The sequence below is a fragment of the Oncorhynchus gorbuscha genome, linkage group LG23 (assembly GCF_021184085.1).
Source record: "Oncorhynchus gorbuscha isolate QuinsamMale2020 ecotype Even-year linkage group LG23, OgorEven_v1.0, whole genome shotgun sequence".
NCBI classification, from domain to species: Eukaryota; Metazoa; Chordata; class Actinopteri; order Salmoniformes; family Salmonidae; genus Oncorhynchus; species Oncorhynchus gorbuscha.
In genome coordinates, this window is record NC_060195.1 from 29,671,469 (window position 1) to 29,782,391 (window position 110,923).

General features: G+C 46.4%; 2 protein-coding genes across 9 annotated transcripts; both read left to right on the forward strand.

Moving 5' to 3' along the window:
- The first annotated feature begins 17,066 nt into the window (after window positions 1-17,066).
- On the forward strand, window positions 17,067-76,450 carry LOC124010531 (janus kinase and microtubule-interacting protein 1-like). Of its 4 annotated transcripts, none has more exons than XM_046323049.1 (23): window positions 17,072-17,475; window positions 39,390-39,678; window positions 40,052-40,384; window positions 40,752-40,913; window positions 49,629-49,838; window positions 52,371-52,487; window positions 56,930-57,076; window positions 59,178-59,336; window positions 60,048-60,110; window positions 63,987-64,115; window positions 64,315-64,443; window positions 66,449-66,532; window positions 67,722-67,784; window positions 67,881-67,979; window positions 72,005-72,106; window positions 72,173-72,226; window positions 72,383-72,448; window positions 72,865-72,933; window positions 73,073-73,150; window positions 74,020-74,226; window positions 75,580-75,645; window positions 75,997-76,041; window positions 76,126-76,307. In XM_046323049.1, exons 2-23 carry the CDS (start codon window positions 39,541-39,543, stop codon window positions 76,150-76,152), a joined length of 2,547 nt encoding a protein of 848 aa, XP_046179005.1. In that variant the 5' UTR covers window positions 17,072-17,475; window positions 39,390-39,540; the 3' UTR covers window positions 76,153-76,307. The 4 variants fall into 4 exon arrangements, with proteins under 4 accessions (XP_046179007.1, XP_046179005.1, XP_046179008.1 ...); XM_046323050.1 differs by lacking the exon at window positions 17,072-17,475 and adding an exon at window positions 25,907-26,039; XM_046323051.1 differs by lacking the exon at window positions 56,930-57,076 and having other exon boundaries at window positions 17,067-17,475; window positions 76,126-76,450.
- A 141-nt stretch (window positions 76,451-76,591) lies between these two features.
- On the forward strand, window positions 76,592-93,773 carry LOC124010530 (golgin subfamily B member 1-like). 5 transcript variants are annotated; one of them, XM_046323047.1, is made up of 19 exons: window positions 76,592-76,781; window positions 77,389-77,597; window positions 78,087-78,234; window positions 78,888-79,973; window positions 80,249-82,429; window positions 82,542-82,661; window positions 82,740-82,895; window positions 82,975-83,091; window positions 83,560-83,682; window positions 84,071-84,124; window positions 84,401-84,670; window positions 88,195-88,305; window positions 88,464-88,712; window positions 89,094-89,694; window positions 89,783-89,913; window positions 90,264-90,317; window positions 90,469-90,699; window positions 91,030-91,164; window positions 93,499-93,773. In XM_046323047.1, the coding sequence occupies exons 2-19, from the start codon at window positions 77,410-77,412 to the stop codon at window positions 93,673-93,675; spliced, it is 6,132 nt and encodes a 2,043-aa protein (XP_046179003.1). In that variant the 5' UTR covers window positions 76,592-76,781; window positions 77,389-77,409; the 3' UTR covers window positions 93,676-93,773. The 5 variants fall into 5 exon arrangements, with proteins under 5 accessions (XP_046179003.1, XP_046179002.1, XP_046178999.1 ...); XM_046323046.1 differs by having other exon boundaries at window positions 76,616-76,785; XM_046323043.1 differs by lacking the exon at window positions 76,592-76,781 and having other exon boundaries at window positions 77,016-77,597.
- Window positions 93,774-110,923: the final 17,150 nt, after the last annotated feature.

Genomic DNA, 110,923 nt, shown 5'->3' on the forward strand with positions numbered 1-110,923 from the left:
ATACTAAGGGGGAGTAACTTTATTTACATATGTGATGTACACAAATACTATGTATGTATAAAAGCAGAGCCAGTGCTAAGAAGCGGTGGCTGTTCCGCGGACCAGCACGGCTTTTAATAACTCGTTTCTGCCCACTCTGTTACCTACGTAGCTTCTGCCCACTCTGCTACCTACGTAGCTTCTGCCCACTCTGCTACCTACGTAGCTTCTGCTCACTCTGCTACCTACGTAGCTTCTGCCCACTCTGCTACCTACGTAGCTTCTGCCCACTCTGCTACCTACGTAGCTTCTGCTCACTCTGCTACCTACGTAGCTTCTGCCCACTCTGCTACCTACGTAGCTTCTGCCCACTCTGCTACCTACGTAGCTTCTGCCCACTCTGCTACCTACGTAGCTTCTGCCCACTCTGCTACCTACGTAGCTTCTGCCCACTCTGCTACCTACATAGCTTCTGCCCACTCTGCTACCTACGTAGCTTCTGCCCACTCTGCTACCTACGTAGCTTCTGCTCAGTGCTTCCACTGCTCCGCTGCCACTTCCCACTCATTAACATGGGGGGGAAACTTCATGTTGTACATTAAAGATTTGGTCGACAATTTAGAAATAGGCATTCCATACACATGCTCGGGCTGCCTAGAACGTTCGGCTGCCCAGAGGTGGAACCACTAGGTAGCCTATTCGCGTGGTACTTGCATGATCATTGAGAAGCAAAATAGCAGTTAGGTCCTGTGTGTGGTTAAAATGCCGATAATTTTTTTGAAGTGGGGAGTTGCATTATTTAGGATGGCACCTTTCCAACAAGTCAGTTTGTAAAATTTCTTCCCTGCCAGAGCTGCCCCAGTCAACTGGAAGTGCTGTAATTGTGAGGTGTAAATGTTTAGGTGCAACAATTTTTTTTAATTTATTTTTTATTTATCCATTATTTTACAATGGCTCAGCCTGAAGTGGAAGGCCACACAAGCTCACAGCATGGGGCCGATGAGTGCAGAAGTGCGTAGCGCGTAAAAATCGTCTGTCCTCGGTGGCAACACTCATTACCGAGTTCCAAACTGCCCCTGGAAGCAACGTCAGCACAAGAACTGTTCGTCAGGAGTTTTATGAAATGGGTTTCCATGGCCAAGCAGCCACACACAAGACTAAGATCACCATGCGTAATGCCAAGCATCGTCTGGAGTGGTGTAAAGCTCGCCACCATTGGACTCTGGAGCAGTGGAAACGCGTTCTCTGGAGTGATGAATCACGCTTCACCATCTGGCAGCCCGACGGACGGATCTGGGTTTGGCGGATGCCAGAAGAACGCTAACTGCCCCAATGCGGTGCCAACAGAAATGTTTGGTGGAGGAGGAATAACGGTCTGGGGCTGTTCTTCATGGTTCAGGCCCCTTAGTTCCAGTGAAGGAACATTTTGACTCTACAGCATACAATGACATTCTAGACGATTCTGTGCTTCCAACTTTGGGGAACGCCCGACTGCGAGCCAGGCCTAATCGCCCAACCTCAGTGCCCCACCTCACTAATATTCTTGTGGCTGAATGGAAGCAAGTCCCTGCAGTAATGTTCCTACATCTAGTGGAAATCCTTCCCAGAAGAGTGGAGGCTGTTATAGTAGCTAAGGGGGGACCAACTTCATATTAATGCCCATGATTTTGGAAGGAGATGTCCAGATACTTTTGGCCATTTTGATTAACTGTTTAGGATTCTTATGGTTTGTGGTTAGAAGCTGTTAAGAAGCCTTTTTGACTGAGACTTGGTACTCCGGTACCACTTGCCATGTGGTAGCAGAGAGAACAGTCTATGACAAAGGTGGCTGCAGTCCTTGGCAATTTTTGGGCCTTCCTCTGACACTGCCTGGTATAGAGGTCCTGGATGACGTACTGGGCCATACGCACTACCCTCTGAGATAGAGATTTCTGGAGGGGTGTGCGGGGAGTTTTAGCTGCCCCCTTCGTGACAGCGAAGAGTTTGTAGTTTCGTTCTTCCAATTCTGCACATTTTGCCATAGGGTGGAGGCAAATGTTTGCAGTTTTTAATATGATACCTGTTGATCAATGGGCCTTACCCTGGTCGGTAACTCTCCCCCACTCTCTCTCTCTGCCACCCCTTCCCCCCCTCCCAGTCTCTCTCAGGGGTCTGACTGTAGTGATTTGTTCTGTCATACCTGTAATCAGTACTTCAGCTCTCTGCACAACAAGAAGAACACCTTCTGGGCTAACAACATCTGCAGGCCCTCACAGGTCTGTCTGTGTGTGTGTGTGTGTGTGTGTGTGTGTGTGTGTGTGTGTGTGTGTGTGTGTGTGTGTGTGTGTGTGTGTGTGTGTGTGTGTGTGTGTGTGTGTGTGTGTGTGTGTGTGTGTGTGTGTGTGTGTGTGTGTGTGTGTGTGTGTGTGTGCGAGTGAGGTGCATATCAGATTACGTTCTATGTGCAAGCCTTTATCATATTTGGAAACTGATGCAATAGCAGTATTTCACCATTAGATGGGTGTATAGGACTTAGTCAGTCAGGTTCTCTTTTTAAAGTGCTGTTCAGCATAGTTACTCCAATGAACTGAGACACAAATACATTCAAAGCCATAGTCTATACTGTAAGATTTTTGGAGAGTATGGTTTTGACATTTTGTGTGTTTCTGCTCAGAGGAGTTTGAGAAGGACACAGGCAACCAACAGCAGGCTCCAGAGATGGAGAGAGGCCCTGTGGAGGAGGAAGAGGAGGATGATGAAGAGGAGGCAGAGTTGGCTCGTACGTGGGGTCTGTCCTCGCTGGACTTCAGTGTGCTGCAGGAGCTGCTGCTCAGACACATGAAGCGTAAGAGCTACTGACCAGCACTGACCACATTTACAACTTTGACACAAAGTGTGCTGGCCTGTCAGCTCCACACCCTCACTCTGCAACCACTGTTGTTCCACACAGACAGAGGTGACAGAGAGAAAGAGAGGGACATGACAGATGGAGGGAAATAAAAAGAGAGAGACCGAAAGAGTGGGAGAGAGCGAGACAGGAAAGAGGGCAGCAGTTCTATACATGAAACCTGATTAGTAGATTACTGCATCCAGTTGGAGGGGATGTGGGTGTTTACTGCCCGGGCACTTTCCATTCACACTCTGTGACACAAACACACTTTCTGTGTAGTACCTTTGCTCTTGTGTTTCTGAATGCACACACACACCCACACATGATTGGTCTTACTGTGCTTTGTGGGGACCTACACATTTTTTCCCCATTCAAAATCAGATTTTCCTTAACCCTCAAACCTAACATTAACCCCAACCTTAACTCATAACCCTAACCCTAATTCTAACCCTTACCCTAAAATAGCCTTTGTCCTCTTGGGGACTTGGGAAATGTCCCCACGTGGGAGAATGTTCCTTGTTTAACTATCCTTGTGGGTATTTCCGGTACCCACGAGGATAGTAATATAAGTACACACACACACACACACACACACACGTTCCCATGGATTGAGTAATAAACTCTAGCCGGAGGTTTGGAATCATTTGCTTGTTATGAGGCCAATCCCTTTCATTGTGCTAATCTCCATCAGGGTATTAGGTCTTCGCCCAGCCAGGACAGGGAGGGTTACAGATGGAGAACAGCGGGGCTGGAGCTAACATCAGTTACTTAGTGGTTCATGGTCGAGATCACAGTAGTGTTTTGTTCCAGACAATAGACTCTCTGACCCTCCTATCAGCTCTATCATCCTTTCCTTGTCCCCGTCAGGTGGTGACTGGTTTAAAACGATAGGACAGGGTCCAGCCTCATGTTAGGTATTCACTGTATTGATGTCAGCTATTATACAGTTCATTCAAATCAGGGATCAGGAAGGAATGGCGATTAAGAAAAAGAGAGATGTCGACTATGGTAACAGAAATACGATTTGTATTCAATAGAAAGAGTTACAGTATTTACAGAACTGACGCAGCCCTGTCTCTAGGTAACAGGCTTCTGCAGAAACAGGCTCTGCCCATCGCTGCCCTGACGAATTGAGGAGCAGAGCCGCACAGGAAGAAGGGAACCTCAGGTATCCATAGCAACCAGCCAGGGGTCGTGTGAGAACGGACAGTGACTGAGTAGATTAACATCTGTATGTGTCAGCAACATAATGAATGTGGCCCTAGTATCCACTACTTTGTAGGGAAGGGAGCAGTTTTTCAGAATGGAACCAAGCCTGAGTACCACAGCGCCATATTGACAGGAGTGGTAACTTGTGACTGAGATGCTGCTGTGATAATGATGATAGATAGGATTTACATGGTGTTTTTCCAAGAGCTTAAAGAGCTTTACATTGTAACAGGAAGCCCAGCACAGCCAGTGTGCTCATGTGTGATGTAGCTCCCTGCCAGATTGCAGTTTGGAGTGTGACTGTTTGAGGTTGTGGACAGGTGTCTTTTATACTGATAACAAGTTCAAACAGGTGCCATTAATACAGGTGGAGGACAGAGGAGCCTCTTAAAGAAGAAGTTACAGGTCTGTGAGAGCCAGAAATCTTGCTTGTTTGTAGGTGACCAAATACTTATTTTCCACCATAATTTGCTAATTAATTCATTAAAATTCCTACAATGTGATTTTCTGGATTTTTTTCTCATTTTGTCTGTCATAGTTGAAGTGTACCTATGATGAAAATTACGGGCCTCTCATCTTTTTAAGTGGGAGAACTTGCACAATTGGTGGCTGACTAAATACGTTTTTGCCCCACTGTATGTAAACTTCCGACTTCAACTGTACATATGAAGCATTACATCAATACTGGCAGGCTGCGACAGGGTGGAACTTGGTTTAACATTTGGAAAGGAGGTGATATTTCAGAGCCTGTACTGTACTGTGAACATTGACTTGGGGGAGAGATAGGGGTCCAAGAGATGATGTGTGTGTGGGGGGAAGGGAGATGGAGAGTGGATGAGAGGTGGGAAGGTATCAGTAGCTTCACTTGATTATCTAAATCTCCATGTAACTCAATCTCTCTCAGGTCCCATCTGAGCACTTCGGACTGTCGCTAAAGAAGCTGGTTTCTAATTAGTTTAAAGCATTAATGCTCATGAATATGTTAAGCTGATAACGTCACACACTCATGAATATGTTGAAATCTTAAGCTGGTTATGTAAAGTGAATTAAGACAGAGGCTTGTTTCTACACTCAGCTCCTTTTAGCACAGACATAGAAATAGAACCAAAAGTGTGTAGATCAGCAGCAGTGTTTTTACACTCAGCTCCTCTTAGCACAGCCATAGAAATAGAACCAACAGTGTGTAGATCAGCAGCGGGGTTTCTACACTCAGCTCCTCTTAGCACAGCCATAGAAATAGAACTGACAGTGTAGATCAGCAGCAGTGTTTTTACACTCAGCTCCTCTTAGCACAGCCATAGAAATAGAACCGACAGTGTGTCGATCAGCAGCGGGGTTTCTACACGCTCATCCCATTCCACAACACACAAGATGAAAAGGGTTAGGGTTGAAATTATACAAAGGGATACCTTCATTACCAGCCAATCTCTCTCTGCCCACCCCGCATTCAAACATCACACAACATCTGATGCCCGATCGCACAGTTTGATGACGTGTAATGCAACCATTGGTTAATGCATGCAACGTCTGAGCAGGGGAACGCGACCTTAGTGTGCTGTCCTCAGCATGAGGCCAAGTCTACCAACCCCAACCAACCTCCTTTGGCCCGGCAGCAATGGGCTGCATATCAAATCAAATCAAATTTTATTTGTCACATACACATGGTTAGCAGATGTTAATGCAAGTGTAGCGAAATGCTTGTGCTTCTAGTTCCGACAATGCAGTAATAACCAACGAGTAATCTAACCTAACAATTCTACAACTACTACCTTATACACACAAGTGTAAAGGGATAAAGAATATGTACATAAAGATATATGAATGAGTGATGGTACAGAACGGCATAGGCAAGATGCAGAAGATGGTATCGAGTACAGTTTATACATATGCGATGAGTAATGTAGGGTATGTAAACAAAGTGGCATAGTTTAAAGTGGCTAGTGATATATGTATTACATAAAGATTCAGTAGATGATATAGAGTACAATATATACAAATACATATGAGATGAGTAATGTAAGGTATGTAAACATTATATTAAGTGGCATTGTTTAAAGTGGCAAGTGATACATTTTTTAAATCAATTTCCATTATTAAAGTGGCTGGAGTTGAGTCAGTATGTTGGCAGCAGCCACTTAATGTTAGTGTTGGCTGTTTAACAGTCTGATGGCCTTGAGATAGAAGCTGTTTTTCAGTCTCTCGGTCCCTGCTTTGATGCACCTGTACTGACCTCGCCTTCTGGATGATAGCGGTGTGAACAGGCAGTGGCTCGGGTGGTTGTTGTCCTTGATGATCTTTATGGCCTTCCTGTAACATCGGGTGGTGTTGGTGTCACTAAACCGTGCAGCAATGTTTTTGTGTGTGTGTGTGTGTGTGTGTGTGTGTGTGTGTGTGTGTGTGTGTGTGTGTGTGTGTGTGTGTGTGTGTGTGTGTGTGTGTGTGTGTGTGTGTGTGTGTGTGTGTGTGTGTGTGTGTGTGTGTGTGTGTGTGTGTGTGTGTGTGCGCGCGCCACTCAGACAGGCCACAGCAGTAGGCAGAGAGCCCGGCAGCTGGGCGTGTGTAATTCATCCATCCAGGTCCAGGGAATCTGTGTCAGTCACACCACTGTGGGACTTCAGGCAGACTCTCTCATTTACACTCACTGTTAGATATACAGGGCATCTGGAAAGTATTCAGACCCCTTGACTATTTCCACATTTTGTTATGTCACAGCCTTATTCTCATCGATCTAAACACAACACCCCATAATGACAAAGCAAAAACAGATTTTTAGATTTTTTTAGATTAAAAATAAAATAGTAAAATATCACATTTACATAAGTATTCAGACCCTTAACTCAGTACTTTGTTGAAGCACCTTTGGCAGAGATTACAGCCTAGAGTCTTCTTGGTTATGACTCTACAAGCTTGACACAATTGTATTTGGGGAGTTTCTCCCATTCTTCTCTGCAGATCCTCTCAAGCTCTATCAGACTTGGATGGTGAGTGTCACTGCACAGCTATTTTCAGGTCTCTCCAGAGATATTTGATCGCGTTCATTTCTGGGCTCTGATTCGGCCACTCAAGGACATTCAGAGACTTGTCCCGAAGTCACTCCGGCATTGTCTTGGCTGTGTGCTTAGGGTTACTGTCCTGTTGGAAGATGAACCTTCGCCCCAGTCTGAGGTCCTGAGCGCTCTGGAGCAGGTTTTCATCAAGGATCTCTCTGTACTTTGCTCCATTCATCTTTCCCTCGATCCTGACTTGTCTCCCAGTCCCTGCCACATACGAAAATCCCCACAGCATGATGCTGCCACCACCATGCTTCACCGTAGGGATGGTGCCACGTTTCCTCCAGACGTGACGCTTGCCATTCAGGCCAAAGAGTTCAATCTTGGTTTAATCAGACCAGAGAATCTTGTTTATCATGTTCTGAGAGTCCTTTAGTTGCATTTTGGCAAACTCCAAATGGGCTATCATGTGCCTTTACTGAGGAGTGGCTTCTGTCTGGCCACTCCACCATAAAGGCCTAATTGGTGGAGTGCTGCAGAGATAGTTGTCCTTCTGGAAGGTTTTCCCATCTACACAGAGGAAATCTGGAGCTCTGTCAGAGTGACCATCGGGTTCTTGGTCACCAACCACCAACTCCAATTGCTCAGTTTGGCCTGGTGGCCAGCTCTCGGAAGAGTATTTGGGGTTCCAAACTTCTTCCAATTAAGAATGAAGGAGGCCACTGGGGACCATCAATGCATCAAACCAAAAAATGTTGGTTGGTACCCTTCCCCAAATCTGTGCCCTCGACACAATCCTGTCTCGGAGCTCTGCAGACAATTCCTTCAATCTCATGGCTTTGTTTTTGCTCTGACATGCACCGTCAACTGTGGGACCGTATATAAAGAGGCGTGTGCCTTTCCAAATCTAGTCAAATCAATTGCATTTACCATAGGTAGACTCCAATCAAGTTGTTGAAATATCTCAAGAATGATCAATGGAAACAGGATGCACCTGAGCTCAATGTCGATTCTCATAGCAAAGGGTCTGAATACCTATGTGAATACGTTTTTTATATGTACATTTGCCAAAAAATAAAAAATAACCTGTTTTTGCTTTGTCATTATGGGGTCTTGTGTTTTTGCTTTGTCATTATGGGGTCTTGTGTTTTTGCTTTGTCATTATGGGGTCTTGTGTGTTTGCTTTGTCATTATGGGGTCTTGTGTGCAGATTGATGAGGGAAACAAATATTGAATCCATTGAATCCAAGGCTGTAACGTAACAAATGTGTGGAAAAAGTAAATGGGTCTGAGTGCTTTCCGAATGCACTGTACATACTTATACTGCTAGGTGATGTTCACTTACACAAACGCTCCTGCTATTCAAACATTCCCATAGTCAGTCCAAGTGTGCTGTCGGTGTTGGTTTTTACAGGGAGTATGCAGCTGCATGGATTGTCCTGAACTCCTGCTGGACTGGATGAGCAGGCAGTTACCAGTTATAAGAGAAAAAGGAACAGGCTAGGACCCAAAGCTCTGAAGTTTTATTTTGTCACATTCAGCCCACTTCAAAGGGCCACGGGTTAATTGGGTATCATCCATATTCAATGGCCTATTATTAGGATATAGGACTGCTGTATTATGCATTATTATGCCTAGTTTAAAGGGGAGGCTTCATGCGCTGACCATCAGGGCTGGGTAGATTACTTTCTAAATGTAATCTGTTACAGTTACTAGTTACCTGTACAAAATGTCAATAAATGTTACATCCCAATAAATTTAAATTCCAATAAATGTTATACCCCTTGATCTTCAAGAATAGGACTTGAAAATAAAGATTAGCCAAATTTTTTTACTTGAACATGACCCCAAAAGTAAGGACTTATTAGCCAGCCCTACCCATGTTGTTTATGATTTTGTTGTCATGGAGGGCTGATTGTGCTCATTGATTCGAGTTGAAAAATCAATTCTGTGCACATGGAATGGCATGCTTTGAGGCCTACTGAAAAGTGCTATATACATGTGAAAAATGAATGCCATATGCTGCATTTGCTATAAGGCCTATTGTTTTCCTATTTGTTGGTAACACTTTGATATCTGTTTAAAGGGCCAATCCACAGATGAAACAATAACCAAACGGTTGCTGAGGGATGGGCCTGGAGAAATGTAGCCACTCTCAGATGAATAGTGTGGTGGTTCATTTCTTTACTATCAACTGAGGAGAGACAAACTTAGCACACAAGTCAGAGTTATACTTCAACTAAATCTTTAATAGTGAGAGCTTAGCAATAGTGATGCCTGGTCGACGAATCACCTTCTCTGATGATCCATTGAGAGCCACAACACAAAGGCTACTGAGATCTTTTATAGCAAAGATCCAACCACCTACATAAACCACAGATGTTTGGAACGAGTCACAAGGTGAGACTTTTGAAATGAGAAAGGAGTATCCTGTAGCAAGATAGCATTTGCCATAAATTATCGTTCAGTTTGGCCCTTAAAACAAGGTTCCGATCTCGTTCCTGGTACTCATAAAACAAAAACACCAACTCGACCAATGGCATAAGTCAATTGTCAACTCCAGATACTCCCATCTCAAGTAAAACCCCTTCTTGACCCCACTCCTGGACAAGCTCACCGAGGGGAGTGAGCCGCTAGGTCATACACTATCCCAGGATAAGTGCAACATCAGAGATGACATACAATGGTTCCAGACACTACCACACACATCCCCCAATGCCAAAGGAGGGAGTGACTGTCGCACAGACATTGTGAAGACAAGTCTCTGATTTGTGGTCAGACTCACTCAGGTGGAACACATTTAAATGTGCGCCTTTTTTCAACGCTGATTTGAATGTCTGAGAAAACAGAGAAGTGTCAAATATTTTTTCCGTAAACATCCTTTCCATAGGCGGAAATCCCAGGGGGGACACGACCCCCCCATCCTGGGAAAAATATGATTTGCCCCCACCAATATATCACTGTAAACATAACTATGTCATTTCAATAATACTAATAATACACAATGAAAGCACTTGTCCTGATTATAGACACTTAATAGCGTGTTTTTAGGTTACAAAAGATTGGGCCCCACGCCCTTTGCCTCACAATGGCTTGATTCACTGCCAGTTCTTTATCTGGCAGGTAACAGAGGGTTCGTATCTACTTTCTGAAAGGCACTCAATGCACATAACTGAGGTTATTCCAGTCAATCGCGCCATAGCAATGTTTTTGTTTTATGTTGGCAGGGTTCACACACACACTAGCTGAATTTGCAGAGCTAGCGGGCAAACATGAACTATTTTAAGCTAGCTAGTACCTATTCCATTTATGTGGCGTCGTCAATAATGGAATCATTGCTATCGTCAGTTTATTCCAAGATCAACATGCAGCTGTAGTGCTTCAAAGTCCCTGTGATCAGGTTAGAGATAAACTGAACTCCCAACTGAACAGAACTACACTCTCTTCTACCATTGTCTTTAATATCTTTAATGGTCTCGTTGCAAAAACTAAATTGTCGCTATGGGACTTTGAAGCACTTGTGCTGATCTTGGTGTAACCCGACAATAGCAAAGTCTATAGCAAACACCACAGAAACGGAATTGGTGCTCGCTAGCTCTGCAAATTGAGCTATTGTTGGAAGCCAGCCAATATGAAACAAACTATATTAACATGACAAAAGGTTGCAGCATATGTTGTGTAAATGGTGAACTCACACAGCTGTCAACTCCCATATAGAATGATAGAAGATAAGATGATAGAAGCCCATCTCCTACTGTAAATAACCTACACACTATGTGTGTCAAATCAAATCACATTTTATTTGTCACATACACATGGTTAGCAGATGTTAAATGCGAGTGTAGCGAAATGCTTGTGCTTCTAGTTCCGACAATGCAGTAATAACCAACAAGTAATCTAACTAACAATTCCAAAACTACTGTCTTATACACAGTGTAAGGGGATAAGGAACATGTACATAAGGATATATGAATGAGTGATGGTACAGGGCAGCATACAGTAGATGGTATCGAGTACAGTATATACATATGAGATGAGTGTGTAGACAAAGTAAACAAAGTGGCATAGTTAAAGTGGCTAGTGATACATGTGTTACATAAGGATGCAGTCGATGATGTAGAGTACAGTATACATATGCATATGAGGTGAATAATGTAGGGTAAGTAACATTATATAAGGTAGCATTGTTTAAAGTGGCTAGTGATATATTTACATCATTTCCCATCAATTCCCATTATTAAAATGGCTGAAGTTGGGTCAGTGTCAATGACAGTGTGTTGGCAGCAGCCACTCAATGTTAGTGGTGGCTGTTTAACAGTCTGATGGCCTTGAGATAGAAGCTGTTTTTCAGTCTCTCGGTCCCAGCTTTGATGCACCTGTACTGACCTCGCCTTCTGGATGATAGCGGGGTGAACAGGCAGTGGTTCGGGTGGTTGATGTCCTTGATGATCTTTATGGCCTTCCTGTAACAACGGGTGGTGTAGGTGTCCTGGAGGGCAGGTAGTTTGCCCCCCGGTGATGCGTTGTGCAGTCCTCACTACCCTCTGGAGAGCCTTACGGTTGAGGGCGGAGCAGTTGCCGTACCAGGCGGTGATACAGCCCGCCAGGATGTTCTCGATTGTGCATCTGTAGAAGTTTGTGAGTGCTTTTGGTGACAAGCCGAATTTCTTCAGCCTCCTGAGGTTGAATAGGCGCTGCTGCGCCTTCTTCACGACGTTGTCAGTGTGAGTGGACCAATTCAGTTTGTCTGTGATGTGTATGCCGAGGAACTTAAAACTAGCTACCCTCTCCACTACTGTTCCATCGATGTGGATAGGGGGGGTGTTCCCTCTGCTGTTTCCTGAAGTCCACAATCATCTCCTTAGTTTTGTTGACGTTGAGTGTGAGGTTATTTTCCTGAAACCACACTCCGAGGGCCCTCACCTCCTCCCTGTAGGCCGTCTCGTCGTTGTTGGTAATCAAGCCTACCACTGATGTGTCGTCCGCAAACTTGATGATTGAGTTGGAGGCGTGCGTGGCCACGCAGTCGTGGGTGAACAGGGAGTACAGGAGAGGGCTCAGAACGCACCCTTGTGGGGCCCCCGTGTTGAGGATCAGCGGGGAGGAGATGTTGTTGCCTACCCTCACCACCTGGGGGCGGCCCGTCAGGAAGTCCAGTACCCAGTTGCACAGGGCGGGGTCGAGACCCAGGGTCTCGAGCTTGATGACGAGCTTGGGGGGTACTATGGTGTTGAATGCCGAGCTGTAGTCGATGAACAGCATTCTCACATAGGTATTCCTCTTGTCCAGGTGGGTTAGGGCAGTGTGCAGTGTGGTTGAGATTGCATCGTCTGTGGACCTATTTGGGCGGTAAGCAAATTGGAGTGGGTCTAGGGTGTCAGGTAGGGTGGAGGTGATATGGTCCTTGACTAGTCTCTCAAAGCACTTCATGATGACGGAAGTGAGTGCTACGGGGCGGTAGTCGTTTAGCTCAGTTACCTTAGCTTTCTTGGGAACAGGAACAATGGTGGCCCTCTTGAAGCATGTGGGAACAGCAGACTGGTATAGGGATTGATTGAATATGTCCGTAAACACACCGGCCAGCTGGTCTGCGCATGCTCTGAGGGCGCGTGTGTGCGTGTGTGTGTGTGTGTGTGTGTGCGTGCGTGCGTGCGTGTGTGTGTGCAGCTAGCCAGCCTGCCAGGTAGGAAAAAGTAAAAAGACAGACATCAGAGTATTTTTCAGTTTACAAAACGCAAAACAAGAACCCTAGTAGCCTAAGACTCGTTGATAAAATGTTCATTAGAAAGAAGTAAAATGCTAATGGTAACATTTCACAATGATGTCATTAGGCAGATCAGGCAACAGAGGGCACACAGACATCAGAGCTGGGGACAGATGGGCAGGGACAGACTGACAGAGACTGATAGGCAGGGACAGACTGACAGAGACTGATAGGCAGGGACAGACTGACAGAGACTGATAGGCTGGGACAGACTGACAGAGACTGATAGGCAGGGACAGACTGACAGAGACTGATAGGCAGGGACAGACTGACAGAGACTGATAGGCAGGGACAGACTGACAGAGACTGATAGGCAGGGACAGACTGACAGAGACTGATAGGCAGGGACAGACTGACAGAGACTGATAGGCAGGGACAGACTGACAGAGACTGATAGGCAGGGACAGACTGACAGAGACTGATAGGCAGGGACAGACTGACAGAGACTGATAGGCAGGGACAGACTGGCAGAGACTGATAGGCAGGGACAGACTGGCAGAGACTGATAGGCAGGGACAGACTGACAGAGACTGATAGGCAGGGACAGACTGACAGAGACTGATAGGCAGGGACAGACTGGCAGAGACAGGGAGTCTCAGGTAAGTTTGTTGAGTCTTTGTTTGGCAACATTATGAAAGGTTCTCTTTTTTAGACTTGTAAAATAGGGACATAATTGGAAAATGCCATGGATTCCCCCACTCTCAACTTAAACTCAACCTTGTTGCCAGCAGCACCAGTATAGGGGACAGTGGCACAGCCACGGCAGGACCAGGTGTCAACCTTGTTGCCAGCTGCACCAGTATAGGGGACAGTGGCACAGCCACGGCAGGACGAGGTGTCAACATTGTTGCCAGCAGCACCAGTATATGGGACAGTGGCACAGCCACGGCAGGACCAGGTGTCAACCTTGTTGCCAGCTGCACCAGTATAGGGGACAGTGGCAGAGCCACGGCAGGACCAGGTGTCAACCTTGTTGCCAGCTGCACCAGTATAGGGGACAGTGTCACAGCCACGGCAGGACCAGGTGTCACCCTTGTTGCCAGCTGCACCAGTATAGGGGACAGTGGCAGAGCCACGGCAGGACCAGGTGTCACCCTTGTTGCCAGCTGCACCAGTATAGGGGACAGTGGCACAGCCACGGCAGGACCAGGTGTCAACCTTGTTGCCAGCTGCACCAGTATAGGGGACAGTGGCACAGCCACGGCAGGACCAGGTGTCACCTTTGTTGCCAGCTGCACCAGTATAGGGGACAGTGGCACAGCCACGGCAGGACCAGGTGTCAACCTTGTTGCCAGCTGCACCAGTATAGGGGACAGTGGCACAGCCACGGCAGGACCAGGTGTCACCCTTGTTGCCAGCTGCACCAGTATAGGGGACAGTGGCACAGCCACGGCAGGACCAGGTGTCAACCTTGTTGCCAGCTGCACCAGTATAGGGGACAGTGACACAGCCACGGCAGGACCAGTATAGGGGACGGTGGCACAGCATTGACCAGTCACCTGAGTGATGGCACAAAAACATATCAGCCACACCCACAATTTATAGAACCACAAACTCTTGCCAACAGAGTGCTGACGTTTCAAGAGAGATGGTTTGGTGATTTCCCCTGGCTACATTATAATCCATCAATAAAAGGAGTGTTGTTTTCACTGTAGCCAAGGGTTTTCAAGCCAGCCATCTTTTGGCCAAAGAGCAGATGCTGCCTTCATTAGTGCAGGATTTAGGAACTGGAGAAAAGCCATTGTGAAATTCTAAACTGGCAAACCCACCGCCACTGTGTAACTGTAACAGCACACCAGATAAATCCAATCTGTCCCCAGTTATCCAGTGCTTGAGGTAAACATTAGTGACGAAATGACGAAAGCTACCTTGCACTGTATGAGAAAGCAACAACATTGATTGAATCCATTGAGACACACTCAAGACGATTTGCTGGCAAAGCAGTGGATCACTATAGGGCAGAATATTTTTAAGTGTTGGATGGTGTGGAGGTTCAGTTTGACCAGGACAGTCTAAACATTCTGTAAGAGTTGGAAAGAGTGCTTCTCATGGGGGAGTTGGATGAGTCTCTAGATCAGTACCCTGAGCTGAACATAAATTCTCTTTCAGTGCAGTTGCCTCTCTTTCGCAACAAATATCCCTGTAGCAGCAGTGGAGAGGCAGCAGAGGTCCTCAGGAGGCTTCCAGTGGAGGTGCGGGGGTTGGTTGATCAAGTTGAGGTGCTGATCAGAATTTTGTCTGTAATGTACATAAAGACAGGCTGGACAGTCTTGAGGGAAAATATCTACCAGCAATGTGTTGGATCCATTGAAACCCACAAACATATGTTTGTTTCTTTTGTTCAGTAGTGTTTATAACAGTGGTTCTCAAATTTTTTTCGGTACTGGAACCTCTGCATATTTTGAGGCAAGGTTTTGAGTGGTCCTCAGGGACATCCACCCCCTGTATATTATATGTAAAGTTACTGGAACCCCTGCATATTATGAGGCAAGGTTTTGAATGGTCCTCAGGGACCTCCACCCCCTCTATATTATATGTAAAGTTACTGGAACCCCTGCATATTATGAGGCAAGGATTTGAGTGGTCCTCAGGGACCTCCACCCCTTCTATATTATATGTAAAGTTACTGGAACCCCTGCATATTATGAGGCAAGGTTTTGAGTGGTCCTCAGGGACCTCCACCCCCTCTATATTATATGTAAAGTTACTGGAACCCCTGCATATTATGAGGCAAGGTTTTGAGTGGTCCTGAGGGACCTCCACCCCCTCTATATTATATGTAAAGTTACTGGAACCCCTGCATATTATGAGGCAAGGTTTTGTGTGGTCCTCAGGGACCTCCACCCCTCTATATTATATGTAAAGTTACTGGAACACCTGCATATTATGAGGCAAGGTTTTGAGTGGTCCTCAGGGACCTCCACCCCCTCTATATTATATGTAAAGTTATTGGAATCCTTGTGCTGCTGAATACGTTCATTACACTTTTTTATTTCATGGACCCCTTGCCATTACACCAGGGACCCCTAGGGGTCCACCTACCCTGTTTGAGACCCCCTGCTGTATAGTATGATATGTTATTTTGTTTAGTAGTTTTTAGTACATGACAGTACACTTACTCATTATTTATTTAATTTAAAATTGCATACTTTGTGTGACATACTTGTCCATAGCTGTTATTTGAAGAGTTGAGACACTGACTGAACAATAACTAGGTATTTCTGAAGGATATTTTGGTTGATTTGTTTGGGTTTTTCATTGAAGTAGTTATCTTGCTTTTAGAACTGTACTTATTCTGAGCGTTTTGTTCTTGTAAAGATGTTGTAATAGACTCAAACCAGCGTCACATATTTAATGATGATATAAATGAATCAGAAAAAGGTAAATAAAAAGGTCAGTTCAGCTCATAGACCAACTTTGTGATGGTCCACCTACTGGCCTTGCTTGGTATTGCTGGTTGTAAATACAAATACCTGCATACATACTGGACTGATAAGGAACACTGCTATAACTAGTATTAGTAGGAGTATTATAATGATTTAAACATTTTAACAAGTTGGGACAACCCTTCATTGAACTACTGTACCTATCAATTATCCAGTAGTAGTAATTATGGTTCCTCAATATACATTTAACATATTACAGCACTACTTTTGGTGTCCCCCTCGGGAATTGCTCTTGAGAAAATGTAATGTAATTGTCCCCTCCAAAGTTGATATCAGATTTTCGCCCCTGATCCTTTCTGAATTTAAAAGTAATCCTCGAAGTATTTCAAAAGTATCTGTAATCCGATTACAATATTTTAGCTGGTAATGTAACGGATTTAGTTACCGTTTTTGAAATGCGCGCTCGAATCCCCGAGCTGATAAAGTAAAAATATGTCCTGAACAAGGCAGTTAACCCACTGTCCAGGGGCCGTCATTGAAAATAGTCATTTGTTCTTAACTGACTTCCCTAGTTAAATACAATGTTAAATAAATTATAATAATAAATAAAACAAATCCCACATTTCCGAGTTCTGACTAGGAAACACATTATCCCGACATCATAGGCTACTATCCAGTCTTAATAGCTGGGGAGCGTTCAGCAGGATGTTTTGAACGTTCAGATATACGTATGTTGGTTCTATGTAGAACAAATATGCCTCTCCGATATAAGGAACCGCGTTAGCTCTATTCACGACATTTCTATCTGCAACGTTCGAAAACGTTTGGCAACTGAACGTGGCCTTGGGACGCTGGATGAAACGTTTTGAAAGCCGACGTCATGTGTAGGCGTGGCGTGTGACAGCGTGCCGGGTGTGCCTTGAGAAACCCACAGCAGAACAGTAAATCCAGTCTGGCCACCACGTTAACGTTTTAGTGGAATTTAGCCTACATTTTGCTCAACGTTACCCTCTGCTGCTAGTTAAAAAGGGGTTAATTAATAACAGGCTACTTGAGAGGATAAGTTTGTAACTTACCTGCCCGACTGCGGAAAAAAGAGAACGCCCAGCTGCACAGCATCTCTCAAATCGAGGTGAGGTGTGCGCTCTCTCTCTCGGACCGATGCCGAGGCACCGCTGCCGTAGTGGGTGAGAACCAGTCGAACAGAAACGTTTGACATCTCTGTCGGAGCCCCAAACAGACAAGGCTACCTCCCACTTGATGACAGACAACATTTAAGTAAGTGTATATGTTGGCCAGTTGGTCAGCCCCACAGCTCTGCTGGTTTATAAATGTGTGCTACCTGCGCAAACTCTGACAGGCAGGCAGACTGGCTTCTACAGAGAGCGACGTCCTCTAATGTCGAGGTAGTGCTGGCATCGCCTCGCTGTATGGATACATGCGTTTACATTGTATCTTCTGTACAGAGTCCGTGTAAATCACTGTCTAGGCTGCGGATGTTGCAACACAACCACAATAGTATAATATACTGTTCTTCAACTTTTTAGAGACAGGCATATCGGTCATGATGCTGTGGTCTGCAGTCGGTGGCGGTGGCGGTGGCGGTTAATAGCTGATGTGCTGGTGACATATCCATCTCCAGCTACAGATGTTGGAAAAATAAGTTGTGATTTATGGGTCTGGACTGTAGCCAACAACGGCGTGTTAAAGTTATGTATTACAATGGCTAGTAGCCTATATGACATTGGTGCATGGCATATGGTAGCAAGGCAAAATACACCCGATCATTAGTTAGGCGTTAACATGTTCGTTATGTTGCCCATGGATCACCAGCCACAGTCGGTTAGCTACGGGGTGGAAATGACACGAGCACCCGTGGGGCGTGATCCTCAGACCCGTCAGCACGCTCGAGACTGCTATTTTGCATGTGCTTATTTGCACGTCATGGGCTGTGCTCTTCATCATGGCACCCACCCATGGCCAATGGTGGAACATTGTGTTTTTATCAGAATGACAGCCTACTACTGACTGATGTGGACACCGGCCTGATGGTGGGTTTATACAGAGCTCCACACAGCCAAGGGTGTGGTTGGACACACATGCCAGCCTGTCAGACCAGTGGCTTAACCCCAGCGTACCCCCCCCCCCCAAATCTCCCAGGCATTTGGGATGATTTGACAGCTCATTAGAGTTGGCGAAAGAAAAGAACATCTCTGCCGGGTCCCTGACAGTAGCCTGCACCCCTCCACCACGCTCTCGAACAGGTTTGGTGTTTGTCGAGAGTGAGCCTAGCCTACACTACTGTACCTACACTACTGTACCTACACTACACTACACTACAGTACCTACACTACAGTACCTACACTACAGTACCTACACTACACTACTGTACCTACACTACAGTACCTACACTACACTACAGTACCTACACTACACTACTGTACCTTCACTACTGTACCCTCACTACTGTACCTACACTACTGTACCTACACTACACTACTGTACCTTCACTACTGTACCTACACTACAGTACCTACACTACACTACAGTACCTACACTACACTACTGTACCTACACTACAGTACCTACACTACACTACAGTACCTACACTACACTACTGTACCTACACTACAGTACCTACACTACACTACAGTACCTACACTACACTACAGTACCTTCACTACAGTACCTTCACTACTGTACCTTCACTACTGTACCTACACTACTGTACCTACACTACACTACTGTACCTTCACTACTGTACCTACACTACAATACTGTACCTACAGTACCTACACTACAGTACCTACACTACAGTACCTACACTACAGTACTTTCACTACAGTACTTTCACTACAGTACTTTCACTACAGTACTTTCACTACAGTACTTTCACTACAGTACCTACACTACTGTACCTACACTACTGTACCTACACTACTGTACCTACACTACTGTACCTACAGTACAGTACCTACAGTACTGTACCTACACTACTGTACCATCACTACACTACTGTACCTTCACTACACTACTGTACCTTCACTACACTACTGTACCTTCACTACACTACTGTACCTACACTACACTACTGTACCTACACTACTGTACCTACACTACTGTACCTACACTACTGTACCTACACTACACTACTGTACCTTCACTACACTACTGTACCTACACTACACTACTGTACCTTCACTACTGTACCTACACTTACACTACTGTACCTACACTACTGTACCTACACTACTGTACCTACACTACTGTACCTACACTACACTACTGTACCTACACTACACTACTGTACCTACACTACTGTACCTACACTACTGTACCTTCACTACACTACTGTACCTACACTACTGTACCTACACTACTGTACCTACACTACACTACTGTACCTACACTACTGTACCTACACTACTGTACCTACACTACTGTACCTTCACTACACTACTGTACCTACACTACTGTACCTACACTACACTACTGTACCTACACTACACTACTGTACCTACACTACTGTACCTACACTACTGTACCTACACTACACTACACTACTGTACCTACACTACTGTACCTACACTACTGTACCTACACTACACTACTGTACCCACACTACTGTACCTTCACTACTGTACCTACACTACACTACTGTACCTACACTACAATACCTACACTACTGTACCTACACTACACTACTGTACCTACACTACTGTACCTACACTACACTACTGTACCTTCACTACTGTACCTTCACTACACTACTGTACCTTCACTACACTACTGTACCTACACTACACTACTGTACCTACACTACACTACTGTACCTACACTACTGTACCTTCACTACTGTACCTACACTACACTACAGTACCTACACTACTGTACCTACACTACTGTACCTACACTACTGTACCTACACTACACTACTGTAACCTACACTACACTACTGTACCTACACTACTGTACCTTCACTACTGTACCTTCACTACAGTACCTACACTACACTACTGTACCTACACTACACTACTGTACCTACACTACTGTACCTTCACTACTGTACCTACACTACACTACTGTACCTACACTACTGTACCTTCACTACACTACTGTACCTACACTACTGTACCTTCACTACACTACTGTACCTACACTACTGTACCTACACTACACTACTGTACCTTCACTACTGTACCTACACTACACTACTGTACCTATACTACAGTACCTACAGCTGCTTTGTGCAATATACACTACTGTACCTACACTACAGTACCTACACTACAGTAATGTATCTACACTACACTACAGTACCTACACTACAGTACCTACACTACTGTACTTACACTACACTACTGTACCTACACTACTGTACCTACACTACACTACTGTACCTTCACTACTGTACCTATACTACAGTACCTACAGCTGCTTTGTGCAATATACACTACTGTACCTACACTACTGTACCTACACTACAGTACCTACACTACAGTAATGTATCTACACTACACTACAGTACCTACACTACTGTACCTACACTACTGTACCTTCACTACTGTACCTACACTACACTACTGTACCTACACTACTGTACCTACACTACACTACTGTACCTTCACTACTGTACCTATACTACAGTACCTACAGCTGCTTTGTGCAATATACACTACTGTACCTACACTACTGTACCTACACTACAGTACCTACACTACAGTAATGTACCTACACTACAGTACCTACACTACAGTAATGTATCTACACTACACTACAGTACCTACACTACAGTACCTACACTACAGTAATGTACCTACACTACAGTAGTGTATATTGCACAAAGCAGCTGGATGCACAGCCATTCCAGTAAAATCACTGGGGAAGCCAAGCCAGAAAAAAAGACACATTACAACAATATGAGGTGTGATAATTGCGTTGTTCGCTCTATAACTTATTCATATGCCTTGCGACTGTGATATATGCCTAAAGGCTAAAGCCGAGTCAAAATGAAGACAGTGGCAGAATAAATTCACCACACCTTTGTTTCATTACAAAACGGGAGAGCAACCTGTCTGGTGACGTCCACAACGCATATTTCATGTTACAAACAGTTACATGACCTGCAGCATGGTAAAGAAAGTTCATGTTTCTCACATTTTCACACTACTAAATAACTATTGATTTAGAACCATGGAGAATTACTGCAAGTTGCAAAGAACAGGAGCAGCCTCCACTATTCCAGCCTCACTTAGGGCTTAGTATAATACAGTAACTAAAAGATACCAAAAACAATTTAGTCCAATCAATATAAACTAAATATAATGTGGCTTCCGTGGTTCTGATTTGTGTGTTTGTTCATGCAAGAGGAAAATACATATTGACTCGCTCTACTTCAAATCCAATTTTATTGGTCACATACACATGGTTAGCAGATGTTAATGCGAGTGTAGTGAAATGCTTGTGCTTCTAGTTCCGACCATGTAGTAATATATAAGTAATCTAACAATTTCACAACAACTACCTTATACACACAAGTGCACTTGTAGGGAAACGCCAATGCCCTCCTCTCGTTCATGTTTATGAGACGTCTATGACTCTGTCATACAGTACACACATGTATTTTTGTTGACCTACTGTAGGCTGCTAAAATGCTTGCTCGCTAGCCTAACTTCCTTTTCATGGGCAAAGTTAGCAAGTTTACATTAGCCTTCTACATCTAGCTACATATTGAACGTGTGTCCTCGGAGCCCAGGGCCACAATGCATTTTATGGTTGGATGAGTTGGCCGAAAGAATCACCATTTGAATCATTGGCCAGTACAGATAATTAAGTAAAACCATAAATCCATCCATGGCTAATTTAGGAGAAGGACCATGTTCGCTAGCCAGCCACCGGAGTACAACAACACAACGAGATGCAACAGTTCAAGTTGTTTCTATCGATGACGTATTTCTCTGTGATAGGAGTGAAGCCAAATCCGATCTGGTAAAAAGAAAATCTAACTGGTTTCTCTTGACACTTTTTTTCACAGTTGAGCTCGCTCCGTTTAGCTCAATGCCGACTGGCTATTATTTTATAGGCCAAATGCTCACTGGCTTCCGGTTGGATTCAATGCTACGAGCAGCAACAATGTCATTATAACCAGATAGGGTCAGATATATGGCCTACACATACTTAGACAGAGGGGCGCTGTTTCGCTAGCTCGCATGCTTTCTCCGGTGATGCGAATTGAAGGAAAATGATGAAAACATACATTATTTTATGTTTTATTTTTTTCTTGGAAGCCTGGCTTCTCTTGGCATCCATGAGTTTATGCCACTGATGATTTCTCCAAGTGGACACACTACATATGTGGCGTGCTTTACATCATTATTGATGGAGGATCGCAGGTGCTTTGGGTGTGTGTGTGTGTGCACATGGGGATAAACCCAAATGTGCCATCAGGTTGACTTTTTCCTAATTAGATTGTGGTACGGAAACATCGACCTAGAATAGAGCAACATCTTTAGGGCAACATCTGCCTGCCCTAGACTGTTTGTTCTTTCCTCCTGCCCGAACTCACCCCTTCTCCTCTAACCCTCAAGCTCCTGACAGTAGTCCCCCTTCTCCTCTAACCCTCAAGCTCCTGACAGTAGTCCCCCTTCTCCTCTAACCCTCAAGCTCCTGACAGTAGTCCCCCTTCTCCTCTAACCCTCAAGCTCCTGACAGTAGTCCCCCTTCTCCTCTAACCCTCAAGCTCCTGACAGTAGTCCCCCTTCTCCTCTAACCCTCAAGCTCCTGACAGTAGTCCCCCTTCTCCTCTAACCCTCAAGCTCCTGACAGTAGTCCCCCTTCTCCTCTAACCCTCAAGCTCCTGACAGTAGTCCCCCTTCTCCTCTAACCCTCAAGCTCCTGACAGTAGTCCCCCTTCTCCTCTAACCCTCAAGCTCCTGACAGTAGTCCCCCTTCTCCTCTAACCCTCAAGCTCCTGACAGTAGTCCCCCTTCTCCTCTAACCCTCAAGCTCCTGACAGTAGTCCCCCTTCTCCTCTAACCCTCAAGCTCCTGACAGTAGTCCCCCTTCTCCTCTAACCCTCAAGCTCCTGACAGTAGTCCCCCTTCTCCTCTAACCCTCAAGCTCCTGACAGTAGTCCCCCTTCTCCTCTAACCCTCAAGCTCCTGACAGTAGTCCCCCTTCTCCTCTAACCCTCAAGCTCCTGACAGTAGTCCCCCTTCTCCTCTAACCCTCAAGCTCCTGACAGTAGTCCCCCTTCTCCTCTAACCCTCAAGCTCCTGACAGTAGTCCCCCTTCTCCTCTAACCCTCAAGCTCCTGACAGTAGTCCCCCTTCTCCTCTAACCCTCAAGCTCCTGACAGTAGTCCCCCTTCTCCTCTAACCCTCAAGCTCCTGACAGTAGTCCCCCTTCTCCTCTAACCCTCAAGCTCCTGACAGTAGTCCCCCTTCTCCTCTAACCCTCAAGCTCCTGACAGTAGCCCCCCTTCCCTGTTATCCCTGCCCTTCTAATACATTTAGTATTGCCCTGCTCCGCCTTCCCTCCCTCACATTTCACACGGAGAAGTACTCTCTCCTTGCTTTCAATGCTGGGTCTGTATCCCTGTTCCTCACCTCTGACCTCCTAGCCCTCTCTCTGTAGCCTTGAGAAGGGTTAGAGGTAAGAGTGACCCTCCTAGAAGTAGTCTAATGAAAGCAGTGATGGGTTTCACACCCACAGACAGTCAGGCAGCAGTGTGGAGTGGACATTTAGCCCAGTGCAATCAGATTGTGAGATGGAGAGAGGGGAGGGGGTGAGAAGGGGGAGATGGAGAGAGAGGGCGAGTCTTAACGAGATTACTGGATGCCCTATCATCTGTGTGTGAGGGGATGAGGAGGGGCGGCTACTGCTGACACACACAGCCAGACACCGATAGACAGACAAACACACACAGACACAGATAGACAGACAGTCACATGATGGTCCTACCAATGAGCACCCAACCGCTGCCTATTAACACAGAACAGCCACACTTCTATGCTGAATGTGATGCAGCAATGGATGGGACTTATATATACACCTCTGCTGTACGATCGCACCCTCTCCTATATAAGTCCCATCCATTGCTGCATCACATTCATCATAGAAGTTCTTTAAATAGACTGCATGATTAGTGTTGAGCCCTGTGCTACCTCCCTTCACCAACACTGCAGCGCCCATCATGACTTGGTCTGTTGTGATTATAGAGCTGTTTGTATACATGGTGTGTGAATGACTAGACGGTAGTTATGTGTTTGTATTGTTCCAGTCATTGTGTGTGAACATGGCCGTCAGTGTGGTGTATGGGTACGGGATCATTTTATGAGAGTATTGTGTGGTTTTGACAGTATTATGGTTGTTTGTTGTTTTGAGTGAGTAGCATTGCAATTATAGTGTAGTTGGTTTTCGGTGTGGTGTGTGTGAATTGGATTGCTGTTATGTTTTCTTGCCACGTTACCCTGCTCTGCAGTTACCCAACCTCCCAGCCACTTAACCATAGTCAGTGGTGTAAAGCACTTAAGTAGTACTTTAAAGTATTTTTTACTTAAGTATTTTTTTTGTACTTTAAATTTTTGACTACTTTTACTTCACCACATTCCTAAAGAAAATCATGTACTTTTTACTCCATACATTTTCCCTGACACCCAAAAGTATTAGTTACAATTTGAATGCTTAGCAGGACAGTAAAAAGGAGTGTTGGAGTGTTCCCCTGGCTGTCAAAAAAAGTTAGCATTTACTTTGTACTTTTACTCAAGTATGACAATTGAGTACTTTTTCTACGACTGTACTTAAGTACATTTTACTCAAGTAATATTTTACTGGTTGACTTTCACTTTTACTTGAGTCATTTTATATTAAGGTATCTTTACCTTTACTCAAGTATGACAATTGAGTCCTTTTCCACCTCTGACCATAGCCCTGTAGTTACCCAACCTCCCAGCCACTGAACCGTAGGCCTATCGTTACCCTTACCTCCCAGCCACTGAACCGTAGGCCTATCGTTACCCAACCTCCCAGCCACTGAACCGTAGGCCTATCGTTACCCAACCTCCCAGCCACTGAACCGTAGGCCTATCGTCACCCAACCGTAGGCATATCGTCACCCAACCTCCCAGCCACTGAACTGGTGCCTGGAGTCTGGCCGGACCTGTTCTGTAAATCCACAGTCTGATCGTTCTCTCGCTCTCTGCTGCAGCTTTTATCACAGCACAACCTGCTGAGACCACAGACTAGTGTACGTGTAAGAATCCTGTTGGGAAGTAATTTACAGTATGTGTTGAGTGTGCATCCTCCCTCCCTTCTCCCCTCCCTCTTATAGGTTCATTCCCAGACCGTGTGGGGTGTAGTATTTGTGTATAAGGGTTTGTGTTATGTGTACTTATTGGATTTTCTCTCGCTGTCTCACTTCAGTCACTTTGGGTAAGTTAATGTTTAACCCATCTCTGTCTGTGTATGTCTGTGGGCTCTGTTCTGCAGACTGGCCATCTGTGTTTGGTCATGAGCTCTCAGCTCCAGGCCAGTCTAAAGGCATCTGCCTTCACTGCTGCACTACTATTGCACTGAACTTATCAGTTTATAGCTGCTACAGTCATTTCTGTAGTGTGGAAATACCACCTTTACTACAATGTAGTACAGAGTACACTATGTCAATTATGGTACCACAATAAAGGCTCACTCAGTACAATGTAGTGTTAACCAAAGTATAAGCCTCAGGGGTGGAAGGCTCCGGAAGGAAGGTGTGTTCTAAATAATACCACATTGTCTGACGTAGGTTCAGGTTGGTCGTTTGGCCCAGCCGGTTCTGCTCGGGTTCTGGGTTCTCCTGTGTGGTGAGTATCAGTACTGAGGCATAGCTTCAGTTGTTGGTGAGACTGAGAGGCAGTGTCTGGGACTCACATCTGAACTTCTGATGGTAGTGTTTTGGGATTTTATTCTGTCAGTTCCTAGTGTTTTGGGTATTGCTTCTGTGTGATGTTTGGCTGTTTGGAGCATTTGGGCGAGTTCAAAAGGGAAGCTTCTTGGAAAAAATAAATACAAAAATGACCAGTATTCTGCCACTGTGTACTCTGTTTAGGGCTAAATAGTGCTCTCGCTCTGTGTTGTGAAAGTCCTTTGAAGTATTTCCTCATTAAGTCACCTTCTCCAACTCTGTTGTGTAATTAAGCCCTTTGTTGTGTTTGATAAGTAGATTGTCTCATTTAACTAGCTAGACCTCAGAGGAGCTGTTCCGTCTTTCGCACTGGCTCCCTTTCATACGACTGACTGATTAAACATGGAACCATGATCACATGATTGCTATAAATAGAGTGTGTGTATACACTAGTGGGTGTATGAATTAGGTGTGTAGACCAGTGAGAGTTATGGCCCTGTTAATGCAGAGGATTTGATGGTAATGGTTCTAAATTACAGGTGGTCTCTCTCATGGGAATAGGTTTTTAGAGACCTATTCAAATCGAGGTCAAATAACTCCATATGGTTGGATGAGGTCTGTCTATGTGTCACGTTGTATAAAGACAGGTACAGGAATACTAAAACATTTTTTTTTCCTACCCAAAATAGTGTACGTCATGAACATGACAGAGACGAAGCCCAAAACAAACACGTACATATAAACTAGAGGTCAACCCATTATAATTTTTCAACGCCGGTACCGATTATTGGAGGACCAAAAAAAAAGCCGAAACCGATTAATCGGCCGATTTGAAAAAAAACTAACTAAAATAAACATAAAACATATATATTTTTATTTATTTATTTGTAATAATGACAATTACAACAATACTCAATGAACACTTTTTTGAAACTGTAACGTCCGGGGGTGTAGTGGGTGAGAAGTCAGGCGCAGGAATCAGAGAGTTCAGGGTAGTGCTATACTTTTAATGCACAAAACCGCTGAACATACACCAACCCCACGGAACACAGGGCGCACACCAAAACAAATGCCCAAAACACGGGGGACTTAAACAGTCCAGCAAAACCCAAGAAACTGGGAAAACCGTGACACACAGACGTGTACACACGTACATCAAACAATCCCGCACAACCAGTAGGTGGGCCTGCTGGATGATAAAGCCCGACCAATCAGCCTAAAATGAACACAGGTGAAACCAATAAACAGAAAGGGGGAAAAGGGATCAGTGGCAGCTAGTAGGCCGGTGACGACGACCGCCGAGCACCACCCGAACAGGAAGGGGAACCACCTTCGGTAGGAGTTGTGACAGTACACTCCGCCCCGACGCGCGGCCCTCGCAGCGCAATAAACAGCGCAATGCTTGAAGCATTATGAAGAGCTGCTGGCAAACACAGTAAAGTGCTGTTTGAATGAATGCTTACAAGCCTGCTGCTGCCTACCATCGCTCAGTCAGACTGCTCTGTCAAATCCTTAGGTCATTAATATGGTCAAATCCATAAACTATCATTTCGAAAACAAAAACGTTTATTCTTTCAGTGAAATACAGAACCGTTCTGTATTTTATCTAATGTGTGGCATCCCTAAGTCTAAATATTGCTGTTACATTGCACCACCTTCAATGTTATGTCATAATTACGTAAAGTTCTGGCAAATTAGTTTGCAACGAGCCAGGCTGCCCAAAATGTTGCATATACCCTGACTCTATTAACTAAATATGCATGTTTAAAAATATATACATATGTATTGATTTTAAGAAAGGTGTTGATGTTTATGGTTAGGTACCCATTGGTGCAATTGATAGTGCTTTTTTCGCGAATGCGCTTGCTAAATCACCCGTTTGGCGAAGTAGGCTGTGATTCAATGATAAATTAACAGGCACCGCATCGATTATATGCAACGCAGGACAAGCTAGATAAACTAGTAATATCATCAACCATGTGTAGTTAACTAGTGATTATGGTAAGATTGATTGTTTTTTATAAGATATGTTTAATGCTAGCTAGCGCCTTAACTTGGCTCCTTGCTGCACTCACATAACAGGTAGTCAGCCTGCCACGCAGTCTCCTCGTGGAGTGCAATGTAATCGGCCATGATCGGTGTCCAAAAAGGGCGATTACCGATTGTTATGAAAACTTAAAATTGGCCATGCCGATTAATCGGTCGACCTCTACTATAAACTCAGCAAAAAAATAAACGTCCCTTTTTCAGGACCCTGTCTTTCAAAGATAATTCGTAAAAACCGAAATAACTTCACAGATCATCATTGTAAAGGGTTTAAACACTGTTTCCCATGCGTGTTCAATGAACCATAATCATAAAAAAATATACAAAAATGAACCTTTATTTAACTAGGCAAGTCAGTTGAGAACAAATTCTTATTTTCAATGACGGCCTAGGAACAGTGGGTTAACTGCCAGTTCAGGGGCTGAACGACAGGTTTGTACCTTGTCAGTTCGGGGATTTGAACTTGCAAGCTTCCGGTTAACAATGACCGTGGAACGGTCGTTAAGACACTGAGCTTACAGACGGTAGGCAATTAAGGTCACCGTTATGAAAACTTAGGACACTAAAGAGGCCTTTCTACTGACTCTGGAAAAACACCAAAAGAAAGATACCCAGGGTCCCTGCTCATCTGTGTGAATGTGCCTTAGGCATGCTGCAAGGAGGCATGGGGCCTGCAGATGTGGCCAGGGCAATAAATTGCAATGTCCGTGCTGTGAGACTCCTAACACAGCACTACAGGAAGACAGGACAGACAGCTGATCGTCCTCATCCTGACATGACCCTCCAGCATGACAATGCCACCAGCCATACTGCTCGTTCTGTGCATGATTTCCTGCAAGACAGGAATGTCAGTGTTCTGCCATGGCCAGCAAAGTGCCCAGATCTCAATCCCATTGAGCACGTCTGGGACTTGTTGGATTGGAGTGTGAGGGCAAGGTGCATTCCCTCCAGAAATGTCTGGGAACTTGCAGGTGCCTTGGTGGAAGAGTGGGGTAACATCTCACAGTAAGACCTGGCAAGTCTGGTTTAGTCCATGAGGAGATGCACTGCAGTACTTAATGCAGTACTTAATACACCAGATACTGACTTCTGATTTTGACCCCCCCCCTTTTGTTTAGAGACACATTATTCAATTTCTGTTAGTCACATGTCTGTGGAACATGTTCAGTTTGTCTCAGTTGTTGAATCTTATTATATTCCTACACATTTGTACACATGTTAAGTTTGCTGAAAAAAACCCGCTGTTGACAGTGAGAGGATGTTTTTTTTCTTCTGAGTTTATATGACACAGGGCTGTAAACCCAAACAGAGCGAGGTGTAAACCTCTAATAAATACACAGGAAGAGACCTGTAATAACAAGTGCACACTAACACGGTAACGAGAGCACAGGTACTCACAAGACCAACGGACATGGAACAATAATCAGCAAGGACAATGGGGAACAGAGGGCACATGTATACACATACTAATCAGGGAGAATGTGCGTAATGAGACAAGACAGTCCTGGGTTTCGGGTAATCATCCAGTTCAGTGACGCCTAGAAGGCGGGTGACGTAGACCTCTGGAGCTGGTGAACGGAATGAGCAGCAGTACCGGGGGAATCCGTGACACTATGTAAACGTTAACCCTCGTGGGAAGGTTTGAGAGAGTTCTGCTAATATGAGTGGTATTTAGTGTTAGTTTGTCCTTTACCCTCATAAAACAACACAGCTTCCAATATTACATTCCTGCTTTTCACGGGACCTTAAAAAAAAACACACACACACATGTAGTCAGTGGGGATGAGGACGGGAACATCTGCTCCAGGGATGTGAGGTGGATGTCTTTGATGTTTTACTAGGTTTACCAAGGAGGGGAACACCTCCCCCATGTGTTACTGGGTTTAATTTCCGTCTAAAACTTGGGCTGGATTCCATTCTGAAATTTGTTTGCCCTTTTCCTTTGATTTAGTATAGTAGACGACAACCTATTGAATGCTTCCTACTGCTGTCTTGTGTTTTTTTTAAAGAACATGTAGGGTCCCTTCCAGAGGGAGGGGTTGAGACGAGGGGACGAGTAAAGCTGTCAACATAGAGACAGTCACTGCTTGAGCCTTGTCATTCACATTCCAAAACATAGATTAGGAAATGTGCTTGGAATTCATATCGACAAATCCACCCTCCAATTGGCCGCTAATTAAAGTACACCCATAAACACACATTGAGCTACCGGCTGAGGCATGCTTCTCTTCCTGCTGGTATTGATTGTGCGAACAATTGATTCAACAAACATAGGATGCCCCTTCCCTTGGATGAATGAATGTATTTGTGTTAGTGTAATTCAATGCTAGTTTTAATAGATATTAGTCTGAATAGATGCTAGTGTTAATAGATGCTAGTGTTAATACAGTATATCACGAAAGTGAGTGCACCCCTCACAGTTTAGTAAATATTTGAGTATATCTTTTCATGTGACAACACTGAAGAAATGACATTTTGCTACCATGTAAAGTAGTGTGTGTACAGCTTGTATAACAGTGTAAATTTGCTGTCCCCTCAAAATAACTCAACGCACAGCCATTAATGTCTAAACCGCTGGCAACAAAAGTGAGTACACCCCTAAGTGAAAATGTCCAAATTGGGCCCAATTAGCCATTTTCCCTCCCCGGTGTCATGTGACTCGTTAGTGTTCCAAGGTCTCAGGTGTGAATGGGGAGCAGGTGTGTTATATTTGGTGTCATCGCTCTCACACACTGACTGGTCACTGGAAGTTCAACATGGCATCTCAACATGGCTCATGCTCTACATAAAGATGGCCTGGGCTATAAGAAGATTGCCAAGACCCTGAAACTGAGCTGCAGCACGGTGGCCAAGACCATACAGCGGTTTAACTGGACAGGTTCCACTCAGAACAGGCCTCGCCATGGTCGACCAAAGAAGTTGAGTGCACGTGCTCAGCGTCATATCCAGAGGTTGTCTTTGGGAAATAGACATATGAGTGCTGCCAGCATTGCTGCAGAGGTTGAAGGGGTGGGGGGGTCAGCCTGTCAGTGCTCAGACCATACGCCGTACACTGCATCAAATTGGTCTGCATGGCTGTCGTCCCTGAAGGAAGCCTCTTCTAAAGATGATGCACAAGAAAGCCAGCAAACAGTTTGCTGAAGACAAGCAGACAAAAATGTGAGGGTGTACTCACTTTTGTGATATACTGTAGATGCTAGTGTGAATAGATGCTAGTGTGAATAGATGCTAGTGTGAATAGATGCTAGTGTGAATAGATGCTAGTGTGAATAGATGCTAGTGTGAATAATGCTAGTTTGAATGCAAGTGTTTTGTTCTTTGTGTGTATGACTGTCTCTATGCATGTTTCTTTCTTTCTTTCTCTCAATTCATTTCAATTCAATTCAAGGGGCTTTATTGGCATGGGAAACATATGTTAACATTGTCAATGCAAGTGAAGTAGATAATATACAAAAGTGAAATAAACAATGAAAATGAACAGTTAATATTACATATTACACTCAAAATATTAAAGCTATTACATATGTCATATTATGTCTATATACAGTGTTGTAACAATGTGCAAATAGTTCAAGTACAAAAGGGAAAATAAATAAACATGAATATGGGTTGTATTTACAATGGTGTTTGTTCTTCACTGGTTGACCTTTTCTTGTGGCAACAGGTCACACATCTTGCTGCTGTGATGGCACACTGTGGTATTTCACCCAGTAGATATGGGAGTTGATTAAAATCGGGTCTGTTTTAAAATTATTTGTGGATCTGTGTAATCTGAGGGAAATATGCGTCGCTAATATGGTCATACATTGGGCAGGAGGTTAGGAAGTGCAGCTCAGTGTCCACTTCATTTTGTGGGTAGTGTGCACAGCCTGTCTTCTCTTGAGTGCCAGGTCTGCCTGCCTGCCTGCCTGCCTGCCTGCCTGCCTGTCTGCCTGTCTGCCTGTCTGCCTGTCTGCCTGTCTGCCTGTCTGCCTGTCTGCCTGTCTGTCTGTCTGTCTGTCTGTCTGTCTGTCTGTCTGTCTGTCTGTCTGTCTGTCTGTGTGAATGGGATCCCTGCTCTCCGCTCTGCTCTGTGACACTGATGTTTAGGCCAAGGTATGTATAGTTTGTGTGTTCTAGTGCAATGGTGTCTATATTGAATTTGTATTTGTGGTCCTCTCTCTTTCTCTCTCTGTGTGTGAATGGGAGAATGAGATCCCTGCTTTCCACTCTGCTCCGTGACATGATCATAGCAACGGAAGGGATGGAGGTAGGAAATGTAGGGCAGAGTGGGGAGAGGAGGGGGTTCAGTGTGTCCTGGCCTTTGCAAGCTGTTACAACAGACAACTTTCTCCCTCTTTCGATCTTCAAATCTCTATCTCCACTTCTCCCTCCCTCTCCAGCCCCCCCTCTCTCTCCATCTCTTCCTCCCTTGTATTCACCCAGTGTGTGCCTGTTCATTCTGTCTATCGGTGTGTGGTAGAGAGCTCCCCTACCCCCCCCAGCAATGCATTTCTGACTCTCAGTCAACCTCGTCTGAGAGATGGTCTTTAGATAAAGAAATCATGTCATCTGTGTGTGTTTAGTGTGAGTGCAACACAGATGCGTGTGTGTGTGTGTGTCGAAAGGTCTGAAATCCTCCGGGAGGCTCTTTCCTCCTTCCCAGGATAATTTGCTGTGGGATGAGTGAAGTTTAAGAGCAAGGGTACTCTTGGTAACAATTGCTGCCATCTGTGTGAGTAGTGTGAGTAGTGTGTGAAAGGATGGAGGAGCAGCCTGCGGGCTTAATGCTTCATTCAACTAAATGTTGAATTATTTATTTAATACTCAGCAGAAAGGAAAGGTTACTGGGTTACACTGGAACATTTCCACAGCATTATGAATCTAGAAAGAGACACTTCAGTCCATTCTCTACGTGGACATTCCAGGACAGGAGGGTACTGTTGCTATATTCTGTCATACTGTATAATAAAGCCTCTCCTGTCTGCAGTCCAACACTTAGACAACATGACTCCCCACAAGAACCTCATTCGAACGACACAGTCGGTTCTGTGTGGCTCACAACACTAGGGTTGTGGGTTTGATCAAATATATGAACTCACTACTGTAAGTCGCTCTGGATAAGAGTGTCTGCTAAATGACAAACAATGTAAAGAGTGGGGCCAGGAGAGAGGAGTAGAGTGGGGCCAGGAGAGAGGAGTAGAGTGGGGCCAGGAGAGAGGAGTAGAGTGGGGCCAGGAGAGAGGAGTAGAGTGGGGCCAGGAGAGAGGAGTAGAGTGGGGCCAGGAGAGAGGAGTAGAGTGGGGCCAGGAGAGAGGAGTAGAGTGGGGCCAGGAGAGAGGAGTAGAGTGGGGCCAGGAGAGAGGAGTAGAGTGGGGCCAGGAGAGAGGAGTAGAGTGGGGCGGGATCAGGGGAGGACCGGGTGGGAGGTTTGAGATAAGGACAAGGGACAGGCTAGCAGGGGTCTGAGGTGAACGTTACTCCCTCTGATAGCAGAAGAGGGCTTCGGGCAGAGGAGAGACTGATTTAATTTGTGGTTGTCCCAGACAGTCCAATAATAGAGGGTTCTCCTGGCTGTAGGGTTCTCCTGGCTGTAGGGTTCACCTGGCTGTAGGGTTCACCTGGCTGTAGGGTTCTCCTGGCTGTAGGGTTCTCCTGGCTGTAGGGTTCTCCTGGCTGTAGGGTTCTCCTGGCTGTAGGGTTCTCCTGGCTGTAGGGTTCTCCTGGCTGTAGGGTTCTCCTGGCTGTAGGCCTCTCTCTTTGGCTGTAGGCCTCTCTCTTTGGCTGTAGGCCTCTCTCTTTGGCTGTAGGCCTCTCTCTTTGGCTGTAGGCCTCTCTCTTTGGCTGTAGGCCTCTCTTGGCTGTAGGGCTCTTGGCTTAGGGCTGTAGGGCTCTCTTGGCTTGGCTGTAGGCCTTGGCTGTAGGGCTCTCTTGGCTGTAGGCCTCTCTCTTTGGCTGTAGGCCTCTCTCTTTGGCTGTAGGCCTCTCTCTTTGGCTGTAGGCCTCTCTCTTTGGCTGTAGGCCTCTCTCTTTGGCTGTAGGCCTCTCTCTTTGGCTGTAGGCCTCTCTCTTTGGCTGTAGGCCTCTCCTGCCTATAGGGCTTTCTCTTTGCTATAGGGCTCTCTCTTTGCTATAGGGCTCTCTCTTTGCTGTAGGGCTCTCTCTTTGCTGTAGGGCTCTCTCTTTCCTGTAGGGCTGTAGGGCTCACTTGGCTGTAGGGCTCTCCTGCCTATAGGGCTTTCTCTTGGCTGTAGGGCTCTCTTGGCTGTAGGGTTCTCCTGGCTGTAGGGTTCTCCTGGCTGTAGGCCTCTCTCTTTGGCTGTAGGCCTCTCTCTTTGGCTGTAGGCTCTCTCTCTTGGCTGTAGGGCTCTCTTGGCTGTAGGGCTTCTTGGCTGTAGGCCTCTCTCTTTGCTGTAGGCCTCTCTCTTTGGCTGTAGGCCTCTCTCTTTGGCTGTAGGCCTCTCTCTTGGCTGTAGGCCTCTCTCTTTGGCTGTAGGCCTCTCTCTTTGGCTGTAGGCCTCTCTTCTTGCTGGGGCTCTGTAGGCCTCTCTCTTTGGCTGTAGGCCTCTCTCTTTGCTGTAGGCCTCTCTCTTTGCTGTAGGGCTCTCTCTTTGCTGTAGGCCTCTCTCTGTGCTGTAGGGCTCTCTCTTTGCTGTAGGGCTCTCCCTTTGCTGTAGGGCTTTCTCTTTGCTGTAGGGCTCTCTCTTTGCTGTAGGGCTCTCTCTTTCCTGTAGGGCTGTAGGGCTCACTTGGCTGTAGGGCTCTCCTGCCTATAGGGCTTTCTCTTGGCTGTAGGGCTCTCTTGGCTGTAGGGCTCTCTTGGCTGTAGGGCTCTCTTGGCTGTAGGGCTCTCTTGGCTGTAGGGCTCTCTTGGCTGTAGGGCTCTCTTGGCTGTAGGGCTCTCTTGGCTGTAGGGCTCTCTTGGCTGTAGGGCTCTCTTGGCTGTAGGGCTCTCCTGCCTATAGGGCTTTCTCTTGGCTGTAGGGCTTTCTCTTGGCTGTAGGGCTTTCTCTTGGCTGTAGGGCTCTCTCTTGGCTGTAGGGCTTCTCTTGGCTGTAGGGCTCTCTTGGCTGAAGTAGTTAGTAGAAGGTTCTCCTGGCTGTAGGGTTCTCTTGGCTGTAGTGCTCTCCTGCCTAAAGGGCTTTCTCTTGGCTGTAGGGTTCTCTTGGCTGTAGTAGTGGAGGGTTCTCTTGGCTGTAGGGTTTCTCTTTGCTGTACTAGTAGAGGTTTCTCTTGGCTGTAGGGTTCTCTTGCTGTAGGGTTTCTCTTGGTTGTAGGGTTTCTCTTGGCTGTAGGGGTTCTCTTGGCTGTAGGGGTTCTCTTGGCTGTAGGGGTTCTCTTGGCTGTAGGGGTTCTCTTGGCTGTAGGGGTTCTCTTGGCTGTAGGGTTCTCTTGGCTGCAGGGGTTCTCTTGGCTGCAGGGGTTCTCTTGGCTGTAGGGGTTCTCTTGGCTGTAGGGGTTCTCTTGGCTGTAGGGGTTCTCTTGGCTGCAGGGGTTCTCTTGGCTGTAGGGGTTCTCTTGGCTGTAGGGGTTCTCTTGGCTGTAGGGGTTCTCTTGGCTGTAGGGGTTCTCTTGGCTGTAGGGGTTCTCTTGGCTGTAGGGTTTCTCTTGACTGTCAGGTTCTCTTGGCCGGTAGGGTTTCTCTTGGCTGAGGGTTCTCTTGGCTGTAGGGTAGAGGGTTTCTCTTGGCTGTAGCGGTAGAGGGTTCTCTTGGCTGGTAGCGGCTGAGGGTTCTCTTGGCTGGTAGCGGTGAGGGTTCTCTTGGCTGGTAGCTCTTGGTGAGGGTTCTCTTGGCCGGTAGCGGTAGAGGGTTCTCTTGGCCGGTAGCGGTAGAGGGTTCTCTTGGCCGGTAGCGGTAGAGGGTTCTCTTGGCCGGTAGCGGTAGAGGGTTCTCTTGGCCGGTAGCGGTAGAGGGTTCTCTTGGCCGGTAGAGGGTTCTCTTGGCCGGTAGCGGGTTCTCTTGGCCGGTAGAGGGTTCTTTTGGCCGGTAGAGGGTTCTCTTGGCCGGTAGAGGGTTCTCTTGGCCGGTAGAGGGTTCTCTTGGCCGGTAGAGGGTTCTCTTGGCCGGTAGAGGGTTCTCTTGGCCGGTAGAGGGTTCTCTTGGCCGGTAGTGGTAGAGGGTTCTCTTGGCTGGTAGCCCCACATCCAGACTGTCCTGGCCAAACAGATTTTCATGCACAATGGAGTCTCTAGCGGATCCCAGGGAGAGGAATTGGATTATGATGAATGGCCGCAATTTTCCAGCGTGCTCTCTGTGTGTGTTTGTTAAACAGCCATCACTAGCACAGAGAGGCGGCTGCCTGCCGACAGACTTGACATCATTAACTACTTTAATAAATGGAAGACAAGTCACTTTAATAATGCCACTTTAAGAATGTTTACATATCTCCCATTACTTATCTCATAGAGTATGTAGTGTATACTGTATACTATACTATCTATTGCATCTTAGCCGCTCTGTCAATACCAATACTCATCCATATATTTTATACTTATATATTCCTATCCCATTCCTTTACTAGATTGTGCGTATTAGGTTTTGTTGTGGAATTGTTAGATATTACCTGTTAGATACTGCTACACTGTTAGATCTAGCAGCACAAGCATTTCGCTACACTCACAATAACATCTGCTAACCATGTGTATGTGACCAATAACATTTGATTTGAAGTGGATGTGTGTTTGTGTTTTGTGAGTGTGTGTGGGGGGCACAATGTATGTGAGGGTGGCTGGGGGATGGTCCAATGCAACGCTAGGATCCCTTTCCTGAAGTTGGAGAATTTCACATTTTTCAAACACCTAAACAGCTTTTTCCTGTAATCTAGAGCCATCATCATTATGCTTTATTCTATGTAATATATAAAAATTATATATTTTTCTGCCAATATAAGCATGTATCTTGTGCTGTCTGTATCGTCCTGACTGGTGGTTATTTTTTTAAGAAACTAAATGTGCTAAAATCTGGGTTAAATATGAACGGGAATGTGTGTCTAATTCAGTACATTTACTAATTGCTTGCTTTTCTAAAGTCTACCAACCTTGCCAGCAGGAATGCCTGCTAAGATAGTTAGAACAAGCTAGCTACTCTAACTTGATTAGAAATTGCTTCTTGGTAGCTAATTATGAGGTTGGGACATCGGGAACCTATCTGGGCTAGCTAAAGACAACTTTATAAATATCACGTTTGTTATATGAATCGGACCAAGGCGCAGCGGGGTATGTGTACATTCTTTATTATATTAAGAATGAACACTGAACAAACTAACCAAAATAACTAAATGACACGTACAAAGCTATATAAATGAGTGCTGACAGGCAACTACACATAGACAAGAACCCACAAACACCAAAGGGAAATGGCTACTTAAATGATCCCCAATCAGAGACAATGATAAACAGCTGCCTCTGATTGGGAACCATATCAGGCCACCATAAACATACAAATACTTAGACCTACAAAACCCAATACATACAAAAACCCTAGACAATACCAAAACCCCTAGACAATACCAAAACCCCTAGACAATACCAAAACCCCTAGACAATACCAAAACCCCTAGACAATACCAAAACCCCTAGACAATACCAAAACCCCTAGACAATACCAAAACCCCTAGACAATGCAAAAACTAGAACCAAATTATAAAGAAAACCGATATCTCAGGTCAGGGCGTGACAATAAAATTGCTAGGTGGCTATAGTACTATTACAGAGAAACGACAAACAAACGTGTTTGCACACAATAATATGATGACTGTGGATTGTCAGATTAATATAATAGTTTAAAACGTTTACATGCTTTGCAAGAAGAATCATTTTCCTAATAATCCTGTTTCCAGGGACACATCTGAAATCGGGCTTCCCGATGGGATTGAAATCACCAATCAGAATAAACACTCTACCACAGCGACCATGTTATTTTGGGGAAACCTATTTGATTCTGTGTTCAGACGTGAAGTTTGTATGCGAAAACAATTTCTAAAATGTCCACTTTCAGTTTTTCTGAACTTACTTCACTGAAGAGGGAAGATTGTACTACTGGTGTTGCCACATGTGCAGATCAAATACACAGCTGGAACTCTGATTCAGCCTGGTTACATGTCCTAACAATGATAAAATATTGTTTAGAAAACCAGGTGTTTTAATTGGTGTGTGCTTACTTCAATTTTGACCTCACGCTGATTTAAGATAGGCAGAATAAAGTGTTTACATGACTATTGCTGCACTCTGCCTACTGCCATAATCAATTTAATATTGAATTACATTAGTGTGCATGTAAACATACTCAGTGCTGTTACTCACGTGTTGGTCCTCTCTCTCTCTCCCTCAAATTCAAGCTGCTTTATTGGTATGAAAAACATTGTCAATATTGCTAAAGCAACAATGTATACAATATACATTGCAATGAAATGATAAACAATACCGAATAATAATATAAAATGGCAGTAAATAATACAAAATTAAATACAAAAATAATAACAATAAAATGATAACAGTCAATAGTAGATTGTCATCATTACCACTACTACTACCACCACAATCACTAAACTGTCATCATTACCACTACTACTACCACCACAATCACTAAACTGTCATCATTACCACTACTACTACTACCACCACAATCACTAAACTGTCATCATTACCACTACTACTACTACCACCACAATCACTAAACTGTCATCATTACCACTACTACTACTACCACCACAATCACTAAACTGTCATCATTACCACTACTACTACTACCACCACAATCACTACACTGTCATCATTACCACTACTACTACCACCACCACAATCACTACACTGTCATCATTACCACTACTACTACCACCACAATCACTACACTGTCATCATTACCACTACTACTACTACTACCACTACTATTTGGAATGATAAACAACAATAATAATTTTAATAACAATAATAGTAATAATAAATAAGTTACTGTTTACTATGCAGATGTTATTATTCAGTGTCCCTCAAGCTAAGGCAGGAAAATACATATTTAAATACTATTGTAAAGTGACTGTTCCACTGGATGTCATAAGGTGAATGCACCAATTTGTATGTCGCTCTGGATAAGAGCGTCTGCTAAATGACTTAAATGTAAATGTAAATACATTGCTCCTTCGCCCATGAGTATTTTTTCTTTTTCTTTTGGGTTTAATAAGTTCAAATTTGGAATAAATGTAGTAATTTCTGTGAATGATGATGATGATAATAATTATGATGCTCTCTCTCTCGCTCGCTCCCCCGCTCTCTTTTTGCCTGTCTGCAGGACAGACGGGGATCCCCAACCAATGATGTAGATGAGGATGATGAAGGTACATATGGAAGGCTGTGTGGGGAGGAAGAGCAACGCCTGAGTCTCCTCTCCTCCACTTTCATCCACTCTGAGCCGTACCGTCTAATTGGGTGGACGGAGCACAATGTCAGCCCCGCATCCCAAGAAGATGCGCGGAAAGGAGAGGACTGAGGTCGTGGGTGACTTTGCACAGACAGCCAATGAGGAGTTTCGGAACAAGCTGATGGACCTCCAGATAGAAATGCAGCAGGAGAAGGGCAAGGTAGGCCCCTCCCCTCTGATGATGATAAGGATGCAATTGATGATGTTGATAATGATATCATTATCTGTTGGTCTTTTGTGATCTACTGTTAATGATAGTATTAAGAATCATTCTCTCTTTTTCCTATTCCCTTACAAACGTCACACTTTCTCTCCTCCTCTTCCTCCCGTTTGTCTCGCTCATCCTCTATCCTCCTCTCCTTCCCCTCTCCTCTCCCACCCTCCTCCCTCCCCTCTCCTCTGTCCCACCCTCCTCTCCTTCCCCTCTCCTCTGTCTCACCCTCCTGTCTCTCCCTCCCCTCTCCTCTGTCTCACCCTCCTGTCTCTCCCTCCCCTCTCCTCTGTCCCACGCTCCCCTCTCCTCCCCTGGGTAGGTCTCTAAGCTGAGAGAGCGTCTCCAGGAGCAGAGGCAAGCCAGGGAGCTAGAACAACACAAACACACGGTGGTCCTCACCGACCTCCGCGCCAAACTGCACGAGGAGAAGCTCCGTGAGCTGGCCGCTGCCCGCGAGGTGTTGGCACGTCAACACGAGTTGGAGCTGGCGCGTACCATTAAGATCCGCGACGGGGAAGTGCACCGGCTGCAGGGGCTGGTCCACGCACTGAGGGACGGGGCTGCGGACAAGCTGAAGAGTGCCCTGCTAGGGGAGGCCCGGGAGGAGGCCAGGAGGGCCTTCGATGGGGAGAGACTCAGACTACAGCAGGAGGTAGGCTGGTCTGGGGGCTCAATTTGAATCCAAGCTGCATTGTGGTATTTGCAGTTTTTTTTTTTTCTCCCATGGCCAATCAGAATCCTAGCCTGGTGCGGGTCATGCTACTGTTAATTCCTTCTACTACCAGCTAGACTCCCCTCACAGGCCTTGTTTCCAGAATAAGAAGCTTCAAGCCTGTGTTTAGTCTGGTCTTGAAAGTTGTTGTTCAGAGCATCTTCTTTGTTTCTAAAAATCAAATCAATGTGACATTACTATGTCCCCAATCATCTTAATTGCTTCAGGGGGCGTATACTTGAAGTGTATACTAGATGGAAAGTGTAACGCTACACATGCTAGCTGTGTGTGTGTGTGTTCCCCCCAGGTCCTGAAGCAGGAGACAGCACGGAAGCAGGTTGAGGAGGCTCTGTCTAACACGCTGCAGGCGGACAAGGCCAAAGCAGCCGACCTCCGAGCAGCCTACCAGCAGCACCAGGATGAGATCAATCGCATCAAGAGAGACTGCGAGAGAGACATCCGCCGGGTGGTGAGTTCAACCGTAACGTGATCACACACCACGTGCCTGTCTGCAAACTGTAACCCCGGCCACAAATCCTAACTCCTGATCGATCCTAACCCACATCACACAAAGTCCATGTGTGAGACTGGAGTGTCTGGTCTGGTGAGTGACCTGCAAGTGAACCAAACTTCAAACCAAATTAGGACCATAAACCATATAAATCGTTAACCACAGCTAACTGAAATGGGAACCACTCTCTAACAATAGATCTCGTTCTCTCATTCTGTTCCGCGTATGCACTTCTACTGAAGTTGATCTTTAACTTATTGTAGTAATCTGCCGGAGAGCTTGAATTGCACTATGTTGATCTCCAGTTGTATTTAACAGAGACCCAGATAACAGAGGGACTGATTAACTACAGCACAGAAGAACAGTGGAAGAACAGGGCCATAAAGAGATCTCTGCAGCTGTAAAAGCTTACAGCCACGGCTATATTATTTCACAAGGAAACCGAAAGGGGGATGGGAAGAGGTAAAGGAAGAGAGAGGGATGAGGTAAGGGAGTGGGATGAGGACAGGCTGAGAGAAGGACGGGGGGAGTGTGAACTAAGATTCATGGACGAATGTCTCTCAACAATGTTGGTGTCGTATAATTTGTTGGAGCCTTAGTCTGTAGTTGGAGAATAATGAGCTGGTTTGGGAGGAGGAGAGCAATGGGTTGGAGAATAATGAGCTGGTTTGGAAGGAGGAGAGCAATGGGTTGGAGAATAATGAGCTGGTTTGGAAGGAGGAGAGCAATGGGTTGGAGAATAATGAGCTGGTTTGGAAGGAGGAGAGCAATGGGTTGGAGAATAATGAGCTGGTTTGGAAGGAGGAGAGCAATGGGTTGGAGAATAATGAGCTGGTTTGGAAGGAGGAGAGCAATGGGTTGGAGAATAATGAGCTGGTTTGGAAGGAGGAGAGCAATGGGTTGGAGAATAATGAGCTGGTTTGGAAGGAGGAGAGCAATGGGTTGGAGAATAATGAGCTGGTTTGGAAGGAGGAGAGCGATGGGTTGGAGAATAATGAGCTGGTTTGGAAGGAGGAGAGCGATGGGTTGGAGAATAATGAGCTGGTTTGGAAGGAGGAGAGCGATGGGTTGGAGAATAATGAGCTGGTTTGGAAGGAGGAGAGCGATGGGTTGGAGAATAATGAGCTGGTTTGGAAGGAGGAGAGCAATGGGTTGGAGAATAATGAGCTGGTTTGGAAGGAGGAGAGCAATGGGTTGGAGAATAATGAGCTGGTTTGGAAGGAGGAGAGCAATGGGTTGGAGAATAATGAGCTGGTTTGGAAGGAGGAGAGCAATGGGTTGGAGAATAATGAGCTGGTTTGGAAGGAGGAGAGCAATGGGTTGGAGAATAATGAGCTGGTTTGGAAGGAGGAGAGCAATGGGTTGGAGAATAATGAGCTGGTTTGGAAGGAGGAGAGCAATGGGTTGGAGAATAATGAGCTGGTTTGGAAGGAGGAGAGCAATGGGTTGGAGAATAATGAGCTGGTTTGGAAGGAGGAGAGCGATGGGTTGGAGAATAATGAGCTGGTTTGGAAGGAGGAGAGCGATGGGTTGGAGAATAATGAGCTGGTTTGGAAGGAGGAGAGCGATGGGTTGGAGAATAATGAGCTGGTTTGGAAGGAGGAGAGCAATGGGTTGGAGAATAATGAGCTGGTTTGGAAGGAGGAGAGCAATGGGTTGGAGAATAATGAGCTGGTTTGGAAGGAGGAGAGCAATGGGTTGGAGAATAATGAGCTGGTTTGGAAGGAGGAGAGCAATGGGTTGGAGAATAATGAGCTGGTTTGGAAGGAGGAGAGCAATGGGTTGGAGAATAATGAGCTGGTTTGGGAGGAGGAGAGCAATGGGTTGGAGAATAATGAGCTGGTTTGGGAGGAGGAGAGCAATGGGTTGGAGAATAATGAGCTGGTTTGGGAGGAGGAGAGCAATGGGTTGGAGAATAATGAGCTGGTTTGGGAGGAGGAGAGCAATGGGTTGGAGAATAATGAGCTGGTTTGGAAGGAGGAGAGCAATGGGTTGGAGAATAATGAGCTGGTTTGGAAGGAGGAGAGCAATGGGTTGGAGAATAATGAGCTGGTTTGGAAGGAGGAGAGCAATGGGTTGGAGAATAATGAGCTGGTTTGGAAGGAGGAGAGCAATGGGTTGGAGAATAATGAGCTGGTTTGGAAGGAGAGCAATGGGTTGGAGAATAATGGAGGAGAGCAATGGGTTGGAGAATAATGAGCTGGTTTGGAAGGAGGAGAGCAATGGGTTGGAGAATAATGAGCTGGTTTGGAAGGAGGAGAGCAATGGGTTGGAGAATAATGAGCTGGTTTGGAAGGAGGAGAGCAATGGGTTGGAGAATAATGAGCTGGTTTGGAAGGAGGAGAGCAATGGGTTGGAGAATAATGAGCTGGTTTGGAAGGAGGAGAGCAATGGGTTGGAGAATAATGAGCTGGTTTGGAAGGAGGAGAGCAATGGGTTGGAGAATAATGAGCTGGTTTGGAAGGAGGAGAGCAATGGGTTGGAGAATAATGAGCTGGTTTGGAAGGAGGAGAGCGAATGGGTTGGAGAATAATGAGCTGGTTTGGAAGGAGGAGAGCATGGGTTGGAGAATAATGAGCTGGTTTGGAAGGAGGAGAGCAATGGGTTGGAGAATAATGAGCTGGTTTGGAAGGAGGAGAGCAATGGGTTGGAGAATAATGAGCTGGTTTGGAAGGAGGAGAGCAATGGGTTGGAGAATAATGAGCTGGTTTGGAAGGAGGAGAGCAATGGGTTGGAGAATAATGAGCTGGTTTGGAAGGAGGAGAGCAATGGGTTGGAGAATAATGAGCTGGTTTGGAAGGAGGAGAGCAATGGGTTGGAGAATAATGAGCTGGTTTGGAAGGAGGAGAGCAATGGGTTGGAGAATAATGAGCTGGTTTGGAAGGAGGAGAGCAATGGGTTGGAGAATAATGAGCTGGTTTGGAAGGAGGAGAGCAATGGGTTGGAGAATAATGAGCTGGTTTGGAAGGAGGAGAGCAATGGGTTGGAGAATAATGAGCTGGTTTGGAAGGAGGAGAGCAATGGGTTGGAGAATAATGAGCTGGTTTGGAAGGAGGAGAGCAATGGGTTGGAGAATAATGAGCTGGTTTGGAAGGAGGAGAGCAATGGGTTGGAGAATAATGAGCTGGTTTGGGAGGAGGAGAGCAATGGGTTGGAGAATAATGAGCTGGTTTGGAAGGAGGAGAGCAATGGGTTGGAGAATAATGAGCTGGTTTGGAAGGAGGAGAGCAATGGGTTGGAGAATAATGAGCTGGTTTGGAAGGAGGAGAGCAATGGGTTGGAGAATAATGAGCTGGTTTGGAAGGAGGAGAGCAATGGGTTGGAGAATAATGAGCTGGTTTGGAAGGAGGAGAGCAATGGGTTGGAGAATAATGAGCTGGTTTGGAAGGAGGAGAGCAATGGGTTGGAGAATAATGAGCTGGTTTGGAAGGAGGAGAGCAATGGGTTGGAGAATAATGAGCTGGTTTGGAAGGAGGAGAGCAATGGGTTGGAGAATAATGAGCTGGTTTGGAAGGAGGAGAGCAATGGGTTGGAGAATAATGAGCTGGTTTGGAAGGAGGAGAGCAATGGGTTGGAGAATAATGAGCTGGTTTGGAAGGAGGAGAGCAATGGGTTGGAGAATAATGAGCTGGTTTGGAAGGAGGAGAGCAATGGGTTGGAGAATAATGAGCTGGTTTGGAAGGAGGAGAGCAATGGGTTGGAGAATAATGAGCTGGTTTGGAAGGAGGAGAGCAATGGGTTGGAGAATAATGAGCTGGTTTGGAAGGAAGGGGTTGGAGAATAATGAGCTGGTTTGGAAGGAGGAGAGCGATGGGTTGGAGAATAATGAGCTGGTTTGGAAGGAGGAGAGCGATGGGTTGGAGAATAATGAGCTGGTTTGGAAGGAGGAGAGCGATGGGTTGGAGAATAATGAGCTGGTTTGGAAGGAGGAGAGCGATGGGTTGGAGAATAATGAGCTGGTTTGGAAGGAGGAGAGCGATGGGTTGGAGAATAATGAGCTGGTTTGGAAGGAGGAGAGCGATGGGTTGGAGAATAATGAGCTGGTTTGGAAGGAGGAGAGCGATGGGTTGGAGAATAATGAGCTGGTTTGGAAGGAGGAGAGCAATGGGTTGGAGAATAATGAGCTGGTTTGGAAGGAGGAGAGCAATGGGTTGGAGAATAATGAGCTGGTTTGGAAGGAGGAGAGCAATGGGTTGGAGAATAATGAGCTGGTTTGGGAGGAGGAGAGCAATGGGTTGGAGAATAATGAGCTGGTTTGGGAGGAGGAGAGCAATGGGTTGGAGAATAATGAGCTGGTTTGGAAGGAGGAGAGCAATGGGTTGGAGAATAATGAGCTGGTTTGGAAGGAGGAGAGCAATGGGTTGGAGAATAATGAGCTGGTTTGGAAGGAGGAGAGCGATGGGTTGGAGAATAATGAGCTGGTTTGGAAGGAGGAGAGCGATGGGTTGGAGAATAATGAGCTGGTTTGGAAGGAGGAGAGCGATGGGTTGGAGAATAATGAGCTGGTTTGGAAGGAGGAGAGCGATGGGTTGGAGAATAAATAATGAGCTGGTTTGGAAGGAGGAGAGCGATGGGTTGGAGAATAATGAGCTGGTTTGGAAGGAGGAGAGCGATGGGTTGGAGAATAATGAGCTGGTTTGGAAGGAGGAGAGCGATGGGTTGGAGAATAATGAGCTGGTTTGGAAGGAGGAGAGCGATGGGTTGGAGAATAATGAGCTGGTTTGGAAGGAGGAGAGCAATGGGTTGGAGAATAATGAGCTGGTTTGGAAGGAGGAGAGCAATGGGTTGGAGAATAATGAGCTGGTTTGGAAGGAGGAGAGCAATGGGTTGGAGAATAATGAGCTGGTTTGGAAGAATAATGAGCTGGTTTGGAAGGAGGAGAGCAATGGGTTGGAGAATAATGAGCTGGTTTGGAAGGAGGAGAGCAATGGGTTGGAGAATAATGAGCTGGTTTGGAAGGAGGAGAGCAATGGGTTGGAGAATAATGAGCTGGTTTGGAAGGAGGAGAGCAATGGGTTGGAGAATAATGAGCTGGTTTGGAAGGAGGAGAGCAATGGGTTGGAGAATAATGGGCTGGTTTGGAAGGAGGAGAGCAATGGGTTGGAGAATAATGAGCTGGTTTGGAAGGAGGAGAGTAATGGGTTGGAGAATGAGGGAGAACAGCTGGAGATGAGGCTAAAGAGTTCCAGAGTGAAGATGTTACCTTTTCTCTCTGTCTCACTCTCACTGTCACACTGTCTCGCTCCTTCTCTCCATCCTCCCATCTCTCCTCACTATATTTGTCTCTCTCCCCATCCTCCCATCTCTCCTCACTATATTTGTCTCTCTCCTTCTCTCCATCCTCCCATCCTCACTATATTTGTCTCTCTCTCTCCTTCTCTCCATCCTTCCATCTCTCCTCACTATATTTGTCTCTCTCTCCATCCTCCCATCTCTCCTCACTATATTTGTCTCTCTCTCCATCCTCCCATCTCTCCTCACTATATTTGTCTCTCTCTCCATCCTCCCATCTCTCCTCACTATATTTGTCTCTCTCTCTCCTTCTCTCCATCTCTCTCCTCGCTATATTTGTCTCTCTCTCTCCTCTCCACCCTCCCATCTCTCCTCACTATATTTGTATCTCTCTCTCTCCTTCTCTCCATCTCTCCTCGCTATATTTGTCTCTCTCTCCTCTCCACCCTCCCATCTCTCCTCACTATATTTGTCTCTCTCTCTCCTTCTCTCCATCCTCCCATCTCTCCTCGCTATATTTGTCTCTCTCTCTCCTTCTCTCCACCCTCCCATCTCTCCTCACTACATTTGTCTCTCTCTCTCTCCTTCTCTCCATCTTCCCATCTCTCCTCACTATATTTGTCTCTCTCTCTCCTTCTCTCCATCCTCCCATCTCTCCTCACTATATTTCTCTCTCTCTCTCCTTCTCTCCATCCTCCCATCTCTCCTCACTATATTTGTCTCTCTCTCTCCTTCTCTCCACCCTCCCATCTCTCCTCACTATATTTGTCTCTCCATCCTCCCATCTCTCCTCACTATATTTGTCTCTCTCTCTCCTTCTCTCCATCCTCCCATCTCTCCTCGCTATATTTGTCTCTCTCTCTCTCCTTCTCTCCATCCCCCATCTCTCCTCGCTATATTTGTCTCTCTCTCTCCTTCTATCCACCCTCTCATCTCTCCTTGCTATATTTGTCTCTCTCTCTCTCCTTCTCTCCATCCTCCCATCTCTCCTCACTATATTTGTCTCTCTCTCTCTCCTTCTCTCCATCCTCCCATCTCTCCTCACTATATTTGTCTCTCTCTCTCCATCCTCCCATCTCTCCTCACTATATTTGTCTCTCTCGCTCTCCTTCTCTCCACCCTCCCATCTCTCCTCACTATATTTGTCTCTCTCTCTCCTTCTCTCCATCCTCCCATCTCTCCTCACTATATTTGTCTCTCTCCTTCTCTCCATCCTCCCATCTCTCCTCACTATATTTGTCTCTCTCTCTCCTTCTCTCCATCCTCCCATCTCTCCTCACTATATTTGTCTCTCCTTCTCTTCATCCTCCCATCTCTCCTCACTATATTTGTCTCTCTCTCTCCTTCTCTCCACCCTCCCATCTCTCCTCACTATATTTGTCTCTCTCTCTCTCCTTCTCTCCACCCTCCCATCTCTCCTCACTATATTTGTCTCTCTCTCTCTCCTTCTCTCCACCCTCCCATCTCTCCTCACTATATTTGTCTCTCTCTCCTTCTCTCCATCCCCCCATCTCTCCTCGCTATATTTGTCTCTCTCTCTCCTTCTATCCACCCTCCCATCTCTCCTCGCTATATTTGTCTCTCTCTCTCTCCTTCTCTCCATCCTCCCATCTCTCCTCACTATATTTGTCTCTCTCTCTCTCCTTCTCTCCATCCTCCCATCTCTCCTCACTATATTTGTCTCTCTCTCTCCTTCTCTCCATCCTCCCATCTCTCCTCACTATATTTGTCTCTCTCGCTCTCCTTCTCTCCACCCTCCCATCTCTCCTCACTATATTTGTCTCTTTCTCTCCATCCTCCCATCTCTCCTCACTATATTTGTCTCTCTCCTTCTCTCCATCCTCCCATCTCTCCTCACTATATTTGTCTCTCTCTCTCCTTCTCTCCATCCTCCCATCTCTCCTCACTATATTTGTCTCTCCTTCTCTTCATCCTCCCATCTCTCCTCACTATATTTGTCTCTCTCTCTCCTTCTATCCACCCTCCCATCTCTCCTCGCTATATTTGTCTCTCTCTCTCTCCTTCTCTCCATCCTCCCATCTCTCCTCACTATATTTGTCTCTCTCTCTCTCCTTCTCTCCATCCTCCCATCTCTCCTCACTATATTTGTCTCTCTCTCTCTCTCTCCTTCTCTTCATCCTCCCATCTCTCCTCACTATATTTGTCTCTCCTTCTCTTCATCCTCCCATCTCTCCTCACTATATTTGTCTCTCTCTCTCCTTCTCTCCACCCTCCCATCTCTCCTCACTATATTTGTCTCCCTCTCTCCTTCTCTCCATCCTCCCATCTCTCCTCACTATATTTGTCTCCCTCTCTCCTTCTCTCCACCCTCCCATCTCTCCTCACTATATTTGTCTCTCTCTCCTTCTCTCCACCCTCCCATCTCTCCTCACTATATTTGTCTCTCTCTCTCCTCTCTCCACCCTCCCATCTCTCCTCACTATATTTGTCTCTCTCTCTCTCCTTCTCTCCACCCTCCCATCTCTCCTCACTATATTTGTCTCTCTCTCTCCTTCTCTCCACACTCATCTCTCCTCACTATATTTGTCTCTCTCTCTCCTTCTCTCCACCCTCCCATCTCTCCTTACTATATTTCTCTCCTTCTCTCCACTCTCCCATCTCTCCTCACTATATTTGTCTCTCTCTCTCTCCTTCTGTCCACCCTCCCATCTCCTCACTATATTTGTCACTCTCTCTCTCCTATGCACCCTCCCATCTCTCCTCACTATATTTCTCTCTCTCTCTCGCTCCTTCTCTCCATCCTCCCATCTCTCCTCACTATATTTGTCTCCCTCTCTCCTTCTCTCCACCCTCCCATCTCTCCTCACTATATTTGTCTCTCTCTCCTTCTCTCCACCCTCCCATCTCTCCTCACTATATTTGTCTCTCTCTCTCCTCTCCACCCTCCCATCTCTCCTCACTATATTTGTCTCTCTCTCTCTCCTTCTCTCCACCCTCCCATCTCTCCTCACTATATTTGTCTCTCTCTCTCCTTCTCTCCACACTCATCTCTCCTCACTATATTTGTCTCTCTCTCTCCTTCTCTCCACCCTCCCATCTCTCCTTACTATATTTCTCTCCTTCTCTCCACTCTCCCATCTCTCCTCACTATATTTGTCTCTCTCTCTCTCCTTCTGTCCACCCTCCCATCTCCTCACTATATTTGTCACTCTCTCTCTCCTATGCACCCTCCCATCTCTCCTCACTATATTTCTCTCTCTCTCTCGCTCCTTCTCTCCATCCTCCCATCTCTCCTCACTATATTTGTCTCTCTCTCTCTTTCTCTCGATCCTCCCATCTCTCCTCACTATATTTGTCTCTCTCTCTCTTTCTCTCGATCCTCCCATCTCTCCTCACTATATTTGTCTCTCTCTCTCTTTCTCTCCACCCTCTCATCTCTCCTCACTATATTTGTCTCTCTCCCATCTGTCCTCTCACTAGATGGATGAGCTGAAGGGGAAGGACCGTGTGGTGTCAGCGTTGGAGAGGGAGCTGGGGGTGCAGGCTGGTTATGCCCAGAAGCTCCAGCTGCAGAAGGAGGCTCTGGATGAGCAGCTGGGTCATGTCAGGGAGGCAGAGAGGCATCACAGCAGCCCCAAGAGAGAGGTGGTCCCTGCCCTGGGGGACACCTCTGACTACCTCAACAACCAGGTGAGGGCAGCCCCATGAAAATACACACGCACGCATGCAATTACTCACAAACACAAGCACACACACACGTACACACACGTACACACACGTACACACACGTACACACACGTACACACACGTACACACACGTACACACACGTACACACACGCACACACACACGCACACACACACGTACACACACGTACACACACACGTACACACACACGTACACACACACGTACACACACACGTACACACACACGTACACACACACGCACACACACACGTACACACACACGTACACACACGTACACACACGTACACACACACACACACACACACACACACACACACACACACACACACACACACACACACACACACACACACACACACACACACACACACACACACACACACACACACACACAGAGATCAGTAACTCAATATAGTCTTCGTTCACAGTCGCTGATGTTATTGTCTGCTAGAACTGAGATGAGTATTTTTTTTTCTTCCCATAATGCCCCTTCATCTTGATTACATGTTTCAGAAGATATTAAAGTGAGGGGAGTTGGTGTCTTTGCCTGCTAAGACTCTGATTGACTCTGATTGAACACTGTTTGTGACAACTGAAGTTGTTTCTTATCTTCAATTGTATCTTTAACTTGTGACACTTTGTCTTTTGTGTGTTCTGTATTTTTCTGTAATGTTTTATGGACACGCTGCTATTTCCCAGTTTAGCCTTCTTTGCCAGGTCTCCCTTGCAAAATAGTTTTTTTAACCTCAATGGGTTTTACCTGGTTAGATAAAGGTCAAATAAAACATTATTTTTAAAGGTACACTTGTACACACACATATTTGACTGGCGTGGCGTTTTCCAAAACACCTGGTGGTCAACTTATTCACACACTGTCTTTATGCCTGATTATCTCCTCCATTTCTCTCTCTCTCGCTCCCCCACTCTATATATATATATATATATATATATATATATATATATATATCTCTATATCGCTCTCTCTTGCTCTCTCTCTCGCTCTATATATATATATATATCTCCTCGCTCTCTCTACCTACCCTCGCTCTCTCTTTTGCTCTCTCGCTCTATATATATATATATCCCTCTCGCTCTCTCTACCTACCCTCGCTCTCTCTACCTACCCTCGCTCTCTCTACCTACCCTCGCTCTCTCTACCTACCCTTGCTCTCTCTACCTACCTTTGCTCTCTCTACCTACCCTCGCTCTCTCTACCTACCCTCGCTCTCTCTACCTACCCTTGCTCTCTCTACCTACCCTTGCTCTCTCTACCTACCCTCGCTCTCTCTACCTACCCTCGCTCTCTCTACCTACCCTCGCTCTCTCTACCCACCCTTGCTCTCTCTACCCACCCTTGCTCTCTCTACCTACCCTTGCTCTCTCTACCTACCCTCGCTCTCTCTACCTACCCTCGCTCTCTCTACCTACCCTCGCTCTCTCTACCTACCCTTGCTCTCTCTACCTACCCTTGCTCTCTCTACCCACCCTCGCTCTCTCTACCTACCCTCGCTCTCTCTACCTACCCTTGCTCTCTCTACCCACCCTTGCTCTCTCTACCTACCCTTGCTCTCTCTACCTACCCTCGCTCTCTCTACCTACCCTCGCTCTCTCTACCCACCCTCGCTCTCTCTACCTACCCTCGCTCTCTCTACCTACCCTCGCTCTCTCTACCCACCCTCGCTCTCTCTACCTACCCTCGCTCTCTCTTGCTCTCTCGCTCTCTCTCTATATATATATATCCCCCTTGCTCTCTCTTTCGCTCTATATATATATATATATCCCTCTTGCTCTCTCTTTCGCTCTATATATATATATCCGTCTTGCGCTCTCTCTCTCTCTCTCTCTCACTCTATATATATTTATCTCCCCCCTCTCTCTCTCGCTCTCTCTACCTACCCTCGCTCTCTCTACCTACCCTCGCTCTCTCTTGCTCTCTCTCTATATATATATACATCTCCCCACTCTCTCTCTCGCTCTCTCTACCTACCCTCGCTCTCTCTACCTACCCTCGTTCTCTCTCGCTCTCTCATATATATATATATCCCTCTTGCTCTCTCTCTCTATATATATATATATAACCCTCTCTCTCTCGCTCTCTCTCTCGCTCTCTCTCTCGCTCTATATATATATCTCCTCTCTCTCTCGCTCTCTCTCTCTCGCTCTATATATATATATATCCCCCTCGTTCTCTCGCTCTCTCTCATATATATATATATCTCCCCTCTCTCTCGCTCTCTCTCATATATATATATATATCTCCCCTCTCTCTCGCTCTCTCTCTCGCTCTCTCTATCCCCCTCGTTCTCTCTACCCCCCCTCGTCCTCTCTCGCTCTCTCTCTCGCTCTCTCTCATATATATATATATCTCCCTCTCTCTCTCGCTCTCTCTACCCCCTCGCTCTCTCTACCCCCTCGTTCTCTCTTGCTCTCTCTCTCTATATATATCTCCTCCCCCTCGCTCTCTCTACCCCCCTTGCTCTCTCTACCCCCCTCGCTCTCTCTCTCACTCTCTTAGGATGTGGAAGATATTCGGGATGCGAGGAGGTCCCAGCTGAAGATAGCTGAGCTCCACTCTGTTACCAGGAAGCTGGAGGACAGAAACACCCTGCTGGCAGATGAGAGGAATGAACTGGTGAGTAACACACACCTGCAGAAAATAACTTGGTGGATAACAGAACATTGTAGGGACATTATGGGAACATTTAAGGGATGTTGTGGAAATATACAGGTATGTGAAAATAACTCTCTCCTTCCATCGCTCTCTCCTTCCATCGCTCTCTCCTTCCATCGCTCTCTCCTTCCATCGCTCTCTCCTTCCATCGCTCTCTCCTTCCATCGCTCTCTCCTTCCATCGCTCTCTCCTTCCATCGCTCTCTCCTTCCATCGCTCTCTCCTTCCATCGCTCTCTCCTTCCATCGCTCTCTCCTTCCATCGCTCTCTCCTTCCATCGCTCTCTCCTTCCATCGCTCTCTCCTTCCATCGCTCTCTCCTTCCATCGCTCTCTCCTTCCATCGCTCTCTCCTTCCATCGCTCTCTCGCCTTCCATCGCTCTCTCGCCTTCCATCGCTCTCTCGCCTTCCATCGCTCTCTCGCCTTCCATCGCTCTCTCGCCTTCCATCTCCTTCCATCGCTCTCTCGCCTTCCATCGCTCTCTCGCCTTCCATCGCTCTCTCTCCTTCCATCGCTCTCTCGCCTTCCATCGCTCTCTCGCCTTCCATCGCTCTCTCGCCTTCCATCGCTCTCTCGCCTTCCATCGCTCTCTCGCCTTCCATCGCTCTCTCGCCTTCCATCGCTCTCTCTCCTTCCATCGCTCTCTCTCCTTCCATCGCTCTCTCTCCTTCCATCGCTCTCTCTCCTTCCATCGCTCTCTCTCCTTCCATCGCTCTCTCTCCTTCCATCGCTCTCTCTCCTTCCATCGCTCTCTCTCCTTCCATCGCTCTCTCTCCTTCCATCGCTCTCTCTCCTTCCATCGCTCTCTCCTTCCATCTCTCTCTCCTTCCATCGCTCTCTCCTTCCATCGCTCTCTCTCCTTCCATCGCTCTCTCTCCTTCCATCGCTCTCTCTCCTTCCATCGCTCTCTCTCCTTCCATCGCTCTCTCTCCTTCCATCGCTCTCTCTCCTTCCATCGCTCTCTCTCCTTCCATCGCTCTCTCTCCTTCCATCGCTCTCTCTCCTTCCATCGCTCTCTCTCCTTCCATCGCTCTCTCTCCTTCCATCGCTCTCTCTCCTTCCATCGCTCTCTCTCCTTCCATCGCTCTCTCTCCTTCCATCGCGCTCTCTCCTTCCATCGCGCTCTCTCCTTCCATCGCGCTCTCTCCTTCCATCGCGCTCTCTCCTTCCATCGCGCTCTCTCCTTCCATCGCGCTCTCTCCTTCCATCGCTCTCGCCTTCCATCTCTCTCGCTCTCTCCTTCCATCGCTCTCTCCTTCCATCGCTCTCTCCTTCCATCGCTCTCTCCTTCCATCGCTCTCTCCTCCATTCCATCGCTTCCATCGCTCTCTCCTTCCATCGCTCTCTCCTTCCATCGCTCTCTCCTTCCATCGCTCTCTCCTTCCATCGCTCTCTCCTTCCATCGCTCTCTCCTTCCATCGCTCTCTCCTTCCATCGCTCTCTCCTTCCATCGCTCTCTCCTTCCATCGCTCTCGCCTTCCATCGCTCTCGCCTTCCATCGCTCTCGCCTTCCATCGCTCTCGCCTTCCATCGCTCTCGCCTTCCATCGCTCTCGCCTTCCATCGCTCTCGCCTTCCATCGCTCTCGCCTTCCATCGCTCTCGCCTTCCATCGCTCTCGCCTTCCATCTCTCTCGCCTTCCATCTCTCTCGCCTTCCATCGCTCTCGCTCTCTTCTTCCATCGCTCTCGCTCTCTTCTTCCATCGCTCTCGCCTTCCATCTCTCTCGCTCTCTTCTTCCATCGCTCTCGCCTTCCATCTCTCTCGCTCTCTTCTTCCATCGCTCTCGCCTTCCATCTCTCTCGCTCTCTTCTTCCATCGCTCTCGCCTTCCATCTCTCTCGCTCTCTTCTTCCATCGCTCTCGCCTTCCATCTCTCTCGCTCTCTTCTTCCATCGCTCTCGCCTTCCATCTCTCTCGCTCTCTTCTTCCATCGCTCTCGCCTTCCATCTCTCTCGCTCTCTTCTTCCATCGCTCTCGCCTTCCATCTCTCTCGCTCTCTTCTTCCATCGCTCTCGCCTTCCATCTCTCTCGCTCTCTTCTTCCATCGCTCTCGCCTTCCATCTCTCTCGCTCTCTTCTTCCATCTCTCTCGCCTTCCATCGCTCTCTCCTTCCATCACTCTCTCCCTCTTCTTCCATCGCTCTTTCCTTCCATCTCTCTCCTTCCATCTCTCTCGCCTTCCATCTCTCTCGCCTTCCATCGCTCTCGCCTTCCATCGCTCTCGCCTTCCATCTCTTTCGCTCTCTCCTTCCATCTCTTTCGCTCTCTCCTTCCATCTCTCTCTCCTTCCATCTCTCTCTCCTTCCATCTCTCTCTCCTTCCATCGCTCTCGCCTTCCATCGCTCTCGCTCTCTCCTTCCATCGCTCTTTCCTTCCATCTCTCTCCTTCCATCTCTCTCGCCTTCCATCGCTCTCGCCTTCCATCGCTCTCGCCTTCCATCGCTCTCGCCTTCCATCTCTTTCGCTCTCTCCTTCCATCTCTCTCTCCTTCCATCTCTCTCTCCTTCCATCGCTCTCGCCTTCCATCGCTCTCGCCTTCCATCGCTCTCTCCTTCCATCGCTCTCTTCTTCCATCGCTCTCGCTCCTTCCATCGCTCTCGCCTTCCATCGCTCTCGCCTTCCATCGCTCTCGCCTTCCATCTCTCTCGCCTTACATCGCTCTCTCCTTCCATCTCTTTCGCTCTCTCCTTCCATCTCTTTCGCTCTCTCCTTCCATCTCTTTCGCTCTCTCCTTCCATCTCTTTCGCTCTCTCCTTCCATCTCTTTCGCTCTCTCCTTCCATCTCTTTCGCTCTCTCCTTCCATCTCTTTCGCTCTCTCCTTCCATCTCTTTCGCTCTCTCCTTCCATCTCTTTCGCTCTCTCCTTCCATCTCTTTCGCTCTCTCCTTCCATCTCTCTCGCCTTCCATCTCTTTCGCTCTCTCCTTCCATCTCTTTCGCTCTCGCCTTCCATCGCTCTCTTCTTCCATCGCTCTCTCCTTCCATCTCTTTCGCTCTCTCCTTCCATCTCTTTCGCTCTCTCCTTCCATCTCTTTCGCTCTCGCCTTCCATCGCTCTCGCCTTCCATCGCTCTCGCTCCTTCCATCGCTCTCGCCTTCCATCGCTCTCGCCTTCCATCGCTCTCTCCTTCCATCGCTCTCGCCTTCCATCGCTCTCTCCTTCCATCTCTTTCGCTCTCTCCTTCCATCTCTTTCCTCTCGCCTTCCATCTCTCTCGCCTTCCATCTCTCTCGCCTTCCATCTCTCTCGCCTTCCATCGCTCTCGCCTTCCATCGCTCTCGCCTTCCATCTCTCTCGCCTTCCATCTCTCTCGCCTTCCATCTCTCTCGCCTTCCATCGCTCTCGCCTTCCATCGCTCTCGCCTTCCATCGCTCTCGCCTTCCATCGCTCTCTCCTTCCATCGCTCTCGCCTTCCATCTCTTTCGCCTTCCATCTCTTTCGCCTTCCATCTCTTTCGCCTTCCATCTCTTTCGCCTTCCATCTCTTTCGCCTTCCATCTCTTTCGCTCTCTCCTTCCATCTCTCTCGCCTTCCATCGCTCTCGCCTTCCATCTCTTTCGCCTTCCATCTCTTTCGCCTTCCATCTCTTTCGCCTTCCATCTCTTTCGCCTTCCATCTCTTTCGCCTTCCATCTCTTTCGCCTTCCATCTCTTTCGCTCTCTCCTTCCATCTCTCTCGCCTTCCATCGCTCTCGCCTTCCATCTCTTTCGCCTTCCATCTCTTTCGCCTTCCATCTCTTTCGCCTTCCATCTCTTTCGCTCTCTCCTTCCATCTCTCTCGCCTTCCATCGCTCTCGCCTTCCATCGCTCTCGCCTTCCATCTCTCTCGCCTTCCATCGCTCTCGCCTTCCATCGCTCTCGCCTTCCATCGCTCTCTCCTTCCATCTCTCTCGCCTTCCATCGCTCTCTCCTTCCATCTCTTTCGCTCTCTCCTTCCATCTCTTTCGCTCTCTCCTTCCATCGCTCTCGCCTTCCATCGCTCTCGCCTTCCATCGCTCTCGCCTTCCATCGCTCTCGCCTTCCATCGCTCTCTCCTTCCATCGCTCTCTCCTTCCATCGCTCTCTCCTTCCATCGCTCTCTCCTTCCATCGCTCTCTCCTTCCATCTCTTTCGCTCTCTCCTTCCATCTCTTTCGCTCTCTCCTTCCATCGCTCTCGCCTTCCATCGCTCTCGCCTTCCATCTCTTTCGCTCTCTCCTTCCATCTCTTTTTCGCTCTCTCCTTCCATCTCTCTCTCCTTCCATCTCTCTCGCCTTCCATCTCTCTCTTCCATCTCTCTCGCCTTCCATCGCTCTCGCCTTCCATCGCTCTCGCCTTCCATCGCTCTCGCCTTCCATCGCTCTCTCCTTCCATCGCTCTCTCCTTCCATCTCTCTCGCTCTCTCCTTCCATCTCTCCCTTCATCTGTCAGTTAAAGCGGGTGCGTGAGTCAGAGAGTCAGGTGAAGCCACTCTTAGATAAATATAAGAGGATGTCGAAGAAGAACAATGATCTCCTTCAGACTCTGCAGCGCATGGAGGAGAAACTCAAGAACCTCAGCAGAGAGAACGCAGAGATGGTGAGGGAACAAGACATAACCTTTTTGGTCTACTTTGCTTTTCTCCTTTCCTTGTCTCATCTCCTTCATGACTAACGGAGGACGTTGATAAGTGTAACAAAACTATGGGCTATGCTTTGATGTTTATGACTGGATTAAGAGGAACCACACTGTAGGGAACATGTGAAATGGAGGTCATCTAAGGAAAGGGCAAGAGCCCAACAAGAGATGTTAAGCAGTATCTGTGCCATTCAGTATCTCTGTCGATCGGTATCTGCGCCATTCAGTATCTCTGTCGATCGGTATCTGCGCCATTCAGTATCTCTCTGTCGATCGGTATCTGCGCCATTCAGTATCTCTCTGTCGATCGGTATCTGCGCCATTCAGTATCTCTCTGTCGATCGGTATCTGTGCCATTCAGTATAATAATATAATATATGCCATTTAGCAGACGCTTTTATCCAAAGCGACTTACAGTCATGTGTGCATACATTCTACGTATGGGTGGTCCTGTCGATCGGTATCTGCGCCATTCAGTATCTCTCTGTCGATCGGTATCTGCGCCATTCAGTATCTCTCTGTCGATCAGTATCTGCGCCATTCAGTATCTCTCTGTCGATCGGTATCTGCGCCATTCAGTATCTCTCTGTCGATCGGTATCTGCGCCATTCAGTATCTCTCTGTCGATCGGTATCTGCGCCATTCAGTATCTCTCTGTCGATCGGTATCTGCGCCATTCAGTATCTCTCTGTCGATCGGTATCTGTGCCATTCAGTATAATAATATAATATATGCCATTTAGCAGACGCTTTTATCCAAAGCGACTTACAGTCATGTGTGCATACATTCTACGTATGGGTGGTCCTGTCGATCGGTATCTGCGCCATTCAGTGCCATTCAGTATCTCTCTGTCGATCGGTATCTGCGCCATTCAGTATCTCTCTGTCGATCGGTATCTGCGCCATTCAGTATCTCTCTGTCGATCGGTATCTGCGCCATTCAGTATCTCTCTGTCGATCGGTATCTGCGCCATTCAGTATCTCTCTGTCGATCGGTATCTGCGCCATTCAGTATCTCTCTGTCGATCGGTATCTGCGCCATTCAGTATCTCTCTGTCGATCGGTATCTGCGCCATTCAGTATCTCTCTGTCGATTGGTATCTGCGTCGATCGATATCTGCGCCATTCAGTATCTCTGTCGATTGGTATCTGCGTCGATTGGTATCTGCGTCGATCGGTATCTGCGCCATTCAGTATCTCTCTGTCGATCGGTATCTGCGTCGATCGATATCTGCGCCATTCAGTATCTCTCTGTCGATCGGTATCTGCGTCGATCGATATCTGCGCCATTCGGTATCTGCGTCGATTGGTATCTGCGTCGATTGGTATCTGCGTCGATTGGTATCTGCGTCGATTGGTATCTGCGTCGATTGGTATCTGCGTCGATCGATATCTGCGCCATTCAGTATCTCTGTCGATCGGTATCTGCGTCGATCGATAGCTGTGCCATTCGGTATCTCTGTCGATCGGTATCTGCGCCGATCGGTATCTGCGCCGATCGGTATCTGCGCCGATTGCTATCTGCGTCGATTGCTATCTGCGTCGATTGCTATCTGCGTCGATTGCTATCTGCGTCGATCGGTATCTGCGCCATTCAGCATCTCTGTCCATTGGTATCTGCGTCGATCAGTATCTGCGCCATTCTGCATCTCTGTCGATCGGTATCTTCGTCGATCGATATCTGCGCCATTCAGTATCTCTGTCGATCGGTATCTGCGCCATTCAGTATCTCTCTGTCGATCGGTATCTCTGTCGATAGGTATCTGCGTCGATAGGTATCTGCGTCGATAGGTATCTGCGACGATCGGTATCTCCTTCAACCTGTGCCATTCAGTATTTACATTTCTCCTTGATTACAAAGCCTCACTGCACAATTTAAAGTTATGAGTCACGGTTAAGGAAATCCTGTGTGTCTCTCTCTCTCTCTCTCTCTCTCTCTCTCTCTCTCTCTCTCTCTCTCTCTCTGTCTCCTCTGTCTCTGTCTCTCTCTCGACCTCACACTTGAATCGCTGACCCCTGACAATGTATCTCTCCTCACCTCCCTCTCTTTTTTTCTCTCTCAGAAGGAGAATGTTCGCACTCGTTCCCAGCAGCCTCACCCCCAGCAGCTGAAGAGGCCTACCTCCCTGACAGACCTAAGTCAGGCCCACGAGGAACAGGAAGTAGAGTTCCTTAAGCTGCAGGTTGCCGAGCAACAAGGCATCATTGATGAGCTCACGCAGGTCAGGGAGACACTCTAACATCGACATTGCACTTTACCTGGTCTTTAGATCACCAGAACTTCCAAACAACAGCGCATTGACAGATCCTTATTGTAGTGAGATTAAAAGAATGTGGGCACCCGCCTAGCTCATGGGTTCTTAAACAAACAGGCAGACATTTTCTTGTACTTTACTGTAGTACAATGAAACAGTGGAATAAAATGGCTGCCGTTAGGGTGAGTGTATTGTTGGGTAACATGTTGGCCCTGCCTTCCAGACCCTCTCGCCAGCCAGCCACTCACCACCCACTCTCTCTGCTCTATTCACTTTTAATCAGAGCCTGTTGCTAATTTACTCATTCGCACGGTGATGTTCTCCTGGCTCCTTGCTGCTGATCATAATTCTGGATCGCCCCAACATGTCCGGACCTGGGGGCAGGTGTTGGATACACAACTCTGTTTACCTTCTCCAACTCTGGTTGTTCCCATAAAGAATCCACCCGTCTCACTTTTTTTTTTACCATGGCTGCATTTTGACAAGCCTAAATCAAATAGTATCCAGATTCTGTCCCCAGGATTCCACACATGGGACGGTCGATGGCCTAGATTAGTACAATTTAGATTGTCAGGTTAAGGATCAGTCCCACATCAATCAGAGCCTTCTCATACAGAAACGATGCATGTTGTCTAAACTCAAAAGGCTAGAAATCCCAAGTTGCTCCTTTCTGCGCAGGAATGTGACAGACTGATGCTCTGCAAAAAGACCCGGAGGAAACCCCTCAAGCTACCACCTAAAGTAAGACTACTTCTCCCTCTACCGTTCTGTGTGTTTTATAGTGTTTCTTTGTTGTGTTCTATGTTTCCTGTCACAAACTGCTGGTCCAGCAGTGTTGTCAATAAGCACAATAGCCTCTTCTCATGATGCTGATGGGCTGGTTCTGTCTAATTGGGGTCAGGTGGGGCATGTGCGTGTGGGTGCTCGTGTGCATGCATAGGTTCCTAAGTGTGTGTGACTGTTTTAATTGGGCTCAGATGGGGGAACAATGACACCTGTTTGGTAATCTCTTCCAAACTCCGTCAGAAGGATAGGTAGATGAGGTGTTGATGATCAGGAGAGGAGGAGTGATTCTAGCAATTGGACTGGGTCCTCGAGAGACAGAGAGTTAGCAGAGTCGGTGATGTATGTTGCTAAGAGATTTAACACACTCTGCATCTAGAACTGGAGCTGGTTACTGGGACTAACTGAGAATGGAACAGAACACACTTACTGGGACAGTCTGAATGGAAAAGTACAGTGCTGCTACCTCACAGGCCTGGTAACTATCTTAAAGAGGATTGGTGGATGCTAGTTAACACACCTCTCTGTCTGTGTCTGGTAAGTGGGTGACTGAGACAGCCCGGCCTCAGAGCTCAGTGGCAGAGGACAGTATAGTTCACCTTCGAGGATACTAGCTTTGTCAGGAGGTTTATAGTATAGTACCAGTATGTATGAGTATGTCCAGCTTGTCCTCTCCTTCTCCTGCTTCAGCTGTCTGTGTACTATGGTCTGTCTCCTCCTCCTGCTTCATCTGTCTGTGTACTATGGTCTGTCTCCTTCTCCCGCTTCATCTGTCTGTGTGTTATGGTCTGTCTCCTTCTCCTGCTTCATCTGTCTGTGTGTTATGGTCTGTCTCTCCTTCTCTTGCTTTCTGTCTGTGTGTTATGGTCTGTCTCCTTCTCCTGCTTCATCTGTCTGTGTGCTATGGTCTGTCTCTCCTGCTTCATCTGTCTGTGTGTTATGGTCTGTCTCTCCTTCTCCTGCTTCATCTGTCTGTGTGTTATGGTCTGTCTCCTTCTCCTGCTTCATCTGTCTGTGTGTTATGGCCTGTCTCTCCTTCTCTTGCTTTCTGTCTGTGTGTTATAGTCTGTCTCTCCTTCTCTTGCTTTCTGTCTGTGTGTTATGGTCTGTCTCTCCTTCTCCTGCTTTCTGTCTGTGTGTTATGGTCTGTCTCCTTCTCCTGCTTCATCTGTCTGTGTGTTATGGCCTGTCTCCTTCTCCTGCTTCATCTGTCTGTGTGTTATGGCCTGTCTCTCCTTCTCTTGCTTCATCTGTCTGTGTGTTATGGCCTGTCTCTCCTTCTCTTGCTTTCTGTCTGTGTGTTATGGCCTGTCTCTCCTTCTCTTGCTTTCTGTCTGTGTGTTATGGTCTGTCTCTCCTTCTCCTGCTTTCTGTCTGTGTGTTATGGTCTGTCTCCTTCTCCTGCTTCATCTGTCTGTGTGTTATGGTCTGTCTCCTTCTCCTGCTTCATCTGTCTGTGTGCTATGGTCTGTCTCCTTCTCCTGCTTCATCTGTCTGTGTGTGCTATGGTCTGTCTCCTTCTCCTGCTTCATCTGTCTGTGTGTGCTATGGTCTGTCTCCTTCTCCTGCTTCATCTGTCTGTGTGTGCTATGGTCTGTCTCCTTCTCCTGCTTCATCTGTCTGTGTGTGCTATGGTCTGTCTCCTTCTCCTGCTTCATCTGTCTGTGTGTGCTATGGTCTGTCTCCTTCTCCTGCTTCATCTGTCTGTGTGTGCTATGGTCTGTCTCCTTCTCCTGCTTCATCTGTCTGTGTGTGCTATGGTCTGTCTCCTTCTCCTGCTTCATATGTCTGTGTGTTATGGTCTGTCTCCTTCTCCTGCTTCATCTGTCTGTGTGTTATGGTCTGTCTCCTTCTCCTGCTTCATCTGTCTGTGTTATGGTCTGTCTCCTTCTCCTGCTTCATATGTCTGTGTGTTATGGTCTGTTTCCTTCTCCTGCTTCATATGTCTGTGTGTTATGGTCTGTCTCCTTCTCTTGCTTTCTATCTGTGTGTTATGGTCTGTCTCCTTCTCCTGCTTCATCTGTCTGTGTATTATGGTCTGTCTCCTTCTCCTGCTTCATCTGTCTGTGTGTTATGGTCTGTCTCCTTCTCCTGCTTCATCTGTGTGTGCTATGGTCTGTCTCCTTCTCCTGCTTCATCTGTCTGTGTGTTATGGTCTGTCTCCTTCTCCTGCTTCATCTGTCTGTGTGTTATGTTCTGTCTCCTTCTTCATCTGTCTGTGTGTTATGTTCTGTCTCCTTCTTCATCTGTCTGTGTGTTATGGTCTGTCTCCTTCTCCTGCTTCATCTGTCTGTGTGCTATGGTCTGTCTCCTTCTCCTGCTTCATATCTGTGTGTTATGGTCTGTCTCCTTCTCCTGCTTCATCTGTCTGCGTGTTATGGTCTGTCTCCTTCTCCTGCTATATATGTGTGTGCTATGGTCTGTCTCCTTCTCCTGCTTCATCTGTCTGTGTGTTATGGTCTGTCTCCTTCTCCTGCTTCATCTGTCTGTGTGTTATGGTCTGTCTCTCCTTCTCTGGGTGTCAGGAGATGACCTTCAAACACGATGGTAAGGACTTTACTGTAGTACAGTGACTATTGAGTTGACTCTGTGGGTTGGTCCTGAGATCAATGGGAAGGACAATACTGTTGAGTTTATAAAATCAATGGGAAGGAGGAAATTAGCCTTTCTTTTTTGTGGATGATTTGTGTTTCGTAATCGGATGGTAAGGAATGCGGAAGTGATTGTTCCAAAGTTGATGGACGGTCCACAGTATGTCACAGTGAGTGTTCTGTAGCATCATGGACTGGGTGAGTGTTCTGTAGCATCATGGACTGGGTGAGTGTTCTGTAGCATCATGGACTGGGTGAGTGTTCTGTAGCATCATGGACTGGGGGAGTGTTCTGTAGCATCATGGACTGGGGGAGTGTTCTGTAGCATCATGGACTGGGGAGTGTTCTGTAGCATCATGGACTGGGGAGTGTTCTGTAGCATCATGGACTGGGGGAGTGTTCTGTAGCATCATGGACTGGGGGAGTGTTCTGTAGCATCATGGATTGGGGGAGTGTTCTGTAGCATCATGGACTGGGGGAGTGTTCTGTAGCATCATGGATTGGGGGAGTGTTCTGTAGCATCATGGATTGGGGGAGTGTTCTGTAGCATCATGGATTGGGGGAGTGTTCTGTAGCATCATGGACTGGGGGAGTGTTCTGTAGCATCATGGATTGGGGGAGTGTTCTGTAGCATCATGGACTGGGGGAGTGTTCTGTAGCATCATGGATTGGGGGAGTGTTCTGTAGCATCATGGATTGGGGGAGTGTGTGTTGTGGTAAACTGTGGGGTGTTGGGTTGAGCGTGCAGAGATTAACACAGAGACAGGAAGGATCTAGTCAGCAAACACAACTAGGCAATAAAATAAACATAACGAAATTAGGTAGGTTTGGCTCGGTCCTTCTTCTCAGCTTCTGCTCTGTCGGGCTCTCTGTTCTCCCCGCGGTGTGCCACAGTGCTCCTTTTATGTGGCCTCCACGGCTGGTTGGCACGTTCCCCTAATTACCTCTACTTGGAGCCATCCGTTTTGGGGTGCCCAGCCCGTGTACTCCCAGCAGAGGGAGGCAACGTCGCTCACCTCTATTACCAACCCCCGAGTGTGTGTTTCAAATAGTCTTCTCTCCTATTGTTTTGTGTGTGTGTGTGTGTGTGTGTGTGTGTGTGTGTGTGTGTGTGTGTGTGTGTGTGTGTGTGTGTGTGTGTGTGTAAATCAATATATATTACAGCTCATCACTCCCCTTTTCTTTCTCCTTCTCTCTCTCTCTCTCCATCCTCCTCTCCTCCTCTCTCTCTCTATCTCTCCAGAGGCATGTTGTGGAGACATATTTTGGATTTGATGATGAGTCTGTGGACTCTGAGACGTCGTCTCTGACCTCTTATAACACTGACCTCACAGACTGCACCCCTGCCACGCCCGAGGAGGACCTGGAGGACGTAAGTGTGTGTGTGTGTTTGACCATGTCACTACCCAGTCCTCTGTAGTTTAGTTGGTAGAGCATGGCTCTTACAATGCCAGGATAGTGGGTTAAATTCCCTGGACCAACCGTGCGTAAAATGTATACATGCATGACTGTAAGTCTCTGGATAAAAGCGTCTGCTATATGGCTTGTTATCTATTGTATTCATTCCCCAGGGTGTCTCTCGTGAAGAGTCAGAGCTGCGCTTCAGACAACTGACCAGAGAGTACCAGGCTCTCCAGCGGGCCTACGCCCTCCTACAGGAACAGACTGGGGGGTCACAGGATGCTGAGAGAGTGGCCAGGGTGAGTAGCTTTAACCTTTAACTCCTACAGCCTGCCCATGATATCCCTCATTAGACTCCTGATGTGCCCATCACTGTTTCAAAACATGAGGTTTTGCCAAGAGGAGTACAAGAACAATGTTATTCTATCTTAGCAGGCTGTAGGGTGTGCAGGTTAATGTTATTCTATCTTAACAGGCTGCAGGGTGTGCAGGTTAACTTCTTGCGTCGAGCCATCCCGGATCTGGTATCGTGACTACAGCCTCAAGCTCATTACCATAATGCAACGTTAACTATTCATGAAAATTGCAAATGAAATGAAATGAATCTATTTGCTCTCAAGCTTAGCCTTTTGTTAACAACACTGTCATCTCAGATTTTCAAAAATATGCTTCTCTACCACAGCAAACTAGCATTTAGCATTTAGGGTTAGCATTAGCAGGCCACATTTTCACAAAAACCAGCAAAAACATTCAATAAATCATTTACCTTTTGAAGAACTTCGGATGTTTTCAATGAGGAGACTCTCAGTTAGATAGCAAAAGTTTTTCCTGAAAGATTTTTTGTGCAGGAGAAATCGGTCCGTTTGGTGCGTCACGTTTGGCTACCAAAAGAAATGAAAATTCAGTTATCCAAACGCCAAACTTTCTTCCACATTAACTCCATAATATCAACTGAAACATGGCAAACGTTATTTCGAACCAATCCTCAAGGTGTTTTTCACATATCTCTTCAATGATGTATCGTTCCTGGAAGTATGAGTCTCCTTCTGTAACGTAAGGTACAATGGTTGCCACTGGGAATTACGCACTGATTTAAACAAAGGACACCGGACGGCCCCCTGGCAAATGTAGTCTCTTATGGCCAATCTTCCAATGATATGCCTACAAATACACCACAATGCTGCAGACATCTTGGATGAACGGCAGAGCGCATAAGCTCGTTCACAGCATATTCACAGCCATATAAGGAGACGTTAGTAAACACAGCGTCAAAAATCCTGTTCATTTCCTGTTTGAAGTTTCATCTTGGTTTCGCCTGTAGCATTAGTTCTGGGGCACTCACAGATAATATCAGACGTCAGAGTTTTGTCTTTCCAAGGCTGTCAATTCCATGCATAGTCGAGCATCTTTTCGTGACAAAATATTGCGCTTAAAACGGGCACGTCTTTTTATCCAAAGATGACATAGCGACTCCATAGGTTGAAGAGGTTAATGTTCTTCTATCTTAGCAGGCTGCAGGGTGTGCAGGTTAATGTTCTATCTTAACAGGCTGCAGGGTGTGCAGGTTAATGTTATTATATCTTAGCAGGCTGCAGGTTAATGTTCTTCTATCTTAACAGGATGCATGGTGTGCAGGTTAATGTTCTTCTATCTTAACAGGATGCATGGTGTGCAGGTTAATGTTCTTCTATCTTAACAGGCTGCAGGGTGTGCAGGTTAATGTTCTTCTATCTTAACAGGCTGCAGGGTGTGCAGGTTAATGTTCTATCTTAACAGGCTGCAGGGTGTGCAGGTTAATGTTCTTCTATCTTAACAGGATGCATGGTGTGCAGGTTAATGTTCTTCTATCTTAACAGGCTGCAGGGTGTGCAGGTTAATGTTCTTCTATCTTAACAGGCTGCAGGGTGTGCAGGTTAATGTTCTATCTTAACAGGCTGCAGGGTGTGCAGGTTAATGTTCTTCTATCTTAACAGGATGCATGGTGTGCAGGTTAATGTTCTTCTATCTTAACAGGCTGCAGGGTGTGCAGGTTAATGTTCTTCTATCTTAACAGGCTGCAGGGTGTGCAGGTTAATGTTCTATCTTAACAGGCTGCAGGGTGTGCTGGTTAATGTTCTATCTTAACAGGCTGCAGGGTGTGCAGGTTAATGTTCTTCCTTAACAGGCTGCAGGGTGTGCAGGTTAATGTTCTTCTATCTTAACAGGCTGCAGGGTGTGCAGGCTTTTGGTCCAGCCCAGCACTAACTCACCTGATTGAACTGACTTGACTCTGGTCTCTGATTGGCTACGTTCGCCTTCCCACAGAACCGTGAGCAGCTGCAGGCGGATCTGATTGGGTGCCAGGCGAAGATCGCCGACCTGGAGAAGGCATTGGCTGAGAGGGGGCAGGTAAAAGAGGAAAAGGGCAGGGAGACGACTGGGAGGTCCCTGGCTGCTCCGCTCTCATTGGCCCTGCTACTTGTCTGTCTTGGGGCTTTGCTTTTGGCCTGGCGCTACGGCTACGCCGACCGGATCTGCCGCAGGATCCTGTGATGTCACAACTCTGCCCTGTGTGTGTGCTCCACTGTCTCTGACAGTATTTGAATGTATATGCTCTATTTTCTCTGGAAAAGATCATCAGGATTTATCTCCTCATGATCATGAGAAAACTGATTGAATGATACGTCCTCATGCTAAACAAATCAGCCAGTCATCAAATTGTACCTAGCATTTACAAATATGACTCTGAAGAAACAAGGTTAATGAAAATATATATATATACTGTCATGTCTTAATTATGTAACATTCTGTGGAAATCATCTTCAATCAGTTCCTCTGTAAAGATATATCAATTAGATTATTTCCTTGTATAAGTAATGATATTTGTAAAAGCAGAGTGAAATCCATTTTGAGAAGTGTAGATGGATTTTGGGGTCAAAACTAAACAAATGCATCATGATGCAAATCACATAGATTGTTCAAGCTTCTTGTTGATTGCTCAGCCTGATATCAATAGACTGAATAGATCTAATACCGAACAGCGTTTCACAGAGGTCAGAACTCATAGCATCCTCCATCATTCTCTGGTACCTGTTGCATGCCTCACATTTACTGCATGTTGCCTGTTTGTGTCACTGTGGCATTGTTGCACTTTCTGTTGCACTGCTCTCACCTCTGGTGCCTCAATATGCCTGAATCTCTGTTCAGCATGCTGTTCACTGTACCAATACAGATTTCTGAGCACATTTCTCTGTATTTCTGGTCATTGTGATGGTGAACTTTCTCTCTGTTACTTTTTGGCTCAATAAAACCATGTTACAGCAATATATTTTGTGTTTAACTTGTGGTTGCATGCATGTGTGCTCACTATTTGAATGAATTATTTCACTTATTTTGGGCTTGTGGGTCTCAGTTCAGATACTGACAGTTTGGGCTAGGACTCACACGGTGTGGCTGAATCTCTTTGGGTTAAGGTGCTCATGCATGTACATTGTGCAGTATCCCCTATGGGTGGCAAGGTGCTCTTATCTCCCTTATCATTCTGTGTTGTGATAATTTAGTTTTCCTCTGAGGTGTGTGTGACCGTATGTTTCTCCAGGACTCTAAGTGGGTGGAGGAGAAGCAGTACCTCATCAGGACCAATCAGGAACTCCACGACAAGGTAAGGTACCTCCTACTTCTCTGTCACTCAACACCGTCCTGTGAGCAATCTGGAAGCAAAGGACACTACAAAATACAAAAATATGTGTGTGTGTAGATGTGTGTGTTACAGCAAGCTGAGTGGAAGCTGCAGGCGGCGGTACAGGACTCGAGGGACCAGAATGAGCTGCTGGAGTTCAGAGTGCTAGAGCTGGAAGTAAGAGAGTGCACCATCAAACTGTCCCCAGGGGGCGACACCGGTCTCCAGTCCCCACGCAAGACCTACATACAGTGACCAAAACACACACACACACACAAGCGTGCTCGTAGCAGTGGAGGCTGGTGGGAGGAGCTATAGGAGGATGGGCTCATTGGAGTGGAATAAATGGAATGGTATCAAACATACACAAAAAAAACATGTTGGATTCCGTTTCATAAATTCCATTCCAGCCATTACAGTGAGCGCATCCTCCTATAGATCCTCCCAACAGCCTCCTGTGGCGTACAGAGTACACGCGAGCACACAAACATACCCATTACTGTGCCTCGACCCATTGTATGTATCTTGTATTCTGACCGCCTTACCATCCCCACTGAACTGGAAAAGTGGATTTTTTTCAAATTGAAAGATGTACAAGAACGTTGTTTTTCGTAAGATGAATATAATTTTGAATGGAATAAAATGTGTTCAAGTTCACCATCCGCCCATCTTTGTTCATTTGTCTCCTCCTTGCATGTTCTTAAGTTTCTTTATGTTCATTAAAAAGGCAGTCGTATGCACAAACATTCCAATCATCAGGTACACGTGTCCTAAATCTTTTGATTGTTGTCCATAATAGAAGATTATCGACTGCATGGCTTTCCTCTCAGGTTCTGCCTCCAACAACTGATGTAGGATATCTTTAATGAGCTCATTCATATACTTTTTTAGAATATCTTTCATGATGACTTCATAGGAGATACTCGATCACTTCAAGAAGGTATCAAAGAAACTCTTAATGCACATAAGAATGGGTTGAATGGATCCAAAGAGCCACCCAGTCACTTAAACTCATCCATTTGAACTCCCAGACTATGTTTTAAAACCCTATTACTTTGGTTTTAAATCATGTTTCTCCACCTAACTCATTTGGACAGATCCTGAGCATGCTATCCTCATCATGTAAGTACTGTACATCAGTTCAGTTCCCAACCATGACCCATTCAGCTCAGTTCCCAACCACGACCCATTCAGCTCAGTTCCCAAACATGACCCATTCAGTTCAGTTCCCAACCATGACCTGTTCAGTTCCCAACCATGACCCATTCAGCTCAGTTCCCAACCATGACCCATTCAGCTCAGTTCCCAACCATGACCCATTCAGCTCAGTTCCCAACCATGACTGACCCATTCAGCTCAGTTCCCAACCATGACCCATTCAGCTCAGTTCCCAACCATGACCCATTCAGCTCAGTTCCCAACCATGACCCATTCAGCTCAGTTCCCAACCATGACCCATTCAGCTCAGTTCCCAACCATGACCCATTCAGCTCAGTTCCCAACCATGACCCATTCAGCTCAGTTCCCAACCATGACCCATTCAGCTCAGTTCCCAACCATGACCCATTCAGCTCAGTTCCCAAACATGACCCATTCAGCTCAGTTCTCAACCATGACCCATTCAGCTCAGTTCCCAACCATGACCCATTCAGCTCAGTTCCCAACCATGACCAGTTCCTAACCATGACCAGTTCCGTTCCTAACCATGGCCCATTCAGCTCAGTTCCCAACCATGACCAGTTCAGTTCCTAACCATGGCCCATTCAGCTCAGTTCCCAACCATGACCATTTCAGTTCCTAACCCTGACTCGTTCAGCTCAGTTCCCAACCACGACACATTCAGTTCAGTTCCCAACCCTGACTCGTTCAGCTCAGTTCCCAACCATGACCCATTCAGCTCAGTTCCCAACCATGACCAGTTCCATTCCTAACCATGGCCCATTCAGCTCAGTTCCCAACCATGACCATTTCAGTTCCTAACCCTGACCCGTTCAGTTCAGTTCCCAACCACAACACATTCAGTTCAGTTCCCAACCCTGGCTCGTTCAGTTCAGTTCCCAACCCTGGCTCGTTCAGTTCAGTTCCCAACCCTGGCTCGTTCAGTTCCCAACCCTGGCTCGTTCAGTTCAGTTTCCAACCCTGACCCGTTCAGTTCCCAAACATGACCCATTCAGTTCAGTTCCCAAACATGACCCATTCAGCTCAGTTCCCAACCATGACCCATTCAGCTCAGTTCCCAACCATGACCCATTCAGCTCAGTTCCCAACCATGACCCATTCAGCTCAGTTCCCAACCATGACCCATTCAGCTCAGTTCCCAACCATGACCCATTCAGCTCAGTTCCCAACCATGACCCATTCAGCTCAGTTCCCAACCATGACCCATTCAGCTCAGTTCCCAACCATGACCCATTCAGCTCAGTTCCCAACCATGACCCATTCAGCTCAGTTCCCAACCATGACCCATTCAGCTCAGTTCCCAACCATGACCCATTCAGCTCAGTTCCCAACCATGACCCATTCAGCTCAGTTCCCAACCATGACCCATTCAGCTCAGTTCCCAACCATGACCCATTCAGCTCAGTTCCCAACCATGACCCATTCAGCTCAGTTCCCAACCATGACCCATTCAGCTCAGTTCCCAACCATGACCCATTCAGCTCAGTTCCCAACCATGACCCATTCAGCTCAGTTCCCAACCATGACCCATTCAGCTCAGTTCCCAACCATGACCCATTCAGCTCAGTTCCCAACCATGACCCATTCAGCTCAGTTCCCAACCATGGCCCATTCAGCTCAGTTCCCAACCATGACCCATTCAGCTCAGTTCCCAACCATGACCCATTCAGCTCAGTTCCCAACCATGACCCATTCAGCTCAGTTCCAAACCATGACCCATTCAGCTCAGTTCCCAACCATGACCATTCAGCTCAGTTCCAAACCATGGCCCATTCAGCTCAGTTCCCAACCATGACCAGTTCCGTTCCTAACCATGGCCCATGCAGCTCAGTTCCCAACCATGGCCCGTTCAGCTCAGTTCCCAACCATGACCATTTCAGTTCCTAACCCTGACTCGTTCAGCTCAGTTCCCAACCACGACACATTCAGTTCAGTTCCCAACCCTGACTCGTTCAGCTCAGTTCCCAACCACAACACATTCATTTCAGTTCCCAACCCTGACTCGTTCAGTTCAGTTCCCAACCCTGACTCGTTCAGTTCAGTTCCCAACCCTGACTCGTTCAGTTCAGTTCCCAACCCTGGCTCGTTCAGTTCAGTTCCCAACCCTGGCTCGTTCAGTTCAGTTCCCAACCCTGGCTCAGTTCCCAAACATCCCATTCAGTTCAGTTCCCAAACCCATTCAGTTCAGTTTCCAACCCTGACCCATTCAGTTCCCAAACATGACCCATTCAGTTCAGTTCCCAAACATGACCCATTCAGTTCAGTTCCTAACCCGACCCATTCAGTTCAGTTCCCAACCCTGACCCATTCAGTTCCTGATCCATTCAGTTCAGTTCTCAACCCTGACCCGTTCAGTTCCCGACCCATTCAGTACCTGACCCATTCAGTTCAGTTCTCAAACCTGACCCGTTCAGTTCTCAACCCTGACCCGTTCAGTTCAGTTCTCAACCCTGACCCGTTCAGTTCAGTTCTCAACCCTGACCCGTTCAGTTCAGTTCTCAACCCTGACCCGTTCAGTTCAGTTCTCAACCCTGACCCGTTCAGTTCAGTTCTCAACCCTGACCCGTTCAGTTCTCAACCCTGACCCGTTCAGTTCAGTTCTCAAACCTGACCCGTTCAGTTCTCAAACCTGACCCGTTCAGTTCTCAACCCTGACCCGTTCAGTTCAGTTCTCAACCCTGACCCGTTCAGTTCAGTTCTCAACCCTGACCCGTTCAGATCAGTTCTCAACCCTGATCTGTTCAGATCAGTTCTCAACCCTGACCCGTTCAGTTCAGTTCTCAACCCTGACCCGTTCAAGTTCAGTTCTCAACCCTGACCCGTTCAGTTCAGTTCTCAACCCTGACCCATTCACTATCAGTCTCACACACCAATCTACCCAACCAGAATATTAGTTGTGATTGTACTGTCCCCTTTAGAGGGCTGGCTGTTGTGGTCTGTAAATTAGACTGGGGGGACTGTTTGTGAGTGTGTAGATGTGGGTGTGAATGAGGGCTGGGTTAACTGTCCTTGTTGTCCATTAGGAGAGGGAACACAGGCTTCCAGCCATGGGATTCCACATGACTACCTTCTCAGAGAACAGCAACAGCGCTCTGCAGATCTTCTGTCACCAGGAGGGAATCAAGGTAACACAAACACACACATTTTCCCTCTCGCAGCGTATGTAAACTGGATGTGTAATCCCTCTTTAGGACGTGGTTATTCCAGATCTGATGAAGAAATTGGATATCCTGGGAGATAATGGAGTGAGTTTAAATTCTCTCCGCTGTTCCTAATACTCTCAGTAAAATGATCTTACTAAAATTCACAATGCTATTTTCTCCCTCAATTAAAACCTTAATAAATACTTTTATCGCTCTCCGATCATCTATATCTATTTCCTGTCTCTTCTTCATCCCCAGAACTTGCGTAACGAGGAGCAGATTGTTGTCATCCAGGCTGGGACGGTTCTGTCAATGTGTGAGAAGGTCAGTCTCTCCTCCTTCTCCAACAACATTGGAACATTGTTACATTGTGGGAGGCAAACCATCTGCCTCATCTTCCTCCAACTCTTTCTTCTCCTCTTCCTCCCCTTCAACTATTCCTCCTTCTCCTCCTTTTTTTCCTCTTCCACCTCCTTCTCATCTTTCACCTCCTTTCCTTCTCCTCCTCTTCCTCCGCCTCCTCTTTCTTCTTCTCCTCTTCCTCCTCTTCAACTATTCCTCCTTCTCCTCCTTCTTCTTTTCTTCTTCCTCCTCCTCCTCCTTGTCTTACTCCCCCTTTTCTTCTCCTCCTCCTTCTCCTTATCTCTGAGCCTGCCTCTTACACCTACTGAACTATTATCTACGGAGTATTTAACTGTACAGTATGTGTTGAGTGTCTCTCTCTCTCCCTCCCTCCATAGTGGTTAAAGCAGATCGACAGCACAGAGGCAGCCTTGACCCAGAGGATGATTGACCTGGAGAATGAGACGGTGAGAGACCCCCCAAAAAACATCTGACCAAGTATCAGTGGTTTTTCACTGTCTCTGACGTGACACCATTGTCATGGTGATGCAATGTGATACCCCGTGATGTGATTTCATATCCTGTGTTGTGCTGTGGCTGTTCCAGGACCAGTTCAGTAAGCAGAAGGGTTTCATGGAGGAGGAGCTGGACTACAGGAAGCAGGCCCTGGATCAGGCCTACATGGTACGACACGGCAGCATGATGGGACAGGAGGGTTACTCTACAGCTGTCTCCTGCTTGTAGGAAGCGTCTGCTAAATGGCATATATTGTATTATAATTATATATTACAATAGTCATTATATTATCAAGATGGCATGCAATAGTTTCATACAGTATATGTTTTAGACTTAGATGTAGACCCACTGTCAGCCCATCAAACATCACTAACCCACAGACCAAACCCTGCTATTTGAGTTTGTCATGTGTTGTCGGGATACTGCATCTTCTACCTCAATGAACCCGTGTTTGCACTGGGTACTAAAGGACAGAAAGAGACACACCCTCCTGGCTGGGGAGAATGGCTGTGCATGAACTGTTCAGACACATCCCAAACACTCTCTCAGAACACTACGATCCCGAGACGGGACGTCTAGTGATTCCCTCAGTGACGTGTGTAATTCTAATGAGACTGTGTATCAAGAGGAACTTAACGTAGACTAGAGATGTGTGAATGTTCCCAGTACAGAGAAGCCTGTATGTTTTACATTCTTCCCATCTCTAACTTAACAGTCACTACCACCATGAGTCAGGTAACAGGAGTATCTTGCACTCGCCATCATTTATTCATTTGATTCACTGTGTTTTTAGTTCCACTTTATACAGTGTCAATAGAAGCATGTGTTCACATGGTCACTACACTGACATTATAAGCCGTCAATAGGCGTAACAGTTGTAATTATGTAATTATTATGTAACAAAGTGGACTTAGTACCTACACTGTAGTTACCATGAAAAACACACCATTATAGTGACACTAGATATAAAGCGGAACAGTGTTTTCCATCTCGGCCATGATCACAGTGGCGTACCTGTGTATGTGGCTGTATGGCAGAGGATCGCAGAGCTGGAGGCGACTCTGTATAGCGCTCTGCAGCAGGAGCCGGGGGGGCGTGCGGTCGCAGAGTCTCTGTCGGACAGGCAGAGGGAGGAGCTGGGGCTCGCCGTGGACAAACTGCGGAGACAGATACTCAGGCAGAGTCGCCAGTATGACAGTCAGATCTTACAGGAGCGCCTGAAGCTCCTACAGCAGGCCCAGCAGGTAAGGAAAGGCCTTAACCTGCAGCCGCCACAGAGAAAAGATGCAGTATCCCTCCTGCTTGTGTGTTTGTGTTTCCTTGTATTTTGTGTATTCCACCAAACCTCAACATTTCACAGAAGTCCTATCCTTATTCTATTAGTCTTTATGCTCCTAACCTCAACACGACACTCCTAACCTCGACACGACACTCCTAACCTCGACACGACACCCCTAACCTCGACACGACACCCCTAACCTCGACACCACACTCCTCCTAACCTCGAACACCACACTCCTCCTAACCTCGACACCACACTCCTCCTAACCTCGACACCACACTCCTCCTAACCTCGACACCACACTCCTCCTAACCTCGACACCACACTCCTCCTAACCTCGACACCACACTCCTCCTAACCTCGACACCACCCTCCTCCTAACCTCGACACCACACTCCTCCTAACCTCGACACCACACTCCTCCTAACCTCGACACCACACTCCTCCTAACCTCGACACCACACTCCTCCTAACCTCGACACCACACTCCTCCTAACCTCGACACCACACTCCTCCTAACCTCGACACCACACTCCTCCTAACCTCGACACTCCTTGCTTCAGAAACTAACCATTAACTGTCTAATCAATAACACAATAGGAGTTTACTAAAGACATCAATTATAATAGAACATTCTCCATAACCGACCTGCAGCTGAGACATTTTTCCTAGTCTTCTCTTCATTGGTCTCTCCTCCACCAGCCCTGCTGGATGCAATACAGGATCTCAACCTAATCCTGTCCCCCAAAACCAGCTATTTTCCAGACCCTGCCTCTCCTCTGGCTGACTCAGCTTCCCGTGGTTATGATCTAAGCAGCTTTTAGGGTTCAGGTCAGCCACGAGAATGTGATCAGTGTGGTTCCAGTGTTTCATAACTCTATCAGGATTACTTACTAGTGGACTGGTTTTCTTCCAGTGAAGGTTTAGGATTTCACGCTTGTCTGAGTCTGTCTCAAATAGTGTTTAGAGGAGAGGAAAGGAGCAAATGGAAGTGTGCGTGCGTGTGTAGCCAAGACCAAAGGTCGGTCAACAAATCAGCTCATGTGGTCTGGACAAAGATTCACCATTGTTCCACTTGCTCGTTGTCATGGCAGCAGGATTTTTTTTATTTGACGCTCTGCAACAGCTACCATGGTAACATGGGAGTAGGGCAGCTTCTGGGAATACATGTGGAAAGGGTTGTCGTCACTTTCATTAGCAACTGTTTAACAACCACAACCATTTATTTGTTCTACTTCTAAACTATAATACAGAGCCTGTGGTCAGTAGGAAGTTGACCTCCTGAACCATATGTTCTGTGCTATTTGCCTTACAGAGAATAAGACAGTTGGAAGGCATGATTGACATGCAAAAGAGACAAGTCAAGGAAATTGAAGAAAAGGTATACATGTCATTTCTCTCTCTGTCTAAGAAACATCTATGTATGTGTTGTGGGCACAGGTGGCTAGTGGAACCTAATTTGGGGAGGCTGGGCTCATGGTAATGGCTGGAAGGAAACAAGATGACTGGTATCAAACACATGGTACCACTCTATTCACGTCATTCCAACTATTATTATAAGCCTCCCTTCACCAGCCTCCTGTGGTTGTGGGTCATGAGAGCAGGCAGTAGGACTCTTCAGTTAGAATTCTGAACAGTAACGTGTCCTCTTCTCTCCTTTTTCTTTTTAAACATTCTTTAACATTATTATGATTTGTTTAGTTCTTCTTCCTCTTTTTGTTTTTCTCTCTAGCTTTTATTATTGGGCCTTAATGACAGTGACACGGGCCGCCATCAGGTAATGACACAGAGCTACGCAGCCTCCCTCGTACTGTGTAATAACAGGATGATGACGCTGACCATCATTTGTCTGTTTCCTCAGGTGCTAAGGCGCTCAGGTGGAGAGTGAGGAAGAAACACACATGTTTTTTTTTTAATGCTTTTTTTTTTAGATGGTTCACAAACCTTATGGCTTTTTTTTGATAAACATGCACTTTTAACCTGGGATGCAGAACATAACAAAACCATGACTTTGAAAAGTGAACAAATCCCAGAGACATATAAAGAGAGGTATATCAGTGTTTTTTAATAGAAAGGAAGTCTCGCCGACAGTTTCTGCAAGTGGAACAATTAGCCAAACTCTAACGTGAGTTCTAAAAAGCATAAACATTGTGGCGGCAACACTGAAGCGGGTCAATAAGGACAACATTGATTGAGAAAGTGCCTCAGATGAATTTAGAACCACACAACGAAAGAGTGCAATCGGTGAGGAGGGAGAAAGAGGAGGAGGAGGAGAAGAAGGGGGAAAGATGGGGAGGGGGAAAGAAAGCAGGTGGCCTTTCTAACACAGACTAGCCAAGTCCTGGGCACTGGACATTCCCGGAAAGCTCAGCGCATGAAGGTCTCCATGGAAACGTCTGTCACGGCCACGTTGAAAGGGTAAGAAGTGAAAGCTCTTAGTAGGTTCCGCAGTAGAGACACCAGAGGACTGAGGGGACGGGAGGAGTCTAGACGGTGGAAGACAACAAAGACGCTTCAGTATGTAAGTTACTTTATATTATCACAGCACTGTATTTTACAATTATGACTAACTTTAGGTACCTTGACAAAACAAACCCAATACAAATACTTCCTCCTTCAGCTCTGTTCTGCAGTTCTGAGTTATCCATTGGCTTCACATTCATTCATTAGCTTAATCAGAGTTACGCAGTAACTTGGCTAACTGGGAGAGAGATAGGTGATGGGATGAGGGGGAGGGGCTTGTTGTGGTTAGGGAGAGGAGGTGGTGAGGTAACTTTAGACGCATGTCTGAAGCTAGTCAGCTACTTGCTGCAGCCGAGCTGCTGCTCTCATGATTAATGCAATTTGTGTGTGTGTGTGTTTGTGTGTGTGTGTGTGTGTTACACCACAGCAAAGGGTCAAGAAAGAGATGGAAGAGAGGACAAAGACAGAGAAGCGAAGGGAGAGAAAGAGGGAGGTCAGAGACGTATATAGAGAAAGAAGAGAAGGGATGCAGTTTTGAGAAAGAGAGGGGGTGTGTGACTGAGGTTGGAGAAGGAGTGTGTTTGTTGGTTTGCTACCGGACAGTGGATGAATGCAGGGAGAGGATCAGTAAGGTTTCTGAATGGAAACCGTTGGTTTGCAGGTTCTAGAGAGGAGGTCACCCATGAACAACAACCATGGAGGGGAACATGATTACAACAGCGGAACCGGAGCTCACTCTGTAACCATGGAAACAGGTCCCACTGGCACCCCGGACCTCCAGGTTCTGACCCACAGAGTGAAGCTTCTAGAGCACAGCCTGAGAGACAACGTCAGCTCCTTCACTGAGTCTGAGAGCGCTCTGCACAGCAGGTGAGGAGCAGGTGACATAGAGACAGGGATCATGTATCACACAGCTACAACATATGGCCACAACCATATCACATTGCACATCCTGTACTCACATGTAGCTTACCAAGCAGCATTTTGCCATAGTAACAGACTGTTGGTTACCTCTTAGCATGATATCACTGTGTGGGGTTTATTTCAAACATTGCAATCAGTAAGGTATGTGTGCACACTTCTATTTTCTCTTGGACTTATGACAGGCAAAAACAATTTGACAGTAGGATGTCTCATCTGTTGAATGCTAATGTAATGCTATGCTAATCATGTAATGCTATGCGAATCATGTAATGCTATGCTTACCATGTAATGCTATGCTAACCATGTAATGCTATGCTAATCGTGTAATGCTATGCTAATCATGTAATGCTATGCTAATCATGTAATGCTATGCTAATCATGTAATGCTATGAAAATGTAATGTGATCTAATGAGTCATGTTGTCCTCCTGTGCAGGATTAGAGAGTTGGAGGTGTCAGAACAGAGCCTGCTACAGAAGGTGGAGGACCTTACTTCCAACTCAGTCCTCCACTGCCCCAGCATGCTGCAGCGCCAGAGGCTGGATGAGCGGCTCCACACGCTGAGGGAGGAGGTACGCTCCATGGTGAGAGACAGAATTGAGCTTTACATGAGCTTCAATGAGGCATAGCAAACATACGAGTACTGGAAGCTGTACTGTACATGTAGTGTAAGCCTGTTATAACTGAGGTATTAGTGTAGTGTAAACCTGTTGTAACTCAGGTAGTGTAGTGTAAGCTTGTTGTAACTCAGGTATTAGTGTAGTGTAAACCTGTTGTAACTCAGGTATTAGTGTAGTGTAAACCTGTTGTAACTCAGGTATTAGTGTAGTGTAAACCTGTTGTAACTCAGGTAGTGTAGTGTAAACCTGTTGTAACTCAGGTATTAGTGTAGTGTAAACCTGTTGTAACTCAGGTAGTGTAGTGTAAACCTGTTGTAACTCAGGTATTAGTGTAGTGTAAACCTGTTGTAACTCAGGTATTAGTGTAGTGTAAACCTGTTGTAACTCAGGTATTAGTGTAGTGTAAACCTGTTGTAACTCAGGTATTAGTGTAGTGTAAACCTGTTGTAACTCAGGTATTAGTGTAGTGTAAACCTGTTGTAACTCAGGTATTAGTGTAGGGTAATTTATTGTAATTTATTTTAATTGTAAGAAGGAGAATGCAGGGAGTATGCGAGTATCATAACTCTATTGTAGCTCAGGTGTAAGTTATTGTAATCTCCCTGTCTCTGTCCCAGTCCCAGGAGAAGGAGCGTGGGGATCGTGTGTGGAGGGAGAGGCTGCGGCGCTGCCAGGCCCAGCTCAGGGCTAAAGAAGAGGAGATGGGCCGCCAGTCTCAGTACTTTGAGCACTTTAAGAGCCAGCTACACCACAAGCTAGGCCTGGCCAGAGACAGAGAGCAGGGCCTGCAGACCAGACTCCACCAGCTGGAGCGACCGGTGCTGGAGATGAACGTATCTGCTGCCACCTACATAGCCCCTCTCAACACAGCTAGCACCAACTCTGTTACTGCAGACAATGTCAAGTCCATCATGGTACCAACCTCAGGCCAACAGAGAACAGAGACAGAGAGACTGCCCCACCCAAGGGAGGAAGGAGAAGGAGAGGAGGAGGACGGTGAGGAGAAGACACAGCGGAGACACTACGGACAACAGCTCCAGCAGAAGCAGGGAGCGGATGATAGAGAAATAGAGGGAGAAAGAGAGGGGGAGGAAGGGGAAGATGGTGAGAGTCTGGGGGGTGAGGCTAGACTGAGAAGCTTCATCCTCAGCCTCCAGGAGGACCTCAGCATTCTGCTGGAGAGGGAGGAGCAGGGGCTGGCGGAGCAGAGGGGGCTGATGGAACAGTTGGAGGAAGCGCAGGAGAACAACCACTTCTTGTCCTGTACGTTGGAGGAGATGAGGACGGTGGTCCACAGACTGAAGCTGACAGAGAGCTCCCTGATGGAGGAGGTGGAGGAGCTGCAAGAGGAGAACCAGAGACTGTGTCAGAGGCTCAGCCACACTCTGAGACAGACCAACCACAGCCTGGTTTCTACTGACCCCAGACCTGTCTCTACCCCCAGCCTGGCTACCTCCCTGCCAAACACCTCTGGCCTGGGTCAACCAGTTCCCTGCTCTGTGAACAACACTGACCCCAGACCTGTTTCTACCCCCAGCCTGGCTACCTCCCTGCCAAACACCTCTGGCCTGGGTCAACCAGTTCCCTGCTCTGTGAACAACACTGACCCCAGACCTGTCTCTACCCCTAGCCTGGCTACCTCCCTGCCAAACACCTCTGGCCTGGGTCAACCAGTTCCCTGCTCTGTTAACAACACTGACCCGGTGAGTGATGAGATGAAGTTCATGTAGAGGGGACTCTGTAAGTCAGTGTAAGAGTTGGAGAGTTAAGCCTCAAGAATGTGAATGATTACGATTACAAGCAAACCTTATTTTAGGATTGTAAAATGGATTATAATTTGGGATTATCATGTGTCCAAAGTGGAATGTTGATCTGAGTAACTACAGAGGAACTAACGAGTGTGGCCGGCTTGTGTGTTTTGAGACTGGGATCTGCTTTTTGATGAACCTCTAATGTTTAGTGTTCATCTTCTATGCAGGTGAAGATGATCCCAGGCCAGTCTTCACTAGACACATACCCCTCTGCTCAACACCATGGAGCAACAGAGAGGTCGCAGGAAAACTCCACTCTGCCTCTGCCCCAGCCGGACCTCCTGAACCTCTCAGGCCACCGTAGCCAGAACCCCGGCCTCATATCCCTGGGTACTAAGAGCGTTGAGGGTCTGGGGGAGTTGACCCTGAGGGACTGGTGTCCTGGTCCTGGGTGCTTCCCCTCTCTCAACCTGGAGGAGGGAACAAGCGAGGAGACTGAGGCCCTGAAAGAGGCTTACAGGAGCATGGGGGGCGACATGGACTCACTCCGGGACCACAGGGACCAGCTGGAGAGCACTCTACGACACACACAGGACCAGCTGCACAGGGTGACCGAGGAGAACGCCCGACTGAAATGTAAACTCAGGGCGCAGGGAGAAACGTGGGCCTGCGAGGTGGAGCAGGCGTCCTCGCTTGTTGGCGAGAGCATGACAAATGTCCAGGATAATAAGGTGTCAACTCCAAACCTCGTCCCCCAGAGTTGCAGAGAGCTCACTGCAACTCCATATCAGAATGATACTATCCTCGCCTTAGCCCAGGATGACCTGTCCCTGTATGCCTTAGCCCAAGATGACCTAGCCCTAGCCTTGAACCAGGAGAACCGGGCCCTGGGCAGGCGTATCCAGGAGCTCCTAGCCCACATAGAGAGGCAGGAGGGGGAGAGTGAGAGGGAGCTAGTCCAGCTCAGGCTGCAAGTGTCCCTGCTAGAGAGGGAGAGCAGCAGGCTGGAGCAGGAGAACCTGGAGCAGGGAGGTCTCATCACTGAGCTGACCAGGAAGACTGAGGATGACCTCAACACTATCATAGAGCTGCAGGAAAGACAGGTCGAGAGCGGTCAGCTAGGCCTACAGCAGGGTGACAGTGGTTTGACCACTGAGTTAGAGTCAGAGTGCGGTCAACAGGGTGAGCATGCGGTCGGCTCAGTGCACGCTCAACAGGGTCAACCCACAGTAGGGGTTGTGACCAGTTTACAAGGTGATCAGACGCCAGGGTCAGTGAATAATGGTGTACCACAGGTTGACCACACGGTTGAGTCAGTGTGTAGTCAGCAGGAGGACCGTTTGACCACGGAGTCAACGTGCAGGCTTAGAGAGAAGAGGGACGAGCTGATTGGCTATCTCAGTGATCTCAAAGAGGAAAGAGAACAGGTAGCCCTCTCACTTAGCAGTCAGACAGAGGAGAAACACCAGCTAACACGCTCCATGTGGGTTCTGAAAGAAGAACGCGACCAGATCCATAAATCACTCTGTGGTTTAAAAGAAGAGAAAGAACAGCTGACAAGGTCCCTCTGTGGTCTGAAAGATGAGAGAGACAAGGTGATGCGGTCAATGTGTGGTTTAAAAGAGGAGAGAGACCAGCTAGTTCAGTCAGTGTTTGGACTCCAGGAGGAGAGAGACCAGCCAGTTCAGTCAATGTCTGGACTCCAGGAGGAGAGAGACCAGCTCGTTCAGTCAATGTCTGGACTCCAGGAGGAGAGAGACCAGCTCGTTCAGTCAATGTCTGGACTCCAGGAGGAGAGAGACCAGCTCGTTCAGTCAATGTCTGGACTCCAGGAGGAGAGAGACCAGCTCGTTCAGTCAATGTCTGGACTCCAGGAGGAGAGAGACCAGCTAGTTCAGTCAATGTCTGGACTCCAGGAGGAGAGAGACGGCCAAAAAGATGAGAGAGACCAGTTGATGCAGTCATTGTGTGGTTTAAAGGGACAGAGAGACCAGCTAACACAGACACTCAGCCGTCTAGAGCAGGAAAGAGACAGGCTGTCATCTCTCAGCCTTCAAACACGAGAGCGGTACCAGGTGGACCAGTTTGTCTCTGATCTAAAAGAAGAGAAAGAGCAGCTAGTTCAGTCAATGGATGTTCTGAGAGAACAGAGAGAACAGCTCACAGAGGAGAGAGACCAGTTGCAGATGGACGTCGCTACTCTACGGTATCAGCTGCTGTTACAGGGGCGGAGCCACAACCAGCAGCCCTCAGAGAACCACGTTGGCAAGGCAACACGCACAGAGGTTGTGGCTACAGAGAGAGGGATGCCAAAAATGCCAAAAATGCATGATGATGGTGATGTCACTCATAGATGTCTGGCCATGGTCTACTCCTACAAGACCATCCGTCTGGCACAGTCTGCACAGGTAGGAGGGAATCTTTGTACTTGTGTGAGTTGTTATGTATGTTGGCACTGAGTTTCTGTCAGTAGTAGCGTGTCGCAGGGTTGTGTGAGTTATAGCATATCCCCGTATCCAGGACCACTTGGGAGAGAAGGAGGGAACAGATATGGAGCAGAGTGAACTGATGGGGGAGATCGAGTCGCTGGGGTTAGAACTCAGAAGCTCACGAGAGGTACTGAAGAAGACCCAATCAGAGGTGAGCGCTCCTTTCTTCCTGTCTTGGCCAATCAGAGGAGAGGTCAGAACCATGACTGAACAGAATCTGTGTGTGCAGGCTCAAAGGTGGTACCGTGAGCTGGGTGTGTCTGAGGTCAGACGAGAGGAGGCTGAGAAGAGGGCGGGAAAGGCAGCCAATGAGGTGAAGGGGATGAGAGAGGAAACCAAGGAGGTGGAGAAGACAAAGAGGGAAAACCACACACTGAGAGCAGAGGTATGGATAGAGAAAGTATCCCTCTCACTAACCACCATAGTCATGTCATGATAACCCACCTCTCTGTGTCTGTTGTTAGTTGGGAGCGGTGAAGAGCAGACTATTGTGTCTGGAGAGAGAGAAGAACGATGCTCACTCACTGAGGATCAAGATCCAGGAGAAGTTCAGCTTGCTTCAGGCTGAACTCAAAGCCAAGGTGTGTGTTGCTTCAGGCTGAACTCAAAGCCAAGGTGTGTGTTGCTTCAGGCTGAACTCAAAGCCAAGGAACTCAAAGTGTGTGTTGCTTCAGGCTGAACTCAAAGCCAAGGTGTGTGTTGCTTCAGGCTGAACTCAAAGATCCTCAGGAGGCTGAACTCAAAGTTCAGGCTTGCTTCAGGCTGAACTCAAAGCCAAGGTGTGTGTTGCTTCAGGCTGAACTCAAAGCCAAGGTGTGTGTTGCTTCAGGCTGAACTCAAAGCCAAGGTGTGTGTTGCTTCAGGCTGAACTCAAAGCCAAGGTGTGTGTTGCTTCAGGCTGAACTCAAAGCCAAGGTGTGTGTTGCTTCAGGCTGAACTCAAAGCCAAGGTGTGTGTTGCTTCAGGCTGAACTCAAAGCCAAGGTGTGTGTGTTGACTAAATCTTTCTATGTGTGTACTGTATACCTGAATTTGTGATCGTTCACGCAGAGTGTTGCTCTGAAGGAGCTGAGTTCAGAGTACACATCTCTGAAGGGAGAGCAGGGCAGCAGAGAGGACTGGAGCAACACACTCACCTTACTGAGGGTGCGCTATGATGACATCAGAAATAAGGTAAACTGCCTTTTGTCAGCTAAGATTGGTAAAGGTTACCCTTAAGTTTACCAATTTAGGTAGAAGGCATCCTTTTGCACAGATTTAGAATAAGCTTAATACTCTACCATCCTCGAATCTCGAGCCTTACCTGTTAGGAAGAAAATTCAAAACTGACTTGAGATCAGTGTCAAGGAGCAACTTCATCCTAGTCTGATAAAACCACAGCTCTCTGCTTAGAGTGATGTTTGTTCAAAGACATGCAGAATGAATTGTATTGGAAAAGAGCTTTTACAATATCAACAGAGCTGTATTTGTGGTCAGTGTTTTTGGTTTACTGTAATGCTTTGTTGTAATTTCCAGTCTGTGTATTTCGTCTAATGGCTTTGTCTCTCCTGACTTTCTCCAGTACAATGTTCTCCTGAGAAAGAGTCAGACGGATCTGGACATAGCTCCTCTAAAGGTGAGGGGGGTGGAGAATGGGGGTAGTCTGTTAGTCTGCTTTGATACATGGTTGTTTGAAGCTAAAATAAGATTTGGTGTTGGACTTGTTTTGACTGACAGCTGTTGTATCCAATGGGAGGCCATGCTGTAACGATTTGGTTTTGATTGACTAATGATCTGTCCAATGACAAGCCAAGCTGCCAGGTTTTGGTTTTGATTGACTGTTGATCTGTCCAATGACAAGCCACGCTGCCAGGTTTTGGTTTTAATTGACTGATGATCTGTCCGATGGCAGGCCAAGCTGTCATGTCTGGTGGTGAAGTGCCAGCAGAGGAACAGTCTACTGGTGCAGTTGATGCGAGCCCTGCGTCGGTATGGCTGCCTGGACTACAATCTGACCCAGGAGGCTGAGGACCTGCTTAATGACACAGCACTGCAGGACTACGCCAGCACTTTCACACCCCCATCCACTGCAGCTCTGCAGGAGAACTCCCACCTTCTCCCACCTGCAGCCTCAGAACGACCAGAGTGCTCACAGACCTCTGCTGCAGCCTCCGCAGCACAGGTAAGAGATGTGGTAACACAGAGGTTTTCAACCTCTCCTCGGGGACCCCCAGCCGTTCCATATATTCAAGCTATTCCACAGCTAGTACACCAGATTCAACTTGTCAACTAATCAAGCCCTTAACTACTCCATTCAGGTGAGGTAGTGCAGGGCAACAACAAAATTGTGAAATTTCCGATCCCCAAGGAGAGGTTTGAAACACACCACAGTAACACACCATATGTCACGCCCTGACCTTAGTTATCCATGTTTTCTTTATTATTTTGGTTAGGTCAGGGTGTGACGAGGGTGGTTTGTTTAGTGTTTGTATTGTCTCTTGCGTTTTTGTATGTCTAGGGGTTTTTGTAAGTCTAGGTGTTTATATGTCTATGGTTGCCTAGATTGGTTCTCAATCAGAGGCAGCTGTTTATCGTTGTCTCTGATTGGGGACCATATTTAGGTAGCCATATTCCTTGGGTATTTTGTGGGTTGTTATTCTATGTTTAGTTGCCTGTCTGCACTAATCCATATTAGCTTCACGGTTCGTTTTGTTCAGTGTTCTTTCTTTCATTAAAGAAGTATGTACGCTTACCACGCTGCGCCTTGGTCTCCTCCATATGACGACCGTGACACCATACCACTGCACCGAACCACTAACTCATCTTAGTACAGTGTGAAACCAGTAGTGTAAAGTACTAAAGTAAAAATACTTTAAAGTAGTACTTAAGTAGTTTTTTGGGGGGAATCTGTACTTTACTATTCATATTTTTGAGAACTTGAACTTTTATTTCACTACATTACTAAAGAAAATGATGTACTTTTTCTCAATACATTTTCCTTGACACCCAGAAGTACTCATTACATTTCAAATCAAATGTTATTTGTCACATACACATGTTTAGCAGATGTTGTTGCAGGTGTAGTGTTTCTAGCTCCAACAGTGTAGTAATATCTAACAATTCACAACAACACACACAATACACACAACCTAAAATAAAAATAATGGATTTAAGGAATATATAAATATTAGGATGAGCAATATCGGAGTGGTGTGAACTAAAATACAGTAGAATAGAATACAGTATATACATACGAGATGAGTAAAGCAAAAATATGTAAACCTTATTAAAGTGACTAGTGTTCCGTTATTAAGGCCTACCATTTTGAATGCTTAGCAGTTCAGGGAACTGGTCCAATTCACGCACTTATCAAGAGAACATCCCTGGTCATCCCTACTGCCTCTGATCTGGTGGACTCACTAAACAGAGAACATCCCTGGTCATCCCTACTGCCTCTGATCTGGTGGACTCACTAAACAGAGAACATCCCTGGTCATCCCTACTGCCTCTGATCTGGTGGACTCACTAAACAGAGAACATCCCTGGTCATCCCTACTGCCTCTGATCTGGTGGACTCACTAAACAGAGAACATCCCTGGTCATCCCTACTGCCTCTGATCTGGTGGACTCACTAAACAGAGAACATCCCTGGTCATCCCTACTGCCTGATCTGGTGGACTCACTCAATAATGGAAAAGAGGTCTGAATGTTGCAGTGTGCCTCTGGCTATCTGTAAATAGAAAAGATCAAAGAAAGTGGTGCCGTCTGGTTGGCTTAATATAAGGCATTTGAAATGATGTATACTTTTACATTGACTTTTGATACATACAGTGCCTTGCGAAAGTATTCGGCCCCCTTGAACTTTGCGACCTTTTGCCACATTTCAGGCTTTAAACATAAAGATATAAAACTGTATTTTTTTGTGAAGAATCAACAACAAGTGGGACACAATCATGAAGTGGAGCGACATTTATTGGATATTTCAAACTTTTTTAACAAATCAAAAACTGAAAAATTGGGCGTGCAAAATTATTCAGCCCCTTTACTTTCAGTGCAGAAAACTCTCTTCAGAAGTTCAGTGAGGATCTCTGAATGATCCAATGTTGACCTAAATGACTAATGATGATAAATACAATCCACCTGTGTGTAATCAAGTCTCGGTATAAATGCACCTGTACTGTGATAGTCTCAGAGGTCCATTAAAAGCGCAGAGAGCATCATGAAGAACAAGGAACACACCAGGCAGGTCTGAGATACTGTTGTGAAGAAGTTTAAAGACGGATTTGGATACAAAAATATTTCCCAAGCTTTAAACATCCCAAGGAGCACTGTGCAAGCGATAATATTGAAGTGTAAGGAGTATCAGACCACTGCAAATCTACCGAGACCTGGCCGTCCCTCTAAACTTTCAGCTCATACAAGGAGAAGACTGATCAGAGATGCAGCCAAGAGGCCCATGATCACTCTGGATGAACTGCAGAGATCTACAGCTGAGGTGGGAGACTCTGTCCATAGGATAACAATCAGTTGTATATTGCACAAATCTGGCCTTTATGGAAGAGTGGCAAGAAGAAAGCCATTTCTTAAAGATATCCATAAAAGATGTTGTTTAAAGTTTACCACAAGCCACCTGGGAGACACACCAAACATGTGGAAGAAGGTGCTCTGGTCAGATGAAACCAAAATTTAACTTTTTGGCACTAATGCAAAACTTTATGTTTGGCGTAAAAGCAACACAGCTTATCACCCTGAACACACCATCCCCACTGTCAAACATGGTGGTGGCAGCATCATGGTTTGGGCCTGCTTTTCTTCAGCAGGGACAGGGAACATGGTTAAAATTGATGGGAAGATGGATGGAGCCAAATACAGGACCATTCTGGAAGAAAACCTGATGGAGTCTGCAAAAGACCTGAGACTGGGACGGAGATTTGTCTTCCAACAAGACAATGATCCAAAACATAAAGCAAAATCTACAATGGAATGGTTCAAAAATAAACATATCCAGGTGTTAGAATGGCCAAGTCAAAGTCCAGACCTGAATCCAATCGAGAATCTGTGGAAAGAACTCAAAACTGCTGTTCACAAATGCTCTCCATCCAACCTCACTGAGCTCGAGCTGTTTTGCAAGGAGGAATGGGAAAAAAATTTGGTCTCTCGATGTGCAAAACTGATAGAGACATACCCCAAGCGACTTACAGCTGTAATCGCAGCAAAAGGTGGCGCTCCAAAGTATTAACTTAAGGGGGCTGAATAATTTTGCACGCCCAATTTTTCAGTTTTTGATTTGTTAAAAAAGTTTGAAATATCCAATAAATGTTGTTCCACTTCATTATTGTGTCCCACTTGTTGTTGATTCTTCACAAAACAATACAGTTCTATATCTTTATGTTTGAAGCCTGAAATGTGGCAAAAGGTCGCAAAGTTCAAGGGGGCCGAATACTTTCGCAAGGCACTGTAAGTATATTTAAAACCAAATACTTTTAGACTTTTACTCAAGTAGTATTTTACTTGGTGACTTTCACTTTTACTTGAGTCATTTTCTATTAACGTAACTTTACTTTTTCAAGTATGACAATTGGGTACTTTTCCCACCACTGTGTAATACAGAAACATACCTCACACCAGCTGAAGGGGTTTATAACATAACACACCTGTGTAAGGGGTTTCCCTGGCCATCTCTGAGGGGTTGTGCTCTCTCCCTAGGAGCTGAGTAAAGCTGTGTCTGAAGGCAGTAGGAGGGAACACTTCAGAGTGTGTGTGGCCACAGAAGACTACTGCCCCTCTCCGAACATGCCTCACACTCTACTGCCAATGGTAGTTGGATTTAGAAATATTACAACTCTCAGTTTCTGTGGCACACAGTATTCCGTCACAGAGCATTGTTTTAATTAATATAAATACATGACAACAAATTATATCTTGTTGCATGTCTTATACAGTAGGCTTATATTATCCACACATTTCTGTTACAGCTGCCCCTTTCTGCGGGTGAATCAGTCCAAGTCACTGGACTCCCAGACAGACATGGGATGTACCATGCCGAGTTGAAAGGGGAGTCTGGCCTGGTCCCTGCCCGTTTCTTAGAGGAGAATGGGAGACCACTCATCCTGACTTCCCCCTCGCCAGAGAGATGTGCCAGTCTGACTAGGAAGCTGACCAGTCCAGGGAAGATAATCAACCTTCACCAGCAGTTGCAGAACACTCTCTCCAACAGCTACCAGGTAGGCCTATAGTACAGCTTCAACAAACTCTATGCTACCTACCTTCACACAAGTTATTTTAGATTTATTTAACCTTTATTTAGACAGGGAGTCAGACTGAGACCAAGGTCTCTTTTCCAGATGGGCCTGTATAGCACCACAATACACATCAAAATACAATAAACACATTAAACTGCACGTTCATATACACATTAAAATAAAAAAACAGACATATTAAATATTGAGTAACTTGTTTTCAACAGGAAACTTCAGTTGTGGTAGAATTAAGTATCAAAACACACAATGCTATGCTAACCAGGCTTGAAGGACTGCAAATGTATATTGTTTATGCTCAAAGTCCCAATATAGTCTACACAACCATGTCACCCATTCTCTCCCTAGGTTTTCCCTTCCAAGACCAGCCCCCAGGTTTACTCCCGTCCCCCTCCAGGACAGGGGTACTCCCCAGGATACCCCAACCACAACCCTGCTGCCCCCAACCAACCCAAGCATACCCTTGTAGCAGCTACCCCTCTTATTACTAGTACTAGTCTCCTATCTGCCACTGCCCCCACTAAAACTACCAGTGATGGTGCTACCTCTTCTAAGCAGACCCCAAACAGAGCACATCCAACTACCAGCCCTCCTGTCTACACCACCACCACCACTACTGCCCTTAGCAGTGGTAAAGAACCCCTCTCTAAAACTGGCTCTGCTGCTGCTACCTCCAATGTTACAACCCCTGTTAATACCCCTCCTACCGCTGTGGCCCGGACTGTTAAAGCACAAACTACCACTGCCTTGTGGAACACTGCTCCCACCAAATCTGCCCCTCCACCTATTACCGCTGGAACTACAGCCCCCACCAAAATGGCCCCCATCACTACTGCTCTTCCCCTTGCTGAGTTGTCACGACTGCCTGATGAGGACCATTGCATCAAGAAGCCCCTCTCCAACCTCCAGCCTGAACAAGCTAAACCACCCAAACCCAGAGCTATACCAGGTGCAGTAGCCTACACAATACACACTGTTGACTGTACACTTGAAGGAAAGCATACGTGTCTGATTGTCTTTGGTCCCACCCCTCTTAGAACCTCCAGCTGAGGTGAGCTCTGTTGAGGTCATCAGGACGGTGGGACAGAGCAGCCTCATGATTGGTTGGGAGAGACCGCCACTGGATGAGCTGGGCTGCAGCAACGGAACCTTTGTGTATGGATACATGGTAGGCTGCTCCTCTCGCCTTGGATACATTAGAATGTAAATGGATGGCTTTGGTGTTGTTCATTCGGTGCTCTGTGTATGCCTTGCTCATCTCTCTCTCTCTCTCTCTCTCTCTCTCTCTCTCTCTCTCTCTCTCTCTCTCTCTCTCTCTCTCTCTCTCTCTCTCTCTCTCTCTCTCTCTCTCTCTCTATCTATCTCTCTCGACCCCTCTCGATCTCTCTCTCGATATCTCTCTCGATCTCTCTCGATCTCTCTCGATCTCTCTCGATCTCTCTCTACCTCTCTACCTCTCTACCTCTCTACCTCTCTACCTCTCTACCTCTCTACCTCTCTACCTCTCTACCTCTACAGATCTATGTAGAAGGGGAGTTCCACAAGTCTGTCATGAGCTCTGCATGCACGAAGGTACGGTATGAAGCAGTCCTTTGACAACATGCTCCACCTTTCCTCTTCCTGTTCTAATGATGCAATAATATTCATCACTGTGTATGGTGTTTCTACGTATCATCAGTTGAATGGTTGAAGATGACAGTGTGTATCTTGTCCTCTCTTTCAGTGTATTCTGGAGAATCTGGATCTGTCCGGCCCGGTCCACATCAGTGTTCAGACCCTGGGCTCCAACGGTCTCTATGCGGAGAAGGTCCACCTCATCTACAGGGGAAAACACACCCACTTTAGGACAGATCACACCCGTGTCAACACAGCTTCTGCTGCTCCCTGCACAGACCCTGCCTACCGAGACTGCAGGACTCCGCCCACACACCGACACAATGGCTCCACCCAACCAGTGAGTTCTACAGACATGCCCACTTCTAAATTGACACACCCACCTCATGATCACTTTTGCCCTGACCATTTTGGGAAACTTACCCTGACCCAACTTTTTAATCTTTTAATCTTTTACTGCATATTTTCAGCCACACTCACCCGACTCAGCAAGTCCAACGGTCTTGATGTGTTCCTTTTCAGTTACTGTGTTTCATTGAAATCTGTATGAAATAATGAAATGTGATGCATTTATAAATATCTACATTTACAGTCATCTCTTCTGGGCTTGTGTATTTTAATGTGTGTGTGTCTGTGTGTGTACTCTGCGTGTGTGTGGCGTGCCTTTCAGCTTGTGGCCATCTACAACTACAACCCTCTGAAGGACAGTCCTAACCTCCACCCCAGCAGAGAGCTGGCCCTGAGAGAGGGAGAAACCGTCATGCTGCTAGGCAACCCACGCAACGACGGCTTCTGTCAGGCCGAGGTGGGCCAATCAACAACATCCCGTCAACAGTCATTTACCAATCAACTTGCAGAATTAACTTGTAGCTTGAATCTCTTTATATCGGATCATCATGTGTATGTACAGGGCATTCTGGAAAGTATTCAGATCCCTTGACTTTTTCCACATTTTGTTACGTTACGACCTTATTCTAAAATGGATTAAATTACATTTTTTCCTCATCAATCTACACACAATACTCCATGATGACATAATGAAAAACAGGTTTTTAGAAATTTTAGCAAAGGTATATACATTTTTTTTTAAACAGATACCTTATTTGCGTAAGTATTCAGACCATAGCTATGAGAATTGTAATTGAGATCAGGTATATCCTGTTTCCATTGATCATCCTTGAGATGTTTCTACAACTTGATTGGAGTCCACCTGGGGTAAATTCAATTGATTGGACATGATTTGGAAATGCACACACCTGTCTGTATAAGGTCCCACAGTTGACAGTGTATGTCAGAGAAAAAAACAAGCCATGAGGTTGAAGGAATTGTCCGTAGAGCTCAGAGACAGGATTGTGTCAAAGAACAGATCTGGGGAATGGTACCAAAAAATGTCTGCAGCATTGAAGGTCCCCAAGAACACAGTGGTCTCCATCATTCTTAAATGTAAGAAGCTTGGAACCACCAAGACTCTTCCTAAAGCTGGCCACTCAACCAAACCAAAAGGCACCTGAAGACTCAGACCATGAGAAATACGATTCTCTGGTCTGATTAAAACAAGATTGAACTCTTTGGCCTGAATGCCAAGCGTCACATCTGGAGGAAACCTCGTGCTGTGGGGATGTTCTTTCAGTGACTAGTCAGGATCGAGGGAAAGATGAACAGAGCAAAGTACAGAAAAATCCTTGATGAAAACCTGCTCCAGAGTACTCAGGACCTCAGACTGGGGGTGAAGGTTCACCTTCCAACAGGACAACGACCCTAAGCACACAGCCAAGACAACGCAGGAGTGGCTTCGGGACAAGTCTCTGAATGTCCTTGAGTGGCCCAGCCAGAGCCCGGACTTGAACCCGATCAAAAATCTCTGGAGAGACCTGAAAATGGCTGTGCATCGATGTTCCCTATCCAAACTGACAGAGCTCGAGAGGATCTGCAGAGAAGAATGGGAGAAACCTCCCAAATAGAGGTGTGCCAAGCTTGCAGCGTCATACCCAAGAAGACTTGAGGCTTTATTCTTTGCCAAAAGTGCTTTAACAAAGTACTGAATAAAAGTTCTGAACACTTATTTAAATGCAAAAATGTTTAAAAGACATGTAGTTTTGCTTTATCATTATGGGGTATTGTGTGTAGATTGATGAGGAGAAAAACTATTGAATCCATTTTAGAATAAGGTTGTAACGTAACAAAATGTGGAAAAAGTCGAGGGGTCTGAATGCTTTCTGAATGCACTGTAATTGAACAGATCTGTGTCTGAGAGATCTAACAGACTACTATCTAACAGACTACTATCTAACAGACTACTATCTAACAGACTACTGTCTAACAGACTACTATCTAACAGACTACTGTCTGACAGACTACTATCTGACAGACTACTGTCTAACAGACTACTATCTAACAGACTACTATCTAACAGACTACTATCTAACAGACTACTGTCTAACAGACTACTGTCTAACAGACTACTGTCTAACAGACTACTGTCTAACAGACTACTGTCTAACAGACTACTGTCTAACAGACTTTCTTAACAGACTGCTATCTTACAGACTACTATCTAGCAGACTGCTATCCAAACAGACTGCTATCCAAACAGACTGCTATCCAAACAGACTGCTATCCAAACAGACTGCTATCCAAACAGACTGCTATCCTAACAGATGACTATCTTACAGACTACTATCTAGCAGACTGCTATCCAAACAGACTGCTATCCAAACAGACTGCTATCCAAACAGACTGCTATCCAAACAGACTGCTATCCAAACAGACTGCTATCTTACAGACTACTATCTAGCAGACTGCTATCCTAACAGATGACTATCTTACAGACTACTATCTAGCAGACTGCTATCCAAACAGATGACTATCTTACAGACTACTATCTAGCAGACTGCTATCCAAACAGATGACTATCTTACAGACTACTATCTAGCAGACTGCTATCCAAACAGATGACTATCTTACAGACTACTATCTAGCAGACTGCTATCCAAACAGATGACTATCTTACAGACTACTATCTAGCAGACTGCTATCCTAACAGATGACTATCTTACAGACTACTATCTAGCAGACTGCTATCCAAACAGATGAGTGCAGCTGTACTGTAGATAGCTTACTGAGTGACTATGTGTTTCAGGTGAATGGCAGACGAGGTCTGGCTCCTGTGGCGTTATTAGAGGAAGTTCCTGTTCCAGACAGACATGTAAGCCCCGCCCCTCCCCAATCTTCTCCTGAGAGAGGAGCAGATGATAGGCCACTGTGCCTGCCAATCAGAGAGAAAACACGATGGGCCTCTGTGACTGTCAATCAGTGAGAGAACAAGATGAGAGAGATTATAGTGGCCAGAGTTAATGACATCGTCAAGCACTGCCTGCTTGTGACACAAACGTTCATAACCGCTCGCTGCCCAAAGTAATTTGAAATGGAAGGCTACAGTAGAGCATCAGCTTAAATGTGGGAAGTTGTTTGACATTGTGCTTCGATGGACAGTTCCTTATAGCCTACATAATACTCACTGACATAATACTCACATGTTCTGTGTGTAATCTCTCATGGACAGACGCACGTAATATAGCTGGTATTGTAGTGTCTGTCAACAGACTGTGGGATGCGACGACTATCAAGGAACTTGATCAGTGATTTTTCATCACTGATAATTTTGGACAAATCACGATTTCGCATCTTTCGAATTTCGGAAGGGGAGGGGACATTTGGCCCATAGACTTGCCTGTAACTTGCAAAGGCGGGTGGAGCTACTGCCCTGCTTCCGCTGCTTGCTCTAGTCTCTTTTCAAACACATCTTCCCCCAGAAAATAATTGAGTATCTAACTCAATTATGCAAGATTGTAATTCTGGGTTTCCAAGATTATTCTGTATGTGACAAGTGTCAAAAAGTTCAAAGGTTGGCCTAATGGATCTGACAGCCTGTCTGATATCAAGTGCATTCATGGTAATAAAGCTAGGCCATTTTACTGGATCCTTTATCAAGCCAAATAGGATAAAAAGAGGTCCATACCAAAGACTTTCAGTTCTTTGTCGTTATACACTGAACAAAAATATAAATGCAAAATGTAAAGTGTTGGTCCCATGTTTCATGAGTTGAAATAAAAGTCCATGAAATGTTCCATTCACATAAAACAATGATTTCTCTCTAGTTTGGTGCAGAAATTTGTTTTACATCCCTGTTAGTGAGCATTTCCCTTTTGGCAAGACAATCCAACCACCTGGCAGGTGTGGCATATCAAGAAGATGATTAAACCGCATGGTCATTACACAGGTGCACCTTGTGCTAGGGACAATAAAAGGCCACACTAAAATGTGCAGTGTTGTCACACAACGCAATGCCACAGATGTCTCTGTACACAATTCCTGGAAGTTGGAAATGTCCCAGTTCTTACATGACCTGCATACTCACCAGACATGTCACCCTTTGACCATGTTTGGGATGCTCTGGATTGACGTGCACCACAGCGTGTTCCAGTTCTCGCCAATATCCAGCAACTTTGCACAGCCATTGAAGAGGAGTGGGACAACATTTCACAGGCCACAATCAACAGCCTGATCAACTCTATGCCAAGGAGATGTGTCACGCTGCATGAGGCAAATAATGGTCACACCTGGTTTTCTGATCCACTCCGCTACTTTTTTAAAGGTATCCGTGACCCACAGATGCATATCTGTATTCTCGGTCATGTAAAATAAATAGATTAGGGCCTAAATCATTTATTTCAATTGACTGATTTCCTTATATGAACTGTAACTCTGTAAAATCATAGAAATTGTTGCGTGCTGCATTTCTATTTTTGTTTAGTGTATTTACAAAAGCCAATCATGGTTGATCATGGTTGTTCATCGAATCATGAATTTGATTGAGGTCTGAGATGTTCTACTGTAGAATCGAATCACTCGATGAAGTCAAGTCATTCAGATGGATAGAAATTTGTCACGGATATATATTTTTTGAGATGATTAAAGGTATGCCATTGGGATGAACTGTACTGTATGGGTGCCTGTGGCTGTGGGTATCGGTCTCCTTTCATTTCCTCAGTCTCTGTCTACAGTCTAACTGAAGTGAATAACCTTTTACTTTTCTGTTCTGATCTGAAATGGAGAAAATGCATTCTGTGTGAGACACATGACTACTACATACTTGTCCCTCCTCTGATTGTGGGAACGGCCATGGGGCCACAAATGTATTTCTGTATCACTCTGTGCATATGATGTCATTTGATTTCCTAATGATTTCTTTAGACTGTATGAAGAGAATAAATGTTTAGATGACATCAGATATAGTAGTATGTCCTGTATTTTCTGGATTATACTGCGGTGTACAATCTTGATTTTACCACTAGAGGGCAGTCATCGCAAACTTTCCAACATGCTACTCTCAATAGCCAATAAATCTGTGGGTGTACTTGTACTTATCTCCTCTCTGTTTAGGGACTATTGAGCAACCGCCCCCCCCCCCCCCATGTGATGCAGGTAATTGTATATCAAAACTCCCACTGTGTGTTGCATACAAACACTTACATATAGACTTGTTAGGGAATACTCTCACACACGCTTTGGAGGCAAGAGTACCTTAATAACCGCCTGCTGTGGTCTGCTGCTGTGTGAACTCCTCAAGGTGTAAAACCCCATAGCTCAGCAGAAAGAAAGTGTGTGTGTGTATGTGAGTATTCCCTAACAAGTCTACATGTAAGTGTTTGTACACAACACACAGATGGGAGTTTTGATATACAATCGTCTGGGGAGAGTGTTGCTCAATAGTCCCTAAACAGAGAGGAGAGGAGATAAGAACACCCACATCCTCAAACCCATACACCAACACACACACAGTCGGACTACAACAGAAAAGAGAGAACTTGGTGAATGAGGTATGGGTTGTGGAGGAACTGCAGAATACATTTTTTGACTCATAAAATAAAGTAAAAAAATGATATATACCCATTAATTCTTGAATAATTTAAGGAAGGAACCCTTTTTATAATGTTAGCCTAAAATGATATACCCAAATCTAACTGCCTGTAGCTCAGGACCTGAGCGAAAAGGTGTGAAAAGTGCAAATCAATCCCAGAACAGCAGCAAAGGACCTTGTGAAGATGCTGTAGAAAACAGGTACAAAGTATCTATGTCCACAGTAAAACAAGTCCTAGATCGACATAACCTGAAAGGCCACTCAGCGAGGAAAAAGACACTGCCATAAAAAAGCCAGACTATGGTTTGCAACTGCACATGGGGACAAAGATCGTACCTTTTGGAGAAATGTTCTCTGCCCTGTGGAAACAAAAATAGAACTGTTTGGCCATAATGACCATCGTTATGTTTGGAGGAAAAATAGGGATGCTTGCAAGTCGAAGAACACTGTCCTAACCGTGAAGCACGGGGTGGCAGCATCATGTTGTGCTTCACAAAATCGATGGCCTCATGAGGAAAGACAATTATGTGGATATATTGAAGCCACATCTCAGGAAGTTAAAGCTTGGTCGCAAATGGGTCTTCCACATGGGCAATGACCCCAAGCATACTTCCACAGTTGTGGCAACATGGCTTAAGGACAACAAAGTCAAGGTATTGGAGTGGCCATCACAAAGCTCTGACCTCAATCCCATAGAAGATGTGTGGGCAGAACTGAAAAAGTATGCGAGCAAGGAGGCCTACAAATCTGACTCAGTTACACCAGCTCTGTCAGGAGGAATGGGCCAAAATTCACCCAACTTATTGTGGGAAGCTTGTGGAAGGCTACCTGAAACGTTTGACCCAAGTTAAACAATTTAAAGGCAATGCTACCAAATACTAATTGAGTGTATGTAAACTTCTGACCCGCTGGGAGTGTGATGAAAGAAATAAAAGCTGAAATAAATAATTCTCTCTACTATTATTCTGACATTTCACATAATTGAGATAAAGTGGTGATCCTAACTGACCTAAGACAGGGAATTTTTATGAGGATTAAATGTCAGGAATGATGAAAAAAGGAGTTTAAATGTATTTGGCTAAGGTGTATGTAAACTTTCAACTGTGTATATATATATTTATTTATTTATTTTCTTCACATTTTCAAACAGTGCATTTATATTTTCCAACGGGCTATACATTTGGGTGAGTTTTTTTAATCATCTGAGTAGCCTCGTTTCACTGCCAAAAATAAGATTAAACCATCTAGTGTTCAGTGAAATAACAACACAATGTCAAATACAGGAAGCCGAGTCAAATAATTAACACCCAATCACATGAACCGTTACTCTCTGGCAGGAAACCTTCACTCTTGCGCAGACATTTATAAATTAAACATGACAATTTGAAAAATAAGCCACGGGAGTTTTTTGAACGAGAATAAAGACGACATTCGAGTAGTAAGATCTGTATAAAAGCAACAGATATCATGAATAAGAAGGGGCTAGAAGTGTTTTATATGGTGAGCTACTGAGTGGCTAGGACAGGCAGGCCCCATACTATTGTGGAGGACTTAATTCTTCCTGCTGCCGCGGATATGGCTGGGACAACGCTGGGGGAAAAGTCCAAAAAAACTATACAGACAATGTCTTCACCAAACAACACTTTTTCACGAGACATGGCAGGAGATGTTTTGAAACAACTACTGCTTCGCATACAAGCCAGTGAATTATATGTGTTACAGCTGGATGAGTCAACGGGCCTGACACAGCTCCTGATGTATGTCTGTTACATTTATTGGGGGTCAATTAAGGAAGACATCCTATTTGTAAAGTTCTGGACAGCTTTGTGACATCAAATGGACTTTGGCGGTCAAGATGTGTTGGTATCTGTACTGATGGTGCAAAAGCCATGACAAGGAGACATAGTGGAGTGGTAACGTGCATGCAAGCAGATGATCCCGATGCCACTTGGGTTCACTGCAACATCCACCGAGAGGCTCTTGCTGCCAAGGGAATGCCTGACAACTTGAAAGATGTTTTGGACACTACAGTGAAAATGGTTAAAGCTCCTGAACTCATGTATTTTCTGCATTATGCAATGATATAGGCAGTGACCATGTAACGCTGTTACAACATACAGAAGTGCGCTGGTTATCAAGGGGCAAAGTATTGACACTTTTTTTATTGAAAGACGAGCTTGAAGTTTTCTTTACTGACCATTATTTTCACTTGTCTGACCGCTTGCATGATGATGAGTTTCTCACACGACTGGCCTGTCTGGGGGATGTTTTTTCCTAGCCTGAATGATCTGAATCTAGGATTACAGGGACTCTCGGCAACTATATTCAATGTGCAGGACAAAATTGAGGCTATGATTAAGAAGTTGGAGCTCTTCTCTGTCTGCAGTAACGAGGACAACACACAGGTCTTTCCATCATTGTATGATTTTTTTGTCTGCAAATGAACTTCAGCTACGGACAATGTCAAATGTGATATAGCGAAGCACCTGAGTGAGCTGGGTTCGCAATTACGCAGGTGCTTTCCCGAAACGGATGACACAAACAACTGGATTCGTTATACACTTACCTATATCTGAACAAGAGAGCCTCAATAGAGCCTTGCAGCAAGCGATTCTGTGAAAATGGAATTGAATCAGAAGCCACTGCTAGATTTCTGGACAGGGCTGCGCTCAGAGTTTCTTGCCTTGGCAAATCGCGCTGTTAAGACACTGATGCCCTTGCAAGTGTGAAAGTGGAAAGTGGATTCTCTGCCCTCACAGGCATGAAAACTGAATACAGGCACAGACTGTGTGGGGGAAATGATTTAAGTGAGACTCTCTCCAATACAACCCAACATTGCAGAGTTATGTGCATCCTTTCAAGCACACCCTTCTCCTTAACCTGTGGTGAGTTATTCACCGTTTTTGATGAACAAATTATGTTTTATATGTAAGATGGCTAAATAAAGAGTTAATTATTGATAATTATTTGTGCCCTGGTCCTTTAAGAGCTCATTGTCACTTCCCACGAGCCGGGTTGTGACAAAAACTCACACTCACTCTTATGTTTAATAAATGTATAGTGTGTATGTGGCAGGATTACAATGATGGCAAAAAACAACATTTAAGAGTACACTGACCCTGGTGCTAGAGGGGGTACGCAGCTGGAGGTTGAATGTTTGAAGGGGTACGGGACTATAAAATGTTTGGGAAGCACTGCTATAGAGGATAACTTAGAAATACCTAATGAGCTTAGTTAGAGACTAGTGCTGCTGTATGTAGAGCTGTGCACTCCACTGTTGTAGCCTGGAGAAACTAGTGACACAGACAGACATCCCACACTCCTAGCACAGGGTGTGTTTGAACACTAGTGACACAGACAGACATCCCACACTCCTAGCACAGGGTGTGTTTGAACACTAGTGACACAGACAGACATCCCACACTCCTAGCACAGGGTGTGTTTGAACACTAGTGACACAGACAGTCATCCCACACTCCTAGCACAGGGTGTGTTTGAACACTAGTGACACAGACACAGTCATCCCACACTCCTAGCACAGGGTGTGTTTGAACACTAGTGACACAGACAGTCATCCCACACTCCTAGCACAGGGTGTGTTTGAACACTAGTGACACAGTCACAGTCATCCCACACTCCTAGCACAGGGTGTGTTTGAACACTAGTGACACAGACAGACATCCCACACTCCTAGCACAGGGTGTGTTTGAACACTAGTGACACAGACAGTCATCCCACACTCCTAGCACAGGGTGTGTTTGAACACTAGTGACACAGACAGTCATCCCACACTCCTAGCACAGGGTGTGTTTGAACACTAGTGACACAGACACAGTCATCCCACACTCCTAGCACAGGGTGTGTTTGAACACTAGTGACACAGTCATCCCACACTCCTAGCACAGGGTGTGTTTGAACACTAGTGACACAGACAGTCATCCCACACTCCTAGCACAGGGTGTGTTTGAACACTAGTGACACAGACAGTCATCCCACACTCCTAGCACAGGGTGTGTTTGAACACTAGTGACACAGACAGTCATCCCACACTCCTAGCACAGGGTGTGTTTGAACACTAGTGACACAGACAGTCATCCCACACTCCTAGCACAGGGTGTGTTTGAACACTAGTGACACAGACAGTCATCCCACACTCCTAGCACAGGGTGTGTTTGAACACTAGTGACACAGACAGTCATCCCACACTCCTAGCACAGGGTGTGTTTGAACACTAGTGACACAGACAGTCATCCCACACTCCTAGCACAGGGTGTGTTTGAACACTAGTGACACAGACAGTCATCCCACACTCCTAGCACAGGGTGTGTTTGAACACTAGTGACACAGACAGTCATCCCACACTCCTAGCACAGGGTGTGTTTGAACACTAGTGACACAGACAGTCATCCCACACTCCTAGCACAGGGTGTGTTTGAACACTAGTGACACAGACAGTCATCCCACACTCCTAGCACAGGGTGTGTTTGAACACTAGTGACACAGACAGTCATCCCACACTCCTAGCACAGGGTGTGTTTGAACACTAGTGTCACAGACAGTCATCCCACACTCCTAGCACAGGGTGTGTTTGAACACTAGTGACACAGACAGTCATCCCACACTCCTAGCACAGGGTGTGTTTGAACACTAGTGACACAGACACAGTCATCCCACACTCCTAGCACAGGGTGTGTTTGAACACTAGTGACACAGACAGTCATCCCACACTCCTAGCACAGGGTGTGTTTGAACACTAGTGACACAGACAGTCATCCCACACTCCTAGCACAGGGTGTGTTTGAACACTAGTGACACAGACAGTCATCCCACACTCCTAGCACAGGGTGTGTTTGAACACTAGTGACACAGACAGTCATCCCACACTCCTAGCACAGGGTGTGTTTGAACACTAGTGACACAGTCATCCCACACTCCTAGCACAGGGTGTATTTGAACACTAGTGACACAGACAGTCATCCCACACTCCTAGCACAGGGTGTGTTTGAACACTAGTGACACAGACAGTCATCCCACACTCCTAGCACAGGGTGTGTTTGAACACTAGTGACACAGACAGTCATCCCACACTCCTAGCACAGGGTGTGTTTGAACACTAGTGACACAGACAGTCATCCCACACTCCTAGCACAGGGTGTGTTTGAACACTAGTGACACAGACAGTCATCCCACACTCCTAGCACAGGGTGTGTTTGAACACTAGTGACACAGACAGTCATCCCACACTCCTAGCACAGGGTGTGTTTGAACACTAGTGACACAGACAGTCATCCCACACTCTAGCACAGGGTGTGTTTGAACACTAGTGACACAGACAGTCATCCCACACTCCTAGCACAGGGTGTGTTTGAACACTAGTGACACAGACAGTCATCCCACACTCCTAGCACAGGGTGTGTTTGAACACTAGTGACACAGACAGTCATCACACACTCCTAGCACAGGGTGTGTTTGAACACTAGTGACACAGACAGTCATCCCACACTCCTAGCACAGGGTGTGTTTGAACACTAGTGACACAGACAGACATCCCACACTCCTAGCACAGGGTGTGTTTGAACACTAGTGACACAGACACAGTCATCCCACACTCCTAGCACAGGGTGTGTTTGAACACTAGTGACACAGACACAGTCATCCCACACTCCTAGCACAGGGTGTATTTGAACACTAGTGACACAGACAGTCATCCCACACTCCTAGCACAGGGTGTTGTGACGGCCCTGAATTTTTCTGAACCGTCTCAGTGCAGCTCCTTCCAATAGGGCGCTTTCCCTTTAATTCCCAATTAAATAGCCAGCATCAGCTGCACGAAAGTGGGGTTGTGATGGAGACGTGCATGAGGATGTGTTCAACCCTCAGTTCCGAAGCTTCTCTATTCCGTTTGTTTTGTTGCCGTTAAACGTGTGTTTTGTAGCCTAAGAGAGTTTACCCAGGATCGGATCCACTCTTTGCGTCCCTGGACTACACCTCTCCGTTCTTCGTGGCCTTTCTCCGCTGGAGATCTATTGGCGGATTGGATTGTCTGACTGACCGACTGACTACCACCTTTTTGTATACGGTATTTCATTTGTTTTGATGTGATGTATACTGTGATTTATGTAGTTAGTTGTAGTTGAGGACTTATTAAGAGTGATACGCTTTAAAGTTCTGTGGTAAACTTATTGTTCTATTGATGGTATGATTAATACTGGGTTTATGCTACACGGAATGAACGGACAAACATTGCGTGACAGAAGTCACTTGAGTTCCCTGAACTCTACCGGGCAGGACTCTTTTTAGGCCCGAGGTACAGGACATTTCTGGAGGAACCAGAACTCATTGTGTTATATTATTATATGTGTGTGTAATCATTGATGTTGTTAATACAACCCACGCAAAAGAGTATAGTTGTTTTTGAAGTTCTTTCCAATGTTTTAAGGGTTTATGAAAAGTTTATTTCCATCCTGACTTTTACATAAGTCCTTTGTATTGGTGTAGACTTGACGGACCAGATGGGACTCATTCCCACCCAAACTAAAAGGAGAAACCAATGTTTTCTCTGGTAGGCACAACCTACCTGGCACCCCTATAAATAATAACCTCAAGTCAAAACCGTTACATAAAAAAATGGCACCCCAGATGGGACAGCTCAACATTGAGAACTAACCAAAGCAAATATTTCGTGTGGAATTAAAACAATGGATTCACCCCAAGATAATGTGCTCATCCATGTCATACCTGTCAATGGGAATACACAGGGCCATTCTGACCATCAAGCTGACAACGCAAATCATAATGTGAATGGAGATAATGGAGTTGCTTTGGGCCAGAGCCCTGGGAATCTGAATGCCCGGCCTGAGCCACAGGCCACAGGAGGTCTAACCAGTTACTCACTTATTGACATGGATCTGTGTGGAAGTACTGAGCTAGCCCTCCCTCTGACACCCAACCTTCCTCCATTGTCTGGTTTATCTCCAGAGGTTGTAGTCTTACAACTTCAAGGTGACATCCTTGATATTCGTCGGACTCAACAACATCTCCAAACTCTTATCCACCATAATTTCAAATGTCTGAGGGAAGAGCAACAACAGAGTGCCATGGAATTCAGAAACTCACTGAGCACTCTAACCCACATGCTGACAGAGCTCAGTGAGAGTGGAAGACGGAAATTACTGGTGCCCTGGACAGGCAGTTTGACTACCAACGAAACCAACTCACTGCCACTCTCCAATGGCGCCTGCAACATCACCACACTGAGGTCCTCAAGGACGTTAATTCTGTTTTTTCTCCCATGGTTAACACTGTAGGCCACTTGCAGAGAGAACTCTCTAATTGTGTTAAAATGTTGGATGACGTGTCTGTGGACATGGCCTCCATTAGGCACAACTCCTTACACAGAGTTTCTCTGGTGTCCACTTCTGTTCAGACCACTGAGGGCCAAGCTAGCACCTCTGAACAGCCAAGACAAGGCCATGCTACAGTCACCACTGTCGATGGACTGGTTCGCTGGGACAGCAGTTTGAGAAGGACAGAGAATGCCAACAGCAATATGACCAGAGAAAGAAACAGACACCCAAACAGTTGCCCAAGACAGACCATCAACAACAGCCAGAGTCTCCAGCCAAGACCTCTCTCATGTTCTGTTGGAGATGTAGCCAAAAGGGACATTCTTCAGCTAGATGTCCAAGACCGTATCAAGTAAACCCTTCCAGAAACCACAAATCACAACAGGCCAACACACCTAACTCTCTTCGCAGCAATGACCATCCTTCTCTGGGTGCTTTAACCAGAGCTGAAACCCCAAGAGTCACTGCCTACGCCCCCCCATCGACATCCCCTTCCTTTCAGTTAATACCGCACCAATCAGAAGCTAAAAAGTTACATGATTGGGGTTCAAATGTGGCACTCTTCTCTGCCGTTGCTCCGGTACCACTAACCCTTGATAATCCTTCTGACGATCTCCTTTTACAGGCTGTGAGAAGAGCTCAGCTGGAACAGCCAGAGGAGTTACGGCTGTTGGAACAGCTGCAGAATAATGCTGATGTATGTACTTCAAAGCTAGGACGCACCGGGCTCCTGAAGCACAAAATATTCCTTACACAGGAAATGCCGATCAAGCAAAAGCCATATCGTTTGTCCCCAGCGAAGCTAATCATCCAAAAGGGACTCATAAATGATATGTTAGCACAAGATATAATAGAACGTTCCTCCTCTCCCTGGGCTGCTCCTGTTGTCCTCATCCCAAAAAAGACTGGTGGTCTTAGATTTTGTGTGGACTATAGGAAGACCAACAATGTTTCTCAGACTGATGCATATCCTCTTCCTACCATCCATGAGATCCTGGAGTCATTGTCTGGCGCTGTTGTGTTCACTACCCTTGACCTCAATAGTGGTTATTGGCAGGTTGAGATGGACCAGGAAAGCAAGGACAAGACTGCGTTTGTCTGTGCCGAGGGCTTGTTTTCCTTTAAGGTGATGCCCTTTGGATTAAAGAATGCCCCTGCCACTTTCCAAAGACTCATGGAGATTGCGTTAGGTGAGCTCAAAGGGAAGATCTGTTTCGTCTACCTGGACGATATAATTATCTACTCTCAGAACAGAGAAAGACACTTTCAAGATCTTCAAGCAGTGTTGGACAAGCTACGAGAAGCTGGTCTGACCTTGAATATGAAGAAGAGCAACTTCTGCCAAACCTCCCTGAAGTTCCTTGGCCATATTGTGTCTTTCGACGGCATTCATGTGGATTCTGAAAAGACAAAGACTGTACAAGACTTCCCTGTGCCAACCACACTCAAGGCCCTTCAACGGTTCCTTGGTATGGCTGGATGGTACCATCGGTTTGTGTCGAACTTCTCCCAGGTGGCAGAACCCCTCAACGCGTTGAAGCGAAAAGGAGCGAAATTCCAATGGACGGCAGAGTGCCAGACTTCCTTTGAAACCCTGAAACGACATCTCGTCACACCTCCCATTTTAGGTCATCCCAACTTTAATTGCCCTTTTGTTGTTTACACTGATGCAAGTGATGTTGGACTTGGTGCTGTCCTAGTCCAACAGACTGGACTTGGCACTGAAGAAGTGCTAGCGTTCGCCAGTCGGACATTGAATGGAGCAGAACGGAACTACTCCACAACAGAGCAAGAGTGCCTTGCAGTGGTCTGGGCTTTGGAAAAGTGGAGGTACTACTTGGAGGGAAGACACTTCACTGTGGTCACTGACCATTCCTCCCTTGTGTGGGTGTTCAAGACCAACAAACCAAGCACCAGACTCATAAGATGGGCTCTACGGTTGCAAGAGTTCACATTTGCAGTGGAATACAGGAAAGGAAAATACAACACTGTTCCAGATGCCTTGTCCAGAGCTCCTACTTGTGATAACGGTGGCCCTGATCTTACATGTGCTACTGTCCTGTCAAGCAGTCGAGACTCGCCCAAAACAGACTTTCCCATCTCTGATGAGGCAATATGGAAAGATCAACAGGATGATCCAGAAGTACAGGCTTTGTACCAGACTATCCTGGAAGATGGAGAAAAGATGGTCAATCCTACCACAAAGCTGACCATCATTGAAGATAAAGTCTACCGAGTCGTACAACTACCTCACAGAACACTCTACCAAATGTACATACCGGACACTCTACGCCTACAACTGCTTCAACATTTCCATGAAGACCCATTAGCTGGTCATTTGGGCAGGTTCAAAACCTACAAGCGGTTGCAAGCGTTACTCTACTGGCCACATCTGAGCATGGATGTGAAGTCACACATCCGAAATTGTCAGGTTTGTCAAATGTACAAACCAGAAGGTAGAAAGCCTGCTGGCAAGTTGCAGCAAACGGTGGTTACCCGACCTTGGGAAATGTTAGGAGTGGATTTGATGGGTCCATTTCCTAGAAGCTCCAATCAGAATGTGTACATACTTGTTTTTGTTGATTACTATTCAAAGTGGGTGGAACTCTTTTTCCCTGCGTCAGGCCACAGCAAGGACCGTCTCTAACATCCTTACGAAAGAGATCCTGACTCGCTGGGGAGTGCCTGATTACATCCTGTCTGATCGAGGTTCCCAATTTGTCTCTGATCTCTTTGAGGAGACCTGCCAAAGATGGAACCTGAGGCAGAAGTTGACCACGGCCTATCACCCACAGACCAATCTCACTGAGAGAGTAAATCGAACCTTGAAGACAATGATTGCTTCCTATGTAGGGACCCAGCACAAACACTGGGACAAGCACCTTCATGAGTTTCGATTTGCCCTGAATTCTGCTGTGCAAGAGTCCACTGGAGTCACACCTGCAGAGCTGAACCTAAGTTGTCCTCTCCGAGGACCCTTGGATATGGTGCTACAGCCCCAGCAGCTTACTCCAGACGCTGCTTGCTATGACCAGGTAGGCCATCTCCATGACTTGAGAGCTCTTGTCTCAAAGAACATGATCCAGGCTCGACTCAAGCAGAAGAGAAATTATGATAAGAACAGACGAGACATGCAGTTCCAGCTTCGTGATCGGGTGTGGCTTCGCTCTCATCCTTACTCGAAAGCTGAACAATTCTTCTCGGCCAAGCTCGCTCCTAAATGGCAAGGACCATATAGGATTGTGGAGCAGATGGGCCCTTTGAACTACCGAGTGGTGAAAGAGGACACAGGTGAAGATATGCGCATCGTCCATGTCTCACGCCTTAAGGCCTGTTACCCTCGGCTGAGGAATTGAGAGCGATTGAGCGCCGCAAGGTCCTGGATATCTTTGAAGAGGATAGTGAGGATACTTTTCTCGGATTCCCAGACCCAGAAGTCTCGCACCTTAAGGCCTGTGACTCCTCAGCTGAGGAGCGTGAGCTCCAAAAAAGTAATGAATCTTTTTGTAGAGGAAAGTGATGAGACCTTTCTCGGTTTCCCGACCAAGATGTGCCTTCCAGGGCAATGGTCGGCTTTTTCCAGGGAGGGGGTGTGTGACGGCCCTGAATTTTTCTGAACCGTCTCAGTGCAGCTCCTTCCAATAGGGCGCTTTCCTTTAATTCCCAATTAAATAGCCAGCATCAGCTGCACGAAAGTGGGGTTGTGATGGAGACGTGCATGAGGATGTGTTCAACCCTCAGTTCCGAAGCTTCTCTATTCCGTTTGTTTTGTTGCCGTTAAACGTGTGTTTTGTAGCCTAAGAGAGTTTACCCAGGATCGGATCCACTCTTTGCGTCCCTGGACTACACCTCTCCGTTCTTCGTGGCCTTTCTCCGCTGGAGATCTATTGGCGGATTGGATTGTCTGACTGACCGACTGACTACCACCTTTTTGTATACGGTATTTCATTTGTTTTGATGTGATGTATACTGTGATTTATGTAGTTAGTTGTAGTTGAGGACTTATTAAGAGTGATACGCTTTAAAGTTCTGTGGTAAACTTATTGTTCTATTGATGGTATGATTAATACTGGGTTTATGCTACACGGAATGAACGGACAAACATTGCGTGACAGAAGTCACTTGAGTTCCCTGAACTCTACCGGGCAGGACTCTTTTTAGGCCCGAGGTACAGGACATTTCTGGAGGAACCAGAACTCATTGTGTTATATTATTATATGTGTGTGTAATCATTGATGTTGTTAATACAACCCACGCAAAAGAGTATAGTTGTTTTTGAAGTTCTTTCCAATGTTTTAAGGGTTTATGAAAAGTTTATTTCCATCCTGACTTTTACATAAGTCCTTTGTATTGGTGTAGACTTGACGGACCAGATGGGACTCATTCCCACCCAAACTAAAAGGAGAAACCAATGTTTTCTCTGGTAGGCACAACCTACCTGGCACCCCTATAAATAATAACCTCAAGTCAAAACCGTTACAGTGTGTTTGAACACTAGTGACACAGACAGTCATCCCACACTCCTAGCACAGGGTGTGTTTGAACACTAGTGACACAGACAGTCATCCCACACTCCTAGCACAGGGTGTGTTTGAACACTAGTGACACAGACAGTCATCCCACACTCCTAGCACAGGGTGTGTTTGAACACTAGTGACACAGACAGTCATCCCACACTCCTAGCACAGGGTGTGTTTGAACACTAGTGTCACAGACAGTCATCCCACACTCCTAGCACAGGGTGTGTTTGAACACTAGTGTCACAGACAGACATCCCACACTCCTAGCACAGGGTGTGTTTGAACACTAGTGACACAGACAGTCATCCCACACTCCTAGCACAGGGTGTGTTTGAACACTAGTGACACAGACAGTCATCCCACACTCCTAGCACAGGGTGTGTTTGAACACTAGTGACACAGACAGTCATCCCACACTCCTAGCACAGGGTGTGTTTGAACACTAGTGACACAGACAGTCATCCCACACTCCTAGCACAGGGTGTGTTTGAACACTAGTGACACAGACAGTCATCCCACACTCCTAGCACAGGGTGTGTTTGAACACTAGTGACACAGACAGTCATCCCACACTCCTAGCACAGGGTGTGTTTGAACACTAGTGACACAGACAGTCATCCCACACTCCTAGCACAGGGTGTGTTTGAACACTAGTGACACAGATCAGTCATCCCACACTCCTAGCACAGGGTGTGTTTGAACACTAGTGACACAGACAGTCATCCCACACTCCTAGCACAGGGTGTGTTTGAACACTAGTGACACAGACAGTCATCCCACACTCCTAGCACAGGGTGTGTTTGAACACTAGTGACACAGACAGTCATCCCACACTCCTAGCACAGGGTGTGTTTGAACACTAGTGACACAGACAGTCATCCCACACTCCTAGCACAGGGTGTGTTTGAACACTAGTGACACAGACAGTCATCCCACACTCCTAGCACAGGGTGTGTTTGAACACTCCCAGCACAGGGTGACACAGACAGACATCCCACACTCCTAGCACAGGGTGTGTTTGAACACTAGTGACACAGACAGTCATCCCACACTCCTAGCACAGGGTCTGTTTGAACACTAGTGACACAGACATCCCACACTCCTAGCACAGGGTGTGTTTGAACACTAGTGACACAGACATCCCACACTCCTAGCACAGGGTGTGTTTGAACACTAGTGACACAGACAGTCATCCCACACTCCTAGCACAGGGTGTGTTTGAACACTAGTGACACAGACAGTCATCCCACACTCCTAGCACAGGGTCCGTTTGAACACTAGTGACACAGACACAGTCATCCCACACTCCTAGCACAGGGTGTGTTTGAACACTAGTGACACAGACAGTCATCCCACACTCCTAGCACAGGGTGTGTTTGAACACTAGTGACACAGACGGTCATCCCACACTCCTAGCACAGGGTGTGTTTGAACACTAGTGACACAGACGGTCATCCCACACTCCTAGCACAGGGTGTGTTTGAACACTAGTGACACAGACAGTCATCCCACACTCCTAGCACAGGGTGTGTTTGAACACTAGTGACACAGACAGTCATCCCACACTCCTAGCACAGGGTGTGTTTGAACACTAGTGACACAGACGGTCGTCCCACACTCCTAGCACAGGGTGTGTTTGAACACTAGTGACACAGACGGTCGTCCCACACTCCTAGCACAGGGTGTGTTTGAACACTAGTGACACAGACGGTCATCCCACACTCCTAGCACAGGGTGTGTTTGAACACTAGTGACACAGAAGGTCATCCCACACTCCTAGCACAGGGTGTGTTTGAACACTAGTGACACAGACAGTCATCCCACACTCATAGCACAGGGTGTGTTTGAACACTAGTGACACAGACATCCCACACTCCTAGCACAGGGTGTGTTTGAAGGGTGTTGTTTACAGGCTGTTTACTCCCTGTATGGAGACTCCCATAGTGAAAACCTCAGGGTCGTCATGTCGTCCTTATAAAACACACCCGGGACAACAGAGCAGTGTAGAACCCTCCTCGACTGGAGTTAAAGAAGGCTGATTAATGAAGACATGCTTGTTAATGTCACAGGATGGCAGAGAGAGATGAGGAGGAGAATTTGGTGGCGATCTGGATGAAGTGAGTTGTGTATGCTTCACTACTCTTGAAAAACCTTGTGCATGTGTTTTTATGTCCAGTGCCTTCAGAAAGTATTCACACCCCTTGACTTTTCCAAATGTCGTTGTTGTAACAGACTGAATTGATTCATTTGAGATTGATTCATTTGAGATTGTGTGTCATTGGCCTAGACGTCACAGAATAAATTGCATTGATGAAATCTGTGTGCAATAACAGTGTTTAACATGATTTTTGAATGACTACCTCATCACTGTACCCCACACATAAAAGTATCTTTAAGGTCCCTCAGCCGAGCAGTGAATTTCAAACACAGACTCACCCACCAAGTTGAGGTTTTCCAAGGCCTCGCAAAGAAGTGCACCTATTGGTATATGGGTAAAAACGAACAGACATTGAATATCCAGTTGAGTATGGTGCACTTATCAATTACACTTTGGAGGGTGTATCAATACACCCAGTCACTACAAAGATACAGGCGTCCTTCCTAACTCAGTTGCCGGAGAGGAAGGAAACCACTCAGGGAATTCACCATGAGACCAATGGTCACTGTAAAACAGTTAGAGTTTAACGGCTGTGAAAGGAGAAAACTGAGGATGGATCAACAACATTGTAGTTACTCCACAATACTAACCTACATGACAGAGTGAAAAGAAGGAAGCCT

What these genes read in the sequence shown, in the direction of transcription:
- LOC124010531 (XM_046323049.1), top strand. Translation starts at nt 39,541, where the DNA reads ATGTCAGCCCCGCATCCCAAGAAGATGCGCGGAAAGGAGAGGACTGAG. An exon ending in GCAGAGAGAACGCAGAGATG is followed by an intron (nt 57,077 to 59,177) that starts GTGAGGGAACAA and finishes TTTCTCTCTCAG; the next exon opens with AAGGAGAATGTTCGCACTCG. An exon ending in CCGAGGAGGACCTGGAGGAC is followed by an intron (nt 64,116 to 64,314) that starts GTAAGTGTGTGT and finishes TTCATTCCCCAG; the next exon opens with GGTGTCTCTCGTGAAGAGTC.
- LOC124010530 (XM_046323043.1), top strand. Translation starts at nt 77,368, where the DNA reads ATGGAAACCGTTGGTTTGCAGGTTCTAGAGAGGAGGTCACCCATGAAC. An exon ending in CCTTTGTGTATGGATACATG is followed by an intron (nt 89,914 to 90,263) that starts GTAGGCTGCTCC and finishes CTACCTCTACAG; the next exon opens with ATCTATGTAGAAGGGGAGTT. An exon ending in ACAATGGCTCCACCCAACCA is followed by an intron (nt 90,700 to 91,029) that starts GTGAGTTCTACA and finishes CGTGCCTTTCAG; the next exon opens with CTTGTGGCCATCTACAACTA.